We start from the raw sequence: 142,405 nt of genomic DNA on the forward strand, positions 1-142,405 counted from the left end.
GCTGCTGAATCAACTGAAAACTCACACTAGAAACTTCCGTTCTATTTTAATGTGGCGAAACTGTCTGTCGAAACTTGACTGAAAGAAACCAAAAGTTCCAATGTTCTGGTGCCATTTAAAGCCACGGTTTACGGCGTGGATTATGATTAGCAGGTCCTTTTCTTTGAAAATGAGATGTGTTTCCTGAGTCTTCTCAGTTGACCTGACCTCTGTGTTTCCTTACAAGAGCTTGAGGAGGTTTCTGGGAAGAGGAAGGTCCAGGCCTCTTAGCATTGCTTGCTGCCCCCACGACCTGACCTGGAATAACAGGAAGAAAATGTGCCGGAGAAAGAACATAACGGTTCTTACAGATTTCTTGTTTTTGTGTCAGTATTTCTATTTGATTTACAGATGACCGTAAGCCAGTTGTGTTGCTGGTTAACAGTCAACACTCTAAGGACTCATTGAACATAGATTATGCATCTGTTTTTTTTTATTTATTTCTCTTTTTATTTCTCTGCATCGGCGCTAATGAAAGAGAGCTGCTTTTGTCTCTCAGCGCTTCGTCATGTTTCACGTTCACCCAGGTTCTGAAAGTCAATGTCGTTGAGATTGACTCAGCTCGAACACGTCAGTGTGGCTGACTTGAGTCACGGGGCAGATGTGAGATCCACTCCGACCTAATGGCCGTGGTGGGTCTGGCTGTGCACCTCGCAGGGTTCCGACCCTTGGCCAGAGCTGGAGCTGCACACAGCTCGGTGAAGCATGGTGTGTGGTTGCAGGCTGCAGGTGTGCGGGAGAGATGGGAGGAAATCAAGAGCAGAACTGAGACACGGTCACTTCCCTCACGTCTGCAGCTGCTAGTCCATGATGTTGAGGTGCATGAGCCGCCACATCGCCAAGGCAAGGCCGCCGCCGCCGTGCTGCTCAGTGGCGTCTCAGCAAACGCAGCAGCAGCTTTTGCTTTTCTCTCCTCAATTGATTATCATGCTACTATTCTCAGTCTGTGTGTTTTTCTGTGTGTGTCCCACAGGATATGTCATTTCCGATGCTGCACACTCTTTCATCTGTTATTATGTGTGAGCGCTGTTGTCTACGGCTGCCGTCGCTTGATTGGGAAAAAGCCTCATTAGACTCCTGCGCACTTAAATTATGAATACATAATGCACAGCCTCAGCATGTGCGGTTCAGAGGGCAAACGCACAAGTGGCACGCCACCATCGCTGTGAGCAAAGTTACCAGGTAGCCTTTCATACCGAGAGTTGACATGGTGTTTTCTCTTCTTTCATTATACACACAGTTGCAGTCTACTCTCTGGGACCTGGACGTTCAAGCAAGAGCGCTGGAAAATGCAGCGAGAAAAAGTGAATAACCGGCTGAGGGAAGACATTTGGTAGCATACAACAGAACGCGTGTGAGAGAGCAGAGGACCTAAATAGAATGGTTTTCCTTTCACTGGAGCAACGGCAGCGTATATATATGTTGGCGCCGGCGTATCGACGTTGCTAAAGGTTAGCACGTCTGCTTGTGTATCGACGCGCAAGGAGATGGTTGGAGTTTGCTGGGCTTCGTTTGAGACCACAGGATGTGGTGGAAAAGCAGACAAACCTCCTGGCACCCACTGGCTATTTGGAAATCCAGGTGAGTTTGAAGACAGTGGAGGTGAGGCTGTGAGAGAGGAAGCAGAGGAGTGTAGATTCGCCTGCCACCTCCGTGCCCTTCCCTGCATCCCAGCATCACCTCGCCTCGGGGCGCTGAACAACTGCTCTTGATGGGGGGGCAAGTGTTCTCTCTGTTCTTCCTCATTGCCTCTGGGTGTACTACCGACTCGCACTACTCTGGCGATCTCCTGCCGCCTCACACTCGCAGACGCTCACACACACGGAAACACAAGAGCTGTGCAGCATCTGAACCCACTTCACTCCGTGCTCCCTCTCATCTTCCTATGTGGGGCTCTTTGTTGCTGCTGCGCCTCAGCTTGGTGAGAAGAACAGGCAGAACAAAGGCAGCCAGAGAAGAAGGGTGGAGAAAGGAGGCGGTGGGTGAGGATGGAGATGAATTGGGAGGAAGCTCACGCTCACATAAGCATTGACAGTGTTGTTGTGCCTCACCGAGCCTGGCCTGCAAGCATTAGCGCGCTTGATTTGGAGGGGGGGTTTTCCCAGCTGTGAGCGGCGGCGGCGGCAGACTCTAATTAGGCAGGTCTAAGTATGTTGAAGCCAGGCAGAGGCCTGGAGCCGACCCCAGCCAGAGCTGCTCGGCAAGCATGACAGCAGTTCACAAAGCAAGCAAGACGCCGGCAGGAAGGTTTCCATCAGAAGCTCCTCGGCCACTGGCCCTTCACCTCTCCAGAGCTGTGAGTCAGCATCGGCCCGCGAGAGCTTCAACCGCCGTGCACCTTTAGTAGCAGGCAGCGCTACGGCCATAGTCTGCAGGGAGTCAGGAGAGCAAAAACCCAAATCTGTCACCAGGAAACAGACACAGAGACGTAACGCAGGACTCAGCACAGGAGTGTCTGCTCGCCGTGACTAGCTGATGAACAGACGGACGCAGTCACTCTTCATAAAGTCAGCATGAACGTCGATGCAAGGGGAAGGCAGACACTTTCTCTGGATTCCAAATTAGATTTTGACAGCTGTGCTTCCTTTATGACGAAATTTGGTGGCGTGTTGAATTACTATGGAAATCTTCAAGATGTTTCAAGAAACTTCTTCTGTTGTGCACGATACACTGTGGATACTTGGAGTCGAAGCAGCCGACATATTAAGCAGCTTGAGATCGCAAGTCACTGGCACTCGGAACAACGTGCCGTGACACATCCATTGACTCGACAGTGCGTATCCATGGCTGTGTAATGGGGAAGCAGAGTCAGAAGGGATTTCCAAGGTTCCCTTTTTGTGTTCTGACTCAAGGACCAGGGTGCCGAGGCCAAGGCGATGACCATGTGATGGCCTCTCAGCTTGGAAAACCTCTGAATTCATGTGCTCCAGTTGCAGGCCTTCCAACGCTCCTTGGCTCTGCACAGTCAGGCTGAGGGTGGGGAGCGTGCCGAGCCAGCCATTGGGCGAAATACCAGGCACGTATAACTGACCCAAGTCCACAACACCCTCCTCTCTGCCAGAGGTGAGAACTCACCACGAGTTGAACGACATGGGTCGCCTTCCTGTTCACCGTTTGTCTCGGGATCCACAGCATTGACGGGAGTCAGACAAAGTTGCTGGCCTGTTGTGACTCAAACCCAAAAGCGATTATTGGATGGAATCAACGTTTGTCTGCTCTCTAGTCTTTTGTTCGACAGCAAATGCAAAGCAGGCATGAAGACATTGTTGAAGCCTGTTGGGAAGTTGCACTCGTGACTCATGTGCACAGAGAACGCTCTCACCTGTCGCCAGGCGGAAGCACTTCAGATGTTCTTACACTCACATAGTGGCGCGCGGATGCTTGGTGGATGGTGACACGTGTCACGGGAAACAGATGCGTGAGGAACAACAGCGCATCAATTATCTGTCTGTCTTCACTCAGGAAATTAGGAAGTGGTGTTGCATGTGTCCTGCTGGTGTTTCTGCCCCGTCTGTCTCGTACTCCGTGGCACTCGTCAGGCAGAGCGCACAAATCGTCTGTGCAGGTACCAAAGGAGTAATCTGTGGGATTAGGGCTGTCGGCGGCGCTGGAGTCAGGTGACACGGACCTTCCTCCCTGCCTCATGTTGACAGACCTGGTGAGGTCTGAATGTGCTCCATCTCCAGCGAGTCGTCTAAAACCCGTCGGATGCTACTCCGCGTGCGAATTTCAATCCCACTTAAAAGGCTTTAACCGTGTCCAAAAATAATGAGTATGGGATGCGTTTGGGGTGATCCATCGCCGGAACACGTCTCCTTCACTCTAATGCCACGTATTTCCAAACATGCCTGCAATTCAATTAAATGTCATTATCATTAAAGGCAAAGCATTTACACTTGAATTTGTGGGAGGCTTTAAGTCGCGGCGGCGCCACAGAATCCCCGTCCTCTCTAAGTGGATTAATTCATTTGAATCAATCGAGTCCTACTGCGCCACTCCCCCTCACCAGTAAATAACAACAGCGCCTTATCAGCGTCGGCAGGGTCCGCAGGCTTCCAGCTCAGCACTGAAGTGACACGTCACACCGCGCTCCGGAGTCACTCTTGGGCCCCACATTGCAGCCGGGAGATTTGGAAAGCCAACGCCGATGCATCAGATGACCCTTCTGTTGACACAGCTTTCCTTTGCACTGCGTCACTTCACGTGCACGTGACAGACGGCGCGTCGCAGCTGATGGTCTCAATCCCAGTCAACGAGAGCGCCCCCACCTGGGAGGGAGGTCCCACAAACTTCTGGAGTAGGACAGAAGTAGCAGGAATCACGGGATGAAAAGTGACATGGACTGATCAGTTTTCAAAACAAAACACAGTGACCACATTTGACTCTGACACAGGAATGAAAAGTGGTGTGTGGCACCACAGGCAGAAGACACGCTCTGGGATGACAAAGGCAAAGGTTGTGCTGGGCCGATAATCTGTGGCTGACTTATTCTTCCCTTTAAATGCGACGATGAACATGATGAGTCTGAAACACTGGCCTCGGTGCCGCGGCACAGGTGCCTCCAGGTCAACCCACTACATACACACACAAAATGTTTTAGTTTTTTTTTCTCTGTCGGAGACAAACCATGAGGCCTTTGTCGCGTGCCGATCATTTCGACGCAGCTTGTCCTCCGAGCAATAAGCATTTTAATAACTAGATTAAATGATCATTTAATCCAGTTACAACGGCCTTAACCATAAGCCGAACCCTTAACTTAACCCCACCGGACAGCGAACACCATTCTTTCAAATACTGCACCCGTTGTGTGGCTATGAGTCATTGCATCCACGTCCTCCGCTATGAGGCCCAATAAACGCACGGTGGGGGGGTCTGACTGCAGTAATGCCAAAGTGAGAACACACGTCACGTCAGACTTTTGGTCCTAAAGTTTGAACTTGTTTAATCAGAGTCGACGAGCAGGAGAACTCCACGTCTGACAAACCCCAGACATGAGGTTGATGGGATCACCTGCTTGATCTTACAAGAGAGAGGTGATGCTTCACATCCACGATCCGGGCCAAACAGCCAGATTGTGGCTCCATAGCTCTTCCCAACAACAAGCATTTTGCACATTGAAAACCAACCAAATGGAAGTTGTCCCTCATGGTGGTGCGATGGAAGAGCGCTGAACTCCAGGATCTATGGACTCAAAACGGACAGCACTTGTGTGTGGAACAGCGGGAGACAGAGTTGCCTGATGAGTCACTATGACGGCGCCGCAATGTGAAATTCACGTGGAGAACAATATCCAGCCTCCACATGCCAGCGCCGAACACTGGTTTCGCTGTTTCAGTGTCACTTCACATTAGCGCAGGATTCTGAGGCGGCAGCCGCTCCAGTGGATCCCGCGCTCCTTCCTGTTTGCTCTCCCTAAACTTGCAAAGCAGATTAGTCACGGTACATTTGATTCCAACTTTCAATTAAGGATTTCATATAGCTGTCTTTGAACATAAAGATTATATTGTGTGATCGCTGTCAACTTTCAGGGGGGGATTTTAAGAGGGTTAGTTGCTCACACACACAAGCGCGCACGACGAGCGCGGGGAGAAAACAAGCATTCACGTCCAGCGTTTGACGGAGAACAACACCTCTTTTCTGCTGCCGTGTCCCTTCTCCGTAGACATAATGTTCCACGCCGTCTCGCTGTCAGACACACACTCCCTGTCTTTTTTCACTCCTCCTTTACGCCGTGGTGAGGAATGTGATGCAGAGGTGTTGCATTTAGGCGTCTGTGTGGCGCTGTCACAAGTCCGGTTAGGAAGACATGAAAAGCTAACGACAGTAACATTTCATTTAGCAAGTCCTACGTGTAAACAAGATCCAAGCGCAGTTTTGACAGCCAGCGATCACAACACAAAGTGGCCTGAGGCAGTCTTCCCCAGTCTCTGTCTCTCTGTTGTTCACCTGAGTGGCATTTCACCATCTGGAAACGGATGAGTGCCTCGGAAGCAGGGAGACTGACTTTCCTGTGTTCCGAACTAAATCACGGCGTAAACCTTAAAACTACCACTGGCCCATGTTTTGTTGTTGACCACAAAACATCTCCGGATCAAAGCGACTGACAAACAGCAAGTCTTTAACACTTCCCTCCCTCCATCCACATCTTCATTCAGACCCATAAATATTGAGACAAGTGAGATTTGCCGTAGCTGGAGATGTAATCTGGGGTTCTTGACATCCTCGTGTCAACGGTGAGCCTCATGTCCGTAAGTACTGAGGTACATTTACAGTGCTGTGACTCAAATCTGGTTCAACGCCACACTGACAGACCTGAGTGAAGTGATCGTCCCACTCAGTCATGACAAACTAAATGAAGAAATAAGCACGATGCATCTTCAGCGAACACATATTTTTAGTGGAGAACATTCACAATCTGCCTCGTCCCTGTGAGAATGTGGCGGTCGTGGCTGCCACATTTCCCTCCTGCGGCAGCCACGACGGCGTGTGGTGCGGGCCTGACTGCCTTTGTCTCTCGGTCCAACACGTGCAACCATTTGTCAGTGCGCTCCTTCTCCAGCAGCCTGGCGGAACAGATTATGTGTCTTGATGTGTATTCCTTGGCTGCGACTCAGTCCGGGAGCTGATGGATTGGATCAGGTATTTGAGTGGGAACCAAGAACACATGTTCCATTTGAACAGATCTCTTGGATCTTTTCTAATGAGTCCAAAGCAGCAAACCAAATCCCTGTGATCTGCCAGAAGAGCTCAGGCATTACATTTGTCCCTTTCCAGTCATGTTAAATGTACTGACGGAGCAGAGCGGGCCCCAGACGCCAGGGGCGCGTGGACCTGCACTTTAGCTGGCAGCAGGCACAGTCTGCAGTCGAGACTGAGCTGAAGGAAAGATCACAGAATCGACGGGTTTATCGGCGCCGATATGGCCATTCGTCATCATCATTCCATTCCATTTCCATTCAAACGCGATGAACAATGTTGGCACTCTGAATGAGTGGAACGTCACAACGTAAAAATGACAGACATTTGATGACATGTCGAACAAGTGCCACAGCAGCGCTCACTCGGCCATGCCTCGCCACATGACAACCGAACTGCAGGGCGCAGCACATGCTCCCACGGATTCAGCTGCTGCAGTGAGACAAGACTCTCAGATCCCTGCACCGTGCGCTACCAAGAGGCTAACGAAGGAAGGCGACGCTAACACAGCAGAAACCAATGTGAGTGGAGGTTGTGCTTTTGGATGATGTTGTGGGAGAGCAGAGCTTTCTGGACCCCAGGTACTGCCTGGACACAGAGTGGATTAGAAGGGGCTGTTTGTCAGGTTATAAGGCAACAATACAGTGTTTCACAAGCGATGAGTGAACTTGACATTGTGGCTTTCATCTGTTCATTAAAATGAGAATACGCATTACTTATTATTTTACTATTGAGCAGTTTGCTATTGTGTTGTTTATTATGTGATTTATTGTCCTTTAAAATGCAAGGAACTATAGAGTGGAAGCCACGTGCCAGTTATGAGTCAAGACGGAGCGGGACCCAAGCGCAGTGATGAAAGAGTCACGGGAGGCATGAGCGAGTCCAAAACAATAGTTTAATCATTAACAATAAAACACCAACAGAAAGCCTCACCGCACCGGCAGAAACAAAGCAAAGTCAGAAAGTCCAAAATCAGAACGTCACCAAAACCAGCAGAAGTTCATAAACAGGAATAACACTCCAACAGAAAGTGTCACCGAACCAGGAGAATCAAACAAACTTAAATCTGGAAACAGAGAGACAAAAGCACCATGAACAGAGATGGTCCATCACAGAACAAACCAGGAACCAGAGGACGGAACAAAACTCTAACTCAAGCACCAGGGTCTCAGAGAGAGGGGTCAAATGAGCAAACTAGAGCGCAGAGAGAGAAGGAAGGAGGAGAGCCACTTCAACACAGGAACAAAGGAGACCATCTGGCACCCGTTGCTGGAGTCCAGGTGCTCTTGTACTCAGGTGATCAGAGGGTGATTGGCTGCAGCCGTGTGACACACAAACAGGAAGGAAGGAGGGAGACACAGGAGTCAAGGGAAGAAAATAAAAGCGGAATCATGACAGTGCCTGTGGTTTGTGGACCACAGTGAGACTGGGTCGCAGCATTAAAGAGAAGCCGTTTGATGAACACAAAAGCAGACAATAGGGAGAGGCGAGGGTGACACTGAACCTGGAGAAGAGCATGCGAACCAAGTCGGCATCAGGAACGGCATCTGAAATCAGAGGGAAAACAGGAGAATCAGGAAGAAAATAAATCAAATAACAACACAGCGGTCAGCACTCGCTCAACAACAATGACACAAAACACACAGACCATCAAACGCACAGAGCTGTACCATAGAAATAGAACAAAAAGAGAACATGGAGGTCAGAACACAGAAAAGAAAACAAAGAGTCAGCGGCAACAAACAAGCACGTGGTGGTGGAACTCACTCAGGGCAGAATCACAAGAGCGAGAGAAGGAGCAGAAGGCGCGTGGCAGTGAGGAGCAGCGCACAGAAATAGTTTCCCCTAAGAGAAAGCAAGGCATGGCAATGACCAGGAGAGGAGCACTGAGGTTCAGCACGCAGCACCGGAGCTGGAGCGGCTTCATCCAGGTGGAGCCACTGTCTGGGAAGACGTGACCAAATGAAACCAAAATACAAACCAAACCAAAAAGCCAAACGTGACGTCAACGTTGTTCCGTGTTATTGCTATTTAACAGGTTTGTGTAATTCATAAATAAAAAAAAAAACCCTGTGCCTTTTGTCTGTGATTTACACAACAGAACAGTGACTTGTGTGACGATCCAGTCTCCCTTTTACATGATGGACAGTTCTTTGGCAGAGACTTGACGCGTCCCAAAAAGGTCCAACACAGACTGTGGCCACGCAGGATAGGAACTCGTTTTTCTACCATCTTCACCGTGTGGGGAGTGAAGATTCGACATTGTCTTTTCCAATGGATATTCACATCTAAAAATAGGGCGACGGTAGGGCTGGAGAAAACACCTGTCTCCGTACCTCTCAGTGGTTTTCTGCGGTGTTTGTCAGTGGGGCTTTCACCTAAAACATCGTAATGGCTGATGACTCAGGCTTGTATTGGCACTTCAAATCCATCTCCCTGGAGCAGCACCACCAGAAAATAAGCTCAATGTAGGGCTGCCCTTTGAAAAGGCTTTTACAGTTAGTGGCTAGAAACAAAGGGAGTAAAGTGCGCTGCTTGTGAAACGACAGGAAATCGGTAACAAGGTGCCTTGGAAGAGCGAGTCATTACTGCACACGGCTTTATTGTAATAACCGTTGTCCCACGGTCACAAGTGCTGAGAAGAGTTACTGTCATCATCATTACATGCTGTGTAGCATTAGCAGTCCCAAAAAGACACAAACTTGGAAGAGCAGAAAGTGTTTTTAAATCTGTTGTTTTCAAGCGCTTCTTTATAAGAGATTGTCATTGTGCTTGTGACCTACAAGCGATGGGTTGACAGCGTGCGATTATTAGTCCAGCGATTAGTCAAACAAACAAAAAATTGACTTCTGAAGCTGAAGCCTGAGTTCAAGTCAGGAAACTGGCGTTTAGGCAGTTAAGAGCGTGAAGGTCGTCGCGGTGATTCGTGGAGGAGATCATCTGAAAAGCCTGTGAATCTTTCTAAAGTGGCCATTTATGCCCTTCATGGTTGGACAGACCAGCAAATGAAGCCAGTCCCTGGGAGTTCACGTCCCGTGTCCTGGTACGCACAAGTGTTCAGTGCATTGTGCACAGCTTCAGTTGCCACATGGGCAAAGTAGCGAGTCGTGTGGGGGCACATGCTCCTGGTGGATCCAACTGCCACTCGTGTCCCAGCTCGGCTGCGTTCAGCACATGACAGCGGCTACGCCTTGTCGATTAGAAAATTATAGAAATGTACGCCTGGAAAGGTGTAATTGAAGATGGCAAAGGGGCTGATTGGGAGACGTTGAAATAATTGTTCTTCTCTGTTCATGGAGGAGGGCGTTTGGTTAAGGCCCCGCTCCGAAAGGCGCTGAAATGATGAGCGCTGCAGACGGGTGGATGACAAGCGCTCGTCCCCTCTGGAGCTGTGTCTGCGCGCGGCGGCGAGTGCGCTCTCCGTACGAAGGACTTCCTCCCGCCTGTGATGTTGCTGCTGGGGACACTTGAACAGCCCCAGGACTTGCTTTGTTACAGTCGCCACAAGAGCAGGGAGGATTTGCATGTCAGTGCCACGACAGCATCAACTGGAAGAAACAAGACACCTGCTAATGAAGAGGCTAAATTAAGACATGCCACACTGTGCGGTGAAATCCAAGCCTGAAAATGGAACAGCATTCAGAGGAGGATGCAACAGGCCGTGAGGAGATAAAGCACAGGAGCTCCAATCTGTCTTGTGCAGACACCCTAGCTTGAGACTTCCTCGCCTTCATATTGGGCCAACAATTTGATACACTCAAAAACTCAATACGCTGAATGCAACCAACGCTAGGCTGTTTTTATTTAGTCATGTGGTTCAATAGATTTTGGCCATTCATTTAGAAATACCTCTTCAGTATTCCTGTACAGAGTGTTCCTGTGTTGCCTTGCAGCGTGAGGCGAAGAGGAGAGTGCAGCCAGGATGGCACCAGTGGAGACCACAGGCAGGCTCCCTCAGAGAGAAGGGTGGCAGCAGGAAAAAGAGTGTATCAAACACACTTCTCATTGGATTGTGACTGGGGAGGACAGGGGTTGGACATCAGAGGGACGAAGGTGGGGAGGAAAGACTCGGATGGACAGATGAAGAGCTGAGCCAGAGGGCATGCCAGATGGAGAATGTTGAAGCTGTGTTCAGGCGCTGGGTGTCCATGGCTATGATAACCCCTCACGTGACTCTCCTCCACACTGACTGAAACGTTTGAGGGTCACGCGCTGCCCTTGTTGTCAGGGTGTGCGACTGAAGACCTACTGCGTCAACACGCAGCGCAGAAGGCTGCCTTCAGCACGTCAGCACATCACGCCGTGGGAGTGAGGAGGGGTGGCAGCCGGACACAGAGCAGGCAGCTGACCTCAGCATCCATCCTTCATTGGCCGATATCAGTCGGTGCTGTTGCTGCAGCAGGAACTCTCTTTTCATCAGTGTAGGTCGCGAGGGATGAGCCGGTCTCAGCAGCTCCGTCTGGTTCCATCATTTCATCGTCATGAGCAAACTAATCATCAGTGAACTGAGCGTTTTGGAGAAACAGCTCAGCCCTGAGAGTTGGGTTTGTGGAGGGCGTCTCTCGGTCTCCTGAGGAAACCGTCCTCTCTCAGGAAGTGGCCGTGACACACGGCTGGTCACCATCCACCAGCAGCTGCAGCAGGATGGCGCTGGAGTGCATGTTCCCTGTGTCAGGCGTCTGTCACCCGGGTGTCAGGTCGCCCTCTGAACACGCTGTCAGGGAAAGTCACTTCCACCATGTGAGACGTGCTCCACAATAAAAGACCTATCAGTTGTTCCGCTGACATGGGGCTTTTCTATCTCTGCGGTCTGAGGCTGAATTGTGTTCTGTCATCTTAAACGCAGTTGACAGAGGAGCGAGGCAACACCCTAAACCTCTGGCCCGCCACTTTGTTTTCCCGAGGCCGCCGAGAAGCGGACTCCCTGGAGTTCTGGCCTCTCAGCCACCGCAAGTGCTGCGTCTTATGAGAGTGGAGAGTTGAAGTTTCTTTGTTTCCCAAAAGTGTCTCCCCATCACCTTCAGACTTCCCATCATGTTCTGCGAAGGGAAATTGCATGAAATACTTTGAATAGCAGCAGCAATACATGAGGAGATCTCAAACACATGTATATTCTTAGACGATAGATTCTCTTATTTTTAGCTTCAGAGGAAATTAAATGGAATGATCTAAAATCCAATTCAAATGATCCTATTAAAAGTAAAATCGTTTTGTACCATCACATATAGCAATATAAAGTGCACACACTCATGTGCATTAGCAGTTCAGGACATAATTCATCCACAATAAGACCTTTGTTTGTCTGCGCTCACATTAAATGATCAATAGAAGCACAGCGGCAGAGCCCCAGCAAACACTGATGTAGCATACGGAAGCAGAAGAAACACTGCATATTCTGTCGCACAATGCAAAGACACATGTGCTCATTCCTCACTGCTCATCACAGGAACACGTTCAAATCTTGTAAATGGATCACAAGAGGAAAATGTGCAGTGAAGTGGGGCTTCAGCGACTCGTTCCTCCCTCCTCAAAGCATCTGCTCTAAAGTGTCGCCGGGGTCGGAAACTGTTAGGAAGGAAAATGAGACCATGTGATGTGGTTGTGCTATAACCAACAACAAAAAAAAGCACTTGCTTAGCAACACATTCCCTTCTCTTCTCATTGCCATCACACGCAGCCAGTGACTGATGCACAGTGTCAAGCGGCCGTCCCTCCGTCCTCAGGCCAGTCACAACCACGGGGCCCCATCAGACACCAGGTGCCACAGAGCGAGGGGCCTGCTGTGAACATGATCTTCCCACTTCATTAGCTGCATTCACAGAGTCATGAAGGCAGTTATCGTCCAAATGAAATCTCATTCAATGAAGACATTCGATGAGAAGTGTATGAGGAAGTTAACTGGAACACAGAGCCGTGAGTGCAGGGCGACGTGCTTGGCTTTGTTACCATGGTCACCTGAAACGCTCTGTGTGCTGTTCTCCATGTGAGGAGGCAGAGGAACTCAGTGGTGACGCTGACTGTTGCTGGACAGCACAGTGTTGTCTGTGTTTTTATATGGAGATTCATCATTGTCTGTGCTATCTGATGAAACATATCAGACGAAAATCATGAGGAATCGTGTTTTCTAAATATAAAAAGATGATTACAGACGGTATTGGGATACGGTTGAGCACACACACTCAACATTTGATATTGACAAATATGGTCTGTTTGTAGCAGTGGAGGGAAAAAAGAGTCACGTTCGGAGCAAAGAAAAAAAAACAAACGGAGTGAATTGCCATGATTCTGCTCTTATTGTGTCCCTTGATTCATGTTTTGTTTCTCTCCCTCCTCCCTTCCTGTTCGTGTGTCACACGGCTGGAGCCAATCACCCTCTGATCACCTGAGTACAAGAACACCTGGACTCCAGCAATGTGTGCCAGATCCACTCCTATTGTTCCCTGTGATTTAAGTTCGTTTGAGTCTCCCGGTTCTGTGACTCTTTCCGCTGGACTCCTCTTGTTCCCTGTGGTAAATTGGCTCTCCTGGTTCGTTCTCTTGTTCTGTGCACTAGCGAGCTTGTTTTGGATGACTCTGTCTGAGACCCTGGTGCCTGAGTTAGAGTTTTGTTTCGTCCTGTTTCCGTGTGTTTCCTGGTTTCTTTTGTGATGGACCATCTCCGTTCATGGTGCTTTAGTCTGTGGTTCCAGATCGACTCCTTTGTTCCTTGTGGTTTGAGTTCGTCTGTTTCTCCTGGTTGGGTGACGCTTTCCGTTGGACTCTTATTCATGTTTATGAACTTCTGCTGGTTTTGGTGACATTTTGGACTTGGCTTTGTTTCTGCCGGTGTGGTGAGGCTTTCTGTTGGGGTTTTGTTAATGATTACACTATTGTTTTTGACCCGCTCCTGCCTCCCTGTGACTCTTTCACCACTGCGCTTGGGTCCCGCTCCATGGTTGACATGGTTTTTCTCGCAGTATTTAGGCCTCATCCACACAGTTTGGTCACAGCCGCACGACTTTCGTCCTCAGCGCCTCTGTTCATTGGGCTCGCAGAGCAGGACCCAAGCAGACTTGACGCTGCTCCTGCTCATCTTTGAATGGCTCATTTCCCTGTCAACCTTCTTAATGCTCCAGTTCTCCCTCACCAAATCCCTGCTTCACATCAAAATAACATTTGAAATGTCAACGTTACAACAAGTTAAACCTGTCAAAATGGCTGCCTGACTGAAAACACGCCTGGAAACGACACACCTGAGGCCATGCCTGTGAGTCGCTCCGCTTTTCACCGGCTCGCCAACGTCAGTCAGAGAAGCATTTGAAGCAGCTTGGACAGTCAAAGAAGTTTGTTGCTGCATGACAACACATCACGTAACATGCTGTTATCATGCTGTTCCACGCCAGAAACCACTGCAAGTTTCACCAGACATGTTTATTCATAATCAGTGGCCTTAAAATCCAGTGTTTTTCAGTTATGAAATTTTTCATAAACTTGCCTTTTATGAAGCACGTCTGCCTTTCTTCTGGAGGATGAGCCCTTGGCTTTCTCTCAGTTGCCCGAGTGACTCCCACTTCATATTAGCTGGGAGGAAGGGACGCCCTGCAGAGGTTATTGAAACAAAATACCGTTTCCCCTCAGAAAAGAAAAGTCATGACAGGTATGGATTTTATATCTCCAGGTTCTTTGGTTTTCACCAGCTGTTAAGAAAATATTTTCTTCCTTTTTCAGCCCGTCTCCCATTTTCCATCAGACCTATAAAAAGGGCCCCCAGCTCCGCCGTGGAGCGGGTCCTGATGCTTCAGACCTGCTTGGCATCAGCCCATCCAACACACACAAAGAGCTCCACATCGATAGGTCAGGATTTAATATTAACAGCCGAATGTCAAACGTGTGTCTCGTGGTGGTGACACGTATCATATACTCTACTGTCCTTCCAGGAAAAAGAGCCCTCAGACCAGGGCCAGTGTGGGATCCAGAGTCGGCCGTGGCAGCGCTCATAAGCCGCCCTTCAAAAGAGCCAGATGGAGAGGGTAGAGTTACAGTCAAAATATTGCTTTTGGACTGAGGCGTGCACTCACTCTTTCACTTTCTCCATGCCCTTGTCTTTCCATGGTTCTGTCCGCTACTCTCCGGCTCGCCTTCCCTGCTGGCCTTTATCACATCCTGTCACTGGGGGCCTCTTTCAAAAGCAGCTGAACTCATCAGGGTGGACCTCCAGAGGGCCAGGTGGCTCAGCCCTGGCTCCTCATGTCGGGTCCGGTCCTCGCACATCAGAACTTGGCCATTGAAAATCTCTCTCACGAGCAGGGGTTCGGGGTGAAAACGCAGGAAGGCGCTCTAAATCAGCAGCCTGACTCTGAGGTGCTCGATAAACAAACAGAGGCCGAGTCTGTGCGGGGCCCGCGGGGCAGACAGGTATGTGCTGGGTGGTGATTGTGCGCCACGGCCTTCACTCATTCTCTGGAAGCTGAACACACACAGAGAGACCTTGTGTGCAGACGCGCTGAAGTCAGCTCAAGACGGCCGCGCTCTGCACCGTCGGCAGAATCCCAAAGATCCTTCCAGCTCCACGCAACCATTACAACCTTTATTTGCAAAAGAGAGTTTGGGGACAAGCAGCCCAGCAGTGAAGTTGCTTGCTGCACTCATCAGCTCGGAGCCAGGCTCCGGGGTCGGCGGCACACCTCTTACATAAAGCCGTCAGTGGGGTCATTACAATAATTACCTTCACTTTCTCCCGAGGACTCCATGCTCAAGCAAGCAAGCAAGAGAGGAAGTCAAAGATACTGAAAGGTGTTTTCGCAGGAGACGCCGTTCCGCCGGCCCTGCAGGGAGCTTGTCACCTCCTGGCTGACAGCAAAGCTTGTGTTTCACCGGTGGCGTAGCCCTCGGTGTGACGGGGCGCTGCACGGACACGCCAGCACCCTCCGCTGTACTGACCTCCACATCCATGGGGAGCGAAGACAAACACGCCAGCACGTAAATAAATATCTCCACAAATGAAACGGGGATGTGAAGTGAACTGAGTGTGGCGTGCAGCCGCGACGCTGCCCTGTGTGGAGCTGCGCTCGCTCCACTTTATTCCTCCACAGTCCCATTAAGAGGTGGACGAGCACAAAGTCTCAACAGGGAAAGGCAGTGGCTTCACGTTCTCTGGCCAAAAAACAAGCAGTTTTCAAACGGAACAACGTGGACATGTGTGGAAGGTTCGACGTCACACAGACGTCGAGCGGATCGCAATTTACAATGGTGATTAGATCACATGTTGAATGAATAAAATTAAATGCATTTCATAATAATGAGTCACAGTGAGAAACAAAGAAGATTCAAAAGCAGCATGGCTGAAAAATGAACAAAATTCTCATCTTGGGATCCAGTCAGACGGCAGGAGAGATGGGAACCGAGGCGCAGACTCGGCCACTGAATGCAGCGGGAACAGTGAAGGGACTAGCAGCAGTCAGTCCTGATGAGAGGGACTCAGCAGGCCCGTGGACATGTGTCAGGCCCACGTCTCCTCCAGCGGGCCTCTCTCTCTGGTCCTCACTCCCAGAGACTCCTCGACTCTGCCACTTCCAACTTTGCTTCTTGTCCTCGCCTCAGAGCCGCAGTCTCTAAACCAAAGGCATCATGGCGCAGGACTGACCTGCGAAGCTTCCCTGGGTTCGGCATGGTTCCGCCCTGGCTACACTCTCCTCTTGCCCTCCCACCGTCTCTCTCCATATCACCACTGGTCCCAACTTGCACTCCTCTGCTTCCACTCTCTCTACATGTTTGGTTGTTGTACATCTTCACTTCTGCTGCGTTTTCCTCTCTTTTCCAACAATTTTTGGATTCATTTTGGGACGCCTTCGGACAGGATTCAGAAAGGGAGAAGGCCGTGATGGACACCTGCTGTTGTGAAATGTTGAGGCGCATCTTTGGTTTCCACGCAGCCTGACGCGTCCAGCATGAATGGTCACGGGCGCATTTGTTACCAAACCACAGTGTTCTCCTGAAGTGAATGAACCGGAGGAGCCATGAACTGAACTCAAGCTGAAGCGAAATGATAATAAGTCACATAAGAGCAGTTGAACCTACATTGGAATATGTTCCTCTCCACCTACCGTTTCAGCCGAGATACAGTCAAAATGACGGCTTCATGTCGGAGACGTTGAATCGGGAAATCCTCCGTAATGAAGTTAAACAGCACGGGGCAAGAGAACGACCCAATTCCTGTCCATGGCTAAATGTCCGACCGTGATCTGCAGGGGATCAGGGAGCACCACTGACCGACATTTCCAAAAATAAGGGGATGACTTCATTAGCTGTGCCCAGAAACATGTAAGCCATACAAGCCAATCAATGCAAACTCTATCAGAGGACTGGCCGTGTTTTAGCTTGACTGGCAGCATTCCACGCATTCTGGGAAGGAAATGTTTTCAAAATCTATATCCTCCTTGTCTTTCCCTCATATCATCCATCTCCATATTAGCAAATTGGCGGAATTAAGAGAGATATTTATAAGGCTCATTTGGGTGCATCATCCAGGGCCATTATCCACACTGGATTTTGGCAGCAGGTATGAGACGCTGACTGGAAAATACTTGATAAAAATAAAAATGACTCCCGCACCACCCCCACAGAAGTGCGCTGGGGTGAGCACAGAGAGTATTATGCTTGTTAAGCTTGTTGATGCGCGCGCCCTGCTGAAGGTGGCGTTTAGAAAAAGAAATGGCTCTCAGTCAGGATGCCAGCAGCTTCCAGGAACTTTGGATGGAGATGTGTGATATTTATCAGAATTCAGAATGAAAACACATTTCCTCAGCCACGTCGCTGTGAAAGAAGAAAAAAAGCACGTGGGCGGATTCCTGAAGCCGACGTGTTTAGCCAAATGGTTTGGTAATTACAGGTGTATCGCCTGTGTACCTGGTATGTCGATGCTATCCGAGTCTGCTTATTATTTTTCTTCAGGTCATTTATTCGTGATTCATGTTGATTCCAGTGGAGCTCACACATTTTTCCAGTGGTGATAACATCACTTTGCAGCGGCAGTAAGAACTGCAGAAGGTCAGCCGTCTGCGGAGCAACAGCTTCAGGTCCACGTGGCCCTGGGACTGAGTTTTCAGGGACGTTGCTTTGACCCTCACTGTAAGTGACATCGTGGTCATCAGGTCGCACAGGCCGACGTGGACAAACCCGAGTTACTCTTCTATGTGTTTTAAGTATTTTATTGTTTTTCTGGCCGCTCATGTAACCGTGCTCATTGTTGTTGACTGGGGGCTGAAGTGGACTTGGGCCCCTCAGGCCTGGAGTGTGAAAGACCCCATGAGGAAGGCGGGTGAGGTTCGTTGTTTCCATGTGCAGAGGACAGATGAAGGCCTGTCAGTTCTGCGTGATGTTCATCCCAGAGTGGATGGATGGGTTTGAAAATGGCTCCGCTGTATGACCATCAGGTCAGGTGCAGGTTCTGGTTCCCCAGTCCGGTGTCTCCAGACTGTAATCCATGGACCCTCAGAGTGGATCAGCTGACACCTGGTTGGTGCTTGCTGGGTGGGATCCCAATCCCACACCCATAAAGCTGTCAGCTGCAGGTTCTGAGCATGGAGTCCGCGTGTCATGCAAGCATGTGTCTACAGGCTGCTCTCTCGTTCGTTTCTCCTCAGTCCTACTACTTTCACAATGATCCGTTGCCACATGCAACAGAAGGGTGAGCTGCTAAGAAAACGCCAGAAAAGTCCATCACGATCCGCCTGCTGCAGAGAGTCCCATCCAAGGCCGTGTTCTTATGAGTGTTTTCTAGAGCAAGCACTCATCCTGGATGTGTGTGTGTGTGTGTGTGTGTGTGTGCGCCCGGACTGATAAAGGTCCACGCTGTGTGTGTGTGTGTGTTTAGTTGAATGTTAGGGGCTGGGCGAGGGGTTGGTGGGGGGTAGCAGGTTGTCACTGATCCCTCCCAAGGCTAATTTTACCCAGGAGTGACAGCAACAGGTGAATGTGGCCGGGACATGGGTAGGGCTGGCGAATGCTGGGGGAGGGGGGGGAGGGGAGGGGAGAACTATACCTGGGTCCACTGAAGATAGACATCAGGGGCAAACGCACGACCCAAATCGAGCGTTTCTATTCAGAGCCAGCTGGTCTGGCTTCATGACATGCAGGACATTTATTGGGAGTTAACGGGAATATGATTGTATGTTTTTCCTCCTCATAAGCTTTTGATTTGGTCTGATTTGAGGAGACCACGCCGAGCCTCAGCTGGTGCTGCAGGGCGCGCGCTTCCTGGCGAAGCAGAGCAACGGCACGGGTAAGCCTCCACGCTGCACTCTCTCCCTGCTTCTCCTGGCCCCACACTGCTGTGAACATGGCCTCCATCTGTCCATCTCTGACCAGGAGCTGGGGCTACGGTTGTTTCAAAACAAGTTGGCGATGCTCACTTGTGAGTGAGGGCAGCCTCACTTGAGAAAGTTTAGAGAACTTTGGAGCTAAAGGAGGAGTCTGGTCCCTGCTGTTGCCATATCTGAAGCCTTTTTAAAGGTTGGAAGCGCAATGGTCCGAGGTGCTTACGTGGGGCGTAATATCACGCCGTTTCCCTGCCTCTAATTCTTCACAGTCAGTTAAGGTTGCCGGTGCTCTTAGGGGTAATTGCTCAGAACATCTCATTGCAGCGTCTGGAGTCACCGGTGGGAGAAAGGAACACAGCTGCACTCTGCTATTTGCTTTCAAAACGACTCATTTCCCCAAGGTAGCTACCTTAGTCAGACTCTCACAACATTAAGTTTAACATGGAAAAACTGGATTCAGATCAGAAGGCCTCACAGCTTTTTTAAAAAAAACAATCTGTCGCTATATATTTACAAAACAAGAAAACGCGACGGAAAAACATGAATGTATCACACTATCAGAAGCATATTTTCACCAAAGAAATGATCCTTTGTCCCAATAAGTTTGACAACATTTTCATAGACCAAAAAAAAAAACGAACGAAGCAGTTGGTTCCCTGAAATATCTTCTCATTTTATTTTGCAGTGAAACTTCCTCATAATTCTTTATTTCCTCTCACAATGGTGCTTTTTTTGCTCTCTGTGGGGCAAGTTGGGTTTTTGCCGACCAGACCTCATCTTCTGTAATATTGTTGCACTCGTGTGTGTGCGTGTGTGTATAGATGTATTTATCTCTCTTTAGCGGTTTGTAAATGCTAATTGTTGTCTGAACATATTGAAGAAATTGATACCAATGATTTAAAAATAAAGAGAGAAAAGACATTGTTTTTTCTCTGTGTCGTGTGCACACGATCAGCGTTGTGAATCTGGGCTGTCTCTCTCTCGTGTTCCTGGTCCGTGTTGCCGTCGGTGACGACGCTGCGTCGGGCTAATTTGCCGCTTGTTTATTTTGCCCCGGCCGCTGACAGATCGCCTGGCCATCATCGGGGGTGTAATTCCTGGTGCGTCGCTCCGCAGAGCACGTTTCATTTTTGAAACAAATGATCATGGAGGGGCGCCGCTCTGCGCACGTGGAAGCGGTTTTGTTTGCAGTGACACGGAAACTCTCGTGTCTTTGTTTTACAGTCAGACGTACAGTAAGAGCAGAGCCCTGCTTTTCCTTCCTGACTTTTATCATTTGCTTTCTGAATATGTGAAACAGGAGCCCATCCTCCTGGATGAGAATTCAACCCCCCTGAGCGCCACAGAGGCCAGAAAACAGTGTGAGGCTCCGGAGCCACCGTGCGACGCCTGTGCGGCGGGGCCGCCTAAATCCACAAAACACGAGTGCTGGCGCGAGGCGGCTCTTTTGATCTGCAGCTAATCTCAGTTGCCTGCCTCCCCTCTGATCATGTCTGAATAAGAATGAGTCAGGGTGATCCTGGAGGCACAAAGAGCTTTAGACGCCGCCGCCGCCGCCGCCGCTCTTCTGTGGAGATCCGCTGTGCCGCACGAGGCCCGTGCCGATGGTCGCGAGGCACGGCGATCTCACATGGTGATATCCCGCTCTTGCTCACAGCCAGACGCGATCAGCTGCTGGTTAAGAGAGTGGAAGAAGTGGCGGGGCCGCGCCGAGTGATTTCCAACTGACAAAAGGACTGACTGAGGTCAGCAGCTGCGTGAAGGAGCGCCGCTGAGAAACCATTTCCATGGCAATTGGAAACAATTAGCCACCAATTATGACTGAATAAAGCGGCAGATAAGGTCATGGTGGTGTTTTTTGGAACAATCCTTCGTGGAACAATACAACTGTGCCATAACTTCAATCATCGTGCTTCCACGATGACGTGCGTTGAATGGTTCCTCCTTCAATCAGAACTCCTTCAGCTCAACCTTGTGCTCGCTCACGACAGTGGATCAGAACGGAGGTCCTTTCTTTTCCTTCACATTTGAATCATATATGAAGAGAAAATGGGGCTGGGATGAAGTGACTGCGCTCGTCAACGCCCACGGTGACGGGTGAGACGCTGCAGAAACTAGTTGTCCTAACCAGCTGTGCTGCTCAACTACGACTGGACTGTTGTTTTCCAACAAGTCACTGTCGGCATGGCGTCACTCTTCCAGCCGAGCTCAACTAAACGTGCACATGCTCCACAATAGAACTTGTTTAACCTCCTCACTTGCTCCAGACACTCCAAATATGAAACAACTGTCTCGAGCCCAAAGATTTTGTTCTAATGTTCTCGACTATAGGAGCTTAAAAGCAGAACACTCAGTGGTTTATAAAGGAAATTCCAGCTCCTCTGATCCCTTTGTTCTGAGAGGAGCAAGTGCAGAGCTCCCCTGCAGGCAGCACTTCAGACTGCAGTTAACAGCACCCAAGTGCTCCTCTGTGGGATGGGTTTGCCGTGTGGACCGATGTAGAGACAAGCGAGGACGAATGACAGAGTGAAACCGTGAACTGAGGACAGAAGAGGAAGAGTGCCAGGTGAGAAGCGCTGTGACGCTCGCCTGTTTTACTTTGCTGTCGTGGTCCGCAACGTTTGAAGGTAAAGGCTGAAGGGCAGCAGACAGGCGGGTGTCATGCTCATGAAGAGCCGATGAACGGCAGGGAATATGAGACACATGCTCGAGAGTCTTCTCCAAAACAACAAACAAACTAAAACACTGGCGGCATCTACGTCATGATTCCTTCATCATTTCACCTCTCACTCTAACCCTGATCTTAGGGGCCTCCAGGACATGTTCCAAGGCCGGCGCATGAGACGTACACACGTGTGAGGAGGGGTGACACTGCAGTCAGAGCCCGACGGCTTCTGCCCCTCAACACCGACACAGCTCCTCAGCCGTGGACAGGGAGAGAGAGTTCTTCTGGAATCCCTCTCACAACAGAACCAGGGAGGCGATGAAGAAGCAGCAGGCAGCCTGTGGCACCGTCGGCCCAGTCACAGGACTGTGGTGCTTTTCCTCTGATGTAACTGGAGAGTCAGGCGCAACAAAGCAAGCGCTTGTTGTTCCGCTTGTGCCTCATCCATAATGCATAAAAGGTGTAGAGCGTGAATGCTGTTGGTTCAACACGACACATGCAAATCACCGGCGCCGTCTCATGTGTGACACGGCTCAGCAAGGGGTCGGCGTGACGCGACGCGACGCCATTGCCGCTTTGATTCCTTCCCATGTTCCCGTCCGACTCATGGACTCTGTGAGGAGGATGAGTCCATGTGTGCTGTAGTCACAAGAGGTGGCATGAAAAATATCAGGTCATTAATGACTTGAGATGAATCGCATTGGAATATTTGAGACCAGAATGATTCCATTGAAGTGGAGTCTGGACATGTTTCGACATGAGGGTGAAAATGCTGGACGAGGTCTTTGCTGCATTAAGTGCACAGAACAAGCTTGTTTCATTCCTTGATTTGTTTCAAGTCTCCTTCATTGAGAGTGCTGGTCATGACATCACACTGGACAAAGTGGTGCGCCTGGGATCCGTGCGCTGAAAACATGCTCCCACAGAAACCCGGTTCACAGGCGACTGAGCTGTCTTGTTGACAGCCATCCATTTCCTGCTCTGTAAATAATGCATCGACGTGAACGGCTTGAATGTGCATCTCAGTGGCTCTTCAAACCTTCTGTCACGGAGGAGAAATGACATCTGACTGTCAATGTAATAAACACAAACTCCTCCCAATGATGGCAATAACAATGATAGTAGAGTTCTTTGTCTGAATCCCCACAGATTTGCATCGCTGGAGGTAATTACATGTGGTTTTCTGACCTTTGCTTTCCTCATCACGCTGCAGTTCCTGTGAAAACAAGGCTGATATTGCCCTCACTTTCATTAGAGATCTCATTAAGACGCACGGTGTCAAGCGTGTGTGCGATGCAGTCGCCTCCTCACCCAGCCACGAAACCAAACACAAAGAAAGTTAACCATGAAGTGCCCCGGCGTGTCGTGTACCGGGGTGTCGAGCTCCGTCACACAAGGAGCCGCACACACGCCTGCTGTGATGTCACGACTGCCCTGAGTGAAGACCAGCTTCTCTCATCTGGGGGCCTCCAGCCCACTGGCAGACTGAGGGCGGCCAGGCCTGCAGTACAAATGTGGTCATGAAATGGATCAGTCATATCCGCCGTCACATTTGGCCAGACTTACGACACTTTTGTCCATAGAGGAAGGCAGACGGTTCTTTGTGCGGTCGTGGACACTCGTCCTCCATGTGGCTGGAAGCCGGTGTGAAGGGAACAGACAGAGGACGACAGGAGGCTGCGCTCTAAGCTGCCTCTGACATCCTGACTCTGACGTTGAACAAATGTGCGATGCGTCTTGTCGCGCTGGTGTAATCGCCAGCTAATTGTGAAGAGCAGAGCATGAGGACACTCTCCGCCCTGACAGGCAGATTGTGAGTCCATGTGCACGTGACGGAGGACAGATTGCAGGCGAGGCCTGGCTGCTCTCCTCTGTCCTCCCAATGTGTCGGTGTGGAGGCCCGTTTCACTGAAACACACGCTCTTCCGAGGACAGCTACGTGTGATGCTGAGACAGGAGCGCCAGGGAGGGCTTCAGCCAACCACCCAACACAGATCCCACACTCTCAGCAGCTCTCTCTGCTGCTGCCGCTCCTGTCCGTGACAGATCCAAATGACACAATCATTTTGGACTAATGCTTGCTTCTTGGGACGAGGCTTCCAGGGCAGAGGCACAGGATTGTGGAGCGACAGCTAGTGGCTGGCCCGGCGACAGGGCTGATGAAGCATCTAGACAGAGCGATGCGCGAGATGCTGTGCAGCACACTGGCAGATTTCTGATCCACTCTGGTGAGAGTCGGGCTCCACCGGCTTAACTTAACTTACGCTAATGCTAACGCCGTTGGAGAGTCCCTCTCAGGATTGGTTGTTTTCACATCCATGTATTCGCTTCATCGTGACACTTTTGCTGGAGTTCCTTTCATTTGTAGCTTGGCTGCAGCGAGTCAGTTGGTTCATTGATATTGAGAGCAACACAGCATTAAGAAAATCAACTTTGTCACGAGTCAAGACCTGGAGCGGGACCCAAGCGCAGTGGTGAAAGTCACAGGAGGCAGGAGCCAGTCAAAAAACAATATTTAATCATTAACAAGAAAATCACAACAGAAAGCCTCACCGAACCGGGAGAATCAAACAAACTTACATCTGGAAACGGAGAGACTAAAGCACCATGAACAGAGATGGTCCATCACAAAAGAAACCAGGAAACAGGACGAAACAAAGCACCAACTCAGGCACCAGGGTTTAGGACAGAGTCATCCAAAACAAGCTAGCTAGTGCACAGAACAAGAGAACGAACCAGGAGAGCCACGAGAACCAGGAGTGACCACAGGGAACGAAGGAGAGCGTCACAGAACCGGGAGAAACCAACAAACTCAAATGACAGGAACTAAAGGAGTCAATCTGGCAACGTTGCTGGAGTCCAGGTGTCTTTATACTCAGGTGATCAGGGGTTGATTGGCTCCAGCCGTGTGCCACAGGAGCAGGAAGGGAGGAGGGACATTATTGTGTCTACTGTGACAAAGGTGTGTTGTGCACGTCCAAACTTCAGCGCTCCTGAAGGGGGTGTGGTGGGCAGAGTGCCCCCAGGACACATGAGGTCCCTGTCTTTTTGTAGTCTTTTTAAATTGTATACATTTTACCGTGGGTCGATTCAGAATATCATACTAAACAATGAGGCAGTTTAGTGTGTACCTGCCTGCGGGTCACTTCACTGCTGCTCTGCGAGGACGAGTGGGAGGGGCCACGGTGTCAGCGCTGGTGACACTCAGTTCAAATCTGAATACATTGGTGTGTAACTGATGAGAGAGTCACATGTTCTTCCTGGACTGTTTCAGACTGAAGACAGAAACATATTGGATCTGGAGTCTGAATCTGGATCTGCCGCAACACCAGGGTTAACTGGACTATAGACTTCTATCATGTGTGTCGTCCTCATGATAATAATAATAAGATAATGGAGGGAAACTCAACCGGCAAGGTTTGTAATTGTTATGTTTCGTGGCATCTCCGGCCCTTTAAAACGAGCTGCCACAGTCTGGACTATTTTCAAACAAAGTCAGTGCAACTAGCATTTTTCCTGGCACAAAACTTTTGTGTTTTTCCTGCTCCACAACCACATGTCAGTAATATATGTGATGAACCGATGATCAAGTTCCCATTAGATCCATCCCAGTGTTGCTGAAGGTCTCTGCTGCTTTGCATAAGGCAGCGGCGGTGCGGGCGGTAGCTTTTCCTCGTGGACCTGTCGATCATTTATGAATATGCATGGACGCTGGTAATGATTTTTCGATCCATCTCCCACCGTCTTCTGTTCTCCAACCCCACCAACGCGGTGATGGGTCCGCTGCTCATCTCTCTCCTCTTCTCTCACTCAGGTGCCAGAGAACCTTGTGATCACTGAAGAGAAGTGAATCAAAAGCAGCAAGAATTCAAGCCAAGGAAGCGCGAAGGTGGTACGTGTGATCGTGTCTTCGCGCTGTTGACCCTCACGCCAGTGTTTTCATGTTGCACTCATGCACCTGCAGTGTCGGACACACTGCTGTGTATCGATTCTCATGGCTCGGCAGAGGAAATGCCATTAAAGATTTAGGGGTCAGGTGATGTGAAGGTGCTGTCCCGGGCCATCAGACACCAGCTCTTGGGTTACAGATGGTAACGTCCACCCGCCAGGCAGATTAGTCAGCATCATTTATTCATCAGCTGATTTCATATACCATCATTTACGACCGCCGACGCTCGAGTGAAGAGACGGGCCAGCTGCGGCGGGAGGGGGGGCTCGCTCCTCACAGGGGAACTTCAGCGGAGGCCCAGACTCTAAATGAAAGGTGCACGTTGTCCTTGGAACATGAGCTGGGACGCGCTGCATGAATGAGAGGCAGGTGGAATGTCACATATCCGCATCAGCAGTGGGAGGAATCCCTGAGTAAAGTCGCACGCCACATCCTCCCCTCGTGCCACACACATGCAGGAACCTCCCCAAACTGCAGCCAGGCGGAGACTGCAAGAGCTGCATGTCATGATGTTTAACAACAGAGAGCGGCATCCGCAGGTCCAAGCTACTGCCCGTGAAAAAACCATTTCTGTCACATAGAATTACTCGTCTGTTGTTTTGATCATTTGTCAGCAATGCAACCAAGTGACTCTCCATTGAAGTGCCAGTGAATACCACGTGTCATACTGCTGCACAAGTAGTGCAATAATAATAGTGATAAGGATACTAATAATGGGGCGGTGGAAGGGCCCGTGGGTCCTACCAAGCTCACCAGTGTTTCACAATGAACTCTGGGCTTTTGTTTCCTGATGAAAATCACCTATCTAAAATTGAGATGTGATGAATATCTCCGGTCCGACCGACTTAATGGCGTCTCCATCAGAGGCAGCCCATCCTCCCGTCCCACTTGATACCAGGCGTGTGGGGATAATGGAGTGGCGCTGTTGCTGCGCCTCTGTCGGGGGATCCGTGGCTCCAGCTCTTATCTGAAGTGGCGAACTTGCTGTTTTAATTGTTATCTTCACGCTCATAGAGGGGATGTTTGGGAAGCATTCAGCTGGATGGAGGATAAAGGCCTGGTAATTCCCCAAGCTTACTGTCTGTGTCAGTGCTTATCAGCCGGAGATAGCGCCGGCCTGAGACGATGATTGGCAGCAGGCAGCCGAGAGGTGGAAACTGTGTATGAAGCCATGAGGAAGTGCTCACGCCGCGGTGCAGACGGGAGGAACTGAGCGAAGACAGCTCAGCGCCGAAGGCTGCGTGAAGGCTGGTGCGTCACCGTCAGTGGGATCTTGATTTGGGTGTTGGGATGGCTCGTGGACGGGACGTGCGCTTCGGCACCCAACATGAACGGACCTCGCCATTAAACGTCCATTCCTGTAGTGTGCGCGACAGAGCTGGTGAAAATGGAGGAGAAATAATGGAGCGAGAGAAACGCGGCTGGAAACGCTCCTCCAGATCAGGGTCACACAGCGAAGGTCCTCTCAGAAGGTCACAGCACATGGTAGAGTCGTGCCACAAGCACGACTCCCTGGCTTTGGATGGGTGGCCACACCAAAGCCAGCACTCTTACTTCCTGCCAAAGAAAGGATGTGAGAATCCTCCACTTTCTTTGAGAACGTGAACCCGAGCCCACGACCGAAGCCTGACGATGAAACATGACAGGAAGCAGATGTTTAACTTCACATCTTGGTCAGCAGCTAACTCATCTGCAAGTGTTCCACCAAGTGACATAACTTTTCCAGAAATGGGTCGCGACGGCTTCAGAGGACCAGTTGAAAGACACATGCCACACTGTCTTCCCTCGCGCCACTCGGCGTCCACTTGATCCGGCGTGCGTCTTTCATGAAAGTTCACGGTGGAGACCAGGCCCCGCCCCCTCGCGCGGCGTGAAAAATGAGAGGGAAAAAGCGATTCTTCCTCCTGTGCAGCGTGAGAGGAGCGCGCTAAGGGGAAAGAGTGGGTCGGGATTGTGGGAAGGAAGAGCAACATCCCCGTCAAAGCTCCAGACGTCCAGCAGCTCCACCTCCAGCACCGGCGCCGCCGCGCTCTCACACAGCTCACAGTGGCCGAGGCGAGCCAGACGGAGACAGCGCGCACTCTCCTGCCTGACTGTGCACAGACGTGACTGGACTCGGCAGCGCAGGTCACTTTTCTTCGCCTCCTCCTCCTCCTCGCTCCCTGCGAAGTTGCGCTCCTGGATTTTAAGCGCGCGTCCCGGCGAAGTGTCCTCCTGCGCCAGCCGCGTCCTCCTCCAGCCGCCGGCGGAGCGCGTTCCGGTCCTCCTCCAGAAGAGTCGGAGACACAGTAAGTCATGTCGCCACTTGCACACACTTTGCGCTACTTTATCACCCTCGGTCTCTTCCAACGAGCGCGTCCGTTTTACGCGCTTGTTTCCGACCGACTATTGATTTGTTGTGACCCCGCATCGACTGGGGAAGGGTCACATTATGACAAGTTCACGGGGCTTTAAAGAGTCTTTCAGTGGCCGTAGTTGGGCCGGGAGGAGTCGTTTAATGGGTCTTTTTCAGCCTCATAGATGTGCGCGAGACTGCGACCTCGCAGCACAATAACTCCGAACTTGCGCCTTTCATAAAAGTAACGTGTCATTTCGAGCCTTAATATCGCGCTGAAGTGGTCGATCACTAACGGCTAAATAAAGCGAGATTCTTATCAAGCATGGATTTATTTGAATAATCATGTGGGCAGCCAGTTGAAATCCAAGCGTTGCACAACTTTTTCAATGTGTATTTTTGTCCACCTTTCCGGACGATTTAAGAAATGTGACGGTGTGAGTCGCTTTTTAACGCTGCAGTGATTGGCCTGTTGAAACTTTCACTGGTTGAAGTTTGCCCTGAAAAATTCATAAAACATTATTATTATTATTATTATTATTATTATTATTATTATTATTATTAGTAGTAGTAGTAGTTATTATTATTATTATTGTTATTATTATTATTATTATTGTTGTAATATCTCCAAAACAGTTGCAAGTAAATTATAATTGAATTGAACTGTCTGCTTTTGATTGACAGCTTCAGGTCTGAGACATACGTGTTTATAATAAATGCACTTTTTATGTCTTTGCCCATGAATGTGTTTGATGTATAAATTGTTGGAAAATTCCAAATGATCAGGCTAGTGGTGAAATACACACATACGAGTGTGTTCATTTCTGTCTTAATCGTCGATCTTGTAAATTGATGCGCTGGGCTAACGTAACCTACGGCTTTATTCATTTCTAGTTGACTTCTATTCTATAATAAATCTGTGTGGTACGTCCAGCTAACTATGTGCTGAATATGGAGCTTTTGCTGAAGCAACGCACGAGTGTCGCAGTCAAAGTGTCGTGAGAAAAGGCAAAGAAAGTTCCAAGATCGACGCTGCTGCCTGTGCTTTTTACTTATCTGAGCAACAAACAAATGAGGGTAATTGTTCAAGCAAAGAGAGGAGGCTTGAGATCAGATGATCATTCATCACTTTAGCCTCAAGTGTTTTTCGAAGCGCCCGTGGTGTCGACATCTTCTCTCTTTCTTGGCCATCATCAGTGAAGTTGTCCTGTCTGGCCTGCTGCTCTCTTGGGATTTAGTGTTAGCTTAATCCGCTCAGAGGAAGGTGAGCGCTGGCATGTGGACACACAGAGGACTCTCTGTCACTGTAATCTCTCACACGCGCCCGCCCCCGCGCGCGCGCACGTAAGCTGTGGCAGGCCACGGCACATTTATGAAGGATGTCCCCGCGCGTCGCACCAGCACACGGCCTCAGCGACGCCCCCACGCTGTCCGGCCCGTGCGCTGCCTGTGTGTCCCTTACTCTCTTAAGTCCTCTCCCTGTGGACAAATCATGTGGGATTGTGCAGGCTGATTCACAAATCCAACAGTGACAACACTCTCCTACCCGTCCCACCGAGGGGGATTAGGGGGTCACGTGCGGCTGTGATTGGCCAGGGCATTGAGCCGATTGTCAGGGCCCTGTGCTGTACACCAGGGGCTCAGAGAGCTTTAGTTGAGAGGAACGGGGAAGGGCCCCGCCAGGATGGACTCTTCTCCAAGACGGAACCAGTGACAAGTGGTGGCAAAGCTGAGCGGAAATGAAGGCGGTTGAGTCCTCACCAGACTCGTGGGAGCGTCGCTCCTGAATGCAGACGTTGAAAATCAACACCAATTTGTGAGCATAACTGCCGGCCTGTGCGGGTAGCGACTGAAGCGCGCGAGCGAGGGCAGGAAAAAGGCCGGCCTCTCGCTCATGGACCTGTTGAGAGGGCCGTCCGTGTGGGAGCGTGTTCAGGAGCGTCTCAGGCCTGACCTCCTCCAGTTCTGCCCCCCAGGAGCCCAGTGGCTGCCGCCGTCCTCCAGCAGATCCACAGCATATATTTGAATATGTCCTGGTTTCTGCATAATGATGCAGGTCTCTGTCGAGTAATTAGCTGTGACGTTCAGCAACTTTCTGTGTAAGTGAAGGGGGGGGGGGGTGTTCACTGGGGTGTTAAAGATCACAGAGGAATATATCAGCCTTTGATGTTTAATTGTATTGTAAAACACACTTTAGAATATTTCTCCATAAAGTCGACTTCTGGCTGTGTGGGGCTTTGTGTTCCTTTTGTGCGTCTGTCTGTCGGCGTGTGTGTGTGTGTGCTGTTTGTCTGAGGAGTGTGTCTGTTTATGCGCCGGAATGTTTATGCTTTTGTTTTCGTGATTTTTTTTTTTTTTGTCTTGGGTTTTCTGAGGTTGTTGCTGGCGCAACGTCGCATGAAAATGCCTCCTTCCCTCCTTTATTCTCGCCGTGAAGAGCTGGATTTGATGTCTGGGATGATGGAGGAGTCTGGCAAACAGTGAGAGGCAAACTGAGCAGCAGACAGATGCGCAGAGGATCACTGCAGCTACGCTGGCGTCCTGTTGGAAGCCGTGCGCGTCCCATTGTCAGGATCCACACAGTCAAGTGGATGAGCAGGACGTCCTGCCGTCTCTTTTCCTGTTTCCTGTTTCCTGTTGGGCCTGCTGGCCATTACGCCTGCAGCAGCTGGGTGGTCGCACCGTCACGTCCTCGGCTGTGGCCCACCTACCTAAAGAGACGCCTCCAGCTCTGCGCAGCGTTTGGACTGGCCGAGCTGCGTGATAAGACAGGGAGAAATATTTAGGCAGATAAAACCAGAAATGAAATCAAGCATCTGGACTGAAAGTTTCAGAGGTTTTCAAGAGGTATTTAAAATAGTTTGTTTTCCGGGGCCAAAAATAAATGAATACATTTCACTTGGATGAGTTTAGAAACTAACTGCAAATGGAATATATGTAAATATATATATGTGTGTGTGTGTGTGTGTAATATAAGTGCTTGAGCTCAAGTTCATTATCAGCTTATTCAGATTACTTTGTGTAATATTGTATTTTCAACCCCAAAAAAGAGAGTAAAAATAGAGTTAGATTTTTCAGATTTAGTTTTTCTTTCATTGAAAATGATCAGGAGTGAATGAGGGGCTGAGGAGTCCCCCCACGACATGGAGCCATAAATCCAGAATGAACTGGGAATCCTTTTTAGTGGCGGCCTGGAGTTATTTTGTGGTGAAGCTGTTTGCCGTCCATGTGTGTAAGTGTGGCTGGTGCCGTGATAAAGCACAGTGGCCGACCTGTGAGCGCCACCTTTTTAGCCTCTAATATATTTTCAGAGAGAAGCCCTCTCTCTTTGGTGTGGCACAGATTTGGACTCCACCCAGTGGAGAGAAAAAAAGCTCCTCCAGTGGTGGTGATTTATCTTTGTCATGGCGGCAACATAGCCGAGTCATTCTGCGACCCAGTCTGCAGAGACACATAGAGGTAGCTCTGTGTCGCCGGCCCGCCCCAGTCACGGCCGTCTGACAGGCCGACTCGGTCTGGTGCCACGGGGACACGCCGCCGCCCCGCTCCACAGTCTCAGACTTCAGATGGAGCCTATTGGAGCACAATCCTAAAGTCGCGGGCGGCTGTTTGGACTCTCGTAGTCACAGCCGTCACCATCAGGTGACGATCCTGAGTCAGGTGATGCCAGTCACATGGCCTTCCTTCCGTCCGTCCCAGAATGGAAGTTGCCGAGTTGCTGCCCAGTGTCACACTGGCAGGCCCGAGGAGCGGTGCCTTCCCAGGTCTGCAGCTGAAACACACGTTGCATGGCAGAGTCTTGCGCTGGACTCGGAGGGCACGGTCCCGTCGGAAAGGTTGTTGACACGTGACGGGAGCATCCTGCCAGAGTTCACGGCAGCCTGGGCCATCTGCCTCCTTCCCACACCCAGCCTCTCTCCTGAACAGCACAACATCTCCGTCCAAGCCCACATCTCTGTGGCCTGGCTCCTGCTGCGCCCTGATCTATGACTTGCTCCGGCTCCCAAAGTGCAGCCTGTGATGTCATTAATTTTACTCATACTTAATGGATGCGCTGTCTGGGAAGAAACGGGAGAGAGTGGAGAGCACGGATGTGAGGAGCATGGGCAGGAGACAGAGAGGAAGAGGAGGATGTGGAGATGGCCAGTGAGTCAGAGACAGAGGAGGCTTGCAGAGCAGTTGCATGTATAATGAATGAGGGGGCACTTTGTTTGAAACTCCAGCCCCGCGCCGCACTTCAAGGTTTGCTGGCCAGAGTGGGGCCTTGTGATCTGCGCGCGCCTCTGTGCTCTTTATCCTGCCAATAGATGCTTTCACCTGCGCTTGCACCCGCTGGAAAAACAAATAGCCCCGCGCGCGTGCCCGCGCGTGCGTGTGTGTGTGAGGAATAGAGCCGGAGCCAAGTGACAATGGAAGCAGGGTTGGTGGGAAGGGTGAGGAGAGGGGCCAGTTTGTCAAACGGTGACGCCCAGACGATACTTAGGAGAATACTGGCACCCAGCCCACCCTTCCTAAATAGTGCTGGCTGCAGAAATAGCACAGCCCTGATATTGACTTCTGTCTGTCTGTCTGTCGTGTGTGTGTGTGTGTGTGTGTGTGTGTGTGCCTCCTCTGCTAACCCTCGTTCTTACTTTAACTGGTCTGAGGTATAAATGTTTCTAAGACGAATAATACCTCACACACACACACACACACACACGTATATATAGTGCATTCTAAAAAGTATATATATTGATTTATAATTTGATTTACCTGGTTTCTGATCTTGTTGGATATTAATAATCTTATCTAAAACAAGTTCAGCAAAAATAATACCTCAATAATAATAATACGTCATTTATACAAACACACACACACACATATATATAATTGTAAACACACATATATGTGTGTTTACAATGTGCATTGTGTTTCAAAAAATGAACAAAATATTGATTTATAATTTTATTTTTCTGTTTCTAATGTTGAATATCTCAAACAAGTTGAGAAAAAAAAACACAAATAAGAAAACTTGATTGTGATATAGAATTAGATTTTTCTGTTTCTGATCTTGTTGAGTATCTCGAACAAGTTGAGGAAGAAAAAAAAGGCGCCTCAGCCATGATCCTGTGAACGGCACCTTCTGAAGCAAAGATATTCCAGCTTCTCTGGTGTGTGTCCGCCTGATGTGTGTGCGTGCGATGTGTGAGTAAATGCGCCCGAGCGCGCGACGCCTTTATTATCTGGGATAAAAATGGCCTCAGTCTTATTTTTGGCCCGGTGCTGGACTCCTGCTCTTAAAAATAGCCCAGGAAGTGCGGGGGATACCTGCCGTGGCTCCAGCCTCCCTCCATGTCACATCCATCCAGCGCCGGCCCACGCACAGCAAACCCCTGGGGCCCAAGCAAACAGGATGGGACTCACATTTAGGCTGTGAGAAAAGCCGGCCGCAGAGTTTGCTGACTCTCGCTGTTGATCCAAGATGGACTGGAGCAGACCGGAGCTTCCTTTCCCGGCGCGTGAAGAACAACGCTTTTTGACTTGAGAGTGGCCTGAAAATAAGAGCCGGCACTTGTGCCTGGGCTCTGCCATCTGTACGCCGAGGAGTCTGGCGAATCTCAGCTGTGTATCTCAGACATATGCCATGCCAACACCAGCGGGTGTCAACTTTCTCTCCGTGGCTGCGTCCTCACATTCTGCTCGCACTTTCCTCACTATGTGACGTGGTGCCCCCTTTTTAATGAGTTGCAATTCTTTGTGGAAGCAAAGGTTTGTCTTTGAAATGTGTGGCTTCTTGGAGCGGTATCTTTTTGCAGATTAGACGGAGGGGCGTCAAGCGTGTTGGAGACTGTGGTGGCTTTCTTCCAAACCAAACTTGATGGTTGCACGTCAGGTTCAGTGAGGAATGTGTGCCCTGTGACATCAGAGGCAGGTCACGGTGCAGCGTGACTTCGAAGGATTTGACAGGGACGTCGTCAGGCTACCTCGCTCACATTGATCTGACACTTTATTTGTATTGATTTTGAGGTCAGCAGTGTTTTTTCACATCTTAGTTCTTAGTCCCTCTCACTCATCAGGGGGATTGAAACTTCTTTGGCTCCTTTCTGGCCATTTTAAAGGAGAACAGGTGCTTGATGGATGGTTTAAAGTGAGACGTGAGTGGATGGAGTGAAGCGTCACACGCGGCTCACGTGGGACTCTGCTGTCTCCGACTGCCTCCACCAGTTCGGTGACCAAAGCATCTCCTCTGTTCTGCGGCCTCGTGTTAGAAACTGGCCCTGCAGTGTGGAAATCGACATGTGGAGCCTTCATATGTGAGCAGGATAATCAGCAAGGAACCATTGTAAATCGGGGCTGCTCTTCCTGTTCCTGATGTGAGCGCGGCGACAGCTTCGTTTGATAAATGGCCGACTGCTTACGGAAGCCCTGGCCTGTTCTCACGGTGAGAACAGGCAGTTTTGTTCTGCTCCCTTCTCCCCTGTTCTTCAAAAAAGCTGCGGCGCAGGCTGTCGATGACCCAGTTCTGAGAGATGGTCCAAACACAAGGAAGAGCAGAGCAGAACCCGCTGGGAGCAGAGGAGGCAAGAGGCTAGTGGGAGTGATGGAGTGAGGAGGGAGACTGTGAGTATAAAAGGCACTTGTGGGAAGTTCACGGCAAAGCTCCTCTTGATTTATTTATTTATTTATTTGCGCGCCTCCTCCTCCTCCTCCTCCTCCTCCTCCTCGTCTCTACCTATCCCGGCTTCCTCAGCAGAAGAGGAGCCCTGGGAGTGATAACAAGGATTAGCTTCCAGTGTTCACCACCTTGTGGTTAAGTACACGTGTAATGAGTTGTTTGTTTGGGATAATGCACGGTCGGCAGGGCGCGAGTCTCCCGCCCTCCTCCATCCTGAGGTACAGGGGGAATGTGGGGCACGTGGGATCGGACATGTGCAGGTATTCACACACACACACACGGTGGAGCCCCCAGCCCTGCGAGTTCCCACACACAGCTGCGATGCAGGTCACCCGGCGTTCTCAGGCCTGCTGGGGGTCACAAGGCTGGGCCTTGTCCTCCAGCGTGAAGCAGAGAGTTGAAGGATATGAGAAGAGGAGTTGTGCCACCAGAGCAGCGTGGGTGAGTGCGGCTCGTACTCATGTGCGTGAAGTGGAAAAAGCTGTCGCCCTGTGGAAGGGACGTGCGCGCTATCATTAGCTGGGGCTGGGGAGTGGGAGGGGGCACTGGAGGTTATGTGAACGCTGCAGCTGTGCTCGCAGCCCAGGGATTTGAGTCGGGGAACTCCCAGCAGCCAGGTCCTTCGCTGCGATCCCAGCCCCCGAACACAGCTCGCTGTCACCACCCGTCACTTCCCAAATAGGAGAAAGTAAATAGGCAAGGATTGATGCTGGGTGGCGAAGATAAGAGTGTGAGAGGAGAGAAAAAGAAACGATTTATGGATGGGCCCTCTTGCCCGGCGCTCGGGCCTCTCACTCTCCTCGGATGCTTTTTACTGCCAAAGTGACCAACGCGTCAAACCTTTCTCATGTGAAGAATGTAACAGATAAACATTGTCGACTAGAGCCGGGAGGACGAGGGACACGAATCCGCTGAGACAGTCGATGGCTCCCAGCTCCAGTGTCGCTGCCCGTCAGGACAGAAGCGCCACCGTGTCTTCGGTGGCATCACTGAGTGATGATGGTCTGTTATACCCAGCCAGGCGGCTGTGTTGAATCCACCCTGCCTCACCTGATCATCAGATGGAAGACAGTGCCATGTAATTCTATTTCAATTGAGCTCAATCCACCAGTGTTCAGGTGACATGCCATTGTGAATTCAAGTCACTTCACTGGCTTCCTCCCGGTGCCTTCATCTCATGGATAAGGTGGAGGCCTTGGACCTGAACTTGCTTGTCAGGCTCTGTGATCAGCCCAGGATAGAGAGGTGGCAGGGGAAGAAGAAGAAGAAAGCAGCGCATGGTGGCGCCCCGCCAATGCATTCAACCTGCCACCGCATCCAACTACAAGGCAAACAATGGCATAAATCATCTCACAAGATGTTGCTACGACGACAGCATCAACAATGGCAGGCTCATGCCAGCGCGAACACACACCGAACCACACACGCAGCATGTTAAAAACCAACTACCAGAAGAGGAATGTGACGGCAAACAAACACCTCGGCGTGTAAACAACTTCTCTGAGGAGGAGACGACTAAATGAGACGCGTCGGGAAGATTCTGCTTCTCATTTGATCAGAGAAGTGGCACCGTTCGTTGTGAACCAGGAAGTCGGCAGAGAAGTTGCAGGCGCCTTTATTTCCACTGCGCGCAACGACGGGGAGCAGCTTTACCAATGGAGCGTGCTCAGGCGGCAGCGGGCCGAGGCTGACCCGTATGACCACGTATGTGCTGCGCCTGGCGGCGGCGGCGGCGTCGCAGCCAGCTTCATCTGGTGACTGGCGCTGAGGTCTCCTTCAAACCGCTCGCTGCCATCTTGATTTTGTGCAGCTGTGCAGACTCTTTAATCACCAGCTATCTTTTTTCACTGGCCCCTCCCCCCCCTCCTCCTTAACATATGTTAATTGGCTGCTTTCTGTGACAAATTACGAGCGCCTGCTTTGATGAGGTCGGACCGTGATGGCGCTGGGAGCGGAGCGCCGTGGAACTGCCAGTCCCTGGCTGCCCCCCCCGCCCCACTAACCACTCCAAAAGGGAGCGCGGCACCCGGCCGGTGACTAATGAGAGGCTTGGACTGGGCCTGGCCCGGCCGGGGCCTTGCTGGGGCCCCGCCCCCAACAACAGAGGCTGATCTGTAGGCAGCGTATGCAGCCACACGCCTGGCACACGCCACACAACCTTTCGCCTCACGCACCCCACCGCGCTGGTGCTCCCCAGGGAGCCGTCAGGCCAAGCGGTAAAAGAATAAGGAAACACTTTTAGCGCGTGACCAACTTGACACAGGCGGCTGCCAACCTTTCGAACACGTGTCTTCCAGGGAGAAGACACTTTTCATGTCACGGTTGCTCTAGTGTTACGAGCACAGATCAGTGCGTGTGGAGTATAAAAGTGTGGAGACGTAGCTTGACGTCCATCACGCTGCTGCCCCAAGTTCAGGTTTGAGTTTGAAATTTTCCCGATAGCTATGAGCTCAGCTCGGGGGACACACGACACGCTGCACTCCAGAGACTGAGCACCTTTAAATGATGAGTCTCAAACGTTTTCAGAAAGTTCAGTTTCAGAAAACTCATCGGACTCTTGAGTCATATTTCAGTCAAGCACGTGTGATTCTGCGTAGCATCCACCATGCATCTGTGCCTATCTGGTGAGACATAAACATCGTATTTCCAAGGCGTCCGTCGGCTTCTCACTCAGCGTGCAACTCTCTTTGTCCGTCCCGATTGATCCCGAATTGCATGAATAATGTAGGGTGCAGGCGCTGCGTATCAAGTTCACGTTGCGCGAGTGGTGGGAGTATAGCGATGCAACCTTATCTCTGCTCCACAAAGGGGCTGAAGAACTATGGAAGTGAAAACAGTGTTGGCCCACAGTAAAATGGTCTCTCCCTAATTTAGATATCAAACTGCTGTTGGTTCACATTTCCCTCATTTATGATATGATAGTGAAGCCTGCATCACTCAGCCGACGGCTCTCACTTCATCTGCCACTTCACATTTGAAATCTAGGTTACTCGGTTTCCAAGCGCAGCGCAGGGAGAGAGGAGGGGAAAAAAAATGAGAAAGGTCATATCTGTGAAGGACACGGCTGCTGAAGTGAGCAACCTTATCGTTCACTCTCCGATGTGCGGTTCAGGCTGGGACGGAGCCAAAACGGCTTCCACAATCCAACTGTATACCGTTACTGCGTGCCTGAGGTGAGATTTCACTTTTCCTCCTCATAATGTGACACCCATTACCCAGTGAGGTCCCAGTTTCGCATTACAACAGAGAATTTCAACATAAACGCTCACGCTCGTCACTGCGTTTTTTGTGGTTGTCAGCAGTTCAGTGTTGATTTGGTATGGTCATAACTTCCAAAATAATGATCACGTCTCACAGGAATTGGGAAAGTCCCGTTTTAGGCTCGACGTATTGTTCATAGGCTCGTCTTCGAGTGTCGTCCACCATAACCCACGTCGGCCTGAAAAAAGGAAATCATGGCTCATAAAAATAGACCAAGTGGATGTCAGTGAGTCACCTCAAGGTTTGTGTTGAGTATCGTCAGTCAGTTGCCTATAAAAGGAAGTGGACTGGGGCCTGGAGGCTAGCAGTGTTAGCGTTAGCCTGCGGGGCCTTAGTGGAAGCCAGGAGGGAGCGTTTCATAATGGCTGTCAGAAGATCAGCTGGAGTTCTTTGCTGCCACCGCTGCTGTAGGGGAGTCGGAAACAAATTGTCATCGGAGATTTCTAAGTGAACAAAGCTTTTAATGAGTGAGATTAGAATGCTGCGGCGGCGGTGGCGGCGTGCATGCGTGCGTGTGTGCGTGATGGAATCATCAGCTCAAGCGTGGTGTCTGGTGTTTGGAGCGGAGCACCGGAGAGTTTGGGCCTTTCAGACGAGCCTCTGACACACTGGCTCGCTGCCCTTCTCCCCCCCCCCGGCCCCCCGCTGGAGAACGTCGCTAACATCCTCAGACATTGTCATCGGCGGCGGCGAAGCATAATTGGGTGAATATGTCAGCGCTTTGTGTTCTTAGTGACATGACTCGCGGCTGCTCCTGTGGGGGAGCATTAGGGGAGGGATCGCTGCTGTAATTCCATTACATTGTGCTTCATTATATTGTTTTTCCAACAGAATGGGGATGTTTGTTATTGACAGCAGCCGCACATCGGTCACAGCGCCGAGGGACGTCAGTGGAAAGCATGACCTGCAGCAGAACCTTGGTGTGCTGTGGGAGGCAGAAGTGAAAGAAGCTGTGGCTGCGGTGGTTCAGTGGAACATGTGCAGCAGATACATAAACGTGTTAAAATATCATCTGCGGTGTCACCACACACTGTCATATTCACAACTGTATATTTTCCCTTCTGTTCTTTGGATGTGTTTTTTTTTTTTTTTTTTTCATACATGACTGCAACCTCCTCGCTCAGGCCACGGAAAGACTGAACGCACCAAATGGTGATTCATTCATGCTGTCCGGGGCTTTTTCGCCAAAGCTTCTGCTTTTATTTCTCCTCTTATTTCCTGGTACCTTCTGTCCACCCAGCCAGCAGTTCATGCCTGCGGCAAGTCTTCATCCCGGTCTCAACCGGACACAAACAAACGGGCGCTAACAAGTGGCTGTGGTTGAGCCGCGCGTCCTCTGGCCGGTCTGCCTTTGGCCCGGCAGCTGTGGCCTCACAGCCCTTGGCCTCCTTTCAAAAAGGGGGCTGACGCATCGTGTCAAGTCATTTTGTCCTTGGGGAAGTCAGCGGTGAGCTGCTGTGGAGAGACGGCTCTCACCTGTCGCCTCTGACGAATGGCTACCTGTCTGCGTGGCGGCCTGACGTCCCACAGCTTGTGTTTGCTGCTGCTGCTGAGTGAGGAGAGCAGCTGCCCAAATGAAGGGCTGGAACTCCAGAGCAACCCACGCACACAACAAATCAAGTGTGAAACAATATAGAAAAATCCTTAAGTTCTGTTCGCGCCTCTGTCCACTCTCTAGCGATTGTCGATGGAAACTTTTTTTGAATTGAACTCGTAAGTGAGGTGCAGATGGCACCACTTTCCACGCCGTGGCACAGTCCACTCGAGGCCCTGGGACCATTGCGACACCATGGGAACATTTGCTTGCAACGTTACCATCAAGGGCTGAAGTCCCCTGCAGAACGTACGTTTGAAACCTAATTTTGTGCCAACATTTTACAGGATACAACAGGGCAGCAACATCGTCAACGATAACTGACAGATAACAGAGCACCAGTCGTGACGCCATCGACCTCTCAGTATGGTGAGGAATGGCGATGGAGACTACGTCACTGTCGTGACCCAAAAGTATGACATGTTTCATTTCAAAAAGTTTGCAGTCAGCAAGTTAGCAATTGACATTTTGAACGTTTGGAAACAGCATAGGAGTGTTTACAGATTGGCGACAATAACATAACCTGCCAGTGATCACAGAAACACATTCACAAGTGCCTCAAACACAAGACTTTGCTCTTCATTCCCAGGGCATCCTTTGTAAGCAGAGTAACTCAGCGGAGGAAGCACCTTTGGTGCCTGTGTTTGTCTCTCTGTCTGATGTCACATCCTTCCACTGGACTGTCTGTGTGTTCTGTGTGTGCGTTTCCTGTCTCTCGCTCCTTTAAGACGCCGCGGCGCGGCGGATGGATAACAGCGTCGGCGTCTTTCTGGAAGAGCCCTTCAAATAGTTTTAGTCAGAAATGATAGGATGAATGTGACCTGTGATGAGCTCATCTCCTAACAACCTCATCTCCTCCGTGGTGTCAGTCATACTAAAGCAGGCCTGACAGTGGGCGCCGCTGAACGTAGACTGGCTCGCCTCCCACCCCCTCTATAGACAGGTGTCTCACTTGGAAGTTATATTGAGATTGAAAATAGACTTCACGCCACGGCGTCTCTGTCTTGCTAATGATGCGCCTGAACCGTGAGCTAATGGAGAGCGACAGATGAAGACGTATCTTCCAAGAACAAACACTGCAGCCTCTCAAATTCAAGTTTAGCCTCAACTGTGCAAAAGAAAGAAAAAAAGACGGGAGACATTACAAGATGATCCGCTGCTATCGCGGTAATCCTCCTGTTGCTAATCTCCTTAGCCGCTAACATGTTAAATTAGCTCTAATATCGGCTGCGAGTCAGCGGCGCACCGAGCCACCTACGCGTGGGCTACCACCCAGGTTTGGGTCACTCTCTCTGCTGAGCGCCAGCGTGCAAGTGTAGCGGGGCGGGGGGGGGGAGCAGTGATAGCCATTCGTCACCCTGCCTATCTCGCGCTGACAGATGGGCTGTGTGGCGTGCGCTACACTGAGGAGTCACTGCCTTTAATGACATTAGCAGCACAATGAAAGACCTGATCGACGCTTCTCCGCTGCCATCCTGCCTCACTATAGACCCCCAATGTTTCTTCCCTCTAAGCCCACGGTGCTATTTTCACGCAAAAAACACACCTATTTTCAAAGTTCCAGAACATGTCCAACGCGTCCGTCCGACGTTGCGCTGAAGCATCGAAAGTGCAATGAAAGTTGCTGGCAGAGCCGTGTCATTGCAGCTTTGTTGGGAAGAAGACGCCGTGCTCTGCCAGGAAATGAGAGTTTATTTTCAAAGGAGCGAGCGTTTATTTAGTGTACCATGCGACTCCTTCTTGGTTTACTTACTGCTGTGTAACTCTAAATCCTGGTGACCACATTTCCTGGGAGGATAGAGAGCGTTACTGTTGCACCTAGGTTTCATAAAATTGCTACTTTTTTTCTGCCTTCACGCGGTGTTAGAGTTCGCTACGATCCGGGAATACAGGGCCGAAGTCAAGGACCGCTGTTTGATTGACACACACTGGCAAAAACAGAGTATTTCAAGTGACTGTGTTAGTGAGGCCTAGAACAGCTGCCGCAGCAGAAGTCTTCACGCCACGTCTCCGGTCTTGCGTCTCACTTTGGACTCTTTTCCTTGAAAGCAGAAGTGACCGGCGGGGTTGTCCTGTACATGTGTTCTAAGAATCCGTTTGCATGTGTTCTCATCTCACGCCGCTGCCTTTTCACAGTAACAAACCATTGCAGTGGATTAGTCAGAGTCAGGTTCCTCTTTTCTGTGGCCCACGTGACTCGGAGGAGTCATTCTGCCAGTGTCCTCAGCAAGGCAGCCACATTAGCGAGCGCCTGCAGACTGTCTATTAGAATGTGAAGAAGCACCGAGCACTGTATATTAGTTTTTGGTGACTAAACACTTGGGAGAGAGGCGACCTAGAATCCTGCCTCCTGGTGCTCCCAGTGTATATGTTCCCATCGTCCTCTCAGCTCCACTTCCCAGACTCCGAGGAAGAGAGAAAACCCTCATTAGATCTATGTGCTGAATTGCAGCGCCCTCTCCGTTTCTCCTCTCCTCCCCCAACCTTCATCCCTCCCTCCCTCCCTCCCTCCCTCTCTCTCTCTCTCTCTCTGTGTCCGTCTGCTTAACAGATGGGAGGGTCGTGGGCAGAGCTCTTCCCCTCCCCCTGGAGATGCCTGGTGCCTGTTCCAGAGATCTCTCTTTCTGCTCCACTCCATGTCTCTCTGTATCTGTCTCTTGGTTAATATCATGTCATGGAGGAAACCGACGCCAGACTGTGGCGTTAATGGGTCAATAACATCACCAGCCTCTCACTGATGCATGGTCAGTCGCCACTACAGGACTTTATTGTCCTGCTGTTTGTTCTCATTGCACCGTCAGTCGACCAGGTGATGGAGCAGGTGATGTTGGGACAGTGCAAGTTAGTGTGAGTCACACAGATGATCCAATGACAAGCAGCCGGTGTAAACACTAGCGACTAGATCGGGAGTGAAAACACAGGAAAGGAGTCTTTTCCATCCAGTTTAGAGCCTGGACTGAGACCGTTACCTTTAGTTCCTCAAGTCAGTCTCTTGAGCTCCATTTTTGATGACCATAAAAAGTGTATTTTTTCAGAATCCGTCCTCACCTGCCCCGCCTCTCCGTAGGTCTGGGTCGGGCGCTCGACTTCAGGGACTTCTGTTTCTTTGGGGTTTTTTTGTTTAAGCTTTGTGAAAAAGCAGTGAGGTTTTGCAGTCGGCGAGCAAAGTGGAGCAGCGGTGTTGCTTGTGTCTACGCTGTGTTAGCCTGCTCTTTGACCCCGGTGGGAACCCAGCGAGGACCTCTCCAGTTATCCGGCCGGTGTGAATGCGACGCCACCATTTGTCCTCTCATACCTGTGCACAGGCTTGTGACTCTCTCCCTGTCTCTTCTGTTTTTTGGTGCGTTAGCTGCTCACCTCGTTGACCCTCTGAAGGTCAAATGTCAGTGTCGGTCTCAGGTGAAAATTTTCTGCCGAGTGTGCCGCTCGTGCCTCCCTTTCGTTCACTGGTCTTGGCGTCAGCGTCTAAATTGGATTGAGCGATTGAGTGGTAATCTGCTAAGTTAAGCGATGCTCAATCCACCACGAGGAGGAAAAGAGGGAGCGAAGCCCAAGAGCACTTGGCCGCTCTGCTCACATGCAGGAGCTGCTTGGCAGCGGCTGGGAACGGAGGCGGGTGTGAGGAGAGGGGAGAGGAAAAGGGGGCTGGTACACGGCTGTGTAGGAGGCGAGAGTGAGAGGAGACGAGAGAGGAGGTGGCTGAGCACGGGACGCGGGGCTAAACGGCAGCAGATCCTCACCTCGGGGAGTGTTGGCTGGGGAGCCGGGAGCCAGGAGCAGGGATTAAATGTTCAGGACACGGGCTTAGTCTTAGCGCTAATGTTACGTAAGTCCCGAGGTGTCGCCCCAGCGGGTGTTGACATTGAGAGGCTCGGCGGTGGGAGGAAGCAGGAGGACACCAGGGGCCCGGGAGGGATGGTGGAGGCGAGGCCCGGGCTTCTGGAGAGGCTGTCAAGCCGTGATTGAAGCGCAGTCACTTGATTGATATCCTTGTCTGGTGCCAAGCGTCTTAGTGTTGGATTGTAATCCTCTTTTGTCTGACAACATGCCTCTTTGTTTCCTTCCGTGGGGCTCCTCTTTGTTTCCCTGTGCCAGGATGAGCGTGCTCACCCGCTCGCACCTGTGTTGAAAGGTCCCGTGAACGCACTGCCTGCCAAAGTCAAGCACTTCATCTGTCAAGTGGATGTTGTCTCGAACAGCGTCGTTGACCTGATCTGTGTGCATTTGCCATGTTCCGCTCCATGGATTTGAATTGACATGACACAAGAACGTGCTACAGTCCTTGTTTTTTGACTCAACTCAGCTGAAGACCGGTCCAGTCAGGGGTCTGAAGACTGCGATCAGCTCGCTCAGAGTTTCAGCTGCGCCCGGTTGGTTAAACCGTGCTTGAGCTAGTTTGGTCGGCGCTGCGGCCCCTTTGTGGATCACCTTCAGACCCCTGATCCAATGTGTCTCAATGTTCAGTGGATGCCGAAGCAGCCCTGTCGAAACCAGATGCTCTTCACATCCGACACGGGAAGAAGTGGCGTTGTGCCCCGTAACTCCGACTGCCACTAAGAACCACTGTATCCCTGGATGTCCCCATTACACTCTTTCATTATCAGCCTCCTCCTCTCCGCAGGAAAGAGGTCAAGTGCATAGCAATGTGCTGCGCTCACCTCAGGGGCTGGGAGCTTTCTTGTGCTTTCTCATGCATGTTACTCAATAAATACATGGATTCAGGTTAGCAGAAGATGAAATAGATGGGGAAGGAAGTGCAGCACAATATGCATGTTTGTGTGAAGCGATGTGAAGAAGAACGACTACAAGAGGGAGCGAGCGAGGGAGCGAGAGAGGGAGCGAGGGAGCGAGAGAGGGAGAGAGAGGGAGAGAGGGAGAGGGAGAGGGAGAGGGAGAGGGAGCCCGGGTGCAGCGGAGTCGAGGCGTCTTCCACATCAATGTCTGAGGCTCATGCTGCCAGGTGCCGGAAATCTGCTTCAGAAAGGAGAGGAGTGAGAAGAAAGAGAAAGTGGAGGAAAAAAGGCAAGGTAGATGGAGGATCTTTTTTAATGTGACGGCACTGACAGCTTCCCTGCATTGCACTGCGCTTAAATAATGGGATGCTCATTTGCATAACGAGGGACGTTATCACCTCTACTGTCAAAAGAAAACACAACAACACTTCTTCTGCTCCTCCCTGAGATAGATTGGGTTGGCCTACTTTAGCACTCCAGAGAGATGCACCAGAGCTGGAGCGCGTGCGTGTGCGCACCTGAGCGCCCCCTCTCTGCTCCTGGAGACTCTGTGGAGCCGGGGCCCCGCGGCCCAGTCGCCGGCGTTCCTCGGGTCACTGGAGCAGCTGCCGCCAAGTTGTCGGCTGAAACATTTCTGTCCCATCAATAAAGTGTTTGGTATGAATTTGTGGCGTGATTGTACTCCCACTTCAGTGTGAGTCTGGAGCCGTCTCCTCATCTCAGTCTGTTTCCCGCCGCACCTGCGCTCGCTCCCGTGACGTGGAGTTGTGGTGATGAACTCGGGGCACAAGTGGAGCGCTTGCTCTGTCAAGACACTTTCATGGGAAGAAGCCAAAGCAGCTCCTCCGTCTGGAGCTAATGTTGCAGTGTGGGTGATTAGAGCGTTTAAGTTAGCGCCACTTCCAAAACACTGTCAAACTCTCTGTGAACGAGGCAGATCCTGACAGCGCTGTCTCCCCTTATAGTCGCTGCTTGGGAGAGAGAAAAGAAAGAAAAAAAACGCAAGCAAAAAGTGATTTGCATGATATCGACAGCGAAAAACAGAGCAGTTCTCACAACAGTGTTGACAGATTCTTTGTCTTTCTTCAACCTCCCTTGTGACTTCCACGATGCCACTTTTATATGTTTTTTTTCTCTCTCTGAGCGTTTTGCCATATTCCATTTCATTTAATGCTCATCCTCCTCTCCTCCCCTCCCCTTCTTCCTCTTCCTGCAGGTACAGATGCTGGAATCTTTCAGTTGATTGGAACAAATAGAAAGCAGGAATTAAAGACCCGATAAAGGAAGAGCCCAAGAAGGAAGAGAAAGAAGAGGCAAGAAGAAAGAGGCATAAAGTTCTTTAGCAAGAGGAGAGAAAGAAAGAGACGGGGACGATGGGGAGAAAAAAGATCCAGATCACGCGGATTATGGATGAACGCAACAGACAGGTGAGTCTCTTGGGGAAGGCAGGATGGATGAGTGCGAGGGTGGAGGGAGGCAACCGGCGGGGGCGCAAACCCCCTGCACCCCGCGGAGTGTGGCGGGTACGACGCGGAGTCGGAGCCGAGCAGTGGCTTCTCCTCCGTCCACACTCATGCACTGTTGGTCACAGAAAAGTTTAGCGCTCTTCACACGCCCAGGCTCTCACACCATGCTCGCCGACAGAAGGTGGCGGCGCCACAGACGCATGGTGGCAGAAAACAAACAAGTCACCAAGAGTCGCATGGAGAAATCAGCAGCATCAGTGGAACCAAAACAAGCGCATCATTCCATTTGATAAAACCCCGAGCAGCAGATGTCCCTCAGATGCCGTGGCCTTCTGTGACACTGGCTTCATTTGTGGGACAACAAAGGGCCGTTTGAGCTCTTGCTCTAAAACCCCTGATAGTGATGTGACTTCCAGCAAATGTGGTGAAGAGTCCATGTCAGCGGAGCTGCAGCTGGAGCCCTGTGAGAGATGATTCAGCTTGTGTCCGCTCTCCTGTTCACTGATGGACTTTGTATTCCAAGTTTCTAAGCAACAGAGTCATGAGAGGACGAAACTCGAAGGTCTGCTCCGTCATGAACGGCGGGGAAGAACCAGCCCATCAACGGCCCGAGCCATAGTGACTTGTTGTTGTTGCTGCATGGAGGTTTGTGGCAGGAAACAGAGGAAGGTGACGCGCTCTCCCTCACTGCCCTCCAGGCTCCTGAATCGATCACGTCTCGGGGCAGCACTGACCGCTGACACTCCGCTTCCTGGCAGCCCAATTGGATCCATACGCTGCTAACGTGGCCTCAGAGTCACAGGTCAAACGCAGACATGTGCACGCAGGACTCGCCGAAGCCCTCGCCGAAGCCCTCGCTGCACTCACTGGCAAAGTGTTGCGAAGAGTGAGATGAAGTCAGTGTTGGACGGTGGTCTAGAAGAGGACTGATCAGAACAGTCAGACCCACTTACGGGCCAGTGAGGAAGGAATCACAACTTGCCTGGCTATATAAGGAAAACAACATGAGTCCATTTGTGATTCCTTTGAATGAGCTTTATATTTACCAGGGGACAATGGAATCAGTTGCTTTTAAAGCGACCCTCATGAAGACAAGGCCTAGCGCGTCTCAAAATGGCGTCTGTGTATCTTTAGGCTGTGACTTCAGCAGTCAGATAGGCGAAGGGAGAAGAAGAGAAAAGCTCTTGCGAGGATGAGGTCACAGAGTTTCCACTGCTGTGTAGAAGAGCACCCACATGTCCTCATTGTTATCGCGGCTCTGTTCTCTCGTTCCACCTCGGAACAGAAGTGCACCAGGCTCTCTGGCTCCTCGGGATAAGGAGGGAAAGAGGGAGACAGGAAGGACACCTGAGGGGAATCGATGCCAGCGATATCCGGGCTGTGCTTACTGGGAGAGCAGGCCGGGGAGAAGGAGGGTTCAGGGAAGGGAGAATCAATAGTGTGTACCACTGGATTCCTCGGTGAAATAGTAGATCAGTGGCAGTCAAGTGACGCCGCAGCTATGATGTCATGAAGTCATGCGGAGCAGGCTCACATGAGGCCTGGAGCTGGAGTCCATCCGACAGCCCCCAGGTCTGACATCACCACCGCAGATATCACAAGATGGTGACGGGCACGGAAAGAGGAAAAAAGGAAGCTTCGCTTTTGCATTTCTCACTTCCTTTTTTCAGAAACTGTCCTGGCGCTGAGGCTTCATTGACGCGCTTTTCAAACTCTTTATGTAGCTTCAGAAAAGGCGAATACAGGAGATGAAAAAAAAAAAAATCATGTTCCCCAAGTTGAACCCCTGAAAATCCAGCATCATATCATGGCGCCACAAACGGACGCCTACTGTCAGGACTACAATCGCACAAGGAGGATTGGCTGGACCTGCACATCCCGCCCTCCCGGGCACTTGCACGTCTGAAGGCACCTCTTCAATTCAAAGCCGCTGTGGCCCTGTCAGCACCACCTCGCCAGCGAGCAGGACCCCCCATCCTGAGGTGCAGTGCCAGCATGATGTCGGGCAGCGCTCCTGCTCCTCGCAGGGCCACCACTTTGCCTTGGGCTCTGAAATCCCTCCCCAGGGCCAAGACAGAAGCAGCAGGCCTCCCTGGTGTTGAGCGGCTGCCCAGAGCTCCGGACAGTGGGCAGCAGTGTGCGAAGCCTGGCTCCCAGCCCCCTGACCACTCAGACCCTCTCCAGCCTTGGGGAGACATGAAAGAGCCCCCTGTGCCGTCAACTCAGGGCGACACACAAAACGCAAAGCCTGGCATCCGCTCATGAGCCGGCAGCTAACAACAAGGTGTGTTTGGATGGACTCCGGGAGCAGATGACGCCGTCGCACACATCTGCAGCCCGTCCGTCTTGTGGGGACGCGCGTGCTAACTCCCTGCGAATGACTCTGTGCCAGTGCAGTGGCCGGGACTCATTTGGGTTGACTTGTTTACGTGTATGTGTTTGGAGGATGACATGTGTGCTGCAGGGGGGGAAGGGAGCCCAAGTCAAAGGTTAAACACAGATCAGGTCATCAATGACAGGAAGCTCCCCCCACCCCACCGCCTCCTCCGCCCCCCGGCTCCCACTTCAAGTTGTGGCATTTGCAGTCTGGTGTTCTTCATCAACGCGAGGTTCACATGGAGAACTTTGTGTGGACCTCACATGTGCATTATATGAGATCCCAGCAGCTGCTTGGACCACAGGCAGAGAAGCAGTCGGTCTGACCTGGACCTGACGGTGTCGGCTGGTGTTCACAGACGTGCTGCTGCAGATCGACAAAGATGAAGACCATCGCATTCATCTCTCACTCATTCTCTGTCAAATGTTCTTGAACGTGGCACCAAGCCTTATTTTCCCCAAATACCCGTTTGACACCTAATTTCCTGGTCACAGATTGTTTCCTTTGTGACGTTATTGTTGAGTCAAGACGTGGAGCAGGACCCAGGTACAGTGATGAGACACTTACAGGAGGCAAGGAGTGGAGCACGGTACGATATTCAGTCACAAACAACATTAACACCAGAACAGAAAGAGTCACCGAACCGGAAGAAACAAAGTGAAGTCTAAATTAGAGCCTCATCAAACCGGGAGAAGTCCATAAACAAGAATAAGAGTCCAAAGAGAAAGTGCCACCGAACCAGGAGAGTCAAACAAACCTAGATCTGTAAACAGAGTCAGTCACAGAACAAACCAGGAAACAGAGGACGGAACACAGCCCTAACTCAGGCACCAGGGTCTCAGAGAGAGGGGTCAAATGAGCAAACTAGAGCGCAGAGAGAGAACACACAAGGCGAGCCAATTTACCACAGGGAACTAGAGGAGACCATCTGGCACACGTTGCTGGAGTCCAGGTGTTTTTATACTCAAGTGATCAGAGGGTGATTGGCTCCAGCCGTGTGACACAGGAACAGGAGTCAGGGGAAAAGAATAGAAGGGGAATCATGCCAGTTATTTCTTACATCTTTGCCAAAGAATCACACCCAACTCAACCCAACTGTTGTACACCACTGAAGAGTCCCAGAGTTTTTTTTCCATTACTCTGCAATCAACAGCACTGGGGTGAAAAAACGTGGCAGGGAAATTAACAGCAGGAAAATAATGAGGCCCACAGGGTCGCACCTCATCTCTGCTCCCTCCTGTCATCCCCAGTTTCCCACCTTCCACTATCCCTTTGTTTTGCAAGTGGCAGCAGCAGCACCCGTACAGGTGCTGCTGCTGCCACTTGCAAAACAATAAAATATATCTATGTATGTACCGTGCTGATACCGTGAACCACAGTAGCACACAGGCTTCCATTCAGCAAACATGATGAGTTTTGCCCGGTCAGCAATAAGGCCAAGTCAAAAGTCCAGCCACCAACAGGGGTTATTTTTGTCATTCCGGCCACTAAATTGGGCAGCGCGATGTAACATCCACTTTTGCTTCTGCCATATCCTTTTCTGGTTGTGGCTTTGACTGCACAAACAGGAACAACATGCGCCGGAGGAGCGCAGCCAGCCATTACAGCGCCGGACGGACTTGTAATTGCAGGCTTCTGCTAGAAAGCACAATTTAAAGCGCCGTGTATTTTCAGAACGCTATAAGTAAACTTGGCATCATTAAGACACCATTCAGTCAGCCCCTCTTTGACCGCCACAAGTCTCAGGCGCCAAAGGAAGATGTGCTGCTCCGGCCACCGAGGAGCAGGACGAGCAGGTTCGCTGGCGGCGGAGGAGCGCTCCTCTGTCGGGTCGGCCCTCTTCCTGGGCTGTGAGTTCAGGCGCAGGTCCCCTCTCAGGCCTGGCCGCTCTTGTCTTCCTGCCTGGCCCCTGACCCGCACGCCGAGGCGCATGTGGCTGTGTTTTTCCGACATGTTTGGTTAACTAGCCGGACGCTTTGGGTGCCCACGGCCACGCCCCCCCCTCCAACTCCCCCAGGGAAGCATGCAGGAGGTGGGAAGCAGAAGCGAAGCCATTGTGAAGGGGAAGCCACTGGCCTCTTCCTGTTATGAGAGGAAATGCATACAAATGTGCTTCCTGCGCGTCCGCCCCTCCCTCCTCCCCCATGCTGTCGTGCTCATCTGTCTCTTTGGCTCCTGTTGTCCCGCTGTTTCTCCCGCGCCCCCTAATGAGCCACCTGATACATACACATTATTTCCACTTCAATATGAATGATTTTCCATTTCTACTATATTCTTTTCCAATCAATGTATCTCTTTATTTTTGCCAAGGAGACGTCAATATCTCCAGGTGCGTAGCTGTGTCTGGAAACAAAACAACATCGAAAATTGTGTCACGTCATAACTTAAGAATTGTACTGCCAAAGGAAAAAACTGCGTTATACAGACATGGACAAACCAAATGGACCGGTTCTATATGTCACTTTTGAAGTCAACAGAAAACTCATCATCAATTTAATATTTACTGATGAGATGTCGATAAATCCCAGTGTATTCCTTTGTTCAATCTAAATAAATTCAAAATTATTTTTAATGATAGATTTTATACAGAGGAGAGATGGATGCATGAAAAGGGACTGGCAATAAAAAAGAGCTTCTCATTGGCCTTGGGAAAAGGAAACACATGCTGTCTCGTGCTGTACTGCGACTCCAGTGTCAGGACAGGTGGACGCCAGCGTGTACTCCTGACTGTATGTGGTGTCCAGAGACGGTGAATCCTGTTTGTCAGTCCACAGTCTGACCTTGATGGTCCTAATTGTGTTCAAATATTGGGCAGAGGCTTACGCTGCGGGGCCTTCAGGGCCCTCTTCTTCACGTCTTGTGCATCACGTGTTCGGAGCCACATCGGCCGTGTGCTGTGATGGATCAGCTCAGTCCAGTTCATCTGAGGTTTTACAGAGAGACCGAGCCCGGTGGAGGTGACAGCGCTTGATATTCAGTTTCCCTGGTGCATCCTGGGAGATATGGTTTCAGGAAATCCAAAACTATCAATATCCCTTCAACCCTATCTCCTCTCTCCAGTCTCAAAGTTGTAAAGAGAAAAGGTGAAGGGCAACGGCCGACAGAGCGAGGCTACTGATCTGCCTGTGCATTCTCACCACCACCAGGGTCCATGTTCAACACGTCCCATTATATTTGAGTGAATCATGACAGTGAGGTGCTGTGTTGCTGTAGCTGCGTGATTTATTGGGATATTCGGAGGCGTGTATATATATATATTCATTATCTCAGCTCAGCGTCTCCTCCGGTGGTGAATCCTTGTCTGTCTACTGCACGGACCCTGAGTTCCCCTCTGGACTGGGCTCGTCTTCATCTGCTCCACAGCCCGTGGTTCGGAGTCCCTGCTTCTCATTGACCCACTAAAGTAAAGTCATATCACACGGAGCATCCAGGACTGTGCCAGAGCTCCGCTGTGTAAAGTCATGTCAGGCCAGACGTGCCGAGTAAAACACATTTAAATACACAGCTACAGTTTGGGGAAGAGAAAGCGTGTTTTTTTTTCTCGCTCAGACAGCCGGAGGGCGAAGACACGTGGTTTGAGAAAGGAACCAGGTGCAGTTCGCTCAACTCTTCCGACGATGTGGCCGACAGTTATCCGCTCTCAGTCCTTCACCAGACGAAACAGCAAAGGTGCCAGCGCAGGGGTCACTTTCTGTGCCGCTGAAGGCCTGGTCCCATCGGCATCGCATCCGTCTGTGGGCTCGTTCGCTGGAACTCACTCAGCTACAGTCAGTGATGTATTGCCTTTGAGAAGAGCACAGGCTGCTGAACTTTCTTCCTTTGGTCTTTGAACAAGTCATTTGTTTTTCTGCCGTTATTTTTCTCAGAGTGGGTGTTTCAGTTCCTTAAAAGCTGTTCCTGGTATGGTGGTTGCATGGCTGCGAAGAAGAGAAGGTTGACAATTGGGAAACCAATCTCCTGTGGAATGTGAAAATAAACAACAGACACTTCGCTATTCACTTGAAAAGAAGTCACTTGAACTCTGGTCAAGTGTCCGTGGCTGGCAACCCTCACCGGGAGGCAGAGTGTCAGGGTGGTCCTGAAAGAAAGACACGAGCGCTCACTCATGCTCTCCGTTCGTTTCAGGTGACATTCACGAAGCGGAAGTTCGGCCTGATGAAGAAGGCGTACGAGCTGAGCGTCTTGTGCGACTGCGAGATCGCGCTCATCATCTTCAACAGCACCAACAAGCTGTTCCAGTACGCCAGCACCGACATGGACAAGGTCCTGCTCAAATACACCGAGTACAACGAGCCGCACGAGAGCCGGACCAACTCCGACATTGTGGAGGTGAGTTGGGGTCGGTGGCAAAGACAGTGAGACCCATAGGACCATATCAGAGCATAGTGTGCGACATCAATGGTGACTGTCACTGTGGAGCAGTGAGTCAGGTCAGTGAAATGGTATCTATGACAATACACCGTGGACCACCCTTCCAGTCTGTTTCATACATGTTCTATCCATATGATTCCACATTCCTACGGTCAGGCGAGCACAACAGGAAATACGATGATTGCGTTATCCAGAAGGACCGCAGGTGACAGGCAATGAAAGTCAGTGCTAGAGTTAGCGTAGCGGCGGTGAGCACCGTCTGACAACGCAGCCGTGTTGAAGTCGGAGCTCAGTCCGTGAAATGATCGTAAGCGTCCGTTCCAAGAACTGGCTGTGTGAGAGTGCGCACCTGTGGAAGCACATTCCCGCCTGGAAAAGTACTTTCTCAAATACATGTCCTCTTGTCGCTTCCTTCATTCTGCTGTTTCTGTCTACATCTGTATTTGGTTAACCGTGGGAATTGGAGCTCGTTGGTTTTTTTTTCACCTGACAGGAACGTGCTTCCATACATAACGGAGTGGAAAATGCTTTCTTTTCGTGCATGTTCTCTTCCGAGGTTTGTGTCTTTCCTCTGTTGGGTTGAAGAGTGCACTGGTTGTGTCAGGAGGCGTGATGCTGCCCTCACAGCAGGGAGCGCATCTGACATGTGCTGGACACATGTCGCTGGCGTGGCTCAGGGCAGGTGGATAAAGTGGCAGCCTCCAGGATCCTTAAGCTTCCAGCATGAACCTCTTACGCAACACTTACGCTGGAGAGCTGACAAACCTCGTGGGCTGAACTGATCCCTTCCTCTTGTGCGAACACGCACGTTTACACTGGTCGCCTGCTGGCTGCACCTGTCGAGCGGGGAGCATTTACATTTCACTTGACGCTTGTGCGTGGACTTTTTAAATATCTCTGATCACCAACGGAAGGATCAACGTGCGCATATGGTCCCTTGAGTCTTGGTACGCGGCGGGTGTTGAAGACAACAGCACCTGATGGCGTGAGTGGTTGTTACGGTGTCAGGCCGCTGGGATGCCGTCATGAAAGGTGGTAGACAGAATTGAACAGCATGGGGTGCTTCTTTATCTTCTGTCACGGGTGGTCCTGGGCTCGCTGCCCGTCCACAGGCAGAGCGGCCCGCTGGGAACCTCCTGCTACTCCAGACGGAGCGCTGCCCCCGACTACAACAAGCCCTTGAATTTGTCTTCTTTACATCAAGTGCATCGTGGTATCCGTCAAGAAAAGTGGAACTGAGCGAGCCCCTAATATCACATCACGGCTTCACCTGTTCGACGTATCGCTCCCCTTTTAAAGCTGTTTTTTTATTTTTGTGTGTGTTGGTCTGAAGCTGGCGTTTAGATAGGACGAGAGTGGTCACATGTATCAACCAGCCGTGCTCTGCAGCTCACTTTTAATGTCCATTAGCGGAGGGGACGGCTAATGTGTCGACAGACGTGTCGGTGAACGGCGCTAAAGAGGCGAGTCAGGGGAGACGGGCGAGTAAAACTAGCTCGGCTCAGATCCCCGGAGGACTCGTGCTCTCTCCGAGCTCTCAGAGTGACTCGCAGTGGGAGAAATCGATGCAAAGAGGTCTCCAGCTTTAGCCCGAGCATGGAAAGCATATTGGCCAGAGGGCTGACACTAGCACGTTTAGCAGAGGTGGGAGGAGAGGTAGGCAGGGTTGGAGCCCTCCCGCTGAGCCTGGTGTGCCGCTGCTAGGCTACGTCACAGGTGCAGGCTCGTGGGCGTGTGGAGAGTGGAGCCCAGCCGACTTCCTGTGGAGATGATAAATAGTGGGTCAATGGGAAAATGAAAAGCGGCGTTTGTCAGAAAGCCTCAATATTAGTTTGGCTGCTGGACGGCGCTGATGAAGCACTTGCCTCCGGACGTGTGGAGAGAGAGGCGTGTGCCTGAAGGTGTAGTGGGAGGAGAAGCCGAGGTAGGGGAGCAGAGCGCAGTGTGGGCGGCTGCTGCCACACAGGCCTGCTACATTAGCAATAAAGCTCTATGTAATTAGCATGTCTTTGCTTGATAATTAGTGTTGTTGAGCGAGCGGCAGGGAGGGCGCCGCACTGCCTCACTACCGCCTGTTTGCCAGAGCCGCCAGGCCTTTGTCTCCATTCTTCTGGCTGGTGACGTTCAGGTGCGTGGAGCAGATCCACGCAGGTCCTCCTGGCTCCATCGCAGGTGCCTGACAGACTCGACCTCCGTCCCCTTCGGTAATGCCAGTCCTGTTTAAATAAACTATGTTAAAAGCCCAAATGCGCTCTGGTTTTGTCCCACGTCGGACAGTCCATGCAACATCAAGGGCTCGGGGTTTTCTTCTGTGTTTGTGTCAGAGCGAGAGCAGCGAAGGCCTCCATTGTTATCATGGCAGGTCTGCTTCTCCTTCACGATAAAGCCACTCTGTGTAATCCAAACACCAGCGCATTTTTCCAGCCAGCTCCAAGTATGTGGTCCTGGCAGGTCTACAGTCCGCTCTCAGCGTGGCTCCAGATAAAACATCTCCCCAACTCCCTGCTGGCAGGTTGCTTTCCTGGACATGTGAGCGGAGGGAAATGACGACAGAATAGCTCTTACCCTTCTTTTGAATTCATCCTGCAGAATAATCAGGTGAAAGCTGCTGCTGCTGCTGCTGGCAGCTTACGACGCCGGCATTCATTTAAACAGCATATGAATGAGTCCATTATTCCCCGCGCTGCGATTGCAGATCAAACCCAAATCTTAGCGGCGCTGCCTGCCTCGCGCCGGGATTCGCTCACTAGTTGGAAAGCAACAACAGTTGGCCTGTGCCGAAATACTGTTTGACACCGTGTTGAAACAAAAGATTTGATGTTTGTGAAGCAGCGAAAGGATTTGTAAGCCGGTTAGAAAAACACAACCGTGGATTTATGCTCTGGCACCCGAGGAGGTTGTGTTTTGCTTGTGAGCAGAGGAACCAGTCACTTTTCAGCAAGTCTGGATCATGACTGCAGTGCGGTGGTATTCAGTGTTTCTGTAGACCCCACAGAGCTGTCTGCTCATCTTGGGCTACTGGACTATGGAGCGCAGCCCCGAGCCACACCTTGGTGTCCGCCTGAGCGCAACACGCCTCGGTGGAGTGACAAATGGGTCCATGGTGTGGAAAGCATTGTGATGACCTCAGCAAGTCGCAGACATTCTTCCCCTATTGGTTCAAGCATCACATGGCAGAGCACATGGCTCTGCGCTGGCCTCGCCTCCTGCTCGCCTGTTTGCCAGAGGAAAAGGGAAGTTTGCCAATCCCATTTCCAGCAGATTAATCTAATCTGGAAGTCCACCTGTAATCCGAACAGGCCCGCCCGCTCCCCTTGTTTTCCTCCCTCCTCTGCCTAGAAGGAGCTCCTCAATGAGAGCGCGGGGAGGGGAGGGTGAGGGTGAGGGGGGACCATGTGTGAGAAGGGAACGAGGGAGGGAAAAAAGAGAGATGGAGGCTGGTAATTATTTCCAAAGGTCATTCTGTTAATGACTACCCACTTGGCTAATGAGATTCAGCAAAGCTCCCTCACCATGTTTCACCCTGCCTTGGTTTCAGCCGTGTGCCAAGATGTGTGAGAGGCCCAGGTGTGAGGACGGCGGCGAGGGGCGGGGCTACAGAGCGCCAACCAAACCTTTGCAATTGACTGAAGTGGCTCTAAATGAGCATAAGATGACAAGGACCGCCTCTGGTCTCGGCCTGAATCGTGGGGACATGTGATGTTTTTCTCTTTTGAAGCGACATCTTTAACGGAACATTGTCCTCAAGGCGCTTGAGCGCCGGATAACTTGCCGTCAGAGACTCTTATTACTATGACTGGAATGCAGTCCTCTCAGCATTAACATGAAATCCCGGCTGCCACGTCACGCCTCCCTCAGTCCGCCGCTCCGTGCCAATGTGTGTGTAGCCCCTTCTTTCCATGCCGCCCGGATCCGGCGCATGTGGTGCGACATGGGTTCGCTTGCCACGCGGCCACAGTGTTTACAGGAGGGAGAGACGGGACCTGTTTTTGCTGGTGAGCCCAGGATTAGGATCTGAAGCGGCTTTGACATAAGTAAATTAGACTTTTGACATGGGCAAGCCAACAGTGAGGAAAGGCATGGCAACAACGACCTGTGTCAGCGCCGTGTCTGATCGTGAACTGGAGTCTACTGGATGGCTTGCTGTGATTGACATATACACTTAGACTAGACAAAAATGTGGTTTGACTTATGCAATAAATAAACTGAAAAAGTGTGTTACACAACAGCGAAACAAATGCTTCTTTGTGTGGCTTCTAGCTTTGGCTCACAGCTTCCCATTGTTAGCGTGAAATTGACCCATAAATAGTGAAGGAAAGTCTTTTTAAATGTGATCAATTCATCGGAGGTTTCCGAGAATCCTTTCTAAAGAAATAAGGGACTTTAAATTGATGACGTTGTTGAGAGCATCAGGCGTTACATGGATTTAATGGTCGCTAATTCCTTCATCAGTCGACGATTCCATCCGTTCCTCTTGAATTCAGGACAGTCCGATGCTGTGTGTTGGATCTCTCTGCCAGTTTGTCTCATAAAGTGGTCATGAAATGCTTCTGTTCCAAAAATAGTGTGTGGTGAGGCTAAAAATAGTGTCCTAGCTGCCGGTCCTCACAGAGAGGGAATTGAAGAACAGGGATCTCTTACTTTCCCTCTCTCCGTGTCTCGCTGGGAGGGAGCTGGTTTTGTTTTTTTGTTTTCTCAAACCAAGGCTGTGAAGGCAAGTGTCATTGTCTTCTTGAGCGTCTGTCTGGATTTGTCATTCCTTCTGGGAATCAACCGTGAGGAACTGCGGTGAGCCACCGGGGCCATCAGTCCCAGGCCCCGCGGTTACAGGAGGAGGAGGAGGAGGATTGAGTGAGTTGATCTTCAACTCAGAAAAACTTTCTGTAAAGTCAGACAAAAATGATTTTAACCAAATGAAACGTCTAAATCTGCGGGACAGCTCTGTCCTCAACCTCAGAAATGAAGAGAGCGCGTTGAAGAAGACCACGCTCTTCAGACTCATCCACGTCTGTAGAGAAGCAGCCGGCCGAGTTGTTGATATGGAAGCCACATAGCCGCTCTGAGAATCCAACGTTTCAAACGTGTTAATATGCGGTCGGTGTGGCGTGCGGCGTCTGAAGCCATGGGGCCAAGTCCTTTCCATTATCCGGCCCAAAACAATTCACCCTGGCCATTAAGATGAAATGATCCCTTGTTCTTCTGAAACTATTTGTGGAAAATTCTAAATAATGGCGAGCTATTTTTAGCCGTGGCATTCCCTGCCCTGCCCCCGGCCCGTCCCCATCCCTTGCCACGATTACAGCTTTGGGCTGGGTTTGGAAATCCAAGGTCACACGGCAGAGGTCAGCCGGCTGGTCATTGTTGCTGAGGGCCTCCCTCGGGCCCTGCCTTCCTGCCGTGGCACTGCGCGATAAGAGCCGTAAAGACAAAAGACGATAAGTGACGATCGGTGGGGGGGACGCGGAGCAGAAACCAGAAAATGTCACACAGCTGCCGCGCTTTCCTCATGACACGGCCTCAGTCAATTCATTTGTGTGTCAAATCAAAAGTTCTTGACGGCAAATTATGAAGCGTGCAAGTAAATTCTGGGTAAACACACAAGCGCCCCCTTCATGGCCTTGCTCTGAGCCGGCATTGTGTCTTGCAGTGTCTGTCTGGCCAGTGCTGGAGTGTAGCGTCTCCTCTGAATGTCCACTTTGTTCCCCACGCCAGGATGCTGCAGGAGCAAACAGTGTTGGATTCTGACATGTGTTCAGTGTGTGTCGCGTCCATATGGGAAACACTCCACCATCTGGTATTGTGCTGCACACTCTCCAGCAAAGAGTGCGATTGTCCGAGAGCGCGGGGCTTTTCTCTTCGTGGAGAACTGAACACATGGCTATTGCACTGTTTGGGAGGCACATTCAGACGCCATTCTTCCGGAGAGGACGATCGGCGTGTTGCTCATTAAAATACAGGCGGAACACAGAGCGAGTCGACTCTGTCGAGAAACGTTTTGGCCAAGGGAACGTGGCAGCGCGGCACAAGCCTTTGATTCCTGATTATAGTGTAGCAGAGCATCAAAAGTGCGGCGCTTCAAAGCCACAAAATCAATGATAAGCAATGGATGTGATGGCGTTTCAAACCAGTGCGGAGGGCTGTTCAGATGATGGCTGAAGAAACAGAAGGGGACAGTCTGTGATTTGGGGGTGCAATTCCTCAGATCACTAACCCAGTAAAATCAGCCATCTCCGTCCCAGAAGCCCACGTGCACGGCGTCATCCGTGGCAGTGCCCCTCGACATGATCCTGGCATGTTCAAACCACGCTTCATGAAACTGCGGCCTTCTTTGCCTTTGGTCTGCCATCTGCTTCCAATAAGCTGAGCCAGCCTGATCCCTCTGATGTTCCCTTCACTCGGAAAAGCAGAAAGAAAGCGCGAGAGACAGAGGGGTGCCACACAAAATCTAGAGCAAGAGCCACTGAACCAAGTGGAAGAATGAGAGCAGGTCTTGAATTCTGGCCGCCCGTGCCCGCGGCGAGGCCGTAGAGGGCGCTAAGCCACTGCCGACCGGCTCACCTGTGAGACTCACGCCTCCAGTTCCAGCCTCTTGAACCCAGATCGCTTTCACCCTTTTCCGTTTTTCACCAGCCGTTTCCGACATGTACCAACGTGGTCCCTCCCAAGTTTAGTCATCATGCAGAGGGAGCCACAAAGCACCGATCAAGTGCCTCCAGTGAAGTCAACTCATTCATGCTAAAAATAAGAAATGCCCTTCATCATCCAACCACTTACGAAGGAAGTGCAAACGTTATCGGCAGATATGTGCTGTAGATAACAAAAGGTCTGTCGCACTCCTGAAAGAAAAGAAAGTCTAAAAAAAGACCCAACTATGAGCTTCTGCTTTCGTCGGGGATCCCCCTTTCCATCCGCACACCTATTTCACAAGTCCTGGTTTGTCTTAAAGACAGTGAGGCCACATTTCGTACGATACAAAGAGAGTGTTCTCCAATATGAACTGACAAAAACGGGACCGTCGGAGGGAAACTGACCCGTGGAGTGGAAGGGCTTTGGACTGGCGTCAGCTGTCCTGGTGAGACCTGCCAGACCCCCACGCAGGACCCGAACCTCACACCCTGACAGGCCGCTTCACTTGCAGCTCTGAGAAAACTGCTGTGACTGAGAAACCGCACTGTGTTGGTGACACAGATAATTGTGTCATTGCCAAGCTAACTGTCTGGCTTTCTACCCTCGCCGTGTCCCGATCCTGTTTATTGATGCTGAGAACTGCCCCGACAGCACATGACGCACCGCTAGTATAGATAACTGCGATAATGCCGGCGGCCTCTCGCGCAGCAGCTGAGGCGCCGAGCTGAAGGGTGCGGATGAGACGGCGGTCCAAGTATGTAGGACGCGGTGTCTATGGCGTCGCTGCCTCACTGGGGCCTCGGTGACAAGTGGAGTCAGGAGGGAGCTCCATGAAGAAGGAGTTTAATTAGGAGCAAACTTCCAAGGGGGCCACTGCGGAGGAAAGAGACGGCGAGCAGGGATCTTCTCCGTCCGTCCTGTGTTCACTTCGCGCCCCACCATGGCCTTCTATGGTCATGAGAGCGCCCTGCCCCGTCTGATTGGTCGTGGGCTTTTGTGTCTTGGCAACAGGTGTAACGGCTGTAAACAGGTGGCAATAACTCAGACGAGTGGCATGGTGGCCTTGCACCGCACCCTTGATGTGCTGAGCCGCCACATGCTTCCAAGTCATATGAGACTGGCTGCCTCCCGTCACCAGCGGCTCCCTCGCCCCATATGGATGGAGCAGCAGCCCCGTCCCTCCGTCCCAGAATGGAAGAGAATGTAATGTGCAGTTGCTGGCAGAGGTAGGTGGTAGAAATCTGTGCAAGGAGGAAGGAAGAGTTCTTTTTTGGATGTGCGTGATTCCTCTGGTGAACAAAAAGAGGCCAGCGGTTCAGTTTCTGTCAGCTCAATACCATGCATCACCAGGACCAGGAATGAAAGTACACAGAAGAAACAGCAGAAGTTTCACATCTCTCACCTTTGCCAAAGAAGACAGCGCCACAAACCTTTGTAACCCCTTTGTTCTCTTCCACTCATCCACCTCAGATAGCGGCTGATTCACGGAAGGTCTCTCACAAGTCAGATCTCCTGCTTCGCTGCGGTGGATTTGTTTAGTGTGATTTCCTGTCAAAGATGAGAGAGAGGCTTTTAAATTCAGACTTTCCAGATTTCCACGCGGCGGGCCAAACGAGGATTGGAGGAGAGCAGAGGAGAGCAGAGCAGAGCAGAGCAGAGCCAGCCAGTGCTGACACGCTTACAGTAGCTGCGTTGCCACCAGACGCCCGAGGAATCAAACAGTTATCGCTGACACCAAAGAAGCAGCCCTCAAAGTTCACTAAAACCACATTCCAAACAAGGCTTTGTTGTGCTGACATGAGAGATGAGTGGATTGTTATTTGTTTTGCGAGCAGGCAGATCACTCCTTGTCACTTGTGCGGCTGCTTGTGATGGAGTAGCGGTGTCTCCTCTGTGAGTGAGCGCTGACGGAGGGAAACAAACGAGAGGAAGGAGTTCACGGAGATGAACTTATCTTCCTGGCACTCTCACACACCCACCCACTCACACACAAGACTGCTTCCCCTCGCCCCCCTCCTCCCACACACACTTGATCAGCATCAAATACAGGGTGTACTAAAGTAAATTTAATTACGTCTGTCTGATATGGAGCCTCAGATGAAAGTGGGAGAGCGCAGTGTGAAGCGTCGGCTGCACAGACGGAAGCAGGCCCGTGATATTCCTCCTGTAGACTAATCTCCCTTTATTAAAGCCAGGAGGAGGGGGGGGGGAGCTAGTGAAGGAGAGTGGTGGTGGGTGCCTTTGATGAGATCTCTAACTGTCAGCTACTGTACTTCTCCTCACTCCCACTCTGTCTTTGTCTCATCCTTTACAAGGCGAATGAACAGAAGTGGCTCCACTAACACAGTGGCGAAGCTCAGCCCTGTTGTGGTTATGGTCGGCAACAACACTCTGGCCCCTGGCCCCTGCCTCTGGCCCCTGCCTCTGGCCCCTGCCTCTGGCCCCTGCCCCTGCCTCTGGCCCCTGCCTCTGGCCCCTGCCTCTGGCCTCTGGCCCCTGCCTCTGGCCCCTGCCCCTGCCTCTGGCCCCTGCCTCTGGCCCCTGCCTCTGGCCCCTGCCTCTGGCCCCTGCCTCTGGCCTCTGGCCCCTGCCTCTGGCCCCTGCCCCTGCCTCTGGCCCCTGCCTCTGGCCCCTGCCTCTGGCCCATGCCTCTGGCCCCTGCCCCTGCCTCTGGCCCCTGCCTCTGGCCCCTGCCTCTGGCCTCTGGCCCCTGCCTCTGGCCCCTGCCCCTGCCTCTGGCCCCTGCCTCTGGCCCCTGCCTCTGGCCCCTGCCTCTGGCCTCTGGCCCCTGCCTCTGGCCCCTGCCTCTGGCCCCTGCCTCTGGCCTCTGGCCCCTGCCTCTGGCCCCTGCCTCTGGCCTCTGGCCCCTGCCTCTGGCCCCTGCCTCTGGCCCATGCCTCTGGCCCCTGCCCCTGCCTCTGGCCCCTGCCTCTGGCCCCTGCCCCTGCCTCTGGCCCCTGCCTCTGGCCCCTGCCTCTGGCCCATGCCTCTGGCCCCTGCCCCTGCCTCTGGCCCCTGCCTCTGGCCCCTGCCTCTGGCCCCTGCCCCTGCCTCTGGCCCCTGCCCTTGCCTCTGGCCCATGCCTCTGGCCCCTGCCCCTGCCTCTGGCCCCTGGCCCCTGCCTCTGGCCCCTGCCTCTGGCCCCTGCCCCTGCCTCTGGCCCCTGCCTCTGGCCCCTGCCTCTGGCCCCTGGCCCCTGCCTCTGGCCCCTGCCTCTGGCCTCTGCCTCTGGCCCCTGCCCCTGCCTCTGGCCCCTGCCCCTGCCTCTGGCCCCTGCCTCTGGCCCCTGCCTCTGGCCCCTGCCTCTGGCCTCTGGCCCCTGCCTCTGGCCTCTGCCTCTGGCCCCTGCCTCTGGCCCCTGCCTCTGGCCCCTGCCCCTGCCTCTGGCCCCTGGCCTCTGCCTCTGGCCCCTGGCCCCTGCCTCTGGCCCCTGGCCCCTGCCTCTGGCCTCTGGCCCCTGGCCCCTGCCTCTGGCCTCTGGCCCTCCATCCTGGACGCTCTAATGAGGGCAGGTGGCCATCAGGTGGCCGAAACGGAAACTGCTGTCAGCCTGAATTCGGTTAGTCAGCTGCTTATTACTGTGAGGACACGAGCTTTCTGCCGCTCCCTGTTGTAATGACCTTTTTGTTTTTGACAGTTTGAAAGTCCCATGATTGTATTTTGTCCCGTGTATTGTCATGGACCGTGATCCCACTCCGTGTGTGTGTGTGTGTGTTGAACCTGTCTTCATGATGCTGTTGTTTGTGACTCGGCTCGCGCTGCAGCTCAGCGCGTCCGGTGGGACGGGGCCAGGAGGGTCGGCGTCCTCGCCCCCTCTCCGTCGGACGGCTCGGTGCTCACCACCCCACACCCCTCAACTGTCTTGTGCAACTGCTCTGTTTGCAGACATTGAGAAAGAAGGGCCTAAATGGCTGTGACAGCCCAGACCCCGACGCAGACGACTCGGTCGGCCACAGCCCCGAGTCTGAGGACAAATACAGGAAAATAAACGAGGACATTGATTTGATGATCAGCAGACAGAGACTGTGTGTAAGTACCTTTTGTTGAACCCTTGCCTTCCTCTCACCTCTCTTTCCTCTCCCCCCCACCCCTCCCCTCCCCTCCCCTCCTCCTCTCTGTCTTGGTGTCGTCTCTTCCTCCCATCCGTCTCTCGCTCGGCGTCTGCCCTCCATCCTTCTCCTTGTGGTTGTGGGACCTGGCAGGCCTTGAACAAGAAGGAGAACAAAGGCAGCGAGAGCCCGGAGCTCGAGCCTGCGCTCATCCTCACGCCCCGCACAGAGGAGAAGTACAAACAGATAAACGAGGAGTTTGATCACATGATTAAGAGTCATAAGATCCCTGTAAGTACTGGTGCGGCGTGCCGGCCGAGCTAACCGAGTGCTGACTGGCGCTAACCCAGCTAACTGAGACTGGCCCACACGTGACGTGGTGTGTCGCAAGCTGCTTCTGTGACTTGCCTCGCTGAGCAAAGGTCCTGTCATTTGCTCGGCCTGCGACCACAATGAACAAACAGTTTTCTGGAGTAATGGCTTTGACTTTCTCCGGTGACAAGTGACGACCTTGTGGCGTTCCCACCTTGAGCCGTGAGCCGCGATGCCTGGGACCGGCGGGCGCTCCTCCACTGCACGTTTGCCTGCAGAGACATCCACAACTTTGGTTTTCCCCCTTTTGTTTTTTTAGAGAGAAAATAAAAAGCGGCCACAATTGGTAACATTCGGTGGCAACTGAGATAAGAGTTGGAGAGAGACGCATGTTTAAGGCAGCGCTACCTTTCTCTGACAATGACCACATTTGTATGGTTCCTTTGAAATCCAGAAGTCCGAGTCAAATCAGCGGCAGAACAGCAGCTTTGCTGACGACGGGCTGATGTGGTTTTGGGAAGGCCGGGGCGGGACGGGTCACATGGGGCTGGGTGCAGGGGTGGGGTTCTGCAGCGAGTGGCAGTTCAATATGTGGTTGGGGCGGCTGCCAAGCCTGGGGCTTTCTGCATTCTGGTGGTCTGCTCTGGGGACTGAAGGCCAAGAAGGAAGCTGAGCAAAGACCGGAAGGAGCGCAGCTGGTGATCGACAGGTCCCAGGCAGACGGATGAGGAGGAGACGATTCATGTCAGCACGGCTAAAACTCACATCAGCCACGTGCAAAGAACGCTGGGATGAGCTCCACGCTGCAAGACACATGGCAGTAATTTGGCGCTCTATTTTCTCCTTCCTTAAGCTAACAGTCTGAAGCAGCCACTTCCAGGGCGCAGCCAAGGTTACGCTCCTCTGCCAAGTCACACAATAAACATGACAAACTAGAGGCCCGGGGCCGACCTCTCACGTTACCCGACCCACCGTCCCACTGCGAACGTCCAGAGAGTGCTCCGCTCGCTGCACTTCAGTCCCACCTTGCATCCTTGCATGGAGGACGTCGTGCTTGTGAAGTGACTCTTGCACTGGAGGACAGTAGTTGTGAAGAAACTCCCCTTTGTTCCCATTTTGCATGCCTGTCCAGCATTATTTTACATGTGCTCATGTTTGTCTTCTCTCCTTGAGCGACAGCGCCCCCTTCTTTGAGGTTGGTGTCTGTGCTTCCACCTCCAGCTGACCGCCTGCCTCTCTCTCTCTCTCTCTCTCTCTTGTCAGCAGGCCATGCCCCCCTCAAACTACGACATGCCCGTGTCCATTCCCGTCAGCAACCAGAACAATCTCATCTACAGCCACCCCGGCGCCTCCCTGGGAAACCACAACCTCCTGCCGCTGGCGCACCACGGCCTGCAGAGAAACAGCATGTCTCCTGGAGTTACACACAGACCCCCCAGTGCAGGTAACCCTGCCGCTGCATTTCTCTACCTTGGTGTCTCCTGCCGAGTCGCCAGAGCACGAGTGATGTTTGTAGCCAGCCTTTTCTCTCCTGCTCTTGAGAGTTCTAATTCATCTGCCTAAAACGTGGTGTGAACACTACGTGTCCTTTGATGTCCCTGTCGTGGAATGGGCCCGTATTTGTTTGGGTCACGATGGTCTCATAGCCTCGGTTTAGTGAGGAGGTGTCATGGCCTGTTGACTCATGAACCCGCCAGTGTGACATGCCAGTCGTCAAAGGCCACATACCAGTCACACCACTTTTGATGCACATACAATTGGAATGTATAAAGTTTAGAAAGATCATTGAAGACGACACACGCGTTTACAGTGTTTTAAATGAGTCATGTGGCTGCGTTGCTCAACCCACTCGATAACATGGTCGGTGACTAGTCGACCTTCAAAAGAATTGTTAGCTGCTGCCCATAGAAGCCAGTTATTTAACAGCATGTCACGCGAGCCACAGCGCCACTTGATGCTGCCTCCACAGCCAGCGATGGCAGCTGTCCACTGCTGTGTCTAATCCAATCACAGCACAAATACAGCTGCAGAGGTTTGGTGTCAGGACACAAACATCATCGTCCAGTCCAAGAACACGGCAGGCGGATGAGAGGCCGAGCGCTGGACGAGTTCACAGCAGGGATGACTTCTGGAAAGTGACGCGATGTGGCTGTGTTAAAGGGGCGTGGTCACTTTCATTTGGATGCAAAAGTACCCGCATGATTAACATTGTATTTCATCATAAAAGCCTAAAAAAGATTTTGACTTGTCCTAGATGAATCTCACAATGTGAATATAGTAAAAGCTACAGCTGTTTCCGTCGTCCCTTAAAAGAAGAGCAAACACCGGACACGGAGATGAGAAATGAAAGTGATAAATGAGACAAACTCATCATCTTTAATATTCAGTCATGCCTATGAAGCGCACTGAATTTTTACCAATATTTTTGTTGCAGCCAGAGGCTGTGAGGACCAGACAGGGGCGTCTGATTGGGGTCGGCGTGCTTTGTTAGATTGTTTCTTTCTGGCAGATTATATGCTCATAAAAGTCCCAGTCCGATGGCAAAGACTTGGGGCGGCCATTGAATGTCAAGTGACACGATCGGAGCCGATTTTTTCTTTTCCATTGTTGTTGAAATTCCTGGCTGCGTGCCGCTGGTCTGAGACTGCCGCCCCCACCCTGTCATTACGCTGCATACAAGACGACTCAGCTCAAGTTAAATATGAGTTCTGGAGCTTTCGCCGTCCACACCAAACCACACATGCCCTGGACCCGCCCACTCTTCCACCTCATTTGGCCTTAAAATAATCATGTGTCATTTTTCTTGGACGGCAGCTCCCGGCTTGTTCGCAGTGTCCGGTGTTTGGGTCTGAGTGGGAGGCAGTTCTCTGCTCCGTGTATCAGTACACAGAGTGACGTACAAAAACACACACGCTCACCGGAGACCGGCGCTGGAGTGGATGCTACGTGGGTGTCTATCCTCTAATGGCTTCTCTCTTCTGCTCTTCTTTCATCGTTCAGGTGGCCTCATGGGCGCTGACCTCACCACTGGCGCAGGCACCAGTGCTGGTAAGAACGGCCTCAGAATTGTCTGCTATCAAACACACATGTTGTGCCCACTCACCCACTCGGGCTTATAAAACACATGACTAACAGTCACCTCAAACCAAGTGGAGTTTTTCTTTCCGTGATTTGTTGATGTTAGTGGTGGAGGAGAGCATCTGGGAGTGTTTGTCCGGCGCTGGGGTTGTGACACACTGAGCCTCCGTGCTGCTGAAAAGAGCCGAGGAAGATGGGTTGACTCAAAAGAAAAAAAAGAAAAAGGTTCGGTCTGTATTGAGAAATCAACCAGCGTTTGAGGGGGTTGTCATCATAATCCAGCGTGAAGGACGCGTGACGTGTCCGTGGGTTATGGCGCTGAAGTTCACGTCCAGTTCCTCAGCAGGGCAACGTGACGTTCGTGTCACGGGGTTAAAAGTTGGACTGCATTTTTGGACGGTGTGAAACGGCCCCGGCCCCGTCTGGCCCCCCGGGGCTCCTCTGTCTGGTCACTCCTCGCACACGGCCGGACAACACAAGCCTTTGTTGCGGCGTGTGCTGCTGGAGCGGCGTGCTGCTGAGCGGCCGTCAAATGTGGTCTTTGTGTCGCGGCGGCGAGGGAACAGAGGCGCAGTGTGAGCGCTGCGTGTCGCTCGGCGGCCGCCACAGACTCATGCTGCATGCTAAAAGATCTGACTCAATGCTCTCTTGCATCGCACAGAGAGAGGCAACTGGGCCGGGCGGGTGATTAACATCCAGCGGTGGTGAAACAGATGGTGTTGCTCGTGAACTCGGTCAACGCTTGTAACGATGTGACTCAGTGTGAGCCGGGCCCTGTTTAACTACTGTAAGTCTGAACGATTTGAGACGCGGCGTCTGGCCCCGAGTGCCCGTCTTCTCTCTGTCGAAATGATGAAAGTGTGTTTGCCTCACACACACGCGCACGTGCGCAGGCAGGAAGGAGCCTTCTTTGTTTCCAAAGTGTCATAGTTCCAGCGTCTGCAGAGAGACAAAGTGACAGCTTTCAGAGATGTTCCCACCTGGGACTAGTATTACCTGGGGTCCCCCTGTAGTCTGCCACCGTTTCAGAAGTCATTTATGTCTAAATCCCATTAAAAGCTGCCTCAGTCTACAAGCGCTGTTTTCCTCCCTAATTGCCTTCCCATCCTCGGCAAACCCTTGCACATGGACGACCACCGTGAGGCGCCGCGCTGGGAATCAAGGGTTTGATGGAGAAGTATCAAGGGCCTCCCGCAACATGCAGCTTCTCCTCTTCCTCGTCCCTGACGCTTGCAAGTCACTCTTCACAGGATCAGGATCAGACTGTGGACGTGAAAATGTGAGCAGTGAAACCATCATGATAGGTGATGCTGAAACGTTCACACTGTGTTTTCATGCGTGACCGTCCCTGTTGACTCCCACCCTTCGTAGAAAGAAGCCCAACGTGCACTGCAACAGTTGAAGCCCAAACTCTTTATTAGCTTCAAACAAAGTTCTATTTATTCGTTTTGTTAAACTTCTTAAAATCCTGTGGTTTTAAGATATATTTTTTGTATTTCTTCAGCCTTCTGGTTCTGACGATGACCAGCAAATAGGTTGCCAGTCGTTACTGCTGCTTCTTGAGCTCATAGACCAACACTGAGTGAGTGGAGAGAAAAAGTTCCCGGACAGCCAGAGCATTGAACACAGTCCCAAGTGTTACCATGAAAATGACATGTTACCATTATACAGAAACAATTGTCATTTATTGTTTACAAGAGAAACTTTCTTCAGTTTCAATATGTCACCAAATATAATGTGTAACGTGTTCCCCACTGAGAATATATATGGTGACATCATCAACTCTAGCAGCCAATTGGTGCGTCCCTAGCGTCCTCTTTGCGTTTGGGCTCCGACCCGTAAGAGTCAAGATACGTCGGCTGATCCATGAGCAGGTCGTGGGGGCAGCGGTCAAAGAGAAGCCGCCCCAAACCTGCCGAGAGACTTCAGTGTACTCTGAGGCTCGGGTTGGAAGAGCTGACCAGGGAGGTGTCCAGAAGATACACTTGGAAATGAGCTTCAGTCTCTCAGAAAGCCAAATGACTCCTGTAACTTTTCTGCCCCGGAACGCTTCCTTCACATGATGACAGAAACTTGTTGAGGTGTGAAAACACAGAGAATCCGTCCGTCCATGCTGCACTGCGCTGGCTTGCACGGCTCCATCTTGGAACAACCGCCAGACTAAATGGCACTTGAATGGAGATGTGCTTTTTGGTTGGCTTCTGTGCGGCGTGTGTGTTAAATCTGTCAACTCCGTTGCTGGTTGGAGGGAGCAAAGCTGCGGAGAGAAACCAGACGGAATGAAGCAGAGGTTCAGACACCTCCCACCTCCGCTCTTGCAATTATGTAGCTGTCAAATCTGCTGCGATCAGCACAGCCCTGTGACAAATGAACAAGAAACTGCTGTCACTTCCGACATCAATGACTCCCGGCTCCTCTTCTCTGATCCCTCGCCCAGCAGCCGCTGCACTGGCGGCCGACCCACCGCCTCAGTTCCAAACCGCTAACGGAAGAATGTGTCTCTACGGGGAGAAGCAGAGGGCTCGCCAGTGAGACCACCACAGGACATCAGACATTGGCTCAGGGACAGTGAAGTGCCAAGGTTGAACCACATCTCTCTTTGTCTGTGAGCAAGAGGAACAACGCACACGCCGAGTCCTCATCTTCATCGTCGCCGCATCCATTGGATTTTGCGCCGTGGCCTGGACTGGACGTAAATGTTGCTGTTCTTCTGGGGGGTTGGATTTTGGATCTGAAACTAGATGGGAAACGGATTGAGACTAGAAAGGAGAACCAGGGTTTCAGACTGGGGATAGCTAGTTTGGACATGGAGGCGGAAGGATGCGCCTACGACGACGCTGTGAAGCCCCGTTCCCTCCGCCAGGCGGTAATTCACCCAACAGACGGTGCGTTCCAGTTCTTGGGAAGTGAGCGGTTACTCCCCACCTGTGATGTCAGGCAACGTTCAGGAAAGGTGAGAGAATCCTGGCCAGACAAGATGGCTTCAAAGCAGCGCGAGCGTCATCTCACAATCTCACAATGGAGACCTCTGACTCGAGCTCGTGCCTTGTTTGGCCATTACAACGGTGGTTGGTGACGATGATGAACGTTTCCTTTCTATCGGGCCGCGGCAGAGCCTGTTGCGTTGTAGCTGCAGAACCATTAGACCAATGCACCCGGCGTGAACCTGGCGCTGGCGTCCGCAGTGACATAATTCTGGGATTTCGCCAAAACAAAGTGAGTGGCTCCCACGCGGCCAAATCAGCCGCTCTTCACGCCGACACTTCCACGCAGCTGTCCGATTGAAGGCGTCCCAGTCGTCTTGACCAAAGGCTTGGAGATGGCCGCTCCGAGCCGACGTCTCTTGTTGCTGGATTCATCCGTACAGAAACACTGACGTACTTCCTGCTGGGTTATTTACTAAAGTGTGTGTGTGAGAGTGTGTGCGGTGCCATTCATCCATCTCCACATGCAGCCACTCCATCTCACAAAAGCAAAAGCGTGAGAATGAAAGAGCGGGAAAAGTGAAGAGGCAGCTGCCTCTTGGCTAATGTGCGCTGAGAGAGGCGTTTAATACAAAACACACGTGTATCCATCCGAGCGGCCGCCGTCACATGAGCTCAGGCAGGACCGGCGCTGAACACCATCCACGCCGGCGAACTCCGCCGCGCCGCCGGTCCCACTGTAGACGCGCGCCTCCTCCTGTCTGACAGCCTCATTTCCTCACGCACTCGTCGGCTCTCTAGATTGTTCACATTGAGCTTTTCAGACCTTTCATTTTCAAAACAACAAAACCCTTGCTCTCAAATTAAACAAAGATCAGCAGGGGAAATTACCCAGGAAGACATCTGCAACTCGTTTTCCCCCCCGGAGTATATGATTAGGAAATTCATTTATGTCTAACATGTAATTCCTGCCCGTCTTTCAAGTGGCAACGTCCACACAGCAGCTCGTGTGTTCTGCCGCTGGAGGCGCGAGGGAAGTGGAGGGGGCGGAGCCAAGCCTGTCGCTGGCTTCACTCTGCTGAGAAGGTTGCTGGGATTTCACCACTGGGGGTGAGGGACGCGCCCGCGTTTGGTGGGACATGTATTTGTAGACGCCGAGGCTCTTTGTCTGCAGAAACCACAAAGTGCAGGTTTGGCTCTGCCGCTGACATGGCGGCTCCCCCTCCAGCCTGTGGTGGAGCGAGCGATGATGAGATGGTTGGACGTGATTCACAACCTGTTGCCGGCCACATGGCAGACCTGGACGAGCCACTTGTGCTTCAAGGTCTGAAGACACCAAACACCTGTTCTGCACTCAGAGTTTTCTGGATTCTGTCCTGAGATCTGAACTAAAGGCTGCTCTGAGTGGCTCACGGCTCTTTTCCTTTGGTTTCATGCAATGCGCTGCATGTGAGGTTTGGACTGAGTCTCCTTCTGCCACATGAAGCCACATGTCTTTCTCCATGCGAGTCTCAGCAGTGGGACAAGACAGTGACCGAGCGTCCAGGGTCCAAGGGTGGGATGACAGAGGCCCAGCCCTTCTGTGGGAGTACTGACCCTCTCCCAGCTGGGCTCGCACCGGGTACTCCACCACACTGCTTTCTCTCAATTTGGAGGAGCAGCAGTTCTGCTACCAGTCTCCCACGGGTGACTGCGCTCGACCTACCTGCAAATCCCAGGCTGTGGCTTTTGGCTCAGCTCTTTCTTCACCATTGCCGATCCATCTGTGGACCTCACACTCCATCCTACCCTCACTCGTGAACCAATACAGAGACAGCAACATTTGCCATCCCAAATCCTCCAACGTGAATGAGTCCGTCTGCACCCCGTGTTTTGGTGGTCACGCTTGTTTCCAAACTCAAACCTCCATCTTCTGTGAGACCAGTGATTTGGTTTTTCATTTTTCTGACTTTGGCGTGAGCTGAAGAACTTGCAGGTGTGTAGTACGGGTCTCGTCCTGTGTGCCGGCCGATTCCGGTCCTGAGGCCGTGACTGTGCTCTGGAGTCTTGCATGGTCTTCATAATTTGGTGAAGATGACCTCCTCTCTCTTCCTCCTCAGGAAACGGATATGGGAACCACCGTAACTCGCCGGGCCTGCTGGTCTCCCCGGCCGGGATGAACAAGAACATGCAGACCAAGTCGCCGCCGCCCATGAACCTGGGCATGAACAACCGCAAGCCTGACCTGCGTGTGCTCATCCCTCCCGGCTCCAAGAGCAACATGCCCTCCATTGTGAGTCACATCCCTGCCCAACACCCATCCGACTCCATATTCCCGAATCCCATTAGCTCCTCCATCTCATGTCCTACTTCTCCGTTCGCTCCAGACTTGGCTCGATTTGCTTTCGATTCGCTTTAGTTGTGATTTCCAGCTTTGCGGCGTCTCACTCTGGTGTGTGTGCTGAAGCTTTCCCTGCAAAGTCTTGTCCCTTTCTCACTCGCTGTAGAACTTTTCTGTTGCTTCCAAACGACGATCCCTAGTTACTGCTGTAATTCACCTGAACTCATCGCCGTTTTTATGCCTCCAGTCTGAGGATGTTGATCTGCTCTTGGTAAGTCAGACTGACACCGGGTTCAATGAGACACGTTTCAGATTTACCTGATGGTCAACGCGGAGGTGAACCTTGTTCTCCTTCGTTTGAAATGAGTTCATTTGTATGAACAAAATGTCAAGGAAGATTCAGCGTGAGATAATTCACTGATTTTCTGAGACACCGTGACAAAAAGCAGCAGGATTCGTGGCAGACTTTTCAAAGTAACAATTAACCAAGTGAAGTGGAATTGGAGAGATGACCTTTATTCAACTTTTGTCTAATCACTTCTTCAACAAAGAGGATTGAGAAAAGAAAAGGCAATTGTAGCGTCGAGGTGCGAGTCAGAGCGGCTCGTCAGGACTCGCAGTGCCACCTTGTGGTTCCGCAGAGTTCCTCCTTCCCTGCAGGGAGCTTCTGTCCGTGAACAAACGCCATGCGGTCGCAGAATCACTCCACATGTATTTGAACACGAGACCACCTTTGTGCACGACGCTGCGGTCGCTCCCTGAGCGTGTGTGAAACCTTTGTCTGGCTGAGACTCCTCCACGTGTCACGGCCGCCCTGCGTTGCCGTGGCGATGGCTGCTGTTACTATAGCGACGGGGCTGGTAAATGATCGAGTTGGCGGGCTTCAGCCGTGCTGCGTGTGTGCGTGAGTGATTGATTTTCCCAGAAGTTGTTATCGCGTGACTTTCCTCCGCAGCTGTTGGAAAAGCCACTTGTATCGCGTGGCTCCACGTGTCTCTGACGCCGCTTCTCTCTCCGCCACAGAACCAGAGGATCAACAACTCCCAGTCGGCCCAGTCTTTGGCCACGCCCGTGGTGTCGGTGGCGACCCCCACTCTGCCGGGCCAGGGCATGGGCGGATACCCGTCGGCCATCTCCACCTCCTACGGTAACGGTGCGTCCCTCAGCTGCTCATCACACCTGCTCCGTGTCCGGGGCTGAGGCAGCAGGACGGGGCTTTGTTTTGGACCCCGTCATGCTCCTCCTCACACTTGAGTGTCCTGCCGCCGAACAGCAGAGGGCGCCATCGCACCGCGCCGGTCCTCCAGCGCCCCTCGCGTGACACTGTCCCGTGCTTGCTGTGTTTGCAGAGTATTCCCTGAACAGCGCGGACCTGTCGTCCCTCTCCGGCTTCAACAGCGGCAGCTCTCTTCACCTGGGCTCCATGAGCGGCTGGCAGCAGCAGCAGCAGCAGCAGCAGCAGCAGCAGCAGCAGCACCTGCAGAGCATGCAGCACTCGGCCCTGGGACAGCTGGGGTGAGTGGTCCTGGCTCACCGGCCGGCAGCCCCGCGCTGCTCCCCACCTTCACCACGTGAAGAAGATGCAGACCTGCTGGCCTGTCTGAGCAGGAGAAGCGCGTGGTGCGGCCTCTGGCCGATGATGATAACTTGATGTGTTGGTGTCAGCTGTTCTGTACGGTGAATGTTTTGCTTCTGCAACTCTGTAACACCGTGCGTTTTTCCTTCCCTTCCTACAGAAACTGCTCCAGCTCTCACTTGTGTCCGGGGTCCAATCTCTCCCTGCCCTCGGCTCAGAGCCTGCACATCAAGTCCGAACCCGTTTCACCCCCTAGAGATCGCACGGGCAGCACGCCCGGCTGCTACGGAGGCGGGGCGCCGCCTCCTCAGAACCCCTCGTCCCGCCAGGACTCGGGGCGCTCCCCTGTCGATAGCCTGAGCAGTTGTAGCAGCTCCCACGAAGGCAGCGACCGCGAGGAGCACCGCAGCGACTTCCACTCGCCGCTGGGCCTGGCCCGCCCGCCGCTGGACGAGCGCCAGAGCCCCTCCCTCAAGAGGGTGCGGCTGTCGGAGGGATGGGCCACATGATCGCGGGGCCGCCAGTCAGAAGGCCCCTCCGCCTTCTCTGGGCTCACCTCCCCGACCCTCGGCCGCTCGCCGGACCTCGCCCCACATCCCTCTGCTCCTTCTCTCATTTGGATTTCAGCTGTGCGTGCGTGCGTGTGCGTGCGTGCGTGTGCGTGCGTGAGCTTGGACGTGTGTAGACGCCGGTGGGGTGGTGCGGGGGCAGCCAGACTTTCTGGTTGGGAACTATGCACAAGTGTGTGGACAAAAGGGTGACAGCTGCATATATCTGGGCACGCGCACTTGTGTGTGTGTGTGTGTACATATGTGCGTCCTCAGAAACAGTCAGGTACTCCACCCGCCGTCGCCGCCGGCCATTCAACAGCTTCTAAACAGTCCATTTCAATTGAGCGCCACGACATTATTTATTGCCTTTGTGTCACCTGCCCATCGACCATGAAATATGAGCATTTATTTGTGACACCTCAACGTCTGGGCTCAGTGGTCCTCCCCCCCCCCCCCCCCCCCCCCCCCCCCCCCCACACACACACACGTCATCGCAGGTGCGTCACTGTTGAACCAAAAGACAAACCCAACAGAAGAGCGACGGTCGGGTGCGTCAGATGCCCGAGCACTTGAGTGGACCGGCGCTCCACGTGTACAGTTTCACTGCTAAACACCGCCTCTGCAGTTCTGTCCCGCGCGACAGCTGTGTTCCACGTTAGAGGATGTCATGTTGCAGGTTCAACGTATTTATGTAAATAGAGGGTGGGGGGGAGGAGGGGGTCTCGGACACGTTGCCAGGCAAACCGGATTTATTCTCTCATGAAATGACACACAATTATGCAACGTTTTTGTAGGATTGTGCGGGTAATGGGGGGTGGGGTGGGGAGGGCAGGGGGGGAGGGTGGGCCAGGACCACCTTCAGATCTGAGAGCCAGTCAGGACAACTCTGGATCTAGTGTTAACTCTTCAGTATTACTGTTAGGAAAAAAACTGTCAAAAGGACAACAAAAAAGGAAGAAAAAAGAAACGAAAAAACAGTTGTACGATACACTTGCTTATATTTTCATATGAAGGAATATGATGCAAAGCATTTTTGTGGCTTTTTGTAGTTTCTATCAGCCAGAATGTGTTTTTGATAGCTTTGCTAATAAGAGGCAGGATGGGGATGAAAGAGACGCCATGACACACACACAGACTGAGATGCTTTGCTCCACGGTTTTATCTTTGTAGAGGTTTGTTATCAAACGTGTATTTCTAATGGTATATAATAACGGTAATATTAAGAATCTTTAAAAAAAAAATCTGTGAAATTAACATGCTTGTGTATAGCTTTCTAATATATAAATCTATATCATGATTTTGTTTTGGGGGGTGGGGAGGGGGTGTGTGCGGCGGCCCTGTTTTTCAGGGCAGCGATTGGTCGCGTACAACCAGCTGGGATGGGAGAGAAGAGGCAGGTCTGAGGGCCAGGTGTGGCCCAAGGTCTGGAAGTGAGGAAGCGGACGACAGATCAGGCTGCTGCCTGGCTCTCGTCGTGAAATCCCAGCGTGAGCGTCCAGCGTCTGTCTCCTGGGAGGCAGCAGGACAAGTGTCAACCGCACTTGGATGGCCCTCGCTGTGGCCCTTCACCTTCCAGACCGGAAGAGCGAGTCACGCTGGTGTGGGAGAAGCACAAATGTTTATTTTTCAGATTGACTAGCTGTTTTTTTTTCCTCTGCGTTTTGTTTTTTCTCTGTTGAACAATGAAACTAGCCACATATCTCTCTGCCTCCAACTCCTGTATCTGCTGTCACGTAAGTGTTAATGATATTTCTATGTGCATATTTCATGCAGGTTCACTATGTTATTGCTGTATACAGTCTGTGTAGTCGAACAGGGGCAGAGCCTCGATGACAGTGTTCTACTCTTCTTTTTTATTTGAATTCAATAGAAAAAAAAGGCTGAGGAAATCTAAAAAAAAACGTGTTTCAGGTGATGGTGGATGTGGAGAAACCAAAGCCAGTGGCATTTCTGTGTTGTAAACTTTTATTTTCACACCTTCATTCATGTTCTTTTGCAACAATAAACGCGCTGAAATGTACAATCGTCGAAGATGCTTCACAGTTCTGTTGCTTTCAAAGGAAATCAGACAAAAAATAATAATATCTATCAATAACAGTGTGCAGTGTGTAGTTTGATCAGATGTTCTGGTGGTGAATTTAACTGTTTTGATTTGAACCAAAGACGACGCAGCTTGTTCCTCCATTTGCTTTTCTTTGACTGTGGACAAATATGACGCCTTTTCTTTCCGTCATCTGTTGATCAGTTGTTCATAAGAGATTAAAATGCTGGTACCTCAAAAGAAAAGATCCATTTGAAGGACCTCAGCGGCGCGTGTTTTGAAGAAGCCACTTGCAGTGCAAAGGGGAGGTGATCCACACCTGTACAGCCATGTGTAATAATGACGCCCCACACTCACCTGGGCTTCTGTGTTGCTCCACTGACATCTGTGGTTTATTTAAGTTGTATTCCAAGTGGAAAAGGGGTGTCTTTGAAAAAAAAAAGAAAAAAAAAGAGTGATATGTTTTTAAGTCCGTCTGTAGTGTCAAATGTAGCCTGTATAAATATTAAATGGGGGAAGTTGTTTTCTCTTGTTTTTGGTTTTTCTGGAAATAATGTGTGGAAGAGCGGCTTTCAGCGGCATAAGCTGGCCTTTGTCGCCACTTGGGACAAAGAGAACTGGAGGAATCCACGTCTCTGGAGCTCAAGGGACTTGTTTCAGCTGTATGTAGTGGAAACGTTTCGGGGTTTGGAATCAGAAGTCTCCTCTGCTGGAGGGCAGCGGCTATATATGTATTTTGCAGAAATTTCAGTAAAACTACTGGCTTTCTTAGTTATCCTGACTCCGACTTGGTGTGCCTTCATTTGTCCTCTCTCTGCCTCGCGCGCACACACACAGTCAGACACCAGTGAATCAACCATGAGGCCTTTTCGCTCCATCACATGGACAACAGCATGAGTCAGACCAGCTTCCATCTCTCTATTTAATACCATGAACTGAAGAGCTCAAGGTCAAATTTGATTTCTCTACACCTGACAAATGCCAATAATTCCACAAACATCACGTATAATGACTGGACGATCATCGAGAGTCGTCGTTTTCATTATGCATTAGTGCGCGTTAAACAATAAAAATAAACTACATCATTCCGCCGTCTCTCCTTTTAATTCAAACCACATTGGTCTCAGCGTGTGTCATTTATTATATATTATATTTAGAAACACCGTTTTGTTTTTTACATTTTAAAGCAGAATACACCGCGTGGTTCACTGGCGCGGGGCCTCGCACCGTGTCGACTTTACTATCGTGAGTCGTAGAAGAGCGCGGAAGATGATTGGAGACGACTGTTCAAACACATGGGAGCAGAGCGTCGATTCCTGTCACAGTGACATGGAGGGGAGAACGGTCCTGACGTGAGACGGAACCGCAAGTGTAAGAAGGTGCGTGGCGCTCGGTCACGATGTGATCGGACTTTATTGTGGAGCATCAGTCGGATGAAAAGTCATCCCGTCAGCACCGCCACTGACAGGTTTCTCCTCACCAGATACACGGCTCCACATGTGCGCGCTTCACCTCGGAATGTCCTTATACATCCGTGTTGAAATAATGATGAATAATTGAAACCAAAACCCTCAGCCATGGGAGAACATTCGTTTCAAAAGAGGATGTTTACAGAGTCAGTGAAAAGTCTTCGATCGGTGCAATTGCCACGGTTGACCCCACAGTCTGGAGTGATGACGTCACCTACCCATGACGCAACAAATGACGACAGAGGACTCGCGGTGGCGAGGCCGCGCGCTGCTGTGAAGGCGATAACGCGGCGGAGTGACTGTGGCGGCGGCATCACGTGGGTCACCTGTCAATAGTGTCATCTGCGCGTGTCAATGACACGTTACACGCACACGGTTTTAGTTCATGCGCAGCACGAACGACATGGAATAACGGACTGAATTTTGTCTTCTTTCATTAAAGCGAATTAAGCGCACGACTTCAGCAAATAAAGTATCGCAACGTGTTCCAAATGCTTCAGTCCGCTGAATTAAACGAGTCCATTTCCTCTTTACTTCCCTGGTTAAACCCCGGTTCGCTGCTGTCATACCCCTGCTGGCCACTAGATGTCAGTCTTGAGCCGCTCAGAGCAGCGGCGCTGCTCACCTTCACGGCCGCGTCACGAAGGTGAAGCAGCACAGTTCTGCGTCTCCATGAGGAGCGGAGGAGGACCATTTGTTACCAGTGCACGGACCTTTGATCTGGTGGGAGCCTCAGCCGTACAATGCGTTTCACATCGCAGGTCGATATTGTCACAGTAGTCGGCGATATGTGCGTAAAACCGCGTCACACTCACTTCCATGACATGCACCGACAACAGGCGACGGCAAAACATCGCTGACACTGGTGAATAATTAAGAGGTCAATCTACTACATTTGTGGAAGCAAAACCAAACTCCCGCTATTTTCTGTCTTATTGTAGTTACATGTTATTATGTATCACTTGGCTTTTTCACGCGCAGTAACGACTGGAGTGTCGGCTGCTATAAACCTGAGCTGGAGCTTTCACCACAGGCGTTTGCTCTTCTGACTTGTGCTTGAAACCTCAACCAAACGTTTTCTTCAGCAGTAATTACGCACTGATTTTTTAAAATTATTATTACGCACTGATTTTTTATTTTGCGAATTATATTCGTACAGATCCCAATAGAAGACGTGTCACTAGACTCGGATATAACGGATTCTCCACTCTTGATTCCTCTCCCGTGTTCAGTGCGGATTAAAGTCTCTGAAAGAGTAGTTTGAACCGCGCTATAATTAAACCATGCAGCGGGGAAATGTCTCTGGGCGTCGTGGCGTTATTGACAGTCACCCTCATCACAAGAAAGGCGGGCAACACGCGCGTCTTCTGAAATGGATGTGACGGACATCCCGCGGCCCCGGGGATGGTTGACTCCTGAGGATGTGGATATCTCCGCGCGCGCCACGCTGACCACCGCTGCTGAGCCCACGCAGCTCGAGAGCAGGGATCCGTGTCGAGGGGAGCAGCCTATAGAGGACTGCGTCTACTCTGGGCGCGCGCAGAAAGTTTGTGCGCTCGGTAAAGTTGGCCGAAGAGCGGCCGCCGCAGAGGAGGCTGCGCACGGGCTTTGAGGTGAGTGCGAGGCTGCGTCTTCTAGTTGGAGTGGGAGTCATCGAGGCTGTAGGAAGAACGTGGCTTTGATAGACATTCGTCCGCGTCTTTTCTATGTAAAGGTCGTGCGCATGAGCGTGTTTGTGCACGCAGATCCACTGCTGCGCGTTCACGGGGAAATGCGTAAATGTCAAGGATGCGTCACTGGATTTACCTCGAAGTGAGCAGAAGAATCCAGCGGTCAACACATTGATCACAACATTATGCTGTTGAGGACAGAGAAGTCGGTCCTCGCTCGTCCGCTCTTTTGTGCGCAGCTCTTTGTTCATGCACGCTCTTGACTGGTGTATTCAGATGACAGCCTGATTAAATGTGGGACAAATACACGATGAATATCCAAATACCCGACACATCTCAAAACAACAGCCCGAGTGCACATTGGAAGTCTGGTTATTGCCATTGTAAGTACACGAACCTGTCGCATAAATGCTGTTAAAACGCGCGTCACTTTCACCAAGAGCGTAGATAAAGACACATAGAAACAATACCCACACCAGAGCAAACGCAGTCGCAGATTTAAGAAGGGCTCCTGGTCCTCGCGCTCCCGCGGTGCTGTCCTGCACAGATTCAGCAAAATGCTGTGAAAATACGCACAGATGGAGAGCGAAAAAAGAGTGGGCTAACGTCTCGGCCCGCTCGCAGGAGTGGAAGTCAGTCCGCGTGCGGGCGGACAGGACTCTGTCACCAGCGCGATTTGCATATTTGGAGGCGCTAATTGCCTTGATGTATTTAAATATGGCTGCACGCAGCTGATGTGCCGCTGACGTCACTGGACGTGAACGCGCCGCTGCTAAAAATGAACCACCTTCAGTCTAATAGAAACGCCTGCAATTAGGCAGAAGAGCGGGAGGGTGGATGTGGCGCGCGTCTTTACCACGTCGGCTCGTCTTGTTTGCCATGGCGCCAACGATCACCCTCAAATCTGAACCGCCACTGGAGGAGCTCAGAGTTTGGTTTCCTCTCTGCTGCCTCTTCTAAACTCACACACCGATGTTCAGAAGACGCACCCGGACGCATGAGCTCAGGACACATCGCTGCACACGCAAAACATTTCCTCTCCTTGCAGCCGATGTGTGTCGCAAATTGTTTCTAACTATCGTAGTAAACACCCTCAACTTCAGAGTATTCAGAGTCCCACTCTGGATCAGCGGGGTCAAAGTTCAAGAGATCAAAGAGGAAGCCACGGCTCGCTACACGTGGACGCAATGAATTCATCAACATTGGTGACTCCAAATGACTATTACTCGATGGTTTTATGAGACACTTTACAGGGGTTGCACAGAATAATGGAAACACCTTAAAGCTGGGGGGGAAAAAGCGTTAAGGTGTTTCCAGTGTTTTGTGTGTGTTGGAGCCCAGCTCCAGAAGGGTCAACCGAGCCGCTATAGAGTCAGGGCGGAAGTCACAAATGCACTCGCCGACTCTTTTTATTATTATTATTATTGTGTGTGAGTGTATTATTGGGTGTCAAAGCCAGTAGATCCAGTCTGTGAGGAACGAACGCCTTTTCCGAGTGAATTGAATTCGCCAAATTATCACCAACAGTTGAGAGGTTTTTTCCTTACAAGCAGCCGTTTGATGTGTTATGAAAAGTTGTGTTACGGTGTTGTGTGGCGCTTAACAGGATTTGTGTCTCTCCTCATGAGTGACCTGATTCTGCAGTTTTTGTGGGGCGATCGCGTGTTTCGAGTGATCCCCGTTCCCTCTGTCTGGAAGCTGTAAACGCGTTCCGTTTGTCAAAGTGTGTTAGCGATGCGCCTGCAGCAAATTCATTACCGCCCAACTCACTCACTTGCTAACCTGGTCAAAAGGGGCTGCGGGGGGAGCTGCGGTGGGGGTGGAGGGAGAGGAGGGAGAGAAGGTCCACGCCACAAACAATGCTTCCTCAGTCCGTGCGCGCAACAAAAGAGCCCGTGGAACTTTGGGTTTCAGAGCACGTCCTCTCCTCTCACAGAAGGATGGACTTTAAATCCAAGCCAGCCTCCTCCTCACGCGCACCCCAGCACCTCACCCCGCCTCTTCCTCATCATCATCGTCACCCCTCCTCTTGCTCATCCAACGTGGAAAAAAAAAACTTGCCGAGAACTCAACAGTGCGTCCACTTTTCCAGTGTTGTGCTGATGGGAAAGTTGTTCTCGCTCCGCGTCTCTCCGTCAGCCGCTGGGATACTGAGCGGGGCTTCGGTGCGGCGGCGACTCCCGCCCCTCATCGCCACCCACCCGAGACCACACGGCTGGGATATTTGAGGGAGCCGTCCTCCTCCGTCCTGCTCAGCGTGCGCACGGACGCGCAGCGCAGGATTGTGCGGGGCTCGGACGCTCCTCGCTCGGCGGGTGCGGCGCGTCTCTTCTGCGAAGTAAGTCCAAGTTTTCTGCTCATCCAAGTTGTGTGTGCTAGAACGGACTTCTGGTGTGGGGGTGCTCGGATTTGAGCTGGAACCTTTTTTCCATCCCGCGGTTCATCCTCAACTCACTGCTCCTTTCACTTGTCGTGCTTGCCGTGTCATATTGCAGTCACCGGGCTGCACTCTGGAGCCCGGCGTTTGCCCTTTTGTGCGGGAGCGAGCTCATCCGCGTGTCCGGCCTGCGATGAAAGGCCCCGCTCTGAAGCCTCCTCCAGCTTAATTAATGGCCTAATGATCTCATCGGGCAGCTCGCTCTGTTCAGCCGCCTCAATGCAAACTCCATCATTATTATGATTATTATTATTATTATTTTTGTTTTTTAAACGAGCGCTTGAACGGCGTTACTATTGTGATAATCAGATTTCAGAATGAAATAAGAACAAAATGCCGAACGGTAAATGAAGCGCGCTGCTTGACGAGTCACGTGGCTGCTGCTGCTGGCGGAGGTTCTCACAGTCAAAAGGCGCGTCGCTTCAAACCGACAGGTTGGATTTTCACTCTAATTCGGGCCTCACTTTGTTCAATTAAGCCCCGTCAGATTGGCTCCGCCCACCACCGGAACACGCGTGAACGTCAATGGGACGCGGCCGGAGAACCACACGTGATGTTGGAAATGCGCCCCAAAACACCAGGTGTGATGGCGAAACGCTGCCCTCCTCGCGCGGGCGATGCAGCGGCGCGATCCAAAGTTGTGCCCCAAATCGGGCGAGCGACCTGCCGACGCGCTCTCCTGCGCATGATCCGTCACACCAGTGACCGCCTGGCCCCATGTCTTCCGAGCCGTCGGTGGCTAAACACGAGTGGGTGAACACGCTGGTGAAGGCGCGCCGGAGCCGACACCTGGATGCGACACACGCACACACACACACACACACACACTTCAGAATCAGAAGAGGATTTCGACGGTAACTCCGCTTGGTGAGCGCGTTATACGTGGACACGCGGACTGTGCTGCGGCTGCTGTTCCACGATCCGCCGCCTTTCTAACCTGTGATCGCGTCTCGAGCTCCGCAGTCGCCGTGGAATGAGCGTCCATTGTCGTCCCCGAGTGTGTGTGTGCGGAGGCGAGCGGACATAGCGGAGCAGCATCGCTGTGGATGAAGATGTGCCGGAGCAGGAGCAGGAGCAGGAGGAGGAGGGGGTGTATTTGCAAATGTGCTCATGACATCACCGCTGCTACATGCTGGTGGTCAGCGGCCTTTGACCTGACCGGGGTTGGTCCATATTTCGGCCGCCGCCACGGACGGACGTGGAGCCTCACCATCCTGCTTCAGCCTCACGGATGTGAGCGGACCAGCCAACTCTGTCCACAGGAGCCCAGCATCACTGGTGACTCCCGGCGTCGCTGATGCCTTGCTTTTGCCTCGGGAAGCCGGATTTCCGTTCTCGCAGCGTCTCTTCTCCTCCGCCGGCCGCGCAGGATCTGTGCCGCCGCCTCCACCACGACTTCACGCAGGCCAAAGAGCCTTTTGTGGGACTCCAAGTATTTGCATTGCAAATGAGGGCCGTGCGCAAGGATGGCTGCACTTTACCCGCGATTTTCAACCAGCCGCTTCCACTCACTCACGCGCTTTAACGTCAAGAGAAAATGACAGTAACGGCGGGATTATCTGCGTGCCTTTTTACGCGTCCCCTCGCCGAGGAAACAGCGCTTCTTATCAGCGCATAAAGATGTGGAACTATAGTTGGACTGAAGGGAACAGAGGAGTGCGTGGTGCCGGCACAGAGGGTCAGCATGGCCGGACCTGAGTGGATTATTGCTGGAGGCAAAGAAGAAAGAGGAGTTGGTTGTTATCTTTGGTTATCTAGCTGTATGAGTGTTCTGCTCGTCATAAAGCTAGATAACCGAAAGTAAAAACTACTTCCAAACTCGCCGTGGACTCTGCGCTCGTCATATAATCCCGTGCTGTGGTGTATTTGTTCGGTTGATGGTGCTGTGAGGCCAAGGCAGCGGTCATCATTAGGACGGATAGTCAAGTGGCACAAGCGTGTGTGTGTGTGTGTGTGTGTGTCAGGGGGAGAGGGGTTATTAGTGGGAGGGTGGCGGCAGAAGAGGGAGCAGAGGAGGGAGGGAGGGGATTGGGACAGGGGGAGTGGGGTGGGGTGGGGTGGGGTGGGGGGGTCGCTTAATTGATTCCGTTAACCGCAGTGCAGGAGATGTGAACGAGTGGACGATCCCATTCCCACGCTCGGTGGGGCAAGTGGCAATGCCATGCCCAGGCCCTAATATGACAGACAGCGCCGTGAGGACCTGGAAGGGCCGGGAGGGGGAGGCTGGGCTAGTGGGGGGCGACAGGGGTCATGAAAAGACGTCAAGTGCACCAGACTCATCTGCATCCCCAAAGAAAGAGGCGACGGTTCCCAGCGCTCAGCCGACGCTGCTCTCCCAAACTCGGAGTAACGGTCCTGCATGCGTAATGTGCCGGCGGTGGCGGGAGATAATGAGAAGGTGGGGTCATTATCGCAAGACAGAGCGGCGCTACGGACGCGCTGCTGGCGGGCTCATCCTGCGTGGCCCGTCTCGGGCCGGCCTGAGCACATAGCGGAGCTTAAGGAAGTCGGGCTCGTGTGAATAGCGGACAGTTTGGACTTGAACTTGACGGCCGTTTCAGCGCTGACAACAGGCCTGAACAAGCAATTCGTCATTCTGATCAACCGATAACGCCTCTCTTTTTTGTTCTTTACATCCTCACTTACATGTTTCTTTTTTATTTTTATTTTTTTAAAGAAATGACACTGGACACTAAAAACTTTAGTGAGTGGATGACTGAGGCTTTTCAGGATCCAATCCATTTATTGGCTCAGGAAAGCGCGTGTGAGGAAGACTCTCTTGCTTCCTGCCGGGTCGCATATTTTTTAGAAACGGTGAATTTACCGACACTTGCTGTAGAAACGAACAGAGCTGAGACGCAAGCAGCCGACCCCCCCGTCACCTGTGCGCCACACTAACTCGCTGGAAAATCAGCCCCCCATCTGACCTCGTTACAACTGAGGTTTTTATTGGAACACTTTCAGGGACCACAGACCTGTCGTGGCAGGAGCGTTGGACTGGTGCGCGTGGATTGATTCCCGCTTGTTTCCGTCGGTTTTACGAGGAAGTGGCGATGAATGAACGAAGTGACCTTTTTCCTTCATCGTGTCAGACCGTGTTTCTACCTGAGACGAGCGCCTCCATATTCGTCTCAACATCAGCATGTGATTTGCCTATGCGTGCGGAGAGGGGCGTGGCCACCGCCTCCAGTCGCTCTGGCGCGGCCCTCCTTCACACATGCGGCTCGCACGTGACCGGTCCAGTCAGAACAACCATGGCGACCGAGGAAGGTGTTTAGGATTCAGTGAATGGCGTGAATCATGGCGTGTTCGTTGCCGCACGCGCCTCGCTGATGGCGCCAGGCAGCGGGAGAACACGTGGGACGTGTGTTCGCTGGAAGGTTGCAGACGCCTTTCACCGACCGACCACTGGGGTCCCTAGGTGGCCCACGTGATCTTCATGTCAGGTCCATCCACTTGCTTCCTGATGCCACAGATGTGGGCTGTTGCACTGAGCGACTCCAGTGGAGATCGTTTATTCCATTCTTCATTAGAAGACAGGGCAGCTGGGAATGAAACAGCTCCATAATATACAGGGACAAAGCGCGTCAAACTGAAGGCCCGGGGGCCAGAGGCGCCCAGAGATTCAGAACCTTTCCTGAAGTGCATGACCAAAACACACCCAGCAGAGCTCGTGGCGACGTGCTAAAGCAAGCTAACGCTTGAAATCGAGCCAGACCTCAGCATTTCCTGTGACTGACTGTAGGAACGTGTGTAATGTTAAAAAGCGTCCCTTGTCTTCAATGGCGTCATGCGGCTCTTTTGAAATTAGCATTGGGAGCCATAACCTAGCTGCACAACAGCGGCAAGGAGCGCCAAACCTTTACTGGAGGCTTCATGTTGTGCCGCAGGAATTTCTTATTCGGAAATTGAGACGACCTTTGTCCTGATGCTCAAGAAAGATGAGGAGTGAGTCTGGCTTGGCACCAGACGCGTCCACGGTCAGAAGCTCAGCGGCGCCGTGTCTTGACACTGGTGGTGCTGAGGTGTCTTTGCATCGTCACGTGTCCCGCCACCGCCGCCGCCGCCGCAGCCAGTGGAGCGGCCCGTGAGGCCAGAAGGGAACAATAGCTCCGTCTCATGCTCCAACGTCTGCCTGTCTGGCTGGGGCCTGTCTCTCCTGGCTGGCCTCGTCTCCTGGACGTGAACTTGAACTTGAGACAGGCAGCCAGACGCCATCTGTGCACCAGGACTAATGAATTCAGAGCATTCATGGCCGCGGTGCGAGCCTAGGCCAGCGCCAGCCATTGATGAGCAGATGACCCCTTCAGTCTGAGTTAGCTCCTCAGTGCTAATAGAATTCAGCATCGCCAGCTGCTGGAGGTGGGTTGGGACGGCGAGCGCTTCCGAGAGTGTGTTTCAGGCCGCGACAACATCTGCATGTTTTCCCTCACCTTCATGTGGTGGCACCACATCATCATCCTGGCCGATCGGAGCGCGGGGCTGTGGATGGGGCATAAACCTGAAACGATCTCAGGCGCATGCGCACAGACAAGAAGGCTTTCCCCTAGAGTTGGTGTCGCCACGGCAACGGCCGCTGAGATCACAGTGTGCGTGGCGCAGGGCAGCTTCCTGGTGCCTCCCTCTTCACATGGTGAAGTCTCCCGAGCAAGCAAAGTGCACCTGACGCCATGCGTCGCCTCCTGCTGAACAGTCCACTGAGCAACGCTCTGCTTCGGCCCTCTGTAATGACATCATCTTGAGCGACTTGTCGGGAGCGGCGGGCCTGCTGTGCCGCGCCACGCTCACCCTCAGCCACAGACCCTCATTCTCTGTGCGGTCCCTGCCCTCAGCATGTGGCTGGTGTGGGGCTCGGGCTGTCGCCGCTACGTGTATCATGGTGTTTTCATGACCATAGAAATGCACATGTCATGAGTTAGACTGGTGTCACGGTGGCGCAGCCAGGCAGGATGAAGCTTGTGAAGCGCCCACCTGCCCTTTCTCTTCTGCCTCTGTCTCGGACCTGGTCTCTGCATTATGCAGATAAGACGTGAGTGTTACGGCCCATGGGCCTTCAGTCGCCCTCCAGGATGAAAGGTGTCAATAAGGCATTGATTCAGGCTTTATTAATTGCAAACATGCAAGGCTTGTCTGGGTGTTTACGTCCTGTGTTCACGTCCGTCTCACACACACAGGTGCGCGGCCGTCATCACGCTCCTCACCTGCACGACGCTAACTCCTTCCTAATGACCTTACATTAGCGCTGAATGACTCTGTTTAGCTGTTTAAAATGACCCGCACAACGGGATGTTCTCATGATTCCAGCTTTTATTTCACTTCCTCGACAACACTCACGCGTGTCCCGGTCGGCAGCGCTCCTGTTGAGATGTGTGACACCACCCTGATAGTTTGAAATTCATTTCAAATGAACTGAGATGTAATGATTCCTGACAAAGACTTGATTGTCACTCAGTCAGAAAGGGTGTCACACTACGTCTACATAGATACGGAAACCAGCCCAAATCCTTGTAGCGTCCTTCAGTCCATTCACGCTGTTTTTCTCTTTCATGGCTTGGATCGACACACACACACACACACACATTTCTTCATGAAATGAATAGCCATGTCCATGCGCTGAAGACACCGTTTTGCGTTTATCGGCGTCACTACTGAGGTGAAGGCGGTTCAAAAATGGCGGTGCGGCAAACGATTGGAAAACAATGAAATCTGCCGACGAGAACAGCGAGCAGCGACGCTGGGCTGGCATTAGCATCTGGCCCCTTTATGTAAATGTGATGAGAGCGCTCACACACACACACACACACAGACTCCAGTGCTGGGGTGGACCGGCCTAATATCCTTATTACAGAGGGGCAAATGAAATATTTATTAGGGGGTTAAGGGTAAGAAGGGGAGCCTGTCCCGTGTTGTCGTGAGGACCTGAGGTGGAATGGGGGCTGGGGGGGTGAGGGGCGGACACCATTGGCTCCTGGATGAGTCTCTCGCTGCCTCAAGGTGCCACCATCTTAAGGCGTTTGGCAGGAGCGCGAGTGTAAGGAGGGTAGACCTAAAATGTCCGCTAGCATCAGCACACACACACACACACACACACGAATGCAAGCACCGACGCCAGCGACTCCAGTCAATTATTCAATTAGTGTCGCGGCGGCTCCGCATGCTGAGCAATTCATCTGCATGCATTAATGCCCCCCGCCACTGTCACCTGTGAGGCGGGCCTGTGTTCGCGCCGCTTACTACAGTGCTATTAACACCTGACGGACTAAACGCTCCTTCAATCGATTTCATATCGCCGTGTTTCTGGTGGCAAACAAGCCCAGAGGGCGACCTGGCTTTCCCACGCAACTGCCACGCCGTGGCTTCGTGGAAGTTTGGGGGGTAAATGTGAAGAGCACACAGGTGTGGGAGCCAGGTTTCCAACAGTTCTGGGGAAGGTCGAGCGTGATGTGGCTCTGGAGCCAAAGTCAATTTCTCACAGTCCACGACATGACATCGACACCCGCCGCCACTGAGGGACTGACGCCTTGACATGATTTCACCTGATGACTGGGTTTTTAATTGATGCTCCTCGAGTTCGTCATTTAGCACCAAATATCAAGGAAGAATCCCATTGATGCAAATCAGCACTTTCACTGTTCTCTGTATCGTTTTTCATGGGCTTGGCTGCACACGTTTACTGGCTAACTGCCTCTATGTTAATTATCATAAATGTGCTTAGCTAGGTGGCGTGCACTCACTCACTCTCTCACACACTCACACTGCCACACACACACTCACACACACACACACTCTCTCACACTCACACACTCTCTCACACTCACACTGCCACACACACACTCTCACTCACACACACTCTCTCACACACTCACACACACACACTCTGACACACACACACACTCTCACACACACTCTGACACACACACTCACACACTCACACACACACTCACACACACACACACTCTCTCACACTCACACACTCTCTCACACTCACACTGCCACACACACACTCTCACCCACACACACTCTCACACACACTCTCACCCACACACACACGCGCGCACAGACAGTGTGGTGAGATACAGCCACAGCATTAGCATTCCCTTTCATCCAGTATTGCTCCGCAGGCAAAGCATGAAGAAGAATATGCAGGAAATTATTCAAGAGGAATTACACACACACACACACACACACACACACACATCGTCATCATCGTCATCCTTTTTTGGGCTCACACACACACGCGCTTCGGTCGTTTAGAAAAGCGTTTGAATGCTGTTGCAATTAGAGAACAAGGATGTTCACACACATTTCAAAGTATTGCGATCACCGAGTGAGGCAGACATTCCCGCTCATACAGGACGTGCGCTGTATCAGTGGGAGCTGCTGTGTTGTTGTTGGAGTGTTAGCGGCGTGCTGCCAAAGACGACGTGAGAATAATTAAACGGCTGTGTGTTTGAGCTGCCGTCCGCTAATGGATTGTTACCAGGAGGAAATGAGACAGGCAGCAGTGAGGGGTCGGTGGGGAGGGGGGCAGCTGGCAGGGTAGACCTCCAATTTGAATAATGAAAGACTACAAGCCACTGAGGTGGAGACCACAAAGACACAGCGCCGTATGACTTGCACTTTTAAGGAAGGTTCCTCCTGGAATGGCTTCATGTCACCCTGTGGAAACGGGCCAATGTTGTGTTGGGGAGAGCCCCTGCCCCCCCCTTGGTGGAGCTGGAGTGGGTGAGGGAGGATGCCATGGAGTGAAGTACGCTGAGGACTGTGACTCACTCGGCGAAATGCGTCATTTACCGCTGAGCTTTGTCCACACTAATAAAGCTGAAATAATACGTGGTGGATCTGTGTTTCTCTCTATCAGTCAGTGTGTGTTTTACGGCTCCCACTTCCCAGCACGTCACTCTTCTCGTGACCTTTGACCTTTTCAATCTGGGGCGGCAGCCGCAGGTCAGGGCCCTTGTACGACGTGCTTCCAGCCATGTTTCACATGCTGCAGCACGTCGCTGCATGGGCGGCCCAGTTACACAAACAGGCACGGTGGAGGTGGCCAACACAACCATTCTGTATCAGGACGGGGATGAGCTTCTTAAAACGCCTCCCTGTTTTGAAGAGATTTTGTGGAAACTCACCTCTCCCTGAGGTCAACTGTGGGCTCCATGTTTTGCTGCAGTTTTCAAGGGTGGTTCCAGCTTATTAAGAGACCCTCTGTTTCTTTTGCAGTGGAGATGAAGATCCACGGTGGACCACAGGACCATGAAGGGGGACTCCAAGTCTGCTGGATTCTGATGAAGCAACACCAGGCAAGTGTCATGTCGCTGAGCAGCTTCAAAACACTTCACCTCTGACTGGAGTCCGAGGGTTGCTTCCAAGAGCTTGGTCTTATGGCGCCGCTCTCTCTCATCACCATGACAGACCACGTGGTCTCCACCTTTCCTTCACACCATTGAACAGAGTGGTGTTAGAGGTAAAACTCTTTTAGTTATCGCGGCCAATGTAACGACGGCTCGGGTAACCGCCGTTACTTTGGCCACAGGTCAGAGTGCGGCGAAGGCGATCCTCTGTTCATTACCAGAGAAACACACACAGACAGCTCACTCTCTACCATGGCCACCATTAGCCTCATCGGCTCGGAGCACGTGAGACAAACTCCACTTTCAATTAAACTGCAAATCACAGAGATCCGTGACCTTCCGTCTCCCTGCGAGAGGAAGGAGCTCATCAGGCTGTTTCCCACATTCATCATCAGGGAGCGTCTCTGCAGCCTGAGAGAGGCACGTGGGCCTGGCTCCTAACTGGGAGACGGCGGTGGCTGCGTGCGCCTCTCTGGCTTCCGTGTCGGACCAACGGTCGACTTTCAGGCGGCGCGCAGTTCCTGTTGCCAGGTTGGAAATAAAAATCCATACGACGATTCCAGGTGGATGATACTCGACACAGCCACAGTGTAGAGTTGACCACGACCACATTCTTTCTCTTCTGCGCTGAAAAGATCTGGTGATGAGTCCATGTTGGACGCTCTCCAGCCCATACAAGCCAAGACCAGGCTCGGTTGCCGTGTCAACAAAAGGAATGTATTCGAGCAGGTCTCGATTAAGAGGAGCCGTCGTATCGTCGCAGGTTGATTAAAAAAGAAAAGCTCTTTGCTGAACTGTGAGCAGCTCATTTGAGGGAACACCTACGTCTCCGCCGTGCTACGTGCTATTCAGTCTTGAAACGCCACTGCTTCATTCAGGAATGGTCCAGAGAAGTAAACAGCAGCGCTGCACGACCAGCTGCTGATGTGGCCCATTCCCACTTCTGTAGTCATGCTCCTTTTCTGAAAGAGAAAACACAAAAAGTTCTGGGCCAAGATCTTCAGGTTGAAACTGTGCCAGAGGTCAAAGGTGCGTGATGTCCATATGCATGCGTGGCTGTATTACGGATGAAGGCGGGCTTCATGGAGAGTTCCCTCCCTCCTGTGGCGAGCGCCTCGGTGTTCGCCTCTTTGTGAGGACCGCTGTGTGACTACGTCTTCCCTTCAGTCCTCCTTTTCAGAAATCAGCATTCTTCCCATGACTGGAGAAGAAAAGTTCATGACAAGCACGTGTGTTTGTCTGGCAAGATTTTGCATCATCAGGGTTCCCAGCAGCAATTAATAGACCTGGTCCACACAAGCCGACACAGCGATGAGTCGGCAGCAATCCCAAGCCTTCATCACACGTGAACGAACCCATATCTGTCCTGTAATGTCACAGGTTATTAACGCTGGGAGGGTATGTTATCGCTTGACTTAGTTTCCATCCATCTCTTTATTGGTCGGCCATATTTCAGGCTTGCCTTTCCCCGGCCTCTTGGACGCTGTGCTGACACTGAAGAGAGGCGGAGGAGACGCACACGTGTTTGTTGTGCTGCACCTTGTGCTCAGGCGTCACACGGCCGGGGGGCTAGTGACTGTCGGCGAGGCTCTGTTGAAGGGAGGCTTCCAGTGGGCTCTGCCACGGGAGGCTCTCCGCCACACCATCGCGCAGGCAGAACAAAGGATATGCCTGTTGTAAAAAATCATGCAAATACATGCAAATGGCTGACAGTGAGCAGAGCGAGGGGGAGGGCCTTTGTGTAAGCAAGAGGAAGGAGGTGAGGAGGCTCGGACTCCACGCGCATTTCACCGCCGCAGGTTGGGCCAGTGTTTGGATCGGAGATCATATATGTGGCTGATGTGGAACACACGAAGCCACCGATGCCTTTGTTGAAGTGAGAGGAAACTGGGGTTCCAACGTGATCACGCTGCGTGAATAAACGAGGGATTTTCTGCTGCTTCCAATAGTGAATACGCCATTTTGAGCTGGCATTTTTCACTCTCTCTTGGCTGCGCCCTGGAAAATATGAAGGTAGCTCAACCATCCTGAGCACATCATTTGAAAAGGAGCATATTAATATACTTGTTGTCATGTCAACGGTTGTTTTTACATTGACGTTTACATTTGCATACTTTATATTGAGCTGGAAATTCCAGTCGAACATATGTATGAACCATATATGACTGGAAACCCATGAAAGTCTGATGGAAGTTAGCATCGATTCATCGAAGACAGTTGTGCCTGTGAATCCATCATTATAAGTGAGTTGCTCTGACGTGGGTCAGTAGCTCGGTGAGTAAACACAATTACTGCAGAGTTGTGGTGTGAAAATGATATTTAGATCTTCCGGTGTTAATATCCTGAGCAGTAAAATCCAGGAGGATGTCGCAGCAGCGCACACACACCGAGGCGCAGATGTAGACACACACTCACACACCGACCCAATATGTTGCCATCAAAATGGAGGAGGTGCGAACAGACATGGGGAATTTTGCATAATGAGGTTAGCGTTCCTGCATGTCTAATGCAAGAGGGGATCCTGCGCGCAGCCTTAAACTGTGGCATAATGACGGATTCATTGTGGTCTGCTCTCCCTCCCGTGTTTGGGCTCCACGCCGAGGTCACCACAAGGCCGCTGGCTCCGCCGTTCATCTTATCAAACCTATGCCAGAGCACGGATGACGGATGCTCCCCAGTGGCGCAGAATACATGGCAGCTATGGAGTCATTTCTGTTTTATCGGCCTGAATAAAACAGTGAGAAAGGCGCGTCCCGCCGAGCGCGTATTAACGCCAACACTAATTTCAATTTCACATTCACAAGCCTGATGTTTTTCAAAAGGAAGCTCGCTGGACAAATAAAAAGGAACGACAAGCAGGAGGGGATATGAAAATGGATCTCAGGATTCATAAAAGGTGGAAACAAAGAGGGACAGGAAGCATCCAGAGAGACGGACAGGCAAGAGATGAGGCTCATTTTTCTGTGGGCACCCAGTGGCGTCTGCATTGCAGATCGCTGAAATCCCCCTCGAATGCGTCCCTGGGCTTAAAGGGGCTGGGGGGAGGAGGGATGAACAAGGGATGGGTTTATGCCGTCTCTGCCTTGGTACACTTTGTTTTTTTCCCTCCCTCACCCCACAGAAATATATTTTCTGTCTGCATCAAATGTCAAGTTAATTTCCCGGGCGCTGTGAGGGATGCGTCCTCCCCACTCGCCTCGTGTGGCAGCCAGCGCCACAGTGGCAGGGTGCTGTACGTGACGTGGATGCGCGCGTGCGTGCGTGCGGGGCGGCACGGGTGAATGGGAAAACGGAAGGGGCCGAGGCAAAGGCGACGAGAGAGGTGTGCAGGGCAGGTTCACTGCTGCATGGCTAAATTGGCTGCCTCTGAAGAGCTGGGGAAGAGTGTTGAAGGTGTGCGGGCATGAATGTGTTATGACCAGGAATATCATACAATTATCTGACATTGGCTTCGAAACAGTCCGCCGTGTTTGGTCACACAAACAGCGCGGAAGAAAACAAGGGAGGCAAATGAGACGGCAAATGGGGTGTTTTGTGTTGCCAAAATGGAGGCAACAGAGGCTCAAGTTTGCCACGATTCTTCTGGTGCGCCAGGACTGTGTCTGCCTTTCTTGAGTCGCAAATTACGGGCAAACATTAAACAAAAGATTTTCACTGGGGATACATTGTCATGACCTCACATCATACAAACACTTCCTGATGACGCTCGCATATGAAGCAGCGCTCCAGTCTGGATAGAGATATAGATAGGTGTGTGTGTCTGTGTGTGTGTCTGTGTGTCTTTGTGTGTGTGTGTCTGTGTGTGTCTTTGTGTGTGTGTGTGTGTGTGTGTCTTTGTGTGTGTGTGTGTCTGTGTGTGTCTGTGTGTGTGTGTGTGTGTCTGTGTGTCTTTGTGTGTGTGTGTCTGTGTGTCTTTGTGTGTGTGTGTCTGTGTGTGTGTGTGTCTTTGTGTGTGTGTGTGTCTTTGTGTGTGTGTGTCTTTGTATGTGTGTGTGTGTCTTTGTATGTGTGTGTGTCTGTGTGTGTGTCTTTGTGTGTGTGTGTGAGTGTGTGTGGGTGTGTCTGTGTGTGTCTGTGTGTGTGTGTGTCTGTGTGTGTGGGTGTGTCTGTGTGTGTGTGTCTTTGTATGTGTGTGTGTGTGTGAGTGTGTGTGGGTGTGTCTGTGTGTGTCTGTGTGTGTGTGTGTGTGAGTGTGTGTGGGTGTGTCTGTGTGTATCTGTGTGTGTGTGTCTGTGTGCGTCTGTGTGTGTGTGTGAGTGTGTGTGTGTCTGTGTGTGTGTCTTTGTGTGTGTGTGTGTGTGAGTGTGTGTGGGTGTGTCTGTGTGTGTCTGTGTGTGTGTGTGTGAGTGTGTGTGGGTGTGTCTGTGTGTGTCTGTGTGTGTATCTGTGTGTGTGTCTGTGTGCGTCTGTGTGTGTGTGTGAGTGTGTGTGTGAGTGTGTGTGTGTCTGTGTGTGTGTGTCTGTGTGTGTGTGTGGTATATGAAAGCAATGTTGTGAGGCAAAAAAAAAAAAAAAGCAGAGAGGGATGAGACGTTTGTCAGTCACATTTAAGCTGATGCGTGCTGCCGCTCCACCAGTGTCACATCCCATAAGCTGGAAAAATTACAGCGCTCCCACCTAATTGCGCATATTCATGAGGCTGTTTTGCATGGTGCCGGAGCTGACGGAGCAGGGCGCTGCGGAAGAGCGAGGGAAGCCTCTCGGAGCACTGGGTCGGCGCCATAACACCCGTCTGAAGCGCTCGAGACGAACACACGAGCTCATCAGAGGAGTTTGCTATGGAAACATGGCGCAGGCCTCGCTTTCACTTCCTGTTCATTGAGCAGTTAAAGCCAATGAACATGATCTGACAGGGATGTGTCAATGGATTGGCTGGCTATATTCCTTCCTGCAGCCGGTATGAAAGGGATGCTGTCGAGGACGTGTCGGAACTGTTCAGTCTCCCTTCATAGACCCAACAAAACAATGTCCTCTCATGTGGTCAGCACATGAGGAGTGTGTTATTATACATTTATTCATTCAAGCGATGTCAAATTGAATCACACACTGGCAAGACACAAGTTGATGAAGATGCATGTCAGTTGAGCAGATATAACTGGCCTTAAGAGTGTAATTCCAATGGTAAGTCTTCCATTTTTCCATTGAAGTTAGCAGCAGCTCGTTTTTCCAGAGAGCTTCTCTATGAGACGATCTGATTTGATACCAATCTTCTGATCAGGCTCTTGCTGTTGTGACTGGAGATTTGAGTTTGACATGAGTGTTGCAGGACGTTGGAAGCAGAATAATTGTGGAGCTGGGAATATTGAGTCTCTATTGAGGGCAGCAGTGGCATGGTGTCATTCACAAGACGAGGGAGAGAGTGGGACCCTGAGAGTCGCACATGTTGACTCACAACAGCCAAAACACAGAGACTGTGTGGATTTCTGATTCACAACACTGAGCAAGGCGTCTAAATGGACATTCCTGCTGCTGCGATAACAAAATAATATCCATGCACTGAACACATTTAACGTTCAGGAAGTGTGGGAGAAGTGTAGGCTGAAAGAGCGAGGGCCAAAGATGACAGGTGTCTACTGTTCAGCGTTACCCAGCTGCAGGAACAGAGGGTCTCAGCCTGTCGTGGAAGGAGCTATTGAGTCATGTTTCCGTCTCGTGAGGGGAGAAGCACAAATTGGAGGTGAGGGCTGTATTTTTTCAACATGACATTTCACCCACATCCACGCAGACCTCAGAGGGGCTTTCCTGAGCCTGCTAGTTATCCACTCGGATGGACAAACCTTCCCATCGGCTTCATGTCCAGTGCAGCCGTTCCTCCGTCACTGTCTCCAATTCCAAAGGATAAAATCCCATTGACTTCTTATAGAGAAAGTCAAAATCCGTCGGACACACTGAGCAGAAAAGATGAAGACGGTGGTTAGGTTTGTGACCCTGCTGTAAGAGGCTTGATCAGAAATGAGGGGGAAAACAGAGCGTGTTTCATTTCTGGGACCTGGTCGACACTGTCCCTCCTGTCTCACCATCTCTCTCTCAGAGACCAACCAGGACAGAACCTTGTTCATTGCTCACTCCCTGCACCTACAGATCCCTTCTCACCTCACACGCCTGAAGACATGGATTCTGCTGTGATCCGGAGCCACTTTTGGACGAGCTTCCGTTTGCACTGATGATATTTCTCTGAGCAAATGAATGTTTGGGGCAACCAATCTTCATCTGGAAGTTACATTTCCTGCCTGGTCCGCTGAAGTTGCACATGCTTCCGTGGATGTTCCAGTCCTCAGAATGATGTGTTTATCTGACACCCATCAGGTGTAAAGTTTCATGAGTGTCCGTAGCTGTGGAGGGAGCTGGCTGCAGGCTGCAAGAGCTTCATGGCGCTCCACTCTGGCCTCTGTTCCAGCTGGTGTCTGCATGAGGAGATGGAGAGGGAGGCTCCGGCTGCCGTGGCACTTTTGCATCAGCCCTCTGCTTTCTGGGGCTGAAGAGACAGAGAGAGGAAGGGAAGAAGAGCCACGGGTGCTGGTGGTTTAGGGGTGGGGGGGTCGGGGGGTTTGGGACAAAAACGCAAAGCTCAGACTGCTTCCTGCCCTAACAAACATGGGCCACAATAGAATACATTATGCTCTTGTTAGTGGCTGCAATCAATTAACAGGAATGGCACGCTGCCTGTCCCGCCAGGCCACGCCCCCTCTGGGGCTGGGAGGTCACCGAGTCAAAAGACTGGCTCTAAGGCCCAGTGCCAAGGGCCCCGCGCGCGTATGTGTGTGTGTCATGTTCCTCCCAGAGGGGCTGTGGCCGGAGCTGGTCCCCCATCATACTGAGGACATGGAGTGGCCGTGAGAGCAGCGTGAATGAGGCGGCTCGCTGGCTGGGACTCCTGTTCCCCTTGGTGCTGGACAATGAGGACTGACCTTTGTCGCGTTGCTTTGGCGTCGTGTGGAAACTAAATGAACAAGTGTTTATTAAAGAAAATCCTCCTCACAAGGAGCACAGCAAAGTTAGGTCACATGAGCTGAGACAGTTTCAACACAAGGACAAGGTCGGACCACGAGTCGCCACAACTGACACAAACAAACTAGCGCCCACTAGTGCCCACCACCAAAAACATCAGAGAGAGAGAAGCTGTCACATTGTGTTTGTTCCAGCTTTCAGAAAATTCACACGGGAGTTTGACAAACAGCTCAGACTGCCGACGGGGATCATGGAGGGAAGTCAGTGTGTCAGTCGGGAGTCACTCCCTGGGCCTGTAGTTTCACAAACACTGCATCAGGAGCCAGATATGAGTCAGAGTGGCTCCTCTTTCTCTTTGCTGGGAGTGAGTTCACTGTGAAACCATTTACACAACACACAAAGCCAGAGCACATTCTTTCAGTCAGACACAAAGCTGAATACCTGAAGAGCCATTCACTAGTCTTGAGATGAAGCTGACACAGACCAGCCCAACGTGGACTGGCGCGCCCCGTCATGGTTGGTATCGATACACAGACGTATGTGGCTGATTCACTGGGTGATGGCAGTCGCGCTGCCTTCCTCACTTCGGCGACTCAGGTCGACCAGGTGACTTTACCAAACAAGCATCGCGTAGCATCGGCCCTTTGCTCTTTATCAACTCAGCTACAACAACAGTTCCCATGATGCTCTGCATCCAGTCACAGTGGTTGATGGAGTTTTATGGTCAAACAAGCGTCAAGATATCGAGTCTTGTCACGTCAAACCAATGGAATTGCAGGTGTTTTATTGACATTAAAGCATGAGTGCGACTGTCTCAGCAGCAGTGCAGGGCTCCAGGGGCAGCGTTTACTGCCGTAACGTCAATACAAACACCTGTCATTTCACTGCTCTGTTGTTCAGTGGCAGCGGAGGCATGATGCGCGGCCAGAACGTGGGCAGGTTGATCTTCATCAATGACCTCCTTCTAATAGCCCGGCAGTGTCGCTGTGGCGCCGGCTGCACCGCTGCACATGGACCCATGCTTTCATGCAACTGCAGAGTTTTGTGACGAAGTCAGCTGCAGCGTGTCTTCATCATTGTAGCATTGATCTGCTTCAGCAGCCTGTTTCAGCACCTGCTGCACAGAGAGAAGGAACAACACTCAGTATAGTTATAGATAAGTCTATGCGACATCCAGGTTTCATGCAGGCGTCACAATCCCAATGGTGGGTGGGTTCATTTCATGGGAGCAGAAGTGACGTGGCCTGAGACCAAGTGCACATATCGCCATCAACTTTGATTAGAGAGCATTGGAATATTGACATTGCTGAAGTGGTCAGGTATAATCATTTGAATGTGATTTCCCCCCTCACAGTCACTGTATTGTACTGACATGTGGACTTCTTTCCGCTTCTTTCAGCAGGGTTGAGCTGTCTATAGGGGTGGAGCAGCTACCAGAGGCTTTTTGGACTCTGAAGGACACCGTCACACGGCGCCAACATGGGCCAGCAGGATGGTAAGTGAAGTGCATCACTGTCCTCACATGATCTTTGTTCTGATGCTCTCTCAAACGGACCCTGCAGCTCAGTTCAGCTCAGTCAGACTTGACAGCGACTTGCTGACTGTGACTCTGACAGTTGCACAGGAGATTGCCGTTCAGCAATTTCTACAGTACTTGCATGGCATTCCTTCTCCTCTTTCCTCTCGCATGTGTCTCCGTCTTGTGCCACCCAGAGGAATAGCAGCTGATAATAGCAGCAATCTGTACAGTGACGGAGGCGCAGCGTGGTTGAGCCTTAACACAGGGGCAAATCACAGGCCGACGAATGTGGACGATGAGAAGAAGGCACACTGTCTGATTCAACAATTGAGAAAGCAAAGGTGATTGAAGGAACAATGTATTGAGTCAGGATGTGCAGCCATTTGTTGTTCTGTGTTTTGGCTTTGGGTTCAGTTGGGGCCAAGTCTGCTGGTCAGAACATTGATCAGGTGTTTCCAGTCATTTACCATTCCACAGACTCCCTCAAGTGACTCGGAGAATGCTGTTGTTAGACGGATGACGTGACACAAATACTCTGCATATACCACTACACCCTCATTTTCTGAGTGTCGCTCGCTCTGGAATTTACACCAAAACATTAACCTGATGGAACAAAGCAGGAGTGCTGGAGCAACAAACACAGAGGAGATAAGGACTCGCTGTCCCTGTGTTGACAAAACCTCACGGCAAGACAGGCAGGTGTGCTCTTGTTTTGCCTCCGTCCCTGACCATCTCCACGGGCTGGTCTGGTTGAGGCTTGAATTCGCTCTTACCAACGAGCTCACCGGCTCATGGTTGGAAAAGAGAAGCTCAGAATGATGGCTGGGGTCGGCGTTGGGTCTCGGGTGAGGATTGGTCCTGGGATCAGGGTCTGCCTTTTTTCAAGTAATTTATTTTTTTTTGGATGTATACATTTTGATGAATTTGGAGTCAATTCGCTTTTCATTTAATAGTGGATTTTGGCGTTTTGTCTATTGAACCAACTGTTTCCTTTGTTGCCATTTTAAATAGCAGGACAGACTGAGGTGCGTAAAAAAAAGGAAATCCTTTTTATGCTTGTTAAATCACAGACAGGTTTGATTTGTCGACTGATTGAAGCTCTTTGGTGCTGTTTAACCAGCGGGTCCCCATGTAGCGGCAGCAGGTGGCTGACGTTTGTTTCCGTGCAGGGATGGATAGTGTGGCCTTTTGCACCCCTGGCTGGGTCTCCCTTCACCATCCCTACCCGCTGCTGCCACTCCTGACCCAGCAGCTCCTTCCTCCCTCTGTGTGTTTTGTTGCCATGCCGGACCTGTCTGTGAGCCCATGGTCTGTTCACAGAGAAGCGGTGAATGAAAATTGGAGCCTCAGCAGGAAGGCAGTCAGAGATGAGTCAGTCAGTCATGAGGCCAGTTGTGACAGTGACTAAAATGAGTGCTAATGACTGGTGGAATACACGGGAGTGTGTGGATGCTCCCGTCCATCACGACTTTTGGAAAGCCTTTCCTTCCTTTGGGAAGATGAGATGATCATTGTTTTCCATGTTGTATCTTGATTTTGATGGTTAGGAATATTCCACATACTTGATACTTGTATTCACAGACAATAGGCAGGAGCTCCTTCACACACACACACGCACACGCACGCTCGCACAACCAAGCCGTGCTGGCCGCCCCTGCAGCCATGGGAATGGACAACACCGGGGTTCAAGGTCATTTCAAGTATTCAGCCGCCCGGGGCTCTCCATTGTCAGAGCGCTACATCCTCAGTCGCACAAACAGCCAAACACAGACTGAAGCCTGCACAGAAGATTGTGCTAACTTTCGCTGCGTCTGTGTTCAGTGTGACCTGTTTGTTAGCAACGTGAGGGGCGGAGAAGTCACTCACGCCATGCCAGGAATCCTTCTTCATGTCAGCCATGTTTTCTGTCCTCCAACTCTCTTTCAGTCTTCACCTTATGTTTATGTAAAGGTGAAGAAAGGTGCGCCTGGGATTTTCTTTCTTCCCAGCAGAGTGAAGGTGAGGAAGAGCGAGGAGGCCAGCGTTGACTGTGATTAGCTCCTTTGTTGGGGGTCCGTCGAGCTTCATTGGCTCCAGAGAATAGCGTCCTAATGAAGGCAGCCAAGCTTGGAGCAAACTTTGTGCTGGAGACAAACTAAGTTATGGTGGTCTGGCGGATCGCTGGGGGCCAACGCCTGGACATATGGCTCCCCCGTCGGGGCCTCCCCCCGCCCCTCTCTCATGCTCGGGCTTAGTTTCTATGGCTGTGTGCTTTGTGTGGTGCAGCACACTAGAAGAATATTTAGCCTGTGAGGTGCTAGGGTTTGTCTTGTGTTTTTTCTCTTCTGATAACTCATTGGAACAGATGAAGGGAGGAAACGGAGGGAGTGACGGGAGGCGCAGGGTAGAACGAGGGGGAGAGCAAGAGGCAGAGAGCTTGCTTGATGCTGACAGAAAGCGACGGAGGAGAGAGAGCTTCAGGCTTTGTCTTTCCCGCTGACCCCGATACACAATCCTTGCTGACACCTCCAACACGACATGGAGGAACTGAGCGAACCAGGCCAAGCTGCCGTATGACACACATGACTCCCCAACTCCAAGTCATACACTGCAAACATGCTCCTGCACATGCAGCCAAGTGCCGCGTGGCTGATGTGGGGCTGAGGGAAGGCTGCATTTCCAGTCTCACCAACAGGGCTGTGGGTAAGTGAGCTGGCAAGGAGCAGAATGGAGCCACACAGCAGGCTCAAACAACACGTATTCTCCTGGCCAAACTGTCAGCCAGAACAACTTCATTGTGCCCACAATTGGAGCTGAAAGCAAGGCAGACTTGCGAGGGGAGGGGTCAGCGGAATACTGGAGGACGCAGAGCGTGAGCTGGGAGGAGCAAAAGGTGCAGGAAAAAACAGTGTCTGATCTCCAGTGGCACCTTTTCTGATGCTCAGTACGAGGATGACTACGAGTCGCATCAACCGTGGCTATGTGTGTCAACTCTAGCTCTGCTGCAACGCCAGCTGTCGGTCTTTAAGATACGTGTTGATCAGGAGCCTGATCATGTCGGCTCTAAAGTGTTCAATAGGAATGGAGGTGGAATGGTGGTGTTGGTGTGCAGGTCGGCGTTCAGGCTTTTGGAAGGCTGTCCAGTGCAGAGACGGACGGGAGAGAGTGAGCTCTGTGAGTCAAACTTAACTGACCACCAACAGTTAGACTGGGGGGTGGAGAGCCGTGCCACACACAGCGGGACCTGAAAGCATGCAGGAATCCCCCTGGCTGCAGTCCCAGGAGGAAGCGCAGCCCGGGGCTTTGAGCTGCCATTTGTAAAAGTGCAACAAGGAGCCCCATTTAGAGGGACACCAGACCAGACCAGCACGTCCTTCCTTTGTCTTCCTCCCTTGGATTCTTCTGAATTAACATTCTGCCCTTCAGAAACTCCAGCGATAAGGTGAAAAAGTTGACTTTTACCAACAAAGTTGAGAGAAACGGAGAAACTGTGTGCATCTGCAAAGCTGTGCACCAGTCGACGGCGTCTGTGTGTGTGTGCGTGCGTGCACAAGCGCACACACACGTTTGATCCTGAGCTAGCCCTGCAGCTCCCAGAGACTTAACAAAAGGCCTCCTCTATCCATTGTATGAGCAGTGCCGTTCCCAGGGGAGCTCAGGCTCGGCCAGAGAAGGGCCCGGGATCGTTTTCTCCTGACAGAGATGTTTAGCGCTTCTGTGGTCGGCCAGTCTTCCCTCCAAAAGCCAGCCATCTACGTAGCATTTGGGAGTGCACAACACAGAGAAGCTCTGAAGGTGAACGCTCGTACCAGACAGATGGAAGAGTCGGAGGCTGGTCTCTCTACTCTCACATGAAACGGAGGATCCACAGTGTTTGCTGCCGTTTTAGTTGCTTCCTTTAGTCAGCTTCCGTGTCAACTTTGTTCTTGAATGTGGGTGGGAGAGAGCGTTTCCCCTGATCTTCGACAAGCTCGCCGGCGCTCAACCGCATGCTAATTTCTCCCAACTCCTGTGTGAGCGGTGTCTGGCTGAGATGCAAACCTTTTTCAAGGTTGGCCCACTGGTTGCTGCACTGTGGAAACATATCGGGCGCGGTAACACGTCGGCCCAGAAAACGTTAGCGTTAGCAATGCAACTAGGCTAGCGTGCAGCCGTGTCGCCGGACTGGGATCAGACCGGGTGATCCGCACTTTGGCCATGCAGCAGAAGTAAACAAGCCGCTCCTCAGTAGCGAAGACGCTCTAATAACATTAGATATGATCGGGAAATGTGGCTGCGCGTGTAACTTGATGGTTCATCGCTCCCTGTCGCTGTCTGCAGTGAACACATCACAAACCATACGTCTACCTGCAGGCTTAGTCGCACATCACCCAGGTAGTGTTCTCCGACTAAGAGACCATTTCTCTCCCAATAAGCTGTTCGCAACAGAGCCGCTTGGTTTTCATGTAGCCTCATGTGCTCCTTCTGTCAAGAATCTGATGACTGAATGAACTCTGCACATCCTCGTGGAATGCTGCTACCAAACATCTGAAATCTAACAGGTCATTTCAGTAGGTTATTTCAGTCCTGACCATTTATGACCTTGACTGAACCTGTCTTATAAAACCATGTATTAAATTCAGCGGCTTAAATATTAGGATCTATCTATCTATCCATCTGTCTATCTATCTATCTATCTATCTGTCCACTCTGTAAGTCCTGTTGCGTTCCATCAGTGGACAGTAGTGGCACCTCTGCATATATCTTTTTGTCACCTACCACCATTACAGTACATGAGTCAACTTCACATGGCGTGTTCTGGGGACAGTTCTGATGGCAGCAGCCAGCTGTAGGGAACAACAGAGGTCGACCGGTTGCATCTAATCTGGAAACACCATTATCGTCTTGGATATCGCTGAACTGCCCTCCACACTCTCACACACACACCCACACGCCGACTCTCCAAACCAGACTTGCTCTTTCCATCCACGCCCTCTGAGGTGGAAGCTTGTCTTTTCAGCCGGTGAGTGAATGTAAGCCATTGTTATTGTGTAACTGGACTCTACAGCAGATTGTTTGATCCTGTTTTGGACCTGAAAAGACTTTTTCTTTCCTCCGCTGAGTAGAACCACTGCGTCAGCTGAGAAAGTGAGGCAACCGAATACATTAAAAGAATCTCACGTCCTTAGTTCGCTTTTCACTATCAGTCTTTCAAAGCAAAAAAACATTCAATCCCCAGTCGGTGTGCAACTTCCTCTTCCTTAGGACGCGTGAAGGTTCTGGCCACTGACTATTAGATGAAATGGCTCCGGAGATTTCAGCTCAAAGCAAACTCCCATCTGTTCAGCAATACGTGAAGAGATTAGCCCTAATTTGCATAGGCAACGCCAAACACACACATGACTGACACTATAAATGAAGAGGCTCATTCACTTGAGCAAACACTGGCTTTTTAACAGGCGTGAATCATCATGGTACAGAGTATTTCATGTACCGTTTCACACTGGAAGTATCAGCTGAGGTGCTGTACGGTAGGACGGACTCTTGGAGGGAAATTATCGTCCCTTTTTTTCACCATATCAGAGGATACCTCTCTCTCTCTCTCTATATATATATATATATATATATACACACTGTGTATATAGTCGCGTCAGAGGTGTTGGGTGGAGGCCAAGATATTGAGTGAGGCTCTTAAGTAAAGCGTGTGTGTGTGTGTGTGTGTGTGTGTGTGTCAGTGGGGGTGCGCACGGACTGAAGGTTTGCCCACATTAAACCATTAAAGCAAGTGCAATGTTGAATTATTGATAGTGGCTAATGAAAAGGATCAGTTCAGGATGAACTCCAGGCTTAACCATCGCCCTGAGGCCAATACGCTCCCCTTCACCACCAGCAACATCGCCGCCGCCAGACCGCACACACTCACACACACTCACACACTCACACACTCCACACACACACACTCTCACACACTCCACACACACACACACTCCACACACACACTCTCACACAGCCAGTGGCGTCCACACAGCAGGCCAGTTCAGACCTCACTCACCCAGGACCAGGACTGAACAGAGCCTGGCCTCCTCTCTCTCCTGTGCCACTCTGCCGTCTAATAAATCATTTGCCGCATGCAAAAGTAGGAAGTCTTGCTCAGGCAGAGGATTTGAGGAGAATAGGGACAGAGACATGGGGGAAGGGGTAGAGAGCGGGGATAGGAGAGTGGGGCGGGGGGGCATGGGCGCCAGCCCCTTGTGAAGAGCTCAGCATCCCCCTGCTTCTGTGTGTGGGGTATCCATGACAACCCCGCCGCATGCCAGGGATATACCACAGCAACGTGGCCAAACACGACGGATGTGTGCGCCGCATCTGAACGACATTAATATTCATCCATCTCTGGGCAGCAGCTCTCGAACCTCAGCTGTGACTCGTGGGCTGAACATGGCTGCATTACAGTGTCGACCGAAGCACTCGGGACGTGTTTAACCAGCGCCTTCATAAACCTGTGATACATGAAAACTGAGTTCCAAAAGGTGAAGTCAGGAAGAGGCGAGATTTTGAAGAATGAGTCACAAACAAACTGTGAGTCCTGAACTGGCATCCAGCAAAAACCCTATTCTTTTCTGTCAGCGTTTCAGCATCTGTGGTCATTGATGGTCCAAAGTTTGACTCAACTCCACGCTCGGCACTGTACTGTACGGCATCAGGTTTCCTGGCAGTCACCCATCGCCTGCCAACAAAAACCCAACATTAGCTATTTAGGCTGCTGTTGACTGAGTTTTTGACTGAATGCAATGTGCTGGGGGCATTTGGAAAATTGTTCTTGGAGAATCCAATGAAGCAATTTCAACTCAGGCGATCTGGACTTGTCATGAACTTGCTGTCACCCACACTCTGTTGCCAGCTGGGTGAGAAACCCGGGGCTCTTTCAACTCAATTCTGACTCACACTCGGGAGTCTCCCATCCAGAGTCTGGGGTCTTGTGCTGATCAGGTTCGGCCCATAACGCCGCTCTGCAGACGGCCAGCATGACGCTTCTCCACAGACTGATGGAACCAAGTGATGGCCCTGAGCCATATGTCATGATTTTTCAGGTCAAGCTCCTCGGTCAGACACACACACACACCCAGACTGATGTGGGATCCTATGGGAGCGTATTTTTAACTCCAAGAGCCTGTGCATTTGCTGAGGGGTTAAAGGGCCCAATGCTGAATCCAGTAAATAATTCACAGTGGCTGAGACTCTTTGGTTGTAACCTCCACATAAATGGGGGAGGGCGACTTGAGAGTCAAGACTGAAGCCTGATAATAGTCGTTGGACATACGACAATGAGAGGTCTCTTGGTTCGGCCCCCAGGTGGAATGGGGACGTGGCAGGACCCGTGGCGGCGGAGTCGGACCCTCACATCCCGTCGGTGCGGCCCACCTTCTCACAAAGGTCCTGCCATGGATCACCCGCTTGGGCATACGTTCTACCCGCCAACGAGATTCTCACGTCTCTCGGCGAGACACGTGAGTCACAGTCCAGCTGTCAGACGGCCGATGGAAGCCGACACAGAGAGAAATGCTGTGCTAATGAAATCGTCTGACCCACATCCGTCGGTGCGCCTGATTTCTCCAAAGACACAGAAAGGGCATTTATACAGGTAAACCATGACTGGTCCCCCGAGTGAAGACGCGCTTTTCACAAGGAAGAGGGAGCATCCATTATTTACTGTACGGGGCTTGCTAGACACTTAGGAGATAATGCATTGCTTCAAGCGTACAAAGCACCGACGGAGTCCTCAGTGCTGGCAAGGCCACGGTTGTGTTGTCTGTTTCCATCCTCACTGGCAGATGAAAAAGAATACGTTTCCCAACGGTTCAGAAGCACAGACAGTGAGAGGTGGAGAAAAGGAAAGGCATGGTGGTGAGATGCGCTGTGTTTCCACGTGTCAGTCATAGTCCAACGTACAGGCCTGCAACAGTGTCAGTAACCGCCTGCCGTATCCATGGTTACATGACGGAAAAATCTGCTGGACTCAACAAATGTAGGCTTCCCTTAATTTGTCCCTTCATTTAAATATACATCACTCAGTCGGCCAAGGAACAGAAGGCCAAGTTCTGTGCAGACGATAAATAGGTCACAGAAATAACTCCAGTGACTCGGTTGGAATTGACTTTTTTTTTTAATCCAATTCAAATAAAAGTTAAATGAATGCAAATCAATATAATTTCTTCCTCTATTGTATACGTATTTCCTTAGTTCCAGTATATTCATGTCCATTTAAACATATTTCCAGTCCTTTTTTAGGACGTAAGTCTGGCCATGTCCTGTTGTGGACAACAGAGAATATGAGTCTATTCTCATTATTTACGTCTTTATTCATGCATTGAAACAAACTTGGCTGGAAGTTTGGATATGTTATTTGTGTAGCTTTGACATCTACAGATTAAAGGACAGACAACGTCTGCTCCAAAAGTCCACCAGCATTTATGCCGTTGTTTTCACTCTCTACTATCTGAGCTTAGGACCTTGACTCTCACTATCCTATCCTATTAGCTATTAGCAAGAGGTTGGCAGACTTTGTTCCTTTAGTAGCAGCAAAATCACAGACGATCTTAGCGCCGGAATCCTACTTTCCTCCATCACGTGCAAGATTTCGGGGAGATTCTTGTGTGTTAATTTCTTGGTATAGTACAAAACTAAACCGTCATCGAGTCTTCCCACTGACGTGAACACTCACACTCGGCATCGTGCCTGGATGAAGGCCTGAAAATGCAGAGTCAGCAGTCGAGCCACAGACACACAGACAGGCAGACAGGCAGACAGGCAGGGCGAGTGAGCGGCATGTGCCCTTGAGGAGGCGAGAACATGCAGCGTGGTGTTCTCCACTTGTCGCGCTTCACCTCCCTTCATCACGAAGGCCTAGCTCGGTTTGACTGCTGAAGGCCCTGGGACCAAACTGCTCTTCTATACTGCCATCCAGACAGCACAGGAGCTGCTTCTGCTCTGCTGTTTTCTGCCTGTGTTCTTCAATAGAGCAAAACCAAATGAACATGGGTGTCATCGCCATAGAGCTCTCGTTCAAATGACTGGAATGAAAGGCATGGAGAGCACAGAATGATTCAAGTGGAGAAGCTGTGGATTCAGTCCACGACAAATGACAATGCAGCGGTGGATCAGGTCACATAATTACAATGCAAGTCTGGTGTTCACCCAAGTTCTGGGTCAACATACGGCTGGATGGGCAGATGCATGGATGGCTGGATGGATGGGGGGGCGGGTGGATGAACTGCTGGGTGGGTGGATGAACAGATGGGTGGATGAACGGCTGGAGGGTGGGTGGATGGATGGATGGATGGATGGATGGATGGATGAACTGCTGGATGGGTGGGTGGACGGATGGATGGATGGATGGGCGAATGGCTGGATGAACTGCTGGATGGGCGGGTGGATGAACTGCTGGGTGGGTGGGTGGACGGATGGATGGATGAACGGCTGGAGGGTGGGTGGATGAACAGCTGGATGGGTGGGTGGATGAACAGCTGGATGGGTGGGTGGATGAACAGCTGGATGGGTGGGTGAATGCTTGGATGGATGGATGGATGAACAGATGAATGAATGGCTGTCAGCACAGATGCGGCACTCAGAATGCACAGATAAGAACAAACAATGACCTGGACTTATATTCCTAACATAATAAGGAGGCAATAAAGGGCCACAGCTCCAACTCCAGGCAGAAACATGTGACCAAGGCAGCAAATAAGCAGAGGTCCTTCCTGGTCGGAGCCCTACGTTCATGCTCTGCCCTGTACTTTGAGGGCAGCATGTGTGGCGCTCTGTTTTGGCGGGAGTTACGTGTGAAAAACAGGGCGAGTTGGAGGGTGAATCGGATCCGAGGGGGCGGACCCTGCAGCTTCCCAGTCGGCTCTATGAGAGAATAATGAGGCGCTGAGACACTCCCGCTCTGTGTCCTGAGCTCAGCCAGCGTCTTATCGGGTTCTAAGGATGTGGTGTAAGACAATACATGTGAGAAGTGCAGCTGGGACAATGGCAAGCAAGTGCAGGCCGATATGTGGGGGACTCATGTCAGCTGCCATTGTTCAGGCCTTTGTTGTCCTCAAGTACACCGAGAACTCTCTGCACTCGAGGTCCTCCGACTTACTGAGGCGACACCGCAAGTGCTGGCCCTCACGGCAAAACAACACACCTGACATCGTGGAGGAACATCTGGTTGCAATGGACTCAGTCACCCAGGCTGTAATGGAGCTGACACATGTCACGAACCTATCATCTTCTGTTGTAGGTGGAGCCATGAGGAGCATTTTTGTTCAACCAGCTGACCTTCACACCGCTCCCGACCCAGAAGAAGAGAGTCCAGTTTAGTGTGGCCACTTCATCTGTGCGTGATGTGGGAGAAGAGCGGACGGTTCTGAATGACTGACCCGTGTTAGTGCCACTGTGACTGTGGACTGTCCATGGAGGTTCAAGACAAACTCGTGAAGACATCAAGCAAGTATTCACCCCTCTGGTTTCTAAGGTGGTTTACACAAACGTGTGAATACTGAAGGCTCATGCAGCATGTTGAAAGGACGGCTCAGTACTGAGGAAGTGTACTGGACTGTACAGTGCTGAGGTTTTACATTCAGACTGTGATCCCGCGATCACGTTGATTCTCTGGACTTTTTTTTTCTGTTCTCAAACCAGACTGGCATTAGACTTTCTAATACATGAAGGAGTGGCAGCTTATTAGTCCTTAACCCCAAATGGACATCTTTTTGAAACATGTCTTTTTTTTCCCTTTTCATTGGCAAAAAAGTCCAAAATAACATCAAAGGCACCTGTCATGTTGTGAAATGTGTAAAGTGTGCATACAGCGACAGCTGAATAAAAGCATCTTCTTTATTGCAAGTCAGATCGCGGTGTGAGTCTTTTTGAGTCCTGCCCTTTTTTCCCTGGCTGGAAACAATGAGCTTGACATAATTGGGTCTTATTTTGGTATGAAAAGAGAACAGGCTGATAAAAGCTGCAATGGTGATCAAAGCACAATGCGCCCTGGAGTAGGATACGCCTGACACACTTTTCGTACCCCCTCAACGTACTCGGGAAACCTGAAGCACATCTGGCTTCTCTTGCTCTCTTTGTTATTTGTGGAACTGCTTGGCCTCACTCACTTAAGTTACCTGGAGGTGCAATATGGAGCTGTGGATTGTGAATAAAAAATGATTTGGGGATGTTATTTTTCCACACTGTGACACCCAAAGCTGCATATATTGGGCAAAATGGTATCCTCTTGAATACACTTCAAATTGAATTATGTGTAGCAAAAGGAGAATTAGAAACTCTTATTCAATCTATGTGAATGATCCAAAGCAGGATCCATATCTCCCTCTGACAAATAGATTCTTGTGAAGAAGAGCCATCATTTTCTACTTTTGCTTCCCATTCGTCTTCATTGCAGCTTCATTTCTTTGCCGGGCCCTTATCATATTCATTTCTCCCTGTCTCTTTGCGCCCAGCCTTGATTCTCACTGCACATTCCAGGTCGACTTCGTTTCTCCCCTCTGAGATCCCTGGCTCCTCCCCCACGCTCCCCCATTATTGTGTGGCCACTGTCTCTCCAGCTCAGGTGTCAGATCACAGCCTCGTCTTCCACTCGCCTGTCGTCACATTCTTCACACAAGCCCATGCTTTAATTGGGCCTGGATCACCTTATCGTATCATGGAGCCGATGGCATCACAGGCAGAGATGAACGATGGCCTCCACCTGTTCCCCCACGCTGATGCCTCCACGTTCTTCCACCTGATGTCTGAGCCTGACTCAGGTGAGGCTTATATTCCAGGAGTGTCCTGTGACGATGCTTGTATCAACTGCTGGTGGCTTCTGTGACCCGACAAAGGAGCCCACGCCATGACGCCCACAGGAAGCTAAGGCTAAACTGAAGGAGTCGTCAGCGAACGGTGTCTCTCCAGAGCTGAAAGAGCAACTTCGCCGGTGTCAAGGATGTAACTTGAAATCTGAGACCAGAGATCCAGTGTGTGACGCTCGCCGGAAGTGACGCACTCAGCTTACTAGACACGTAGAGCACTTTGCCAAGGTCAGGTTTCCCAAGTCACCATTTGCTTGCGTTACGAGCACCGTTTCCCTTCACATCTGTGACGGACTGAGCTGGACAAATCTAACATGTAGCCAATAGCTGGAGCATGTAGCCAGAAGCTGGACTAAGCTAGCATGTAGCCAGTAGCTGGACTGAGCTAGCATGTATCCAGTAGCTGGACTAAGCTAGCATGTAGCCAGTAGCTGGACTCAGCTACCATGTAGCCAGTAGCTGGACTAAGCTAGCATGTAGCCAGTAGCTGGACTCAGCTACCATGTAGCCAGTAGCTGGACTAAGCTAGCATGTAGCCAGTAGCTGGACTAAGCTAGCATGTAGCCAGTAGCTGGAGCATGTAGCCAGAAGCTGGACTAAGCTAGCATGTAGCCAGTAGCTGGACTGAGCTAGCATGTAGCCAGTAGCTGGACTCAGCTACCATGTAGCCAGTAGCTGGACTAAGCTAGCATGTAGCCAGTAGCTGGACTAAGCTAGCATGTAGCCAGTAGCTGGAGCATGTAGCCAGAAGCTGGACTAAGCTAGCATGTAGCCAGTAGCTGGACTGAGCTAGCATGTAGCCAGTAGCTGGACTAAGCTAGCATGTAGCCAGTAGCTGGACTGAGCTAGCATGTAGCCAGTAGCTGGACTAAGCTAGCATGTAGCCAGTAGCTGGACTCAGCTACCATGTAGCCAGTAGCTGGACTAAGCTAGCATGTAGCCAGTAGCTGGACTCAGCTACCATGTAGCCAGTAGCTGGAGCATGTAGCCAGTAGCTGGACTAAGCTAGCATGTAGCCAGTAGCTGGAGCATGTAGCCAGTAGCTGGACTAAGCTAGCATGTAGCCAGTAGCTGGAGCATGTAGCCAGTAGCTGGACTAAGCTAGCATGTAGCCAGTAGCTGGAGCATGTAGCCAGTAGCTGGACTAAGCTAGCATGTAGCCAGTAGCTGGAGCATGTAGCCAGAAGCTGGACTAAGCTAGCATGTAGCCAGTAGCTGGAGCATGTAGCCAGAAGCTGGACTAAGCTAGCATGTAGCCAGTAGCTGGACTAAGCTAGCATAGCAGTTATTGCAAAGTACTTATTGACTCTCATCCATAAGTCAGCATTCTTCAAAAGTTGAGTCACAAAACGAAGGTCATTACATTGACTCTGGTGTCTGTTCAACCACAATTCAAATTGAACGTGTAATTGCTAAACACATTTTTAGAAAACACTTGAAAGGTACACAAGTTGCTGAGTAAATTGTCAAAGCTGGCAATGTCGCTGCGTATGGATGGAAATATATGGCAATGTTTCAAGTCAGCCTCCTGCTGTGATGTGTAACATCTGGAGGGAGAAATAAAGCACAGCACTCACCTACTTGATCTTTCACAAACATTAAAAGTAGCCGCTGAATTGATGCCAACGTTTAAATGCATGCCAGTAAAACTGTTTGACCTTGGATCATGACCTTGAATGCTTTTTAGAGGAATAAATGCACTTCTACACTCCTTCATGTGATAGAACTTCTTTGCCCATTTCCTTGTCTTGCAGCCTTTTTGTTTTCCAACAGGCAACACAGTATATTTCACTTTTATCTACTGATAGCAGGACTCACTTTGTTATCTCACTTTGTTTGGAAAAAGATTTCCAAACGCTATCCACCTCATGATCCCCACAGAGTGCAAGATACAGAACTCCAAGTCTGCAAACTTCACAGAGAGAAAAATGAGGTCTCTCTGAAAGCAGCGGATTGTTTGGTTAATCCTTGAAAAGATCTGGGAACCACACAAGGGCTGTAGAGCTATTGTTCCATGCGGTGTGAAACAAGTGGAGTGGTTTAAAATCTACAGTGAGCAAAGCAAAAACACGCCAGTGACAGGACAGTGTTCAACATGTGATCCGTATTCATGCATAAATGAAGCTTTGCATCGGCTGATTTCATCCACTGCGTCCTACCACTGACTGAAGGCGCCAGAGTCCCCCAAGCTCCACTGTGACCTCATGCCAGGTCACGTGTTCCTTCCCTTACCTCCATCGCCCGCTTCATCATGACATGTGTCGTCGACACGGCCTATTCCCGACAGTGAACGCAAAGCACTGTGGGAATCTGCCAGCAGAGACTGCATGCAGGGAGGCGCCTGTGCTCCGGATGCCGTCGGCTCGCTGTGTTATCCAGCGCAAAGGAGGCGTGGCATGAAGCCTTTTCCTTTCCCACCGTGGAGACACCATGCAAAAGCCTCAGGCAGCAGTCGCTTCGACAGCAGTGCTGTAGGATTGAGGAAGAACAATGAACAAGTCCAAATTTGTTGTTGTTGAATTCTTACAGTAAGCAAGAGCGATGGCCAGAATGTGGTGATGAGCCAATGACCTCAGGACAAGTAGCCCGTCCAGCCCCTGAACAACAAGCCAAGACGGAGTCAAGTTACGGGAACAGGACTGGGAGAACAGGAAACAGGAGGATCCATGTCATGACAGGTATTTACTGTGATTCGGATGTACTTGAATGTGTATTTGAATACAAAAAGGAAATAATCCAGTGTTTGTGTACTGACTGTGTTTCTATGGGGTGTCTCAGACTCACTAACACGCTTGGGAATTATAGATACTTTTGTTTTTTTTCTTGACAGGGAGCGCAAGTCAGCATTTAAGTGCCAATGAAGTTGCCCACGTCCTGGCAGACAGTGGCCGCCGTCCTGCTCGCGCCATCTTCAGATGTCTTCCAGGCCAGGACCTGACTCCTGCGAGCTGGAAAGTCAGTGGAATTCTCCACTCAAAATTAGCATCCAGAAATCCATGTGCAATAACGCCAAGGTCTTTTAAGTCCGTGGCACTGACTTCACGCAGAACTCTCCTGTAACTGAGAATGAGTGAAGTCACGGTTTGTGGCGCCTCTGTCTTAAGGCTCTTGACCAAGGCATGAGGGATACAGCAGCGCCTAGTAGCACACAAGAGCAGAGTGCCGCAACAGCCATTTAAACATGGTGCCACAAGTGTTGACCAGTGCGTGGTGGAGCCTCTGATCAATCAGTGTGAGGCCATGTGACGCCTTCTGACTGAAGCCCAGCTGTTGTCTTCTCAGTGCTCTGCTCTCGCTGTTTTCACATGTGTAGGAATCGCTCAGCCAAACCGGACACCAGCAATCCACACCTGCAGCATGTGTAGGCGCATGTTTGTTTGCGTGTGAGAGCGTGAACCCGAGTTCACGTGTGTGCTTGTCGCTCTCTCTGTGCTCAGTCAAGAATGATTGATTTTGAAGTGAAGGATCTTGACAGAATGTTGGTTTCCCCCGAGGCAGGAGACCACAGGGCCCAAACAGACAAGCAGCTTTTCCTTTCTTCCTCTCAGTGCTCTCCTACCTCTGGCCTCTCTCCTCCCCAACATCAATATAGGCCCTTTCCTCCCCGCCCTCCCTGGTGGCTTTATTGATATGTAACATTGATATTTATTGCTGGCCAAAATGAGCCGCTGTCTTGCAAGCAAGCTGGTGGGTGGAGATTCCTGATGTGGCTCAGTAAGACACACTCCTGCTTGGGAATTCGCCGCAGCTGTAGCTGATAGTGCTGATAGTGAGATATAGTCCATCTCAAAGTCCATATAGAATAAAGAAAAAAAACAATAAAGCTGAAATTGAAGGGTCTCCAGGAACATCCCAGATCTCCCATATTGCTTAAATAGGCGCAGTTATTCAGACTCCTCTCTGTCACACCCGCAGCTGCCGCTCACCGTATGGTCTACATCTGCGGTGTATAGGTCCGGCTCATGAATGCAGTGTCAAAGTCACAGGCACAAAGTGCATATTCAGGGCCTGCTCTCTCTGGCCGTGGGAGTCCACCTATGAAACGTCATGGAAGTGGAGGAGTTTTCCGTTCTCGTGTTCGATCATCGTCACATCGCTTCTGTCACTGCTGATGAGGAGATGATTGGAATGATTCACGTCAGTACCAGAGTCATGACTGACTCCTCTCTCACCTTTGTACACTCCCCTCTTCATTCCTTTCATCATTCTTGTTTGGAGCAAGGTTTCCGCCTCAAAGACACATCACTCCACTGTCCCTTCATGTGTGGTGCTCGAATGGCACACGCTAACACAGGGCCTTTGCACCAATATAACATTGTATGTGTTTGTATTTTCAGCCTCACACCGAGGTAAGATGGAAGACTCTTCTCTTTCACAGAAAGCCTTTATCTCCATCAGTGACATGAAAGTGGAATATTTCATGGAGGAAACGGTGGCGCCCATGGCATTAACCCTTCCTTCCTTGGTCCTCAGGCAAGGCCTCTGATCCCAAAACACGCCTGGTCCTCTCGCAAGACAACGTCCTTCCATGAAGTCCGTCAGCTGCAAAGTGGAAACGTCGATGGTTACACGGATGAGCTTTGGTGATGAGAACTGTAGGCAAAAGTTACCGGCAACATTTGCAAGAGTCATTTGCTTTAAAGCTGAATTTGTGAATTCTTTTGGTTTTTTTAAGGACTGAGTGAGAATGATTCACATTCAGTCCTCATCAGATGGTGACTTACCTTTCACGTGTGTGTGTGTTGACAGATTTTAGGTCGTAAAGTCAGCCTGCAGCCCAAACATCTGACAGCAATGTCAATGAGCACACGTTGCCCCAGACGCAGTCGTCGGCAGCAGGTGAAGATGCCTCGACTTCAGCAGCTGAAGAAGAGCCGCCACTGCGAGGCTTGATCTCTGAGACCAGCACATGCTCCTGGCAGCATCAACCAGGCAGCCTGGCCTTGGTGTGGACCTCCCGGCTCTGTCTGACTGAAGACTTACCTTCGGTCACCTTTCCTGGGAGGCTCTGGAACCCAACTGGGGATTTGGTGAATGTTTCAAATGAAAGATGGATGGCCAAATGTTGAATTATAGAACAGGATGAATAAATGATGACATCAGTTTTTCATAATTCGTGCATCAACAGTTGAGGACTTTACAAACAATATATGGTTTTATCTTCTCTTCTGGACTCACTTTTTATTGAAAAAAAAACATTCAAAAATCTTTTGTTTTTTTAAATATCATCAATGAAATGAAGCAATTTATGGATGTTTTTTGGTGTGAAATATGAGTGTCTTTAATGGTGTAATGGTCTCTTTTTATTTCGAGGTGTAAGGGATTCTGCTTCTGTGCTGTGTCAGGATCAGTCGCCTCATCGTTTCCTTCTGTCATCGTGCTTCAGACATCTTGATATATGCTTGAGTGTTGCATTACAAAATGGAAGTATACTTTTCCAATCAAAAGCCCCAACCGTGAACTTGCACCCAGGAGAAGTCACTCAGTTCAGCTTCTATCTTATTTTCGACGACAGTGAGGGCTGTCAGGAGGACTAAGGCTAACAAAACAGAGGCAGCGTTCGTCTCTGCTCCGCCATTAGTGATGTCATGTCACCCACTCCTGGGGCTGCGGCTTTGTTTTCCCATCATGCCCGCGCTGCCTGCTGGTTGGTTTAAACAAGCAGGATTCTTCTTCAGCCTTTCAATTATACCATGCCCCGCAGCAGCGCGCTCCGTGACACTACACACATCAGGACGGGAACAGAGGCAGTGGGAGGATGGATTTGAATGTGGGCTGTAATGGGTGTGGTGCTGTTCTTGCATATTGGAATTGTCGCTGGTTGAATCCTCATAACTTGATATCATCATCAAAGGAGAGTAATGGGAGCGTTTCAGTCAGACAAAAAAAAAAAAGGGTAGCAACAGTCAGGGGCTTAAAACTGAACACCTTTTGGTTGGGGACTAAAGCCTCATCTGTAGCTGGGACAGATTCCAGTGGCCTTCAGGTCAGTGATCCGAGCTTGCAACGCTATTTGCACATTCATTCAGAAGACATGTCTCTCTCTGCTTGTTTCCCTGCTACTGTGCATGTCCGCTGCGACGCCAAACACTTCATAAGGAGCCGACCCTTCTCACCCTGGACATGGACTGTTTGTCCCTCTCCCCTCTGGCAGGAGGCTACGGTCCATCCAGACCAGAACCTCCCGTCACAGCAGCAGCTTCATACCCTCGGCCCTCAGACTGTTGAATTGGTGACCAGCCTTTGGTGTTATTTTATTTGTTTATATTATTATTATTATTGTTATTATTATGTTTATGTTTTTTCTTTCCTAGTTGGTGGGCTCCCCACTGAGCATGGCAATAACTTTGATTCTGATTCTGATGATAGTTTGAACTCCGGACCAGCATTGGGCCAACATGGTCAGCTCTGGTGACAAACCCGGAAAACTGCTGGGTTAAGTTGCCGTGTCTTTAGTTGCATAAGCGGTTTAAAGAATATTAATATCCAACACTTCCCTCAAGTTGCCTGACACCGACCACTGGGCAGAAGTCAGCACTCACAGAAGGAACATGTACCGTTCCGTTCAGTAGTAGAGACCGCTCACATGACCCAATCGTCATGACTGCCATGACGTCTAGCTTTTTTTGAACTAAGATAAACTTCAGTTAAAAGCCTGACCTTGGCTAAATTCCACTTCTGGTATTTCAGTCGTAGTTCGTGCACTGAACATCCGTCACACGCACGGCTCGGCCACGGTTCAGTCTGCGGCTGGCCACTGAGGCCAAGTTTGAAAGGGCAAGACACGGGCTGCAACCTGGGCAACCACCAAAGACTGTCTAGACGAGGCCCCACCCTGCTGTGAGGGCCTGTCCCCTGCGGGGGCCCGTGGGACTTTGTTTGCATGTTGATGGATTCTGTTTCCTGTCCGACTTGTCGCGCAACAAAGGCAGCCATTCAAAGGTGGGACTGATGCTGCGCCACAGAGCCCAGTTTTTCTTACGAATCCAAGTCATGACTCCAGAACTAAGTTGGTCACTGATGACAAACAACAGACTCTCTCGTGTTGTTTTCGCACTGCAGGACATTGAGCGTTCCATCGCCATGTCTCAATTTAAAGTAACATCCTGCTGCTTTCCAATTATTAAAGCCAAGGCATCAATCAATTTCAAATGAAATGATTTCCGTTTCACCTTCAACCTCTGTATTTTCCTGCGCAGGAGCTGCTGGAGAGTGAAAATCCAGTGAACCTAATGACAGTATTTGCCAACCAATGGCCAGAGGCCTGTGATTGTGAAAGGACAGGCCCCGGCTGTGGAGCTGGTGTTGGGCTGAGAAAGCTCGGCTGACGTGAGGTTCTGTCTGGAATTTCACCGACCATGGCTTCCCACACTCCCATGTCTGGGTTTGTGGTGTGAGGGGAGCAGTCGGGTGATTCCAGCATGAATGATCACCCTGTCACGCCACGTAAATTAGCGGCCACTACACAAGAGCAGGGCCCTTCTCTCCAGCGCGCCGCCGTGCCAAACAGCAAGTGTTTGCACACTCCTGTCTGAGCCTGAGGACGGCTCCGCAGCTGCTGCTTCCCCTGCCGGCCGCCACACCCACAGTCGTTCCTGACAGCACCATCCTACAAAGTACACATTTCTCTCTTCTTCAAAATAAGAAAGGCACGTTTAGGGTGGAAGCTAACAACCCTCTTTTGCAGAGCACTTCCCTCATTACAGGGAAGGGATTTATTTTCACTGCCGTCTCAAAGCAGCCAGCACGACGGAGATGAGCTAAGCCAGTTGGATTCAGAGGCATCAGAATCATGTCATGAAAACAACAGTGCAGCAGGGAAGGCCTTGAAACGCCAACCGAACTTGCTTCGTTCGACAGCTCTTCGTTTCACGCTGCCATCAGACACACTTCTTGTTTGCACTATCATTTACGAGGCGCTGGCACTTCTGCAGTCCATCAATATAAAGGATATAATTATTAACGGCTCTCTTTTATTTACGACCGGTTGCCTCGGTAATTACTTTGTTAGGTTAATCCCCGTTTGAAAAGCTTGGTTCATTATTTATCCTTCTTTGGCTGTCACTTTTAAGGCTGCAATAGACTCCTTATTCATGCATCTGATTTCCAGAGACTATATCTATTGCAATGACAAACTTCAACCATGATGACTGAAAAGCCTTTCACTGACTTTGCACCTGCTGTAGAGGAAACTCAACGTGACGGTGTGATCCACCTTCCACGCCCCCCACATTTTAATGTGCCTCCACTCCTTCACCAGGGAGGGACACGGCAGCTCTGACTCGCTCTCGATGACGGCGTGGATTTATAGGCCGCGGGGCCCTTCATCGAATGGCTCGTCGAAAAGCGACTTCACACTCATACATGCTGAAAACTGCGGACCTGATGACTCACCTCCGCCGAGTGGCCAAGAGCGCTGACGTCACCTGTCCCAACTGAGTTAGTGCTGGAAGTGACATCACTGTGATCCAGTGAGTATAGACGGCCGTGCAGCTGACAAACAATGTGTGTGACGACAGTGACCAGTGATCTGTGGCAAAGATTATCATTAGATTTCACCCACGTATATGCAGCATTCAGTGAAGTGGTTATTCAATAATACAAAAGCTTCACGTGTGGACCTTTGTTTGAAAATAAAAGTAAGAAATATTGTGATTTTTTTTTTCATCTATATGCATCTCTGTCCATGCTTTGGTCTGGACTGTCAGCAAACATGACTTTTTGTTGCACAAATATCTACCCCAATTGGTTTCAAATCTCTCTTTTAAAAATAAATCAGGCATCATTGTGACCAAATTGTCTTCAACAGACTGTCTGATGGCTTGTGTGACACATCCAGAATCAGGCCGTTGGAATGTGAGAAGCACACAGCCGACAGCCGTGAGCACATGCATGCACACACGCGGCTGGGGCTTGTGGCTTGGAGGGGCCTGTTTTTTAGGCGGGAAGACAGTGAGAATGTGTTGCCCATGACAGATGAGGCATATTGAAAACTATATTAAATTACCCAGATTAGCAATTGAGCCACGATCAGACGGGCCCGGGGGGGGGCCCCGTGGGGAGCCCCAGATTTCATTCATCCCGACAGCGGCGGGGTCGAAAGGTGCCCCAAGTTCACAGGCTCAGGCCCTTTGTTATGCTAAGGCCCTCTGCCAAATCAGCTGCCAGATTCAAGCATCTCCCTGAGAACTTTCCGGGAATTCCTCATCCTGCAGCCTCTTTCCAAACACACACACGTGCACACACTCAGCGCCCCGCTCAGACAAGTGGCAATTTCTCACACGTCTTGGAACGTTTTATTTCACAAGGATGTGGACTTTTATTTTGAGCAACACATTTCACAGCCACAGCTCCAGGTGAAGGGTCCACATGGTTTACAGTAAGAGGCCTCCACTATAGGTCAAAGGGTGGCGACACTCCCTCGTATCAGCATCAATCTGACGTAAGGTGACGTAAACTGTCACTAAAACTAAGCTCTCCATCATGTCATTTTGCAGAGTAAAACATCCTGAAATTGTGATGTGCTGAATTGTCACTTGAGGGTGGTGTGTAGCTGTTCCACGCGAGGTGGAAGGCTCCCACCTGCCGAGCTTGTTCATGAGTTAGCTCCGTTTCAAGGGTGTCGTTCAGGGCCGTTCTCTGAGCCTCTGTGAGGACCACTCATTCTGCCTTCATGCGTCTGCTCTAGTGACAAAGAGCAGCCTCCAGGCCAAGTAACCTTCCCTCACGGCACTGAAAGATGAAGAGCTAAACAATGTTTGGGTTTTTTTTTTCATGCAAAAGCGATTAAGCTCCATCTGGAAAAGCATTACCAGCACGTCTGTGTTAAAGGCAGTTGAAACAATAGTCTGAGATGCATCATAAGGACCACGGGTCTGACAATAGTAACGCAGAGACTCACGCACACGTGTCAGGCCGCTGCCCTCCTCATCCCTCACTCACAAACGCTGATGCGCAGAAGAAAAGACAGAAAGAAAAAAAGGTCGGTCCTCGCAAAATCCACAACCTTCTCCTGCTTTTTATGGTCACGCAGGGTTTTCCATGAACCACGTTAGCACGGCCATGTCGGTGGATTCTCTGGGAGTCCTTTGAAAACAGGCGTCTGCACGTGGCGACGCTGCCACATGAGCACATTCCAGGCTTCTAATTCTGCCAGCATAATTGCCTGATGGTAATGAGCAGGCTCCCTCTCCTCTTTGTGTGTTGCTGTAGACCAAGACGCACAGCCAGTCGTGGGCAAATAAAGCCTCAGTCCTCAAACCTAATTCACACTCAACGCAGTTACGGCTTCATACGGACATCACAGCAAGGGCGAACTCAGACTGCAGAATGAGGACCTCAGTGTTAGTCGGACTATAAAGGAAAAGACACACTACTGTGACCTCTGACAATGGTGAAAACCAAGAATTCATCAACGCGTCTCAAATCAATGCATATGTTTCTCCTTAGTGTCCTCAGTTTCTGGAGTAACATCATGTAATACACGAGTAATTGAGCTGTAATTACACACCAATCGTAAACCTTGCATCAGGTCATCCTCATGTAAACCTGGTCATTTATTGAAAGTCAGGAAACGTCACCGTTATTCTACAATGCTGACACTTCTGTTGTGAGACAGAACAGAAAAGGAAGACGGGCCGAGTTGACACCGTCCAACGTCTCACTCACTCTCATTCCAGTGGGGCACAGACGGGAGAAAGTTTTGGACTCGTTGTTATTCTGTCGGCGGCGCTTCACCCGGCTCCAGCCTTGCTTGTTCCACCAGGATTTGTTCTTCCATCCCTGTAAAGCCGTCTAAGCCCGGGCGCGAGCTTAAATGAGCAAAGCCCACTCATGAATGCTGTGGCTTAATTACACTCCCTGATGGGAAACCCACGGAGGGAGACGAGCGGAGGCCGACCTGCGTCACCGGAGGAGCGCACCAAACATACACTCGGGAGGAAAACACGTTCCCATTCTCACACCGGAGTAACGGCGTGCCAACGTTCGGAGTGAGAACCAGACGCTGCGCTGAAGGAAAATGGTGCCTCATCTCGGTTAAGCGCGTGAAAGGTGTGGCGCTCCTTCAATGTATTTGTCCTTTATATTGGACCGTTCACCCCGAAGCTCCACGTGTCAAAATTTTCTGCGGCCTTCAGCACTTGAGTGCGTCGACAGTAACAGCTGAGCTAACAGTGTGTCTCGGTGTGTGCATGTTTCACTCTGTGCTGGAGGAGACGCGTGCAAAGTTTAGCCTGAAATACTCACTCAAGAGTGAAGTGACGGCACCATCGCACACTTCTCGTCAGAAGTAGAGGCCAGTCATGTTTCTTTCCTGATCGCATGACACCATTTGTCTTCATCAACTTCTGGTTAGCTTGCCTTCACACAACGGTGCGGCCGCTGGACAGGCCCCCACCTCCCCCACCAAGCCTTGTGTAGCCTCGCCACCAGTGTTCATTCAAGAGAGAAGCACTGTGTGAGTCCGCCGCGTACTGTCTACTATCTACAGGGGTGGGACCATGTACCTCTTCATCATGGCACCGGGGGACACATTCTGGCAGCAGCCGCATGACAGAGTTGGCATGAACCTCGGAACCTCTCAACTGCATCGCACGTGTGATGAGATCAGCAAAAACAACAAGCTTGATGACCCTGGATCATCATCCGGTTTAACATACTACGCTAAGGTGAAAGTTTTAAGATGCTTTTAGCTTTAAAGTGTTTCCATTCTTTTTTCCAACCCCCCTCTCTCTCTCTCTCTCTCTCTCTCTCTCTCTCTCTCTATATATATATATATATATATATATATATATATATATATATATATATATATATATATATATATATATATATATAAAAGCATCTTGGCTCGCTCCATTAAAAGTAAATTACTTCTAAATGAATTTGTTTTTTCCACTGATGTTACAGTTTAGATTACATTAGGTTAGATTAGACATTTATTAATCCCAGTGTGGGGAAATTTGACAATCCGAATTTAAAACATATTTTTTGTTTTGTTTTGTTTTGTTTTTTAATGGAAATGTACAACCTTTAAGCCTTTAGGGCATATAGACTGAAAACAATCATATTTAACATATTTTTTAATCTTCATTAGATTTAATCCTAATGATTAAATAGAGACTGAGAGGTCAATAGGAAGCGCTTTCTAAAGAGATAAACACAATTGGAGCCAATATGAAAGAAGTTTGTTTGCTGTTTTTTCACGTGTGCATTTTGCTTCAGTGCGAGTGGAAAACAAACACTGTGTGTGTGGATTGGAAGCGTTTATGATGTAAACACGTAAGACAATACCAGCAGTGCTGCAGGCGCTTCTCATGAGGAGAAATCAGGTGGTCATATCAAAAGCATGTTTGGACTCATCATCCATTCCGGCTGCGACTGACTGATTTCCCGAGTCACACCTTCATTATTCTGTGAGATTTGCATGACGCTATCAAAGGTGCTGCAGCAAACACAGCCACATTCTCTCCTGGTGCTGAGGGTTGACACTTCTTTGGTTTGTTCTCGTTTCCCTCCTCGGCTTCGAGGTGAGCTGCTGAGATCCGTGAGTCACGTTTCCAACTGCACTTTGATTAATAAAAGAAGGAAACAATGTATAATGCTCAGCCAGAAAATGAATTGTGACATCCATCCATGAGTCCATGTGATTGACTCGGCGGAGAGTTTTTTTTATTTCCGCACCGTAATATTCTCATCATCTTTATTGATACTGTAAGGCATGTGAGTCGATAGTGAGAAGAACTGGGAGGCGCTGTGGAGATGTCATGTGGATGAAACATTCGCAAAGGGTTTGGAACTCTAACAGCACACTGAGGATCCTGGCTATTAGGTTTCATCTAAAAATAACAAGCCTGACTTCTTACAAGAACAGACAGCACTGCATAGAAAAAGTCACACCAACTCTGTGGAGAATTTCATCCGAACTGTAGCGCTGTGATGTGAAGCGCAGTTGGAAGAATGTACAGTATGAAGCGTCTTTCAATTATAGATGGAAAGTCAATCTGCGTGACATGTGTGGACTAACCTAGATAGCGAGAAGTGTCTCTGTAATGGCATCCATTTTAGACATTTTATTTTATTTTGTTGTTTTGTGTTTCGCCGGTTGCATCGTCATTGGCAGAGGCTTCCGCTTTCCACTTTGACTTGTCAGTGAGTATTGACGCTGTTTGTCGGTCAAAATGAATTTGGGATCATGAAAAATCAACAAACAAAACAGCTATGTTAAATATGTATATTCAATAAACCACTGAAGTATAGAAGTACAGCACTTTTTTTTCTTTCCACAGTGGACTCACCAAGTCAAGGTCCATATCTTGACTTTTGAGCAGCATGATATAGGAGTGTTTTATTTTATTCTTTATTTCGTTTGTGTTTGGTTTGTTACCATTATTTTACTGGCATTGCTGAAAGGCATCAGATGCCAAACCATACCATACTTTTTTTTAAAATTAGGAGTTGCTGACAATCTCACCATCGTTTTCTAACTTACATTATAACAAATAGTTATTAGTTTAAAAAAAAAAAGTGCTGGAGGGAAATTGTGTTCTGGTAAATTATACAAATACTAATTTCATAGATGGATTTGTCTGTTTTATTTTATTTGCAGGGGCGCATTGGGGATCTTCGTGTTATAGAAGGTATAGTTAATAATGAAGCCTTGAAAACGGAGTTGTCTTTTGACAGTTGTCATGCACTGGACTGACTAATCTCCGTACAGTAGTTTGCGTGTCAACTCGATCGAGTGTGTGACAAGCTTCCTGTCACGGAGTCTCACATGCTTGGAGAGCTGAGAGCGAGGCATGCTCAGGTCAGGACTGGCAGTTCAAGTCTTCTAGGGAAGTGTGCCCCCACACTGACTGAACTGCTCGACTGCCAACTTGACTTGAAATGGCCTCAGGTCGCAGCTGTGCGCACAGAAGTCCCCAGTGAGGAACATGACGCTGTACTCCCCGATTAATCCTGCACTGAGCAGTTTCTCATTTCTGTTGAAATACTCAGAGAGCGCTGTTGTGTAGAATGATTTGGAGACCAAGTTAGTGTAGATACCCCGAGAGGAGACACGGGGAACATGTCGGACGTAGAGGAAGCAAGAAGGTGAAGAGGACAACAACTGATCACGTGACACGTGAGGACACGAAAAGGACAGGTGCGAATAGGGAGGACGCTCTGAAAATGGCAGGCATCACTTTCATTCCACAGCTCAGACTAGTGAATACAACACTGCTGACATTTCCCATTCAGTGATGGAGAGGAGTTCATGTAAAACTGTAACTGTTTCCTGGAGAACTGCTGGACTTTGTCAGGGCCGAGTTTACAAGCCTCAGACCTGGCCAAAGCAGCATGATGTTAACAGCCATAAAGAATGTCGTCCAGCAGAAACTAGCGACTTCTGTCAAAGCGCATGAGCGCGAGTGTGAAGGAAGCCATCGATGACATCTGAAACAACAACGGTCAATGTGGCTCCGTTACGCGTCCATGGAAGTCACCAGAGCCATACATTGTTGGTGTGAGTGCATCTCATTGGAACAAAAAAGCATGTCAAATAAAGAAACAAATGACGCTCTCTAGGCCCCGAAACTTCCCCAGAGTGACGCAGACTACTTCTGTTGACATGTTTGTTATCGCTCAGCTTTCGATGTCTGGGATCCACTTCCGTTCACTGGTCCCGCAGCCTCTTGTTGCGCTTTCATGGCGCCTGAGAGAAATTCCACAGTTTATGTTGTGTATCTGAGGAATATATGAAAATGATGTCAAACAATATATAATTCATACGTTTGCAATGCATCATCAATACAAACATATTAGTGGAGTCTAATTCTAGGCAAATAACGTCGCGTTTTTTGAACAGGCGCTTTACTAGGCAGCTACTTTCCCAGGATTCTGGCATGACCTCTACTGCTAGTGAGTGACAACACGGTGCGCGATGATGTGACCCGTCTCTGTGCAAAGATGGCAACAGTTTGAATGAGAACACGCATTGTTTTGTGTTTTACTATAACCAGAAGCGCTTATGTGCTCCTCGTCGCGCGACTTCGGACTCGGGGAGCTCAGTGTTGTCGGCGTGTGTGCTTCAGCTGCACTGCATCAAGATGGTGAGTGTGACGCTTCTCTCAGATAGATAGATCTGTCACTCTGTCGCGAGTGTCAGATTAGGTGCGTTTGTGAAGGTGCTCATTAGCCCTTGTTCATGTTGAGGTACGCTGCTCCGTGTTAACTCCGACACAGGTTGGCTTGCGTTAGCTTGTTTCCCCAGCAGGTGCTGAGCTAACCGGTGCTGCCCGCCAGCGCGCTCATCCGCCCTCAAGTGATCTTGGCAGCGACGCCTCCAGACTCTGTGGAGGGTCGTCATTAGAAAGTGTGCCTGTCCACCTAGCAAGAAAGAGAAGCGTGTTTAATCCAGGCGTAATCACGCCAAGCATGACTGTCATCTATTTGATAGCAGGGTGAGGCCAGGGATGTATGCCCCCAGAGACCCGTGGGACCTGCCCTGGCCCATTCGTAAGCTTGGAATTCTGTTGGACATTCATGTCGCCAATATTGTGCTTGGATGCATGAACTTGAACAGGAAGATTGTGTTTGTCAGACCTGGTTTTCCCACATTGGCTGCGCTGTACATGGCAAGTGAGTTGGTGTCCTGAAACTACCAATACATATCCCATACATTTGTATGATGCACTTCCCTAGCACACAATTTCACCAGGTCTGTGTCGTGTGGCGCAGCAGACGCCTTCATGTTAGAAAAGGGGCCTGGAAGGTTAATGAGTGTCATTAACCAGCGCTCCTCAGAGCATTTGAGATGAGCCTTGACCTGTGATTGACCACTACGCTTCGGTGCAAGGAATGCTCCCAAGACCTCCCCCTTTTCTGTTATCAGTGGTGGGCCCCCTGCCTAAACTACAAATTGCTTCACACAAACATTAGGTACTTCATGTCTAGGGCCGTCCCAGCCAAGATGAGGGTTAGTGCTCACACTTGGTGAGGTGCTGAGACTCGCACTCTATCGGTTAATTCTTGGTGTGTCATCCAGTAAACCATCTTCTTGTCATTCTTTGGCCCCACAAATCACCAAACAAAAGAAGGGAAGAAAGCTTTGTCCCTCTTAGGCCTTATGGCTCCCTCTTCGTGAAGTCTCGTCTTCATGCTGAATATCATTGTTCTGACCCCTGCTACATGGTCACATCACACATTTATGGACCTCACTGTCCATACACCAAAGGTTTGAGCCGCTAAGAGCAGCAGGTGACGTGAGAGACCAGATGAGCAGCCTCTTACTGTATGTGATTATCTCATGTTTGTTGTGACGGCCAGGTGTCAGAGTCAGAGATACTTTGTTGATAGCCAGTGGGACACGATAATGTTGTGTAGCCTGACATCTGGAGAAAGACATGGTGATTCATGGTGGACTCCTCAATATTCTAGAATATCTGTCCATCTTACAGTGTTGTGGTTTTGTAGCACTGTCCACGTTGAGCTGCAGCTTTGGCAGAATCCTTCTCTACAACATCAGCACGCAGTCCAGCTCCAGCTTCTGTTGGCCTGGTCTGTTAGCACCCTGTAACACAAGTCTGCTGGCATGTACAGTAGGCTGGTGAAGTAGTGATGCTGGGGTTACTGGCTAATAACTAGTGATAATCTCTCAATAATCTCTGTCTACCTTACTGATTGGTCACTGAAAATGTACAATTGAAGAATTTTAATTTTTTATTATTATTTAATTTTTAATATCAAATGCAGATAATGCATCCTGATAATGCATCAGCCATTTCTTAATTTAATGGAGAATAAAAGAAGAATAACAGAATAAATAAGCTTTTCCTCTGCCGTCGTTGGTGAGCGAACCAAGGCCCACCAACCATTACATTCTCTCACGAACACCATTGAACTACTGTGGTGAACTGCAAGTGTATTGCCGTCATTTTAAGAAGAACCTTTTTATGCCAATGAGTTTACATCAATGTGGCTGCGTCTTAAATGCCAGCAAATGCTTTTCATCCACATTAAGTGCATGAATCATTTTGGAGAATGAAACCCTGAACAACAAGAACCAGTCTAAGATCTTAATCTCCAGTAAGACAAAACAAAACTGTGTTTACCAACAGCTCTTGTGTAAAAAGTCTTTGTTACCACCTTAACCACTCACGTAACCCCTAATTGTGTAGTCCATGTGTTTTTAGTTTTGGTTTCAGTTTAGGTGGGAAGAGGCTTTTCGGCGTGGATGTCAGTGGGTTAGCACGTTGAACCAAATTTGGAAGGTTCTGAGGTTCTTCTAGGACCTGGATGTTCAGTGCGTCTCAGTAGCCTGATGCAGGCTTTTAGTGCCTGGAGTTTTGGAAATGCCCCGTACTGAAAATTAGATGCTGTGGACAAAATGCCCTCAAGATGCCATGTTTTTCATCCTAATTTCGCTGAATATGATCTAAGTTTTCAGATTGACCCTAAGTTTGCATTGAGAGCATGGTACCACTGTTGCAGTGAAGTGCTGCGACCTGGCCTGTCACGCTCGACGGCACAGCGGCTTAGGCAACATTGCACCGTCATTGAACAGTATGGAAAGATATGAATCAACATTTTTTGCTCAAAGTTTTCCCTTTGCTGCTGCACTGAAACACTGAACAAAGAATATGCAAGCTAGATGGCTAGCTCCGCCGGTTTAAAAAGTGTTTTGCTGCAATGAAGACATTTTATGCACTTTTTTAAAAAATTATTATTATTATTGTTTTGTTCTTTTAAATGATGTTTCATTCATCCACTAAATTGCTTAGACCATCTCCTACTTTTTCCCCAAAACATGTTTGAAAAGTGAAACAATTAAATCCAACTAACTAGTGCTGGATGTTAGGGCAGTCTTGAACTACCACCACGCCCCCCCCACATCATACAAATTACATTTAGTTCGGGTGACGGGGGCTCAAACAGAATGGGTGAGATAGGAGAGTTCATGCTGGTTCAATTTCCCTTGGCCAGAGTCTCCCACCGAGTGGTTGGTCAGACGCCAAGGCAAGCAAATATACAGGTACCTTTTGACCTACATAGCTGGACCACAACAGACTTTTCTGAAGGTCTTGAGTCTGGAGATGGTGTGTGGTGTCACGTCTGAGCAAGGATAATTCCCAAATTAATAGAGCCCTCCCTCCCCGCTGTGGCTGGAGAAGAGATATTGATTTTAGATTCTGGAGCTGGCCTCACGCCGCGCTGCGTGGGATTCGCATGTGCGACTCCCCCTCCGTGTCTAATGTACCCCTTGGATCAATCTAGACCTAATGTATGTCTTCCTCTGATGTCAGCCCTGTTTTGTTCTAACGTCAACTTACTACATGTTGATTTCTTTTCACAGTCAGAACGTGCTCCAATGCTGCTGACGTTTTTGGCATAAGTCTGTGACGTTGAATTCAGCTTGCCGCTTCATTTGTGGTGCCACAGACACATCCAGAGACCCTTCTGTCATTGTGGAGGAAAAAGAGCAAAATGCAGCATGATCACATTGATTTTGAGGTCTTAAGCTCAAGTGAATATTGATCTGGGCTGAAATTGAAGCCCTTTTGTTGATGTCTTTGGTGCCTTCAGAAGTCGCGATGGCAATTGAAGTGTCCTGCTAAGTAGAAATTGAGAAAGATCTTGCAACGTTCTGTAACTGTTCATCAGTATCCGTCTTTTTGCTCTTTTTTCCTCAAAGTTGGGATGCAATCGTTGGCACTAACTTGGAGTTACTATTATATGCCTTATATTTTTCCTTTATGTCCTTTAATAGATGCACTTTGAAAGGTTCCTAGTAATGTTCCTTCAACATTGCTGTGTGATGCTGTTAAATGATGTGATTATAACCTTTGAACTTGTGTATAATTGCGATTTAGTGACTTTGCTGGAAGACGGCATGATATCTATTCTTCTGATTACCAACTCTCAATCAGCACTTCTCTTGCCGTGTCACCACCAACATGAGGTCACTCTGTTCTGGCACATTGAGATTTGCAACATTCCTAACATCCCATTTCTCCCAATCTTATTGTATGAAATGCTGAAGTGATTCAACTGGGCACTTTTGTTATCATTCTTCATTCTATTAAGTCTTGTTCATGCCCAAATGTGGTTTTAAAAAAAGAGAGTAATTGCTCATTTTTGCAAGTAGATCAACCAAAAAAGCCTTTGAATTGATTCTCCTGTGCTCTGAATGACGGCTGAGACTATTCCGCCGTGCTTTCAGCATATAATCTGTTACCTCTATTTGGTTGGATTTTTTTACCTATTTATGTATGTGATCTTCAGTATGACTTGCCGATGACTCGCACTGGCGCTACCAGAGGTAGTGGCACAAGGTTCACAAAGTGTTTGTTGAAGAACCAAAGGGAAAATATGTATTACTTTTTTCAGGGTAATGTTGACTTCAAATTATTTTTACTGTTATTAATGAAGGGGATTGTAAGTCATTACCATCTTAACATTTTATATGAATGTTTTAAGTAATTGCCAGAAAGATGAACACGTGTATTTCTAGTTCTTTTAAGACTGTTTGCAGCTTAAATTTGATTTTTAAATGTCCTCTCTTCTTCTTCACAGGGTGTGATTGGCGTGCAGCTGGTGGTTACCATGGTAATGGCCAGTGTAATTCAAAAAATCATACCTCATTATTCGTTTGCAAGATGGCTACTCTGCAGTGGCAGGTAATTTGGACTTCTGAACATGCTCTTTCAGACACATTTCCTTTTCAAAGTGTGATGCTTTTAATCCATCAGTTTATTTGCCTTTTTATTTTTTTTCAAAGAGAGGGAAAAAAACAATGCAGCTCCAAATGTTTGCTGGGATGTTCAAAGTGGTTTGGGTAGGAGACGAAACAGAATCTCTAAACCGCAGTCCAAGAAGACATGAAAATATTTGGATGACCTCAGAGAGCTCAGGATGAAAAGAAAGTGTCCGCCTTCTTGCCTCTAATTAGTCACACATATGGTGGGGCGGTAAACAGCTTTTCGGAACATGCTCAATAATTCATTCTTGTTTTCAAGGCATCGTTGAACTATTTCTTCAGGACTTTGGCCCAAAACTATAAGGCCGGGAGTATGTTCTGTGTGTAGCCTCCATAATTAAATCAGCGTCCAAGTGCAGACACAAGCTGCTCCTTTCCACGTCCTTTGTAGCTCTGTGTTTTATTCAATGCCATTTCTATGAACATATGTTTTCCAGACCTAGTTAGGAAGGATGCCTGTTATATTAGTCCTGAAAACCTCCTTTTAAATTAGGGCTGCTTTTTCGTGCTTGGCCTTGCTGTTGCTGTAATGCTTTCCAACAGCATCTCGGGAGGGATCACTTAGGCCATAGCGTCTTTGTACGCGTACGTGCGTGCGTGCATGCATGATGCATTAGGACTGCAACAGATCGGAGCGGTGGCGACTCGACCGCCGCACTGTGAAGAGGTTCTCTGAGGCAAGAACCTGTCTTGTCAGCATCACACCAATGAAACGGAAAAGAACTTGAAAAGAGGTCAACACAGGCAGCATATGAGCTTAGTGCTGCTGCGTGAAGGTTTGTCTTGGAGTGAACAGATATCCTGAGCTTTTAATTGAGTGTGTGAATGCGTGGTCATTTGTGTGCCCTGCTGTTGACCAACAAACTGCCCCGTGTGCCTCATGCCCCCAGTGGACTCTTGCAACCCCATTAGGGAATGAGGTTGCTCAAATATGCTGCTGGTAAGTGTGTGTACAAATGAAAACATACTCTGTTTATCCTCTGCGCAGTCTTCGATGGTACCAGCACCCAACAGAAGATGAGTTGAGGACTTTGGTCGGGAGACAGAAAGGTCCAAAGAAGAAAGACAGGTATGTTGTTGTTTATGACAAATAAATGTTTACGCAGGCTGTCTGAAGAGAAAAGGGAGGATTTGAATTTGTCATCATTTGAGAAAAAATCACTTTTTTTTTTCCATAGCCAGTATTTTAGGTGGTAGTACACTAAAAGGATGTCAGAGATCAAAGCGCCGTGCCTTCAATTTGGTCAAAAATCCAGCTTTGATGGAGGTGGATTATTTAGACCGTGTTGAAAACCATATGCCAAAGACATGAATATAGTGTCCTCTTTGTACTCTTTTAAATTGATGTCACGACTGAGTGTTAATCCCTACCATCCCACACGGTGTTGTGGTCCCAGCTCGTCTACAGTGCCATAGAATGGGCCTTTCTTCGAGCCGGTGTGAGGCTAGTCGGTGTTCTCAAACACCACATGTTCAGTAATCCCTTGCAGAAAAAGATGGGCCACTGTCCTTTTGCCAGCTCGTGCCATGCAGCTCCCTTCTTTTTGTCATTGCTCTGGCTCCCCCAGTCAGGGGTGAAGCTGAGCCCCCGTTTTTTGTCAGGTGCCTCCGAGATCAAATCTGCACAGGGCATGTTTGGTCCAGCATTCTTTCAGGGGTATTGTCCTCTGAATCCAGACGACACACAGGGCTGAACAAACAAATCCCACGACGGAGGAGGCCAAGCCGACAGTTCGTCAAGGCTGAAGAATAGCTCTCAATTCACCTGCTGTTAGCGACTTAAACCGGACCCAGACCGCAGGCGCTTGGGACCAATTTATCCCTAATGCTGCCTCCCGAAAGTCAGGGTCAATAAGTACAGTGACACTGCAGGTGGTTTAAAACATTAATAGTAGAAGCACAGAGGCATGAAGCTGCTGTTTTTACTGCAGTCAACACGCGTTTTTTACCTGTCAATCACCATCGTCAGTCATATTGTCGCCTTATTTACTGAAGCTTAGGGATCATACAGAAATCCACCTTCTGAATAAAGAACACTCTCTTAAAAAGTATCGCAGTTTAAATAATGGCACTGCACTCTTACTTGAAGCTCATTTGAGGTTTCAATCAGCGTTGCTTGGAGAGAATACATCCTGGCCAGTGAGAGCACCAAACCCACCTGTCCTGGTGTTGCTCCACGTTACTAGCCAGCTGGCAAATTCACATGCCATGCCATGCTCATGAATGAGAGCGGCTCAGTGCAGCAGTATTCTGTCCTGTGATGTGCACTCTGGGTGCATCGTATTCTTTCCCTTAGTCCGTGTAAACTCTTCCAGCTTTGTTTTCTTTTTAAAATGAAAAGAATTTTCTCAGAGTTTTTGTGAACCACTGACATGCTGATATTTACTTTAGTATTGTAAATGATTATAGTTACATTATTGAACAAAGTCATTGCTCATTTGCTATAATGGTGCTGCCACAATAAACACTGTACTTTTTCTGGACTTCAAGTTACAGTTTGTGTCCAAGGTTTCACAACTTCACAACAGATGCAACTTGTATATCTATAACAATGTAGAATTCTGCATGGTGTCAACTGTTATTTTACACTGACTGACCAAAGAGAAAATATGTCCGTGATGCGCCCTGATGATCATGATGTTTCTGCCCCACCACGCGTCGAGAAGGCTGTTCTCCAGGCCAGAAATCTGTCGTCATAAGTGATTCACAACAGCAGGATAATGATGCTTTGATGTATCATACAAGTGTACACAAAAAATGTTGCAGAAATAGTTCTTTTTTTCCTATTTCATGAAGACTGCTTCAACTTAGTCTGGAAAATATTGAAGGTGTTGCCTACAGCAAAACATGTTTGAAGATAAACACTGTTTGGCTGCAGGAAGTACAACGGTCACATCGACAACAAGCCACTGACGGTTCCTAAGGACATCGACCTGCAGCTGGAGACCAAAAGCATCACAGAAGTTGACACATTAGGTATCCCTGCAGTGCAAGACCTGCTATTCAGACCATAAATACTACTTGTTGCAATTGAATCTGTCCTTGTTTGCCTCGCAGCGTTGCACTATTTCCCAGAGTTCCAGTGGCTGGTTGATTTCACATTAGCAGCAACTGTGGTCTACCTGATCACAGAACTCTACTACAGCGTGGCTCAGCCCTCTGGAGAGATGAACATCAGCGTGGTCTGGTGCCTGCTGGTGCTCGCCTTTGTTATGTATCCTTTGAGTTAGCCGTCTTTACTTTCCACTCGTCTCCTATGCATTTACTTCCTTATTTTTCCCGTCTTTGACGTGTGAACGCCGGCTTTTAAGTGCGTCCACGTTTCTGTTCTGTCCCTGCAGCGGAGGTCATAGGTTAACGTTTATTTGTCTAGAAGGGGACGACATCATTTCAGCTTGATTGCTGTGAATGCAGGCGCAGCGGAAGGAGCTTTAAAATGACTCCTCGAGCTGCTGGTGGCTTTGCTGCCACTGCCTCCGCATCCAGCTGCTATTCCGCTATGCTGAGTGATGGTTAAATGATATGCATTATCCTTGCCACCGAGTGCCGGAATCAATCTATCCAGAGCTCCTGGTCAACCCAAGCCTACTGTGGTCAGATGGTGTGTCATTTCCTACCTACATCCAAGATTAGATGCCCAATTTTCCCGGCCCAACAAAGTGATGGGCTACGGGCGTGTGAAATAGGACTATGAAGATGAGGGAATATGTTGCTTCAATATATGTGTTAATGGAGCGCTGGATTTCACTTTTCCTATTTCCCTGGTGATGACATGTGAAAGGTTCGCCCTGGAGATCAGCATTATGGCTCTGCAACCTTCCTGTTAAGACTATAGACCAGTCCCCGTGGCCTCACTCGCTTGTTTATTGAAGCCTGTAAATATGAATAAGACCGCCGGTCGGTCTGTAGCTGAAGCTGTACTTTAAACTCTATTGTATGTAACTGTCCAGTAGTAATAGGTCTCGTTTTATTTTCTAGAAAATGAGCTGTATGTCACAGTCTTGTGCTGCACAAATGTTCCTGGTAAAAGGGGTCTCAGATTCGGGTGTGAGAACCAAGGTGGCTATTCAGAGTTAAAATGATGCTATTTTTACCATTTACCGTGAAGCTAATATGAACCAATGGGAGCCATTTTGTTTTGCACAAAGTGCGTCTTCCGCTTCCTCCTGCTGCGCAGCGTTGATTTCCTGTCGAGAGGTTCTTAGATGTTCATTTCCACTTAACGGGTGCAATTCAAGCCCCTCGCAGACGCCGTTCATTTGTCCTCGATCCAGTCAGAACATGTAGCTGAAATTGCAGTGGACAGGTGCAAACTCAGTGAGTTTGAGTCATTATATCCAGTCATTTTATTTATTTTTTTGTTCCGATGATGCAGAGTGATAAGTAAAATAGTGGCTGAGAACTTATTTCAGTTGCTGTTTTCCCCCTTGAGCGTTTGCAAGGCTGGGGATGTGCTTGATGCTCACCGTGGGCCCGAGATTCCTTGACTCTGACTCTACAGTAAAACCCTTTTCTCTCTAACGTACCACTACTTCAAGTTGGAGGAGGGAGGCGAGCGCTCGCTCTGCATTACCTTTGGTTTTTTCTTCTTTGTCAAAGCCATGGCCATTCTCATCATCACAGAGAACTACCTTGAGTTTGGTCTTGAGAGTGGTGAGTGCTTCATTTAGTCGTTGAACTTAAGTCGACCTTATTCAGGAATGGAAAAAAGAAAATCCTATTTCCCTTGAATTAAGCAGGTCATTTCTCCTCTCCTCGTAGGTTTTGCTAACTTTTCTGACAGTGCGCTTCAGTTTCTGGAGCATCAGGGTTTGGAGTCACAGTGAGTAAATGAGTGGTGGCAGCTGCCTCTGCGTGGTCGCTCAACGTGCCCTGTTGATCTTGTTGTTTTCTCTCTGACAGGGGTCCCATATCCAAACTCACTTTCAAGTTGATTCTTGCTCTTCTTTGTTCCCTCATCGGCGCGTTTTTAACCTTCCCGGGTCTGCGTTTGGCCCAGATGCATTTGGATGCACTCAATCTGACTGCGGGCAAATTTACACAGTGAGTACAATATTCTCATATATGCCAGGGGTTGCCATGGCAAGTCATCCTCCTTTCTGTCCTTGCCCTATCTTGGCCGTCCTCCCAAGCCACACCTGTCCTCTTCCTGTCCCCAGTCCATCTGTAACTTTCCTGTGACACGTCCCTTTCACTCTAGCTCCTCCTCCTTTCCCTCAACACAGATCACCATATCATCTGCAAACATCATTGTCTTTAAATGAATGTATTCATCAAATATAAGTGGATATTTTTGTCCTTCTAAACACCACATGTAACATGTGGGTGTGTGTGTTCACCTGTTGGTTTGGTCCTGAGACGTGCCGTTCACGTGCTCCAGCTTCACCGGCTGATCAGTAACCCTCTGGTTCTGCCTGGGAGAGATGACTCATGATGTGTTTTTTTTTTTTTATTAGAAAACAGGAGCTGTGAGTGAGAATGAATGAAACTGAGTCTTTCGTCAACATCCTTCTTAAAAGAGGCTTTTCCTGATTGTGTTTACACTGCTGTCCATTTAAAACAGGCAGTGCAGGACTCGATTCTATCAAAACAGATAGATTTCTGTAGCATGATCTGCAGTGTTGGTGTCAGCTAGATATAGGTACAATAGCTTGTTCCACTCTTCCCTGAGCCGCGGTCCGCGTTGGTGGAGGAGCAGGTGCTGAGAACATGGGAGCGAGTGTTGAATTCCTCTCTGTCGACTTTTCCAGAACGTTACTTCACATCAACTTCCTGTCTCCCCTCATCATGGTCCTGCTGTGGGTGAAGCCCATTACCAAGGACTACATCCTGAATCCCACTCTGGGAAAGGAGAGCGTGCCTTTGTAAGTACCAGTCGGTAGCGCGTCTGTCGCTCAGTCATCCGGCCTCGGCTGCGTTCACCTCTTCACCGTCACGTCTCCACACATCCCAGCGCCTTCATCTTTAAGTAGCATGTGTGGTGGACAGGAGGCTCGGCCTCTGCTTTGACATCAGTCCAAGCAATGAGCCGTGAAAACGAATGGAATTGTTGCTTTTCTGCTGGAACAGGAACGTGAACAAGGCAGCAGCAGTCGTGAAAGTGGAATATTGGCACTCTGTGTTGGATTCTTCTGGTGGGAGAGCATGTGGTGTCCAGTGAAAATGGGCTTGTAAACACATCAAGTCAGGCCTTTTGATATGAACAGGGCTCGGCCGATGGCTGCCATCTTTGTGAGATGTCACCTGACCTGCCCTTGTTGATAACCGACCCGATTCAGTGGCCGTCTTGTCATGCGTCACCGCGCTCCGTCCTCCTCCTCCTCCTCCTCCTTCTGACTCATCCCAACTTCCTCTTGACCCCAGAATGGCTGAGCAGACGTACGACACGTTGCGGTTATGGAGCATCATCCTGATGTGCCTGCTGCGGCTGGCCATGATGAGGCATCATTTGCAAGCCTACCTCAACCTGGCCCAGAAAGGGATGGACCAGATGAAGAAGGAAGCTGGGCGGATCAGCACTGTTGACCTGCAGAAAATGGTCAGTCAAAGAAAACGCTTGTCAGTAGTTGTGTTGTGACGGCAACAGGCTTCAACGTTTGCCTGCTGAAATCCTCTTCTGCTGGGAATGTACATGGCATGGTGCCGCAGCACATCGCTCACGTCTTCCTCTCCCTCCAGGTGGCACGTGTCTTTTACTACTTGTGTGTGATCGCTCTGCAGTACGTGGCGCCGCTGGTCATGTTGCTCCACACCACCTTCCTGCTGAAAACTCTAGGTAGGTCTTTGTCTGAGGGTCAGAAGCACTGAGGCTAACTGAGGCTGGCCGCTCTTCTCCAGGTGGACACTCCTGGGGCTTCTCTTTTGAAGAAGACCTCCCTTGCACCCATGAAATGAACTCTGGAACAGAGGAGGCCCACACAGCGGCGGTGGGGTCGGGCGCTCGGGCGTCGGTGGCCCAGCTGTCGGTGGCCCTGGGAGGCCTGCGGACTGTCTTCAGCCCGCTGCTTTTCCGCGGCCTCTTCTCCTTCTTCACCTGGTGGATCGCTGCCTGCCTCTTCTCCACCTCCCTCTTCGGCCTCTTCTACCATCAGTATCTCATGGCGGCGTGATGTCGTCTGCCACGGAGCTCCAGAATGTTGGAGTCCTACTGTCAGTGCTTCCTCCACAGGTCAACTGTGAACTCTTGCCATAGTTTTTAATATGACGACTACCTTTTTTATTTGAGAGCAGGATTAATAAACTCTAATGACGTTGTGAATAATCGTGGAGTACAAATCGAAGGATGTGAAAAATGCTAATCTCTTGACTGACAAGCCAGTTGTTACTTGAGTTTGATTTCTTTGTTTGTTTGTTTTTATGCCGAGGCAGTGAGGGATTATTGCCCTGGAGTATCGGCAGACGCTCGGCACGTGCGTGACCTGTGCCATCAGGAGTCACATGACCCTCTTTGTGACTGTGTCTGCTCGTGCTCGCTCACCTCAGCACCACCACTGGACGGAGGCGTCGTCAGGTGGTGGTCGAGTGGTGCAATGTTTCAAGTTTACTGTCGGGAAATTGACCAAATGAGACTGAATACAAATTGGACTCAAACACTTCATCACGTTCCATGCGTTTGTGACTCGTCCCTCCCCACTTGTCTTTTTTTTAATTCTTATGCTGAGCCATTGTTTTTGCTGATGAAAGGGAGGGGCAGACTGAGGGTGTGTGTGTGTGTGTGTCCACTGTCTGAGGGCGTCAAGATCAAGTATCGGTGACGAGCTAATGCCTTTTTTCACCCCCCCGACCCATTTCCAAACCCTATTAACTGAAGTGTTCTTTGCGTCTCACCAGTCAGTCTGTGCTTTTCTTTTGCGCGTGACGTTGTGCCATACTTGTGTCCCACTGGCTGTGGAGAGAAGCGGACTGCGTTGAAAGGGGCCTTAAGATTTCTGTGAAAATCCTCGGTGGTGTTTGTCTCCTCACAGAGTCGCGATCCAGCGCTTGGAATGTACGACTCACGTTTGCTTCTGAAACATTTCAACTCTGCATCCAGAGCCGGGTCTTGGCTGAGAGTTTCCAACCTCAGCTGCGTCATATCGCTTCACAGTCTTAGTTTGTCTCTGAACAAAATGCACCTGATGAATGTATCGATCCTGCCTAACTTTGCGATTGTTTCCATTAAAAAGGCGCTTTCTCTGGCCGATGGAACCTGCTGTGTCCTGCGCTCCCTCTGTACGGTCGGCCTTGGTCAGGCACGCAGTCATGTTGTCCTTATTGTTTTCTATTTAAGAAAAGCTCTTTTCACAATCTTTTTCTAACGTTGTCAGAGAGCCTGGTGACTAAAATAGCTTTCTGAAAATGTTGCATTTCAATCATTCTGCAGTGTGCGTGTGTTTGTGAGAGAGAGAGAGGTCAGTGCTGCGGTACCTGGGGGAGTCCAGGATTCATGGGCCTTCATGGGCCCCTGGCGCTTATGTCAGTTTGTTACCGCTGAAAGTGTTTTTGCTGTCCAGTGAACTCACAACTCTTTTGGTGTATTTATTTCTGCTTTTTCCAGTTTTGTCTTGAATAAATTATGTTCTACGTTTGGACCTTTTTGAAGGATATAAAACCACTGACTTGTGTTTGACTGACTGAATTTTTGAAACATATTTAGGAGGCATCAAGGGACTGATGTTGGCTCAACCTTTAAATATCGTATTTCAGGTCAAGGGGCTTTTTTACTTTCCATGCAGCCAAAACAAAAGCTTTGACTACAGCTTCAAGCTTTGGTAGTTGACGTTGGTCTCAATGACAGTTGCTGTGAAGGACTCCAGACTGTTGCCCGTGCTGCAGTCGTGACCCGGAGCGTTGAGGGCTCAATACCGAGTCCAGACAGAGGCCACAGTGACTGAAGAAGTGAACAGTGCTGCGGAACAAAGGTCCGTCTTGCTTTCTTCCATGTGAGCCAGGAATGAAACAAGCGAGTGAGCAGCTGGGCCTCTGCCTTGGTCCCGCGCCCTCACTGCTCACAGTCTTGGTTCCATCTCTGTAGACTTGGTCTCAACTGGTTCTCTGGGTTGTGGCTGTGTTACTCAAGTCACGCTCGGGGCTCCACCGTCCTCCCAAGACCAAGCCTCACCCCAATGTCCTCCACGGCTTTTTCATCACCGTGACTTGATTCCATCATGGTGGGACTAGTTAGTGGACCTCCCCGTGCGATGCTTCTGCAGACCCTGCTGTGCCAAGGGAAGTCTTTGTCTGAGAAGATTCCTGTCGGCCCATGTGTTGGATGTGGTCTTGCAGCCACGTGGTCATGTTTCAATTCTGAACCCCAGCAACCTCCAGCTCTCAGGGTTCATTGGTGCTGGCCTTCTCCATTCCTGTTGCCATCTGGGGTGGTGGACCTGGGCGTGTCGGACCACACAAGGGGGCGACTCCGGGGTTGGCTCTGCTTATCTACCACTCAGCCAGTCATGCAGAACCAGGGTTGACTCGCCCTTGGCTCAGCCTCCCCCTCCTGCTGCGCCTGAGGCCCATATACGTGTCCTCCTCACCGACCGGCGCCTCCGTTTCCTCCTCTGTGCCAGAGCCACCGTGTTGGTTTGGAGTGTGTTTTGACTGTGGGCTGCTCCCCCTGCTGGATATATTGGTGAACATCAACGTTAAGAGTGTTGAAGCGTGTGATCAGAAGAACAGCTTCATGTTTGTACGTATCAGGAGCATGAATGGGCCTCGCGCTCAACAGCTCACACCGACATCGAACCAGTGGAGACGGCTGAGCGTGAAAAGGCCTGAACCTCGCGACAAACACAGAGTCAGCGCAGCCTCTTGTCTTCTGTCGGTGACGGCGGCAGATCAATGAGGCGCCACGCGACTCACCAAGCTCAATGACTTTGCACTGTCTGCCTGACTGTTTCCTCACCAACGCTGGGCTCCTTGGTGACGGCCGACTGGCATGACGGCATCCAGGAGGCACCTGTGGAAGTGCTTCACTTCTTCTCCGCGTGTGGGAAATAGATGAGTAAAACTTTCTACTTTTGAAGCGGCTCCTTCTGGGCCCCGAGGTCCCGAAGGACGGCGAAACATTGTGTCTCCAGTGTGTGGCTGCGTGGGTGAAGCCATGAAGCCCGTCCTTGTGTGGACCGGCCCTGGCGAAGGCGGTCGCTGGCCATCGGTTTTGTTCTCTTGCGTGGGGAAGGCGGCTCCTTCCTCTGGGAGCCACACGGGCCTCGAGTGCCTTTGTGGGCCGGCGCGGGAGAAACGGCCCCGGCGCTGCGCAGACAGATCAATAAGACAGCTTCCAAAACAAACGCAGGGAGAGGATCCTTTATGCCTCTGGAGTGGCTCCATTCAGCGGCGTCCCTCGCCAGCGCCTGAAGAGGTGAGAGGCTTCTAGTGGGCCGTGCTACAATGGCAGCCCGTCCCGGCCTGGATTGTGGGAAGGCGCCGCCTGAGTTCATGATTGACCTTGGACGCTGAATGGCGCCAAAGAGAGCACTTTACCCAGCCCGACTCCTCTGACCTGTTTTTGCAGCCACTTCCTCCTGACAATGATACACTGAGTCATGAGGAGAGAAGGTCCCCTGCTGGATCCACTGCCAATGACACGCCAGCGTCCTCCAATCACCGCCCAGGCAACGCAGGCAATTATCTCCTCATTACCATGACAACAGCAGGGACGCTGGCGCCGCCGCCGCCGGTGTTGTACTGTACACACACTTCGCGACAGCCTTGTGCCACAGCCATCACTGACTTTCTTTCAGAATACAACCTGATCTTCCCAGAGTCGGCCCTCTCCCATTGTTGCTGTTGTTGGGCTTTGACTCCTTATCCCAGCCCTGACTCAACATGGCCGCCGCGTGTTTCCTGAAGGAGCGAGCGCCAGCAAGACGCGGTTGGACTCCTCCTTCTTCAGAGTGACTTGTCTCTCTTTCACTCATCGGACGTTCCACTGAAACGGATGGAGAGGAACTCAAGGTCACCAGTTCTGACCCTCAGTCAGAACAGAACAAGTAAGAAAGAATATCCAACGATTCATGTATATGTCTAATTACAAATGGCTTTCATTGATTTATCTGTTTAGAAACGTATTGATGGTGATGATGATGATGGTGGTGATGATGATGATGATGGTGGTGACGATGATGACGGTGACGGTGACGATGGTGATGATGATGATGACGATGACGATGACGATGACGATGGTGATGATGACGATGGTGACGATGACGATGGTGATGATGATGATGACGATGACGATGACGATGGTGATGTTGATGATGAAGATGACGATGGTGACGGTGACGATGACAATGGTGATAGTGATGATGACAATGGTGATGGTGACGATGGTGCCAGTCAGAGGCCAGGCCCGCACCTGGTGAGGAACTGAGGGGTCTGACGTTGCTCCCCACTGTTGGAGTGACAGAGGATGAGCATCAGTGGAGGCAGTTTCCTCAGCGATCTCTGTCCTTCTTTGACAGCGGGCCGGTGCTGAGGATCCTCTGTCAGCGACGCACGCGTGACACGGCTCCTGCTGGCGCTGGTGACACGCACGCCGGCCCCCCACCTCAGGCCTCACGACCTCTCTCAGGTGGAGAGTGGGCACATCAGAGAGGCCCCGCCTTTCCCCTCCAGACCATGGCTACATGAAGTAAGGGATCACGGTGAACTTGCTCTTATTGCAGTCCTGGGCTCATTTGAGCTCATCCTCTCTTTCAAATGTGAATTTCACTGAGAACAACCAGCAGAAACGTGCCACACTGCTTCTGGAGTGGTATGGACCTGAAGGTTGCACCCATGAGCAGGTCCTGCTTCGGAGAACTGCCCCACTTGTTTGCACCAGCAAAACTATCCGGACATGATGTCGTTTCCATCTAAATCGGGTTGGAATTCCCTGAGGGACGATAAAGCTCTTCATCCACAGCGACTTCTCCATCTCACATGGCGGAAGGCTGCTGCCCCCCGTGACCCCTGACCTCTGGGTGCAACAAGCAGGAGCCCACGTTGACCTGAGAGGAAGGGGGCGGTCCCAAGGGAGGGCTGGCTCCCAGCTGCCCCCCGTCACACGTGCCTTCACTGGTGTGTGGAGGCGGGACAGAGAGAACAAGTACAAACAGCGCACACTTCTCTTTCATCTCACCCACCAACGGACTCGTCGTCCATGTTGCTCTGCACTGAGAGACCTCTATACAGCATTTGTAGCACACGAGACTGTTGCAAATCGATTCCTTTTACTCTCCCGGCGCTGGCTGGAACTAAAGTACCGAAGTAGCGAGCGAGCGCGGCCAAACGTGCTGGTCTGGAGGTTTTCCTTGAGGCAGGTGCGGCTCCTCCGTCACTGGTGGCGCCGGTGCTGTGTGGCCCAGACTGTCCTCTGGTGTCAGAGGTCAGAGCCACCGCCGGCTGCTGCTGCTGCTGCTGCTGAGTTTGGCCGGTGAAGACGGGAGGCGCTGCGAGGAACGTCTCTTTTCCTTTCTCTCTCTCTGTCTCTGGCACACGCCTCCTCTGCCTGGGCGCCTGGCCTTCTGCAGCACGTAACCTAGCAACTATTTAATTAAAATAGCATCAGCAGGCACGGAGGCTGG

General features: G+C 50.5%; 2 protein-coding genes and 2 long non-coding RNA genes across 17 annotated transcripts; 3 read left to right on the plus strand and 1 right to left on the minus strand.

Moving 5' to 3' along the window:
- The first annotated feature begins 18,847 nt into the window (after positions 1–18,847).
- On the plus strand, positions 18,848–74,317 carry mef2cb (myocyte enhancer factor 2cb). Of its 11 annotated transcripts, none has more exons than XM_053871907.1 (11): positions 18,848–18,994; positions 25,511–25,588; positions 45,440–45,650; positions 52,192–52,395; positions 62,950–63,093; positions 64,689–64,869; positions 66,426–66,473; positions 71,527–71,699; positions 72,771–72,900; positions 73,097–73,262; positions 73,484–74,317. In XM_053871907.1, the coding sequence occupies exons 3-11, from the start codon at positions 45,597–45,599 to the stop codon at positions 73,830–73,832; spliced, it is 1,449 nt and encodes a 482-aa protein (XP_053727882.1). In that variant the 5' UTR covers positions 18,848–18,994; positions 25,511–25,588; positions 45,440–45,596; the 3' UTR covers positions 73,833–74,317. The 11 variants fall into 11 exon arrangements, with proteins under 11 accessions (XP_053727882.1, XP_053727881.1, XP_053727883.1 ...); XM_053871906.1 differs by lacking the exon at positions 18,848–18,994 and adding an exon at positions 21,458–21,597; XM_053871908.1 differs by lacking the exon at positions 18,848–18,994 and adding an exon at positions 21,458–21,597 and having other exon boundaries at positions 25,511–25,585.
- Positions 74,318–111,964: 37,647 nt separating this feature from the next.
- On the plus strand, positions 111,965–115,662 carry LOC128762288 (uncharacterized). Its single transcript, XR_008415550.1, has 4 exons — positions 111,965–112,794; positions 112,947–113,071; positions 114,590–114,711; positions 114,866–115,662. It is a non-coding gene; the product is annotated as an uncharacterized LOC128762288 (long non-coding RNA).
- A 6,866-nt stretch (positions 115,663–122,528) lies between these two features.
- Positions 122,529–128,789, minus strand: LOC128762576 (uncharacterized). Of its 2 annotated transcripts, none has more exons than XR_008415564.1 (3): positions 126,557–128,789; positions 126,392–126,492; positions 122,529–125,488 (listed from the first exon to the last, which is right to left on the minus strand). It is a non-coding gene; the product is annotated as an uncharacterized LOC128762576 (long non-coding RNA). The 2 variants fall into 2 exon arrangements; XR_008415565.1 differs by having other exon boundaries at positions 122,529–124,846; positions 125,389–125,488; positions 126,392–128,789.
- On the plus strand, positions 125,008–138,950 carry tmem161b (transmembrane protein 161B). 3 transcript variants are annotated; one of them, XM_053870911.1, is made up of 12 exons: positions 125,008–125,211; positions 129,674–129,706; positions 130,846–130,926; positions 132,736–132,833; positions 132,915–133,071; positions 134,359–134,510; positions 134,619–134,679; positions 134,760–134,900; positions 135,608–135,721; positions 136,221–136,395; positions 136,536–136,632; positions 136,695–138,950. In XM_053870911.1, exons 5-12 carry the CDS (start codon positions 133,025–133,027, stop codon positions 136,964–136,966), a joined length of 1,059 nt encoding a protein of 352 aa, XP_053726886.1. In that variant the 5' UTR covers positions 125,008–125,211; positions 129,674–129,706; positions 130,846–130,926; positions 132,736–132,833; positions 132,915–133,024; the 3' UTR covers positions 136,967–138,950. The 3 variants fall into 3 exon arrangements, with proteins under 3 accessions (XP_053726886.1, XP_053726885.1, XP_053726884.1); XM_053870910.1 differs by having other exon boundaries at positions 129,674–129,777; positions 136,695–138,948; XM_053870909.1 differs by lacking the exon at positions 125,008–125,211 and adding an exon at positions 127,963–129,059 and having other exon boundaries at positions 129,674–129,777; positions 136,695–138,948.
- Positions 138,951–142,405: the final 3,455 nt, after the last annotated feature.

This window comes from Synchiropus splendidus, chromosome 7, assembly GCF_027744825.2.
Source record: "Synchiropus splendidus isolate RoL2022-P1 chromosome 7, RoL_Sspl_1.0, whole genome shotgun sequence".
Lineage (NCBI taxonomy): Eukaryota > Metazoa > Chordata > Actinopteri > Syngnathiformes > Callionymidae > Synchiropus > Synchiropus splendidus.

Excerpts from the sequence above, each read along its gene's own strand:
- tmem161b (XM_053870909.1), top strand. The coding sequence starts at position 128,868 with ATGCACTTTGAAAGGTTCCTAGTAATGTTCCTTCAACATTGCTGTGTG. Across the intron at positions 135,722-136,220 it reads GGAAAGGAGAGCGTGCCTTT|AATGGCTGAGCAGACGTACG; the intron begins GTAAGTACCAGT and ends TCTTGACCCCAG. Across the intron at positions 136,396-136,535 it reads CTGTTGACCTGCAGAAAATG|GTGGCACGTGTCTTTTACTA; the intron begins GTCAGTCAAAGA and ends CTCTCCCTCCAG.
- mef2cb (XM_053871915.1), top strand. The coding sequence starts at position 45,597 with ATGGGGAGAAAAAAGATCCAGATCACGCGGATTATGGATGAACGCAAC. Across the intron at positions 64,870-66,425 it reads ACACAGACCCCCCAGTGCAG|GTGGCCTCATGGGCGCTGAC; the intron begins GTAACCCTGCCG and ends TTCATCGTTCAG. Across the intron at positions 73,263-73,483 it reads TCGGCCCTGGGACAGCTGGG|AAACTGCTCCAGCTCTCACT; the intron begins GTGAGTGGTCCT and ends CCCTTCCTACAG.